General features: G+C 40.4%; 1 protein-coding gene across 2 annotated transcripts; it reads left to right on the forward strand.

The window, feature by feature from the left end:
* Positions 1–5,126: 5,126 nt before the first annotated feature.
* On the forward strand, positions 5,127–112,475 carry GABRG2 (gamma-aminobutyric acid type A receptor subunit gamma2). Of its 2 annotated transcripts, XM_073355912.1 has the most exons (10): positions 5,127–5,637; positions 39,092–39,240; positions 40,913–40,980; positions 42,622–42,842; positions 45,554–45,636; positions 46,297–46,434; positions 102,197–102,349; positions 107,581–107,786; positions 109,847–109,870; positions 111,376–112,475. In XM_073355912.1, the coding sequence occupies exons 1-10, from the start codon at positions 5,540–5,542 to the stop codon at positions 111,649–111,651; spliced, it is 1,416 nt and encodes a 471-aa protein (XP_073212013.1). In that variant the 5' UTR covers positions 5,127–5,539; the 3' UTR covers positions 111,652–112,475. The 2 variants fall into 2 exon arrangements, with proteins under 2 accessions (XP_073212013.1, XP_073212014.1); XM_073355913.1 differs by lacking the exon at positions 109,847–109,870 and having other exon boundaries at positions 5,128–5,637.
* Positions 112,476–144,179: the final 31,704 nt, after the last annotated feature.

Consider the following 144,179-nt stretch of genomic DNA (forward strand, 5'->3'; position numbering starts at 1 on the left):
CTGTTATATACACGGTGCTTTAAAACATTACTAAATCATTTGAAGTCCAAATTGACAGTGCTCACTTTGAGCATCTGGGAGGTGTAGAATGTGTTGGCAGACATATCACTCCATTAGGAAGTGCTGATTCCTAAATTACTTCACGAATGATTAAATAATCTATTGGGGTCATTGTAATCATCAAATACCATAAAATAATTATTTAAAACCGTATTTCAAAGACAAAAAATGTCCATGGAAGGCTCTAAGAATTCAAGTCTTATAATTCATTTTTAATTTCCTGAATTTGTTACTTGGTCTTACCTTTACACCATGTTTTATTTTCCTGTTATTAACAATGTGCAGCTTAGTTCATGATGAGCTAAACTGTGATAAAATCATGTGTGGGGGGCGGGGTGTCCAAGGGAGTGTGCACAGAGCATCAACCAGGGGCTGGTGACACTTTCGGGGCAAGGACTGAACTAAGCTAGTTTAAGTAGAGACACTAGCTACTCCAGATAAGACAGGGAAGAGCTGGAACTACTCCATCAGCCAACAGAACCTTCCAGATATAGAGATGAATGTACAGTACCATCCCACCCTTTAACAGAGTGCAATGTAGTTGATAATAGTGTCTAATATGTAGACACCATGCCTTTTAGAGCTCCTCCTGAGGTGGGGCAAATCATATTGATACACTTGCAGTCCTTAGCAGTAGGTGAAATTGGTTTCAAAACCACCCCATTATTTATAGGCTGGAGCTGACTGTTGCTGGTAGGGCATTCTGTGTGATGACCCCACCACTTTAGAATGTGTTTCTTCCCTTAGTCCCATACAACCAGACCTTCCAGACATGTTGCAAAGCTTTTCTTCTCTCCCAGGTATTAGGAAGGTCTCTCAAGAGTCTTTATCCAGAGAGTTTGGGGATGGGGAGATGTTAGATGTTAATGGTAAAATCAGCAATTTTGGATAAGAGTATGTTTTTGTTAGGAGATTGTAACATTAAATACTTGAGCACTCCAAGGATGGTAGGGGAATTTAGTCAATAACTAACATTTTTTTTAATTTACAACAAAATCAAATTAAATAAATTAATGCAATATTTTGTGTGTTTGTTTCAGTGTTCACTTAATTTATATATAAAATGTAGTAATTTGCAACACATGACCCAGCAATTGGTATGAATATAAATGTATAAATCCTGACAGTTGCAGTGGTGTTCAGGAAGAATTGATCTAATGAGCTTTTTGCAAGACCTAGAAATCCTGTCCATTAAGAAGTGGATAATCATCTCAGAACTGAGATTTTAATCTCGCTCTACTGGATATATTTTCTATTTAGTTCACATGTGTACTATAGCTCCTCTGAAAGCTCATCAGTGTTTTGAAGATAGACTGAAAGGAGACTAGACCCATAGATCTGATTGTGGGCTCCTCTTTCCAGTCTATTTTTCTGACAAGTCCAATTCGGAAGTTTCTTCACGGAAGTTTCTTCAAACTCATCAGAGCACATACATACACACAAACAACCAACTATCAATATTTTGAAACCCTCTTCTTTGCTTTGAATTTGTTTTTATAAAATATCATATGATTTTAAGATAAGTTAGAAGTTTAATTTCTATTATGCTGTTTCTGTATTTTGATATTAGTTTATCCCACTCAGGAGCAGTGAATAGTTATCTAGGGGGAAACAAAAGACATGGATTCTATTTCCAGTTTGCACACTGTGATATGCTCTGCATCATTTGTAAAGTCATTTAACTCCTCTATGCCATTTTTCCCTATATAAAATAGGGGTAATTATATTTTGCCCAACTGTTTCATTTGCTTTGAGATTCTCAGAGGAAAGTAATAATAAAATTAAATAATAATAATTAAACTTTCTTGGAAAATATCATGCAATTACTAGATATTTGTACAGGTTTATAGAATATGGAAGGATTCTGATGGACTGGGAGTTAGGCACCTAACCTGCATTTGCATTCTGGAAAATGGGACTTAGGTTCACAGATCACTAAGGCACTTTAAAAATTGTACTTCTGGTCTAACTCTGAATGAATTTTTTTATCATAATTACCCACCTGTGTAATTATTACATCTTCATTTTCAGAAGATATATATAAATACAGTCATAAAAATTGTGCAGTCATCATATGTTCAATTGAAAATTCAATGCCATGTTCATATGGGGTGGGAGGGCGGCGTTAATTTCTCAGACATACTGGAGCTTGGGGAAAAACACACACACACACACAATTAGACTAAATCACAGCCTGGCTGTGAATTTGGTCCTTCATGTTAATTTAATAAGATCTTATTAAAACTTCACAGTCTAATTCCAGCACATCTGCCAGCAAAACTAGAAGGCCACATTTCCTTTGGCAATATGTATATAAATGGCAAATAGCCTCCTAGATTTAGCTAGCAGCAGATGCTACATTACTTGTTACTGGGAACAAATAAACAACCTATTTGCAGAAAAAGTTGTCTATATAACCAGAAACTAGAGCACTAAAACATGTGAAAGGCCAGGTACTCAATAGCTAGCGTCTCCTTAATTTCAGGAACAGTTTTTCATTCATAATTATGTGCCCCCACATTTCCTACTGCTTTGATACCCAAATATTGATTAATGGTTGTGGTCAAGTACTTTCATGTCTGAGTGACCTCACCTGGGGACTCCAGGAATGGGGAAGAGGTTGGAATTTCCTGCTAATTAGTTGTGCCCTCATGGATGCCCAGGCACAAAACCGGGTGGAGTTGGGGTAAAAAATTGTCCCTAAAATCACTCAAAGTATATAGCCACCCCAAAGTTACAAATTTATTTTAAAAAATAGACGTGATACATTTGAATGCATGTTATGCTATTAGAGCCATCAAAAGTACTGTAATATTGTGCCACAATATGGATGAAATGTAAAACTAATGTACTAGCCATTGGGGTAATAGCCATTGAAGGGTAAGTTTCATTCATGCACTAGAGGTTTGCTTGGGCAGGATAGAAGGTGGGGGAGGTGTCAGGGACACAGTTATACTTCCCTGATTCTAAGGGCCAGTTCTGTCTCTGACAAGACAGCTGCTGCCAGGCTGCTCTAAATTGTGCCACTTACGTAGGATCCTTAATGGACTGTAAGCCAGTGGAGGATTAGTGTAGCAGCCATCCTCAATTGCCAAACATGCCCTCTCCTCTGGAAAGGTGAGGCAGAGTTGCAGCAGTTTATTTACACCAGCTGGGGTTTTCTCCTCCAATAGGGGAATTCTCTGCTGGCCTCACTGTTGTCCATTGAACAGTCTGTTAATTGACACTGGGGAAAAAAAGATGAAGGGTGCCTTATAAATGTGATGGGCCGCATTCATAGGTGTGGCTGAGCTCTATTCAGCATAGCAGCCAATGGGTAGGACAATGATGGCTGAACAACACCTTTATATCCCCTGGTTTCCTAGGACAACCAGAGGCCAGTTTGACTCTCAGCCTAGGGGCTGCTCTAAATTACTCTCAGAGGTAGAACTCCCAAAAGGCTGTACTGACAGCTGAGTAGATGGAATGCAGCTGTGCTCTGGCCCAGGGTCTAGTATACCAGAGGTCAATTGCAGCAGTTCAACAGCAGTCTGGGAACGCTTTAATGCTGGGGATATTCCCCATGGGCCAGATCTGGCCAGTTTACAATCCTTTATTCTACCAGAGAGGAACAAGGGCACTGTGAACTGGGTTTCAAATATAAATATGTATAATATATACGTATTGAGATACTGACAGATTTGGTAGCATAATTTGCAGCATTTATCTCAGACCTGGCTGCAGGACACTGGTGGGTGAAATGATTCTTATACGTGTAGGGCCTAAACGTGATCTCACTTATTTTAGTATAAATCAAGAGTATTTTCATTGAAGTCATCAAGTTACAGTGGTTTTAGGAATCATAACCATAATTTGTAAATCAATGATAAACATAGGATCTAGGTGTTAAATATAAGTTTTTGAGGCACCATAGCCTGAGGCTACATCGGAGTCAGGATATTTTTATGCACTCAGAGTGGCTAAACGTGTTCTTTATTTATGTAGTCATATTTGGGGGAGTTAGAAGCAAAATTGGCTTCCAGGGGTTAGATCTGGGTTTTTGAGGCTTTGTTGCACCAAAATGTGTCAATATCTGTAATTTTAGGTACACTTCGATTAGCTAGATTTATTCTCTATTTAGTAGTGGGATTTGGGGGGGGGCTAGAAATTGGCATTTTCCAGAAGGATCCAGATGCCAGATCTAAGTATCTTAGCTGTTGGTAAGATCCAGAAGTTTTTGCTTCATGAGGAACATCTCAACTTGTTCTCTATTTAAGAAATTGAATTATCCTGATTTTTGTTCTTGTTGTGTATCCAATAAGGGCATCAAAACTTGTTCTCTATTTAGGCAGTGGAATCTGGAACCAAAACTTGGTAGGATCTGGCAGAATCTAGGTGCTAGATTGGGATTTTTATGGCATTCTTGCACTGGGATATGTTGTGGTCTCAATTTGTGTGTGTGGCAAAAAAGTATCTAGACTTATTGTCTCTTTGGCCAGTGGAATTTGGGAGGTTGGGGACACAAATTGGCAGGATCTAGCAAGGTCCAGCTTTTACACACACTCATTGTTCTTCACCCTATCCATTTAGCCTTTTTTTAGGGCATTTCCTGCATCTGTCTAGTCTGATTTTATTAGGGGGAGGGGAGATCAGATCCTTGCGAATTCTCCCTAATCCTATCACACACTAAACCACCTCATTCATAGCAACTCTACCCATGCTGCCTTCCCCATTTCCTGAGTTACTTAGCAACAACCATCCCTCCCTTCTTTCACTCCCCCCACCATCCATCCTTTCTATTTTTTACCCTTTCCAGTAATGATTTCTAGGCTGTTAAAAGCAATGAGGATGCTCTGCATCATAGGGGAAGCTTTTTCTTTCAACCTTCCTTTCTGTACTTGCCAGATCTTTCTTGCCTCCAGAATGAAAACCCGGGCTGCCTGCATATGTGTAATCAAAGGTTAAAAAGCACCTCGGCTGACACCACGCATGTGTTAATCTGTGCTGCAGCAGTGTGCATCATTTCCACTTTGACCTCAGAGTTAATCTGCATTCAGGCAGAAGCTCCATTGCTTTATTCTCCCCCCCCCCCCTTTTGCCCCCCCTCCTTTCCCTTTCTCCTGTGCTGATGGATTGTGTTGTCTGTGTACCGGTGTCTGTGTGAGTATGTGCTTGTGTGTGAGTGTGCTTCTCCTTACCTTGCCTGCTTGTGTTGTGTATGTTCTCCCTCTCTCCCATCCCTTTCCTCCCAGTTATATTATTTCTCTAGATTTGGAAGCTGTCTAAACTGACTTTTTTATATTGTAGTTGCAAAAGGCTTGGGCAGGTCTAATTTCTGCCCCCTCTGAATATTAATTCCTGCAGCTGGGTGCAATGTATCATCCCACTGACGGGACCTCGTAGGGGGGGTGGGGTGGAAACCACCAACAAAATAAAAATAAAGAAGGAAAGGGACGGATCCATCTGCAACCAAGAGGAAAGGGGGGGGAGAAAAAGAGAGATGTGTCCTCCAAATCCAACAAGCCGGGGAAGCTCGAATCCTGCATTTTCGCTCAAAATGATGGTGTGGGCACTTATGCTTCTCTCCCTCATCCAGTGGTAAGATGTGCTTTTCTGCTTGTTTGCTGAGGGTTGTGTGTGTGTTTGTGTGTGTGTGTGTGGGGGGGACGAAGATACTGTTTTCAAATGCACAGGGCTATTGTGTGAATGCTGAAGGTTTAGAGAGTAGCATTGACTCCATCGATCTCCTTTGCTGCTAGGATCTTGCTGTGTTTTATTGGCTTTACAATTCTTGCATCGAGAGGAATGGGGAGGCTAAGTGAAGGGTGGTACATGCCTGATTTTTCTGTGGAATTTGATGCCACGTTCAGGAAGCCTTTTCTCTTTGGTTTAAGGTTTGCTACAGTGCATGGAGTTATAATATAGCTGTGTTTTGTGGGCAGATTGTCACTGTATTCATCCTTGCTTCCTCCTAAGCAGTCACATCATGGCTGTGCTTGGGCTTGTATGTCTCCAAGACCCTGTATTTACATTTCTTCAGTACCAAGGTAACAAAACCAGTGCAAGGAATCAGGACCAAGGACAGAGATCCACTTTCATATGCAAATCTTGCTGGCTTGAGGAAGCCAGGACAGATCTGTATTTCTGTTATTGATGGTATTTGAAGCCGAGGCAGTCAGCAGTGGGATGTAGTATCAGGGTGTATGTTATCCATATAGTCACTCATGTTAGGCAAATGTTTACACTGGCATGATAACCGGTGTATTCCTCACACATAGATACTGACGTGTACAGTACAGAAGACCTATGCTTGCTGTGTGTGTCTGTTGCATACATAAATGGAAATAGAAAACAAATATCTTAGTAATAGAGGGAAAAAGAGGGAGTGTGTGTATAGAGAGGATATAAGGGGCGGGGGGTTCAGTATTGCTGCATTGCAAAGCATTATGCTGAACCAGGCATTCTTGTGAAAACTGTGGACTGCTCATTTAACAGGTTAGGTGACAAAGTATCATGGCATTACAAAGTATATTGCCATTCATGGGCCTGATAGAATATTCCCACAGTCACATAAGGGCTCCTTTCTTTCGTGTATTAATGCAGGTAGCATCCCTTCCCCTTTATATTTTAATAATATTGAAAAACAGATGGGCTCCCATTTCACATGTACTTTCTCTTTTTAACCCCCACCCCCCATGTACTGCCGTATTGAAAGCAGGCTATCATGATTTTAAATAGAAATCAGACTGAGCAGTTCCAATGGTTGGGTTTTTCTTTCTAGGCAGAAAAGCCATTGGTTTTCTCTGTGTAGGAAAACAAACAAACAAAAAATCTTTTTGTAAGACTGAGCTTCACACAATCCCAGATGGAAAGTAAAATAACTAGAAATAGAGCAAAGGTGTAATAGTGATGTGAAGCACCATAAGCCCACGAGGAAAAGCATTTTGTTTATTTGTAAGGATGTGTAATGTCTCTTTGATTTCTTAAGGAATGTTTTACTATTACCATGAATAAAGCAATGAAAATGAACCTTTACAGCATTTAAAATTAAGAAACACCCTGAATAAATGTTGAAGCCTTCTTTTTGAGGTGACCATGTCTCTGTTTATATCCTTCCATGTGTGTCTTTCTTCTTCTTTACTGGAAAATGTGCACAGTTTACATACACACAGGGTTCCAGACTATGTTATCTTTCGTCAAGTAAAATAAAACCAGAAAATTTGTTTTAACTCCCTTTTCCCCATTCCTTTGCTCTTGCTGGTGGATTTTCTGAATCCATATTCTCGGAGATGAATTTCCTAATGAACTTTTAAAAGAATAAATAAAACTCTTTGAGATGTGAATTCATGATTTAAAATTACATCTGAAGACCCATCAAAAAGTGCTGTGTTTTGCTAATAACCAGTTGATATTCAATAGTCCCTTCCCCTCCCTGATCTCATATTCTAGAGAGTAAATAACAGAGTCATCTTAACTTTGATATTTTATTACATTAGTATTTGAAAAATAAAGGTACTAATCACTTCATTAAACTCTGTCAGCATAAAAGAGTAACTTTAATTCTAAATAAAATTTAAGAAAGTTCTTTACTTCTATTGTGGAGACAATGTTCATATTAAAACATTAGTCTTGAAAGTACGTGGAGACATAGTCCTGAGTACCAGTTATTCATAATAAGATGTGTCTAAGTATTTGTATGACACTCTAGTGACATTAATAACTCATGGGACTTTTTTTTGTCTGTCATTGCTTTATGTAGCTGTTGTTCTGAACCACTTGGAGATTATATCTCAGTTCAGCTAAGAATTTAAATAAGTCCTGAATGTAAAGCACATGACTTCAGTGGAAATGTAAAGTTAAATAAGTAAGTATTTGCAGGATCTGGCCCAAAATAATTAAGTACACAGAAAATATAGCTTAAAAAATTCTCAGGAGGGTATTTCTTACTATGAATGCAAATAGCTGCATAAAACAGCTTGTGTGAATTGAAATTTCACTTGTTGCACTTTGTGGGCATTTGAAAGTTTTAAGAGAGACTTTTAGAATAATAAAGTAAGTTAAAGTTATTGGATGAAATTCCACTCCCATTGACTTCAGTGGGACCAGGAGTTCATTCATTGTCTCAAAACAATTGTTATGTTACAACACTGGACTACTTTACCACTACAGTTTCACAACATCTATTAGTTTAGATTTTTTTTCTGCACTTCTACAAAGCACATTCTTATTACCCTACACACTAATGTGTTAAGATATGCTTGTATACAGTTTCATAACATTCATATCTGTATTTCATATTCAGCTTGTCCTCTCATGTACACCTGTTTCACAGGAGTGGAATGCCATTGACTTAAGTAGAGTTACTTTCACTACTGGAAAGTGAGACAAGAATCAGGCTCAGTGTTCATATTTCATATCAAATTTGTGCATTAAAATATTTGTTTTTGTAAATTTTTAAAAATGCCTATACTTGATGCCAAATAGAAATGCTATGGTCACCAAAATTAACTGACTGTAGCTCTAAAAAGTTAAATGGATTAACAAATGATGACATATTTGATGTTCCTACAATAATTACATATTTGTTCCAGAGCGACACCATAGTGATGAGCACAAACATTTAATTAAACTCCTTGCACATGCAACTACAAGCCAATGTATATCGAATTACTGCAGCTATTGTCTGTGAATAAGTTTGCTCACTAATTTAGACTCTATTCTGTTTGCATATTGTTCATGAGCAGCTTTTGAATTTTCACTATTCTTAGTTGTTGTAGAAATTGTTCATGTGAACAAATCTCAGAGTATTGGTCGTTTGTGAAATGCTGGACTTTGACTAGTCACTTTTTTTTATTTGTGGTGTCAGATTGCTCGCCTCATTACATGGTAATATTTCTGCTCTGTATCTGGATGGTTAAAGCAGGAAAATAACAAATGCTTAGTAGCAAATAATGAACAACAAATATTCATCATGCGTTGGTACAGAAATACTCTTGTTCACATGTGAATATGGATATTCATATGAACATGTTTCTCAAACATTAATATAAACCAAAACACATGAAATGTGAGTATATAGCAAGTAAAAATGGGTGTGACTATTGTGGAACTGAACAGTCATTCAGAAACTGAGTAAATATTGCTGAACTTTGGTTTTGCAGTATTCACAGAGCTGTTCTGATTATGTATTAGATTCTGATACTCTCACCAATACCAATGAGCACTTTATTAATTAAAGGTCCTACTGAAGTCAATGGGACCATTCATGGAGTAAGGTGCTACTCAGCAGGAGCAGGATATCCAGTTATGGCCCCATGACAAGGCACAGGATGAATCTTACTAACATAGAAAACTGCAGTGTAAGAAATTTCATGTTGTAAATGGCTACAGGAAAATTGAACTGATTTTTTTTTTGTTAAAAATGTAGCTTTTTAGTATTATAATTGTTTAGATTATTGTGAACTTAGGGTTCTGACTGTCCAGAGTTGGTACAGCACAGGGAGAGTAAGTGTGAGCTTCCCCATCCAACAAGTATTCTAGAGTTCGGGGACAGTGACACAGCATGCCTGAATTCAAGTGTTGTTTAGCTCTTCATGCCCATTCTTTCTTGGTCCTTCTGCTGAGGCTTCTGGCAAGGGTTGTAGTTTGCATCAATTATGGTGATAGTTTGTGATGGGGTTACCAGACGAATAGGAACAGCCTCTATTTATCAAACTTAGACCACCAAACAGCCTGACATGAGCTGGATTTGAAACATTAATAGGGAGGTGAAAGTCCCACCAGGATCCCATTATCAGTAACTTCATATCTTAAAAGATTATAGATGGCCCATGGAAAGACTGTAGTCTCAAGTTGCAGTGGGGGAGGTTTAGATTGGATATTAGGAAAAACTTTTTCACGAAGAGGGTGGTGAAACACTGGAATGCGTTACCTAGGGAGGTGGTAGAATCTCCTTCCTTAGAGGTTTTTAAGGTCAGGCTTGACAAAGCCCTGGCTGGGATGATTTAACTGGGAATTGGTCCTGCTTTGAGCAGGGGGTTGGACTAGATGACCTACTGGGGTCCCTTCCAACCCTGATATTCTATGATTCTATGATTCTATGATTCTCCTGTTGGCAAGTGTATAAGGGATTTGAGAAACCAGATAAGCCCTTTTAGTAACTTCCACTTTAGCAACTACATTACTTGTCCATAACTTTCAAGCTAAATTGTTTTAGTGTACTCCAAATTACATTGGTGGAAATGTAAAGTGATGCCGGAAAGTCTTTCAGAGAGCCTTAATCTCTCAAACTCTGAGAGGGAAGAAGTGTTAATAAAAAAAGAAAAGTGTGATCTTTGATTTTTACACAGCAACAAACAGAATTTCCAGTATAGTAGAGTATAAACAAATCTACCCTTTTTATTGTTCTTATTAGGTGATGTTTCTTATATGGTTCATATTACATCTGTGAGCCACAGGCTCCACAACCTTCCAGCTTGTTTCTGGATTCATTTTTAGCTGTTGATTCTGGTGTAGAGGGATCTGTGTTACTTTGGTCCCTTTTCTGCTTATACTCCATCCCAGCAGTTAAGACATACAGAGATATTCTTCCACACAATTCTCAGACTTGCATTCAGTGGATAGAAGAGGGTTCTCAATGGAGTGGATAAAGGTAGGAATTCACATACTTCTGGGCATAGAAAGATCATCCCAAGTGTGTGAGTCCCACAGCAATTAAATGTTAGACAAGCCCCCTCTTACGCCTCCGTGTCCAGCAAACAAGGGCTGGTGGCCTCCAGAGCTGATACAGCTTAAGCTAAAGATAGGGCTGTAACAAACTCATATCTTCTGCAGATTGGTCACAGAGGAGGACATGTAGCACATCAACTAGAGTACTGTATATGCACTCCTTGGGCTTTATTTCTTTGCTTTTGTTCCATATTGCTACCATGTCATATCTCTACCTATGTGCACAGGTATTATGGCGATAGACAGTGTATTGTGCTCTGTATTAAAGCAATAAGAGTTTGTATTTAACTGTCTAATTATTCCTTTAGTAAACATTATTTAACACATTAACTAGAGTCTACTGCAATCTGAATTTCTCTGCTCTCTCCCTGTAGTAAGAACCATTGTCTCACAACATAGAGAGTGATCATAGGTCTCTGGAGATGCCCCCAGAATTCTTACACAACAGCTGCTCCAGACAGACCAACAGTCCATGGTCAAAAGTGAGAGTGGCAGTAGCGAGTGCCTGAGTAGCCATTCCTAGCAGGATGGACGATGAAGGAGTGTGGAGTTGCGATTTGAAAATAAATATATAAAATTGTTCACCTGGGCATTATTTAAGATCATTCAATTTTCATGTCAGGTAGACTAGACAGTGCAGCATATTTTATGGACATTTATTACATTACCAGTTCCTTTGAACACAGATAGTGGGAACTGATTGCTCAGTTCCCATTAATTTCTAACGAGAACTGGCCATCCTTATCCACTGGGTGACTGAAAATCTGCAATGGATACCATGGACCCAGTTCTCTCCTCACACTGGTGCTATATCCATTGAAGTCAGTGGGATATCACAGGTATAACAGAGGAGAATTTGGACAATATAGTATAATTTCTTTTAGCTAGAGATGTTTTCATAAATGGGAACATGGAAATAACATTAAGATACACTATAGATGGATGAAAATATGTAATCATAATACATTACATTGGACAAAGCATTTTCCTCAAGCTTTTTGTTTAACTTATACTTAAATCTTCCTTTCTTTCTTTCACTCATAGAAAGTTCTCAGTTTCTAGGTCAGGGAAATGATTTGGCACATTCAGTCTGGACAGAAAGCCAGCCTAGTGCCTATCATCTACTTAAATTCCACTTTTGCTAACAAAGTAGGTCTTAAATGGGACTTAAGCAATGCATATGTCTTGTTTTGTCTCTGGAGATGAGAGAATTTCTCCACAAAAGTGCAGAACTTGCATTCTTTGAGTGAAAGTTGCAAATATGTATCTGAAGTGAGCTGTAGCTCACGAAAGCTTATGCTCAAATTTGTTAGTCTCTAAGGTGCCACAAGTCCTCCTTTTTGCGAATACAGACTAACACGGCTGCTACTCTGAAACCTGTGAAATATGGACTGTGAACAATATGTGATGTTAATAAAGAAAGATATTCAAACAGGTCCAGTCTTATCCCCAAAGAAATTAATAGGAAACCTCCCAGTGATTTTCCAGGGAACAGGATTTGTGCTCATGGGCTCAAATTCAGAAGTGATTTGTAAAGTAGTATAAAATTGCTCCCTTATACTTATTTATATTTCCTTAGATCTAATTACATCCACTTGCTGAGGGGAGGGGGGATATAAGAGTCTAAGTTCTTGTAATTTATATGCTGAAAACCCAGAAGAATGCACAAGAAGTTGTAAGATAAGATACTTCCAACAACACGCTGTAACTTGTTTTTCTTACTGTGCTTCTTTGTTCTGGCCCCTTGGCACATGAGTTACAGCATGTCAGATTCACTGCGACAAATTCAGATGTGATATAAGGTGTGAACTGGAGCAATAAATTACAAGTTGTGCATGTGAATCTAAATGTAACTAAGAACCTGTTCCAGCAAAGCACTGGAACTCAGGAAATCTGGATTATATTCCTAGTTCTGCCACTGACCTGCTGGGTGCAATTGGGCCACTTTCCCCTCTCAGTACTTCAAGTTCCTCATATGTAAAATGGGGATAATGATACTGACCTCCTTTATAAAATTCTTTGAATATGACTATATAAGAGATAAATATTATTAATTGTTGTTTATTATTGTTGTTTATTATATTCTTAACTATAAGTCAATGAGACATAAAGTTAAGTGTATGCTTCCATGCTATAAGTGGATCAGTCCTTAGACACATTTAGAATCACACACACAATTTTAAAGTTAATGAAACAGATTTTGAAGTCAATGGGATTAATTACATGCTTAATGTTCAGCATGAGATTCCATTTTTTGCTGTATCATGACACAAGTAACAAACTAAATATAATGGAGTTTAAGTAAGTCCGGGGGGGGGTATGTCTAAATTGGGGGTAACACGTACATTGGTGGTGTCAGATGGTGTAAGTTACACCAATTTTAAAACCCTCTAAACTTAATTACTCATTTAGGTGAACTTCTGACTCCACTGAAGTGAATAGGAGCCTTGTCAGTAGGCCCAGGATTTCACCAATGATGTCCAAAAATAACTTGCCTCAGATTTATTGTTCAAATCAAAATACAGTTAGCCAGAAGCTGGAAGCTCTGTCTTCTTTGAAAATGAGAAAATAATATTGTTGACTTTTCAGAACACTATAGTAAGCAGTAAGATAATAAATCAGTAAGAAAAATCTTTTCCTTTGAGGGGAGAGTGATTAGCTAGCTATATAAAGCCTACCATGCTTTTGACCAATTCTGAAAATATAGAAATATAAATAATACAGGAAAAAAAACATCATTTGGGGCCATTTTTAAAGATTTCTGCTCAAGGACACAAGCATGTTCTAACTGGTGGAGAAAGTAAACAAAGAAAACAGAGGTGGTGTTGGTAGGTTGTAAACCATTTGTCGCTAGAGCCTATAACTTGGGAGTGTGGTAAAAATAGAAGATGGATCATCATGTATCAGTGATCATTTATTTCTTTGTTTGTTTTTTTAGAAAGCATAAGAAGAGAGTATCTGGGCACCCTTGACTATCTTTTAAAAATGTACCAAATAAATAAACAGACTTGTCAATTTCTCAAGATCAAATCAAATAAGGCAGTGATAGGAGAAGCATAATAGAAATTAACCAACCTTACAAAAACATAGGTGATTATCACACTTACCTGAGGTTTTATAGGGGTTTCTGTTGGAATTATTTCTGTTCTGTGATGTGTATTTTCAAAGAGATGGCAAAGGTGAATAGAACTTGAAATAGGAACCTTTTTATATCAAAATAAGTAAATTATATATATGAGTTGTCAAGGTTCCTCCCCCACTCTGAACTCTAGGGTACAGATGTGGGGACCTGCATGAAAAACCTCCTAAGCTTATCTTTACCAGCTTAGGTCAAAACTTCCCCAAGGTAACAAATATTACCCCCGTTATCCTTGGACTGGCCGCTACCACCACCAAACTAATACTGGTTACTGGGGAAGAGCTGTTTGGACGCGTCCTTCCCCCCAAAATACTTCCCAAAACCTTGCACCCCACTTCCTGGACAAGGTTTGGTAAAAAGCCTCACCAATTTGCATAGGTGACCACAGACCCAGACCCTTGGATCTTAAGAACAATGAACAATCCTCCCAACACTTGCACCCCCCCTTTCCTGGGAAATGTTGGATAAAAAGCCTCACCAATTTGCATAGGTGACCACAAACCCAAACCCTTGGATCTGAGAACAATGAAAAAGCATTCAGTGTTTTACAAGAAGACTTTTAATAAAAAATAGAAGTAAATAGAAATAAAGACATCCCCCCTGTAAAATCAGAATGGTATATATCTTACAGGGTAATTAGATTAAAAAACATAGAGAACCCCTCTAGGCAAAACCTTAAGTTACAAAAAAGATACACAGACAGAAATAGTTATTCTATTCAGCACAATTCTTTTCTCAGCCATTTAAAGAAATCATAATCTAACACATACCTAGCTAGATTACTTACTAAAAGTTCTAAGACTCCATTCCTGTTCTGTCCCCGGCCAAGACGACTACAGACAGACACACAAACCCTTTGTTTCTCTCCCTCCTCCCAGCTTTTGAAAGTATCTTGTCTCCTCATTGGTCATTTTGGTCAGGTGCCAGCGAGGTTACCTTTAGCTTCTTAACCCTTTACAGGTGAGAGGAGCTTTCCCCTGGCCAGGAGGGATTTCAAAGGGGTTTACCCTTCCCTTTATATTTATGACATGAGTAAATAGCCAATGTTTGTATGCGCAAATTTGATATTTCCATATGTACATAGCCACTTAGGTGTTTTGAAGGCATATATACAGTGGCTATTGGGATATAAGTTAGGCATGTCCAAATGAAAGTACATGCCTAACTGTGAAAATCTGGCCTTTACCTAAGAAAAGTAAATATCACTTTTAAATAAGGCATTATAATCTGTTTTATATGTGGAAAATATGAAACTAAGGACTTTATTCATACACATGGAAGGGAGAAGAAACCCCTTAAGAAAGACAAAGAGAATTGGGAACATTTGAAATGAATATTAGAGGGGGAAGATACATTTTTTATGTTTACCTTAGGCCTGTTCGTATGAAATTGCTAACCTTGTATGAAGTTGTGATTTTTTTTTATTGGACCTCATCTTGGACTTCAGCACAAATCCTTGAGTTGAAAGGCTGGCAATTCACTGAGCCATTTATCATCTTAACCTTTATGAACTTTCCATGCTTTACAGAAGAAATATCTATGGTACTATAAACCTATGTAGAGAAACACATTTTAAAGGGTATCTCATGCTTACTCTAAATAACCCATCTGAAATAGTGCAGTGTTTCTTAGGAATAAGTAGAAACTCAGAACATGAATTTTTTCCTCAATAATGATTCAATGTTATATTTTTGTAATATAAATAGCATGTTCTGGTCATATAAGGCTTTTGTTAATCTGCATCAGGATATCTTCAGAAATAAACGGATGTCTGTGCACCCTGGCAGATTGAGGATTAACTACTAAATTGCATTTCCAGTTGACTGATTCTTTAGCAAAATGTTCCTTATAAAATCTTGCAAACAATGAGAGAGAGAGAGCATAATTAATGGAGGGTTATATATATAAGAACACCTCATTAAGAAGTAAACAACATTTTATAATAAACACTTACTGTTGTATTTTAGGGCCCTGATTCACTGTGCTACACACATCTGACAAGAGATGTGTCAAAGTAAGTGTGTAAGTCAAAGTAAACATAAGTTATTTCCATTTTTTGTACTTCTGTGGGTTCCCATCATGAAAAAAGAGGGGTAATTCATTTTCAGCAGCTCTTTAGAAAAAAAGGTGCTATCTTCCAAAAAGAAAGAAATGATAAAGGTCCAAATCCCTTCCTGTACATGGTAACTTGCAGAAGCAGTGCAACAAAAGGGAGGGGAAAAAAGGTATCTGGGTCTGGAGGAGATGTTGGTGCTGGTGGGATGCAATTGTTCATTCTCTTCTCACCTTCCTTTTCCTTTCCCTCCTTAGCTCTCACTCTCCCTTTGACACACTTATTACATCTCTCTATTAAATGTACTCATAGTTCTATCTCTCCACCTTGTTCTCTTTTGTCCCTCTCCAACTCTGACACAACCTGGTGTTCCCCTGTTCTACAAAAATGGTGAGAAGTAGTATGGCCACCAGCTGGTAGTCAGTAGCCACCTGCATATGATGGTGATGGTGTTGGAAGTGTACCACTTGTAGGCTCAGAACTTGCAGCAATGCCCAGTTGAATCTGATTCTATGTGCAGGGAAAGGCTAGTTTGAGTGGGGAGAGGTATCCTGAAGGGCAGGGTGGCAGCACTATTGTAAGACAACACTAGGGTTGTGGGGAAAAGGGGGGCTTAGGTGCATGTCACACCACGTTGACTGTCAAGGTCAACAGCACAGTTTACCAGTGGATCTTTCCAATGGCCACTGCTATTATTAATTATTATTATTTATTATTTATTTATAGAATGTGCTTTCCAAAGAGTTAAGAAGGATAGTCCCTGCTTTAAGGAGCTCACAATCTAAAGACTAACAAGTAGGCAGAGGTCAGGGGAACAGGAAATACAACAGATAGTGTATATACAAGTCAACTTGCAGACAGCAGTAGTGAGTTTTTAAGAGAGACTTAAATGTATACAAAGTAAGGGCTTTGCTGATAGGGTGACCAGATAGCAAGTGTGAAAAATTGGGATGCAGGTGAGGAGTAAGAGGAGCCCATATAAAAAAAGCTCCAAATATCGGGACTGTCCCTATATATATAAGTAGGGACATCTGGTCACCCTACTTGCGGATGAACCTGGGGAGACTGTGACGTGCATAGAAGGCTGCAAGGAAGAAGGAATGGAGGTTATTTGAGAAGGGAAGCATTATGCAGAGCTTTGTATTTGGTGACAAGAAGCCTACATTTTGATACTCTATTGAACAGGAAGCCAATGAATGGATTCGGGAGGGGGGGGGAATTACATGATCAGACCTGTGGGCAAGGAACATGAGGTTAGCAACAGCATTTTGTATGGACTGAAGTGAGGAAATGTGTGTGTTTGTGAGGCGAGAGAGCAGGACATTACAGCAATCAAGGAGGATTATAACAATGCTTCAAATGAGAGATCTGCCTGTGGGGATGGAGACAAAAGGATGTATCTTGGAGATGTTCAGAAGGAAGAAGTGGCAGGTTTGGAAATGACCTGGATCTCTGGGACTATGGAGAGGGAGGAATCAAAAATAAAACCCTAAGTTGTGGGTCTGAGTGATGGAGAGGATGGTGATGTTTTAAGAGTGACAGAAAAGGAGGGAAGAAGAGAATGTTTCGGACGAAAGATAACGCTTCTCCGCTGGGTTTATGAAAAACAGAACAAAACAATATTCTGTTTAAAAATCCAGACATGAACAGGTGAATACATGGCTACCATATTCATTTCTCTATGAACACCTGAACTGTGATTTTCATTCCCATTGACTGGGCATTGTGGACCAGAATCAGGGTGTTTTTTCTGGGGGGGGGTTACTTTTTTGTGGGGGATGGAACAGAAATCACTATTTTTTGGAGGGGATGTGGTTGTAGGAAGGAGGAAGGTTGTCAGTAGTCAATGTTTTGCAGTTCTGGAGGAAAAAAAACATAATAAGGCTTCCATTGGGTAGTGCCAAAAGTGACTACACTCAGCATGAAGGCCCCATTGTGCTTTGTGCTGGACAAACACAGACATATGGTTCCTGCCTCAAAAAGTTTACAATGAACAGTACATTAACAAAGGGTTTTTTTTTAATTTGCATTTCCCTTCTTTTTGAAGAAAAGGCTAAAATTCATGATTAAGCTCTGTAAGGATTTTAGGCATTACTTGTGGCTAAAATGCTTTAAACCCCACCTTAATAAATAAACCTTCCTTTGTAAATCCTTACTGCAGCACATGAGATTAAATCACTTTAAATCCTTAGGGACAAATATTCCTGCTCCACACAAATCAAGACTAAATAGGCTCTATGCAGGATATCAAAAAAGGGTTGATGGGGCAGGGGGAAATCCTCCTCACAACCTGGTGGTTTGGCACAGAGAAGCTGTTCAGACACAATAGGACATTCCAATCATAGAACCACCAAAGTGCCTCATTTCTCATCCAGGGACCATCTTTAGAGGAGAAGTCAGTGTTAAAGCCTGATCAATCAATTGCTGAAGTCCTTGGAAAGACTTCCACTGACTTAATGCCCGTTCATTTCTTGGTCTCCCTGATGAGACTGTCAATGTGTTTGTCAGTTAACGAAGAATATGGTATTTTGTTATTTTTAATAGGAAAGCTTATGTTGAACTAATTCAAGATTGGCTAGTAGTATCAGATGCTAACAACTCTTCATCACTACCTAGTCTAGATTTGAATCTCTGACCCTCCATGATTCAGGCGTGTGGTTGCCATTTGTGGTGCCCAAAATGGGGGCTCTCTGAGTTCTGTCATTAGCTGTATAACAGGGCCAGTCCCTCTGTGGCTGTCTTGGAAACCTGCCTTCTTCACGGTCACTGTGGATGATAGGTGAATATCTGTTCTGCATCTGAAGTGAATAAATAAAATTATGACTGTCTGACCTAGTATTAGGTTTGTATTCACCTCTTCAATAATGGAGTGAGATCATTAGGAGAGTCTCCTTCAGGGCTGTACTGTCATTAGGCCAAGAAGGGTAGTGTGAAGTCTTGGAAGCACTGCTTTCCACTCTACTTCTCGCTCCTTCCTTCCCTTGCCATGTTTCCCAGTAGGGAAAGACAGTTCAGCAGTGACTCAGATATCATATTAGGTACAACTACTGCAAGCTTTAAAGGGGAACATTCCAAATAGAACATTATTTGAAACAATATTTGAAAATGTAGAAAAACATCCAGAAATATTTATAACAAATTTAACTTGGTATTATATTATTGTTTAACAGTGCAATTAAAACCATGATTAATTGTGACTTTTTAAAATCTAGTTAATTTGTTTTGTGTTAATCACTTGAGTTAATTGTGATTTATTGAGGGTCCTACAGGCTTGTAGAAAGGTTTCTTAATATCAACCTTGATATCTCTATTACAAAGTGCTCTACAAGTAGGGAGGTCTACTAAATAGTATTTCTAAAGTTCAGTGAATAATTTTAAATGTGTCTGCTGTATAATTTGTTTGAAAAATATAGTTCAACTGACCAAACACACAGGAAGTGGCACTGCAGATCTGCACCACCCCGAGGGGAACACTTGTAATTTGGAGGCAGAATGAGCATCCTGGAGCTCCCTCATTGCCCTGGTTTATAGGAGGGAGCACAATCTGCTATACCGCTTTGAGCCATGCAGCTTTTTCTCAGCATGAGGATTCACTCTCAGAAAGGATGAAACCGTTGCTCTGCCTAATCTCAGCCACTACCACTCTCCTTCGGGAAAGTTGCTCTCAGTGCAGAGCATCCAAGTAGCAGATCTAAGCTTGATAAGTTTATGGAGGGGATGGTATGATGGGATAGCCTAATTTTGGGAATTAATTGATCTTTGACTATGAGCAGTAAATATGCCCAATGGCCTATAATGGGATGTTAGATGGGGTGGGATCTGAGTTACTACAGTGAATTCTTTTCTGGTTGTCTGGCTGGTGAGTCTTGCCCACATGCTCAGGGTTTAGCTGATCACCATATTTGGGGTCAGGAAGGAATTTTCCTCCAGGGCACATTGGCAGAGGCCCTGGGGGTTTTCACCTTTCTCTGCAGTGTGGGGCACGGGTCACTTGCTGGAGGATTCTCTGCACCTTGAAGTCTTTAAACCATGATTTGAGGACTTCAGTAGTTCAGACATAGGTTAGGGGGTTGTAACAGGAGTGGGTGAGTGAGATTCTGTGGCCTGCATTGTGCAGGAAGTCACACTAGGCGATCATAATGGTCCCTTCTGACCACAAAGTCTATGATTCTATTATTCTGATGATCTTGAGCTCCCCACTTGCAGGCTGACCCTTATGCATACCAGGCAAGGGAAAGGGATGGAAAGATGGCTCCTTCCTTGTATAGCCTTTCAAACTATTTGCAGAATAAGGTGCTACTTTGTCGGAATACAGGTGGGGAGAATTGGGCCCTGAGTAATCATATCTGCATTTATGTAAAGTGCACTGATGGTCCTCATCGAGATGTCATAAAGGGCTTACTGCCCACACAGTCATTGTGAGATTAGTGACTGACATCCTTTTCTCTTAGGTCATCATCGATACAAAGCAACCAAGTACATCAGAGATCCATGATAAGCACAACACAGGCAATGTTATTACAGTAAACAAGAAACAAGTGTCTACACATGCATATATTTGTAAAGCACATTTTCCTACTCATCAACACAAAGCCAGTTAAATACCATTTGTCGTCTTAAAGTATCACACATCATCATTGTGATCAGGACTAAACTCCACATCCGCCTCTGCACATTCTGTTTCCTTAAACATGAGTGCAAACAAGGCCATTCCGTATATGATATAAATTGGTTTATAGGCACACATGAGTTACTACATACTGTGTATTCAAAATGTTGTGAAATCAAATGTATTTTAAAAAAGAATTCAAATAGCTCAGCCTTAGTTCATTTGGACTTTTGTGAATGAGTTAACATCATGATGACTTAATAAGCGCATCATGATGCACCAAACAGCCTTCTCTCTTCATTCAGATCCCTCCTCAAAACATCCTTCTTGAGAGAAGTATTTTAATCAAAATCCTCCCATGAGCTGAAAGGAACAAGAAATGAGACAAAAATAAACAAACAAGCCCTCTCTGCACTGCTTTTTAAATCATACCTCAGGATCCTTTCTCATCTGGAGCTTGCTTGAGCTTTTAGGCTCAGGCTTCAGTATGAGATGTCATGTAGGAGCAACACCCAAGGAGGAGCACTGGGATGGAATTGTGATTCATACTTACAGACAATTATTCCTGTGCTCTGAAGTAAGTTACTACTTCCCTTTTAAAGGTGCTTCCCTCCTTGTATATGGCCAGCTTCACTGTCCAGTGTATAAGGAGGCTATAGTCTTGGTTCCATCCCGACCAGTTCACTTTCCCATGGAGGGAGTGCTGGGTGTGCAGCCCCTGCTCTCTTCCCCTTGCACCCAAGCCACAATGGGAACACACAAATGCAACCATGTAAGGAGATGAGGAGACCTTGTCTCCTCTGACTGCTATGTGATCTTTGTGTAGGGCTAGCCCCTGGGTCCTATGTTTGCATTCTACTATCATTCCAGTTTGGACTGTGTTACCTGGTTCAGTCAACTATCATGATAGCACCCAAGAAATATAAATAATCCTCAGTTTATAAGACTTTTTTAAAGAACATTGCTTTACACAGAATATGCAGAAAGTCTTTTTTCCTTCTATGGAAAACTGTTTTTGTTAACCTGCCAATAACTGAACCTCTTACCACATACCTCACAGGGTTCTTAGGTGTCAGGAGAGGGGGTGGAGTGGGGGGTGGGGCCTCAGGGCAGACTGGGGATGGAGCACCCCAGGGGAAAAGAAAACCTCAGCACCTATGTATTTGGCTAAACAACTTGGGTAACTGATCCATTGTGAAATCAGCAGGACAAGGAAGATTTTTCCTTCTCAACTGTCCTTCCAATAATTTATAATAATTATCACAGTGCTTGTCATCCACAGATCACAATGTGTTATAAAACAGCAAATAAATGGAAGAGCCAGGATAAGCACACAGGTCTCCTGAGTCCCATTTCAATAACCTATACTCTGGTCAATATTGCCAGCCCGTGAGGCATGGAAGATGAGAATGTATGAAATTCACACACATAAGGCATTTACATTTTAATATTTAGATTACTTTTTTAGTTTTACTCATTTTAAACATCACATTTATAGCCCCAAAATGAGATTCTAAACATGAAAGAATGTTTGATTAGAGTCTATGCAACAAGTAGTGATTATCCTAGGAAGAGTCATAGGCCAGGGCTTGGAATGAGGCATGTTTGAGTATGTCTACGCTGCAATAAAAAACCCATGCCACTGAGTGTCCCAGCCTGCGTTAATTGATAAGGGCTCATCGGACTTGGGCTATAGGGCTAAAAATTCCAATGTAGACATTTGGGCTTGGGCTGGAGCCTGGGCTTTGAGATCCCCATGGCCTGGTCAGATTTCCAAGCCTGGGCTCCAGCCCGAGCCCAAATGTGTGCACTGAAACTTTTAGCCTTGCTGGATCCCCCTATGGTTGGGGGTCCACTGGGAAATTGTTCAAAGGCGATAGGTAGTTTGTATTAGAAAAAGGATTTTATCTAATATGGAAATATAAAGCCTGAGGTTTCGTCATTATATTTATTTTCTGGGTAACTTGTATATGCTTGCTTTCCCTTACTAGTTCATAGTTGAATCTGTGATTTTTCTATTAAATTTATTTTTACCCCAAGCAGGTCTCTTTTGTGCAAACTGTGTGGAGTTAGGGGACAGAGTAAGCTAGTATTTGGGTGACTGGTTTCACGACTTTGGTGATGATGAACCAGAGGAGAAAAGTCCAAGTGTCTGGTAGGGAAGAACTCAGGAAGGATGGATTTGGGGAGACTCAGGACCAGAAGGGCTGTTTGTGTCACCCTGCAAGGAATAACTAGGTTGGTGGAAGCCAGGATGATACCTTGTGCTTGTGGACAGGCTAGGGGTGTCAGGGATCTGAGCCACAGAAACACAGTATTAATGCACCCCAAGGTTACAGGGCAGGTGGTGACAGAACCCATTCCTGATCTGGATGATCCTCAAAATGTCACACCATGAAAGCTCAGCAATGGGAACTATGACAGTCAGGCTGAAGGTATCTTCAATTTGGCACACAGAATTAGGGGCATTCAAAATTAAACACCACTTCTGAAAATGTTGAGCTCAAAAACTGGAAATACCCATTTGAGGATCATAATTTTCTTAGGGTCATGACTGTATGCTTAGGAATAGGCAAACAATTTGGAATAAAGTAAGAATTTAGAGTGAAAAGGTTACCAACACTTATTTCTCCTCTTGTTCATTTCCTTACATACATACATTCCATACACTATCTCTATTTGGTTGTTGGGTTTAGTGTGCGGGTGAAGGGTGATAGTGGTGGCCTGTGATATCCAGGAGCTCAGACTAGATGATCTAGTGGCCCTGTCTGGCTTTAAACTCTATGAGTCTATTCTTCCTTTTTCTGGCCAAATGGGAATCAAATCTGGTGACATATTGCTCTTGTGTTTTTGCCGCTTAGATAAGCACATTAGAAAAACAAGACAAAAAAGAAAAAATGAGGAAGGTGGGTAGCTTATATAATTTCCAGGAAATAGAATATGAGAAAACTTTCTTATAAAATATTCAGCTCAGTTTGAATACCTATGATAAGTTGAAATAATCATCTGATATTGTGGGTGCTTGTATGAATCACTTGTTCACTTTTACAAATCCATCAGATTCTGTAAAGGTACAACTGTTTTTGCAGCTCACTGAATATTTAAACCTCTCCTCGTAGATACTCCATTCCCTACATGCTGTAAACATTTCTGACCTGCTAGCATAGCTTTTATTGAAGCAGCTCTGTCAGAGAGTCCTGCATTGCAAGATAATTCAACGTTGACTACATCTATAAGTTCATCTTGACAGAACTGGAGATTAAAAGCCCTTTATTTATCACAGTCCTCAGCATCAACTCCCTCAACCAGTGCACCTCAGCTTTCTGCTGCTGATGCCTCTTTTGGGTGGGATGCTGCATTTCATGCTATGTTCCCATTTAACCTTTGACCTCTCTGCTGAGATTGCCAACAGTGGTGTCCATTCCCAGTAATGTGGTGACAACTGAGGAACTGGCCAGAAGCCACCAGCACATTTCACTATCAGTCATTACTTTCAGTCACTACCAGTCTGGACTAGAGTTGAACCAATGGCATAGATATGAAAGGCACCAAAGCCCAGTGCAATCCTTTGAGCCATTCGTCTCTTTATGTCTCCTTTCCATCTCAATGAATACACAACAAACCACAGCTTACAATAAAATGCAATATGTATTGACACAACACTTTTCACATGTGTTCCCAAGGGGATTAATAAAAAGTAATCCCAGGAACTATTATAAAAAGCAAACAAAACTGAATTCTGCATTTTGAACCTCATTTGAATCCACATATGTGGAGCATAGCTGGTTAAATCCCAGCTACTGAGGGACTTACATTTATCATGTGGTTAAGAAGAAGTTGCTTATCTGAAAGAATGTCTTGGGGGTGGACACAGAATGACTGAAAGATAAACCAGTCCTTTGTGAGTAACAGCTTTATAGTGACTAATAAAGTCTTGAATGTCATGCAATATTTTAGCAGGAGTCACTGAAGAGATTTAACAGTGGTGTTGGGCTAGAGATCGCTGATTAGTGCCAGTGAGGCTGAATGACTGTCAAAAGACATGTAGAACCCAAAGCATGATCTATCTTTATAGTTGTGAGTTGACAGACATTGCCATATTCAGGAGAAAACCATAGGGATACTCACTGTAACCAAGCAAAGCTGTCTTAATCATGACCCTTGCATATTTGAAATCCAGGACCCATCTCTGAAGAGGCTTCCAGGCTCCTTCCTTGATTTAAGCGTCTTCTGCTAGAAATACCCCTCTGGGTTCCTCTAACTCTCTTTAGTTTCAGGAAGATTATTCAGTGATTTTTGTGGGTTTGAGCCCCATTTCATTGTAAATAATGTTGCTGTTCTCAGACTGGAAATAAGGTATACATTTTTAACAGAGAGTAATTAACCACTGGAACAATTTACTATGGGTGGTGGTGGATTCTCCATCACTGATCATTTTTAAATCAAGATAGGGTTTAAAAGGAAAAAAAAGATATTCTCAAGGAATTATTTAGGGGAAGTTCTATGGCCTGTGTTATACAGGACTTCAGGCTAGATGATCACCATGGCACCTTCTGGTCTTAGAATCTATGTATCTATTATTAAATTGTGAGTCTTGCAATATTTGTTGTTGTTTTCTATTTAAAGCTCCTGTGTCTCAAGCCATAGGATGACATAAATCATGAGTCATAAGTGAGTTTATAATCTTCATGGTAATGAAAAGCTATAATCTTCATGATAGAGAAGAGCTTGACAATGTGTGCCTCAAAAGCTTGAAAACTGGAAGGTAAATTAAAAAAAAAAAACACCAAATATATTTTGGAAGTCTCATGCATTTTAAGTCAATCTTATGAGTTTTTGAGGGCACACTTTATAATTTTTGAACACCTCAGGTTATCAATACTGTCTTAATCCAGAAGAGTCACATTATTTACTAGTTCAGTGATTTGACGAAAAGCTCTTTCTGTCTTTTAACATTAGGAGATAAATCATATTTAGGAGCCAAATAAAATCCATATCTAACAGAACAACCCCAGTTATATGTGTAACTCTGAAGTTTAATTTCTTACTCTTGAACGTGACTTTCTTAAAAGTCTGAATGTATTAATTCAGATGAGGACAAGCAATATCAAGGAAATACAGTGTGGCTGCTTAAAGATCCCTGCAGACTATGGTAAAATTGCAATGTTAAATGTAATAAATCTTGTAGTAGTCAACAAAATTAAATCAAGGATTGCTTCATATGCTATAATCATATAAATGTTTAAATGAAGTGAAACAGTTTGAGGCTTGTTGTGAATATCCATATCTGAAGAAAGAGCAATGACAGGACCAGCTAACAGCTGGTGAACACAATTAGACAGACAAGATATATAGACAGACAAATAAGACAGAAATTCCCCAATTGTTTGTTTCCCTTAGCATTTTCTTCTGACAATTGTTCATAGTTCTTTGCATTGAATTACAATTGGGGGAACTCTACTAATTTATCTTTTGTCTGTTTCAACAGCATTTACTACTGTTAGACATCTTGAGTTTCAATCTGATTATTTAATTATAAATCTGCAAAGTTCAATAATATTTTTGTTGGATATTGAAATGATTTGAATGGTTCAGACTATGACACGTTGCTCACTGGGTGTCATATCCCTGGAAAATATACCATTGAGAACAGTTGTACTTTGGCAGAGATGTTGAACTATATGCACCATCTTTTCCCTCTTAAATTTTTATGATTTTAGGATTTTATGAACCAATTTGCTCATCACCCTTTTATCTTGGTAGCAGCAATAAAGGAACAGACATTAACTTCTTTCCCAATAATCAGTTGTTAGATTTAAAAGATTTGTGAGAACATTTTTCTTCCGCCGAGACAGTAATGGCTTGTTTGTTTTTAAGTTCATATCCTGCTTTTCTGAGAAGAAACAATGCGGGTGTCATATGAATGTGTGTTACCTTGGGAATTAGCTAGTTGCTTCTGGAAAGATTAATCGATTTCTATGCTAGCATGACTGATTGAAGTATGTAACTGTGTTGGTTAAAAATTCATGGAATAAAGGAACGACAGTGTTTGTTGTGTGTAATGTAATGTGTTGTAATTGCAGGATGTCACATGCTTATGTGGTGAATGTGATCACAGACCAAACAATAATAAAAAAGCCATTCACAGATTCATAATTTTTTCTAATTCTAATTCTAATTCATAATTTTTTCTAATTCTCCCCCCTTCTAAAGGGGGGAGAATTAGAAAAAATACATATACTGTGTTTTGGGGGATCTGATTTTTATTTCAAGAGAATTATACCACGGTAAAACTGGAGTACTCGAGTTGTAAATCAGATCAGCCACTTCAATATACCCTTCCATGTTGCTGCCTAAATAGGTCTCATTTGCAGACAGACTATGATACCTTTACTGACAATCATTAGTACCTAAATGCTATATAGGTTTACCAGCAAACTCTTCTTATATGGACACAGCTTGTACCAGGAGGAAAAAGCTATGCTGGTGAAAGCACTTTTTTTGCAGGTTTAACTGCTTCTACCTTGTGGCTTTTGTCAGAATAAAAATGCTGTAAAAAAATCACACCCAAGACTAACATTACTACACCTTCAAAAGTTTTGACCATTGGCCTGTCTGTATTCTGCAAGTAGTTCCATTGATTTCGATGGAGCTACGTACTGAGTTAGCCCTTTGGGACAGGGATCATCTTTTTGTTACATGACTGTATAGTTCCAAACGACAACTGGGTTGGAGCCTCAAGACAGGACTGTAGAAATAGTGTTGGTAATAATAATAATAAAGAATTAGGGTAGTGCAGGAAACATTGTCCCGTGGTTAAAGCACTAGCCTAAGACTTAAAGATTGTGGGGGACTCAATGGGGCAGTGGTGACTATCTATGTACCTAAGATAGAAAGATAGAATTTTTGACCCATGATTTTATGTAAACATATATTTCATTTTAATTGAGTTAGATTTACATAGAATATGATCTGCAATCAACCAGAAATGATACAAATGTGGCTATATCTCCAGAGATACTGTAAACTCTTGCAAATACTCCAGTCTCCACAGTGTCTCATGCCTTACTGTATCTGCAATGGGAACTTGGAAAATGTCCTTCCCTCTGAATGAGCACATTATCATTATGAATAATGTATGAAAGACAGATTGGGATAATTTTTTTTAACGTATCAGAGAATGAGTTTAGCTTGACTGTGTTTACTTGCATTCATTAAGTTAAACAGTATTATGAAGGAAGACAGCAATCCTTCAGTGTGAGAGAGAAAACAGCAGTGCTTTTAGTGGAAGATTTACTATATGTGTGAGTAGATTAACTGCCTGCTTCAGGTTCTATGGCTTTTATGGCCTGTTTGGTATAAAAGATTAGATTGTGAACAAACAACAGCCACCACCAACCAAACAAAATATATTCTAGTAGATTTGAACTAATTAGTCGGTGACTGTCCAGGACTGATTCTGTTTTTTTGTTCAGGCACAACATGACCACTCAGATTTCTGTTTGCAAAAAGTAATGCATGTAGCTGACAGTTTTCTCAAGGGGAGATCAACTCCTGTTTGAAGTTTATTTTAATGGAAAACTTTGACATGGCCAAAGAATCAAGGGACAGATCTACAGCTGATCTAAATCATTATATCTCAGCTGAAGACAGGCAGGAGTGGAGTGCAGAGACCTCCTCCCCACCCCCACTCCTCTCTCAGGGGCCACAGGGACATGCTGGCAGATTTCAGGAGCAGTGCATGGCCGGGGCAGGCAGGGAGCCTGCCTTAGCCCCACTGTGCCACTGGATTTTTAGTGGCCAGAGATTACAGTTGACTGTCAGAGGCTCCAGAATGGACTACTTGTTCACTATATACTGGTTGGTGATTCCTGGTCTAGATAATACTTAGTCCTGCCATGAGTGCAGGGGACTGGACTAGATGACCTCTCGAGTTCTCTTCCAGTTCTATGATTGTGTGTGTGGAAGTTATGCAGATTTACACCAGCTGAGTATCTGGCCCCAGGTCTGAATGTTGAGGCTATGTGTGGGCCATTACAGCTAGAGAAAAGTGAGTGGCGTTCCATTCTACCTCCTGAAACACCAACCAACTTGTTTGCTAAATGCCAGATTGTGAACCTTTTACTCCCATCAGTTAAGAGTTGCTTGCATAACTTCAGTGGGATTACCTGCGTGATTAATTGATCACCAGTAGAAGTATGTGGTTAACAATCTGTCCCTAGATTTAGATTCCAAAACTACTATTGTTGATCATGATAATATAGAAATCAGAGAGTGCAGCTTGATTTTCACATGCTAGGTGTAGCTGGCCAAAAAATTGTATGTCTGATTCATCTCTCAATTACACTAATTTGTCTCTGATTTGGATAATTTTGACTTGATTAGAGTTACTCCAAATAAACTTCAAACAGGAGTTGATCTCCCCTTGAGGAAACTGCCAGCTACATACATTACTCTTTGCAAACAGAAACCTGAATGGTCATGGGTTAAGTGAGGGCTAGCAAAGAGGCAATCAAAAAGTGTAAAGTGTAATGATGGGCATTGTATAAGAAACTAAATAAATCATGATAGTATAGGAATAGATAATTAGGCCTGTTATGTTGAATTGTGAACCAAACAAACTCAACTACAAAATCTCTAAGGGAGAATATATTTAAGACACTGAAATGTCATTTTTGAGGTCACTTCTTGTACTTTAACCTCATTTATGGTAGTGGGGAAATATCTATTGCTTTCATTAGGAGCGGGAGCAGATACACAATGAAGATGTGCATTTCCATTCCTCATATTTAAAGAGTAGCATATGAGCACACTGGCCATGTCTGTTAGTAGTGGGTTGCACTATGGGTGTCTCCCTAGACAGCCCAGAGAAGAGGAGGAGGAAAGTATCCTCTCCCAAGAGCTGTGGAGCTGCTCTGCACAGGCTGCATCAGTCCACTGACTAAATGAAGTAACTCCCCATAGCACCAACACAATTGCACCATGGGAGCAGGATACTTGGAAGGGATGATCCTTTAACCCTGCTATCCTCCACTCTTATGCACTGAGGAAGAGAACATGTCAATGGAATTGGGCTTTGTTCTAGTTAAAGGCTGCAAACCTCATCTGGTTGCACAAGAGAACCATCTATACCATCAAAAGGCTTCATAACTAGGAATATAGAGACTACATTTGCCCTCCCGAGAATAGTGATCACCAGATCACTGTGAACAGTTGGTATTGCAATAAATATAGAGGACTGGATCCTCAGCTGGTATTACAAGCAGGATGCGTAGGCGCAGGAACTAGGGGTGCAGGGAGTGCTGCAGCACCCCCACGTTTTATGTGGGGTTGCTAGCCCCGTACCCAGGCCTCCACTCCCCAGACTGCGGCTTGGGTCCCAGCCGCCGGCCCTGCTCCCCAGCTGCTGGTCTGTGCCTGGGGCCCTGCTCCTGGGACTCTGCTCCTGGCCCTGCACCTGGGCTTGGGTCCCAGCTGACGGACCTGCTTCCCAGCCACTGGCTGCACACCCAGGGCTCCAAGCCCATGGTCCTACTCCCAGGGCTCTGTTCCGGCTGCTGGCCCCGCAGCTGCGGCTCTGCTGCTGGCTCTGTACATGGGGTTCTGGCTGCATGGCTCCACTTCTGACCCCATGCCCATCCCCAGACTTTGCCCCAGTACCCCTGTCTGGCCCCAGCTGTGGGGAGGGGGGCACTGACAGGGGTGAGGGAGCTGGCTTTCAGCACCCCCACTATTAAAAAGATTCCAGCGCCACTGGCAGGATGAACTGGATGTCATGGTATATGAAGAAATCTATGACCTAATTGGCATTACAGAGACTTTGTGAGACAACTCCCCTGATTGGAGTACCAACATGGAGGAATATAGCTTGTTCTGGCAGGATAGGTATGGGGAAAAAAGGAGGAGGTGTTGCGCTGTAAGTCAAGAATATATGCACTTGCTCTGAGGTCCAAGAGGAAGTGAGCAACAGACCTACTGAGAGTCTCTGGATGAGGATAAAAAGGGAAAAGAATAGTAGTGATGTTATGGTGGGAGTCTCTTGTAGACCACCAGAAGTGGATGAGACTTTCTACAAGCAGATAACAAGATTAGCTAACATATGAGGTAATATACCTACATAATATACCTGGACTTCACAAAACCTTTTGACACCGTCCCACATGACATTCCGATAAGTAAGCTGGAGAAATGCAGGCTCGGAGGAACTACCATTAAGTGGATACATAACTGGTTAAACCACCACAAAGAATAACTATAATGGAATGACATCTCAAGTGGGCTTCCACAGAGATCTGTTCTCCGTCCGGTGTTGTTTACCTTCTATAATGCGTTACCTGATGTAGACATAGAGAGCACACTGATCAAATTTGCAGATGAGACAAAGCTGAGGGAGGACGGGGGGGAGTTGCCAACACTTTGGAAGATAGAGCTAAAATTCAGAGGGACCCTGATAAATTGGAGAACTGGTCTATAGAAAACAAAATGAAATTCAACAAAGACAAATGTAAGATGCTACACTTATGGAAAAAAAAACAAATGCACAAATACAGAATGAGGGAAAACTGACTTGGCAGCAGCACTGCTGAGAAGCACTGCTGAGAAGTTGTGGTAGATCACAATGTCAACATGAGTCAGCAACGCAATGCTGTTGTAAAAGAAGGAAAAGCAATTTTAGGTTGCATTAATAGAGGCATAGTATGTGTCATAAATATAAAGGGAAGGGTAACAACCTTCCTGTATACAGTACTATAAAATCCCTCCTGGCCAGAGGCACAAAATCCTTTTACCTGTAAAGAGTTAAGAAGCTCAGGTAACCTGGCTGGCACCTGACCAAATGGACCAATAAGGGGACAAGATACTTTCAAATCTGGGGAGGGGGAGGTTTTGGTCTGTCTGTTCTGTGTGCTTGCCGGACACAGATCAAGAAAGCAAGCAATCCAACTCCATTAGAATTAGTAAGTATTATCAAGGGAATGCGTGAGCTTATTTTTGTTTTGGTTTGTGATTTTTCTCTGTGCTGAGAGGAAGGTGTATTCCTGGTTTTCTTTTTGTAACTTTAAAGTTTGGCCCAGAGGGAAATCCTCTGTGTTTTTTAATCTGATTGCCCTGTAAGATTATCTGCCATTCTAATTTTACAGAGGTGCTTCTTTTACCTTTTTTCTTTATAATAAAGTTCTGTTTCTTTTAGCATCTGATTGGGGTTTTTTTTAGTGTCCTAAAAAAACCCGGAACTCCAAGTGGTCCTTTTCCTGAGTTTGTCTAAATCACTTGGTGGTGGCAGTGTTGCCTAATCCAAGATACAAGAGAGAATTTGTGCCTTGGGGAGTTTTTAACCTAAACTGGTAGAAATAAGCTTAGAGGTATTTCATGCGGGTCCCCACGTCTGCACCCTAGAGCTCAGAGTAGGGAGGGAACCCTGGCAGCATGCAAGTCATGGGACATGATAGTACCATGGTACTCAGCACTGGTTAGGGCTCAGCTGGAGTAGTGTGTCCAATTTTGGTCAATGCATGTAGAGAAACTGGAAAGGATCCAGAGGCAAGCGACAAAGATGATCAAAGGGATAGAATGCAAGCCACATGGGAAAAGTCTGAAGGAACTGGGTAAGTTTAAATTTGAAAAGAGGAGATTAAGGGGGGGAAATGATAGTGGTCTTCAAATACTTGAAGAGCTGCCATAAAAGAGATGGAGGAAAAGTTGTTCTCTTCCAACAGAGTGCAGGTCAAAAGGTAATGGATTCAAACTACATCATTTACAGCAGATTTAGATTAAATCTCAGGGAAAACTTCCTAACTGTCAGAAGAGCAGGACAATGGACCAGACTTGGTAGGGAAGTTGTGGTAGCTCCTTCACTGGAGATTTTGAAAAGGAGGCTGGATAGCCACCTGTCTTGGATGGTTTAGCCACAACAAATCCTGTATCTTGGCAGGGGATTAGACTAGATGATCCTTGCAGTCTCGTCTATCCCTATGATTCTATGAAATCAGCATACGGCCTGAGGATCTGGCCCATAATAGTTAACAGCTTGAATAAGACTTGCACTTCTATAATGCCATCCGTCTGAAGAGCTTAATGAACATTGCAAATTAATTACTAGGTCCACTCTGCGGTAGGGTTGGTATTACCATCCACATTTTAGAGTTGGGAAAGCTGAGACAAAAAAGGCTATGTTACCCAAAGTCCAAAATCTGCAACACTGGGAATTGACTCTTAATTTTGTATGCATTTGTGGACTCATCCGTGTGTGCCTTGAGCTTTAGACAGACACATTTAAATACATCTAAATAAATACAATTAAAATCTCCTGATTCCCAGTCTTATGTTGTGACCCCCAGATGACATGTCTTTGGATCTGAATTCATGCATTCTCTGATCTAATTTAATAAATAATTAGTGCTTAGCAATTTTCATCTTCAAAGTACTTTGCAAACATGCATGTCAGTAGCTTGAGTCAAGTGAGGAGTTCCACTGAAATGCAAACAGAATCATGCAAACATGCACATAAGTAACTCTTCGAGCGTGGCAGGTTATATAGGAACATATGTGTTTTCAGGATCAGTTTCTAAGGGCCTGATTATAACTCCTTTAGTCACACTAAATAGTACTTTACTGCAGAAGTACTCCCATTGAAATTGAAGTACTATTAAATATTAAGCTAGGAGATCAGAGTCTGACCTATGATGGCGTTACTATTTGGATTTTTCATATGGGAAAACCGAGGTAGAGACATTAAGTGGCTTGTCCATTACTAGAGAAGGAGTTGTCTTACAGCAGGGATTAGAACTCAGGAAGTTCTACCTCAAAATAATAGAACAAATACCCTCTAATAAAATGGCTTGAATTCGTTTATTTTATTCTTCCAGGCTGTTAACAGGATAGGAGGGCATATCATTGTGTCAAAATGACTAAAATTAATTTCTTAAAGTATGCTTTAATGCACATTAGCAAGATAGGAATGCACATTTGCTTACTTGTTTGAATATTCCATCTGAAGTCCTCTAGTATTCATAAGGATAAAAAAGATAATTTCTTAAGTGTTTCCAAATAATCTCGATAGGAGAGTTTTACCAGTTTTGTTTCATGATCCTGAAAACACTTGGAAGATAGACCAATCTGTTTCTGATAATATGGGCTCAGAGGGTTTTAAGAATATGAATGGGGCTTTAGGAACATAACTTTCATTAGGTATCAGACTGACTGTCCCTTCATTAATCACTTCTGAAGCCTTTCACTTCCTTTTAGGTTTGGGATTTCAAAATGGTCAGAAGTGGCAGCTGATGAAGGTTTAGTAGACACCATCTCCCTAGAGAGCAAACAGATCACAGTCCCGCTCCTGCAATTCATCATCAAGGATGAGATGGAATCTTTAGTACTAGTGGGCTGCCAATCAACAAAGTTATCTGTAGACTTCTTAAAAAAAAATCTGAAAAGTCCTACACTCTCCCATCCTTTAATACTATTAGGCCTGATCCTGCCAGGTGCTGAATACTTGCAACTCCCCATGAAGTCAACGAGAGCTATGGGTGCTCATCACCACTCAGGAACTGTCAATTGGGAACAGAAAACATTGCTTTGTGGGGAGATGTTCTCTACTTAAATATTTTTTAAAAGAGCATATCAGAATAGTTAATAATATAGTTGTATTACATTAGCACCTAGAGGCTCCAATCAAAATTGGGTCATTGTGCTAGGCTCTGTACAAACACAGACCAGAAGAGCTTCCAGCCTAATTAGATAAATAACTATGCATGATAGTTCAAGAAGTCTTATTGCTCCTCTAGCTTTCTAACTCCTGTTGCATCCTCCACTGTGTTCCAGTTCTTCTCTTTTGAAAGTTTTTATTTTCCTTATACATTTGGCTCTGCACTATATTTTCTTTTTCTATCAAGTAATAGACATGGTCTTATAAAATGCCATATATGTCCTTTATATCTAAATATAATTGACAGATTAGCAGTATTGCGCATACTTTCATCTTAAACAGATTAAAGAATTCAAACCAATAGATTGTAAATATATAAAACACACAAGGAAAAAGAGTTCTAAACATTCTTTTTGCATGTACTGCCAAAGGGAATTTTTACAAATTTGTAATTTCTACTCAACATTGAATAAACAAGAGACAGCTGTTAAAATTGTTCTTTTTTCCCCTACAATGATCTTTAGAGATAGAAGTTGGAAGTCATACATTATTTAAATAAGACAGAAACACAATGAAGCAAACTCATTTTAGAGCTAGGAGAGAAATTCTCCTTGACATGTACTTTAGATCTCTGAAATAAATACTCATATGATTGTGGAAATATTGCTATACGAGAATTTATTCAATTTAAAGCCAGGCTCTATTCTGAAAAGTCACTCTAAAAATAGCATCATGGGGTTCCCAGGTTTATTGTTCTTTGTAGGATTTTTATACCACATTTGCTTAATTAACAAGTAAAAAGACTGAACTCATTTCTACATATTAGTCCTTAAAATGTATCTTGAGGACTGAAACACTAACTTTTGGCTAGTGCATCATCACCAGCAATATCTGGTGGGCCAAACTGTATTATATCCATGAAATGGCATGGTTTTGATGAATGTTTCTCTGGTAGATGTATGAGCAGGATGCACTGTAGCTCATTATCTTATAACTGTGGACTCTGAAAAAATTAATGCTTCCTGTCTAAGGTAGCAAAAACTTGATTTTTGGCTCTCAGTGACACAAGATGCAACTCTGTTCTATGAGGAGATGCCATTTTTACATAGCAAGTTTTCTGATCATAAAACTAACATCTACAGCGGGGGGCATGTTTGTCCCTGATTTGCATCCAGCATCGATCAGAGCATGACCAGCCCCATGCGTCAGGGTCATGATTTAATAGCTGCTCTCTTATATACCCAGAGCACACCCAATATTAAACTTTCATCACTGTTTGTCTAGTAAATACATTTTAAAAAAAAATCTGCTATTAAATCACAGACAACATTTACCAGGTTATATTTGCCTTTGTGTAAACCAGCTTTTATGTGGATATTTTAAAATGTATCTATTGTGATGGGGCAAGGCCAGATGGCTATAGAAAAGTAGTGGGAGATAGATATGTTAGCTCCAGGCTAAACAAATCCATGGTACCAGGATAAGTTAAATGGCAGCTGCTCCAGGTCAGTTAAGACACCTGGGGCCAATTAAAAACTTTCCAGCAGGCAGGGAGGACAGCTAGGTTGATTAGGACACCTGAAGCCAATCAGGGACTGGCTGAAATTAGTTAAAAGCCTCCAGTTAGTCAGGTGAGTGTGGTTGTCAGGAGATGTGGGAGGAAGTTGTGCTTTTGGAGAGACTGAGCAGTACACATCATATCAGGCACAAGGAAGGAGGCCCTGAGGTAAGGATGAAGTGGAGCTTGAAGTGGGGGCCTCTGTGGGGAAGTAGCCCAGGGAATTGTATGTGTCATGTTTCTAAAAGGTCAGCTACCATAGCTGATACTATTAGGGTTACTGGGTTGGAGCACGGAGTAGAGGGCGGGCCTGGGCTCCCCCCTTAGCACCTTCCACCCCCCTGATTAATCACTGAGACTGGGAGACAACAGAGACTGTGCAAAGGAGGATAGCTTCTCCTTACCTCCCTCGCTTGCTTATGATGAAAATGGCTCAGTAGACTGTGACCCTTGTCTCTAGAGAGAGAAGGGTTACGAGGAGGGTCACAGTGAGCCTCTGAGGCTAGCGAAATCTGCCAGGAAACGTGGGACCCATGGAGATAAGTACAGAGCTTTGTCACACTATATTCACTTAATCAAAAATATAAATTCTAAGAATGTAAAAGAAGGGCATCAAAGAGTAACATTAAAAATAAACAAGTTTAAACAAAAACTTCTACTTGTTCTAATCTTCTGCTTAGCTTTACCCATAAAAGAATGACTATTAGTTCAGACAAGGATACAGTTACTGAAGACTCATTGTCCACTGACAACCTGGAGCTAGATTCACCATCTCACTCTGGCTGCCTTGCACTGATCTGATGATGCAACACAGCTGTAATAAACTTGGATTCACTGGTCAGTTAAATTGGGTTTATGGCAATTTTGTGTCATCAGAGCAATATGAAGCAGAGAATGTAAAACTCTGAATCCAGACTGTAAAGTCTTTCCTGGACTATGTCTTCAGTTTTATCCTTTTAGGCCAAATAAGAATGCTGATTCTCTCTGTCATTCTAACCATTGTAATCAGCAGCTCAAGTTTTAAACCTTGTTCATCTCCTTTGTATTCAGAAATGTGTTTTGTGAGTGAAGAGATATTGTATTTAGAGTTTCTTTTTCATGTAGGAAATAGAAAATTCTGCTTCAGAAGGATCTCTGAAAAAACTTTTAATTGATTACATCAAAGACACATGGCTTTGATAAATTAATTTGGGTTTTCTACGCATTTCATACAGATTAAAAAACATAATCCAATCCCGTGTTTGCAATATAGATTATATTGATTCTTGTGCCATACAGGAGGGTGTATATTGCCTGAGATTTGTTCCTTTAAATTGCAATTAAATGTTTGACAACTCCAGACAGCTGAATAAACCAGCTTCCCTCACCAATTTAATTATCCATACCAGTTTGTCTCTACATAACAGAGTTATGCAGCAGAGTGCCAATTAAAAATTGTCCTTTCGATTGCCAATAAACATGAAAAGGCTCAGTTATGTGCATCTCCCTGAGGCTGGGCGGAGGAGGGTTATGTAGTATGTGGCCGCTGGTGGCTGCTGGCACATGATGCCTAAGCATCACGGAGGGTTACCTGGGGGAGTGCACGCAGCAATGGTGTCGCTGAACATGTTTAAAGGGTATAGCATGTACTACCTCCAGTATCAGCTTCTGGGTGCTAGCTTCTGTACAGGGAAGGCAGTGCTGACCTTGTCCCAGCCTTATCTCCTTTGGAATGTTTGGTTCTGGTGGCATCACCAAATAGCCCTGTCTTCCACTCTGAGGTCCAGTCCTGCATTGCTTCCTGAGAGATGCCAAATGCCTTTAAATCCCCTTTAAGGGCAGGGCATTCAGTTTCTCTCCGACATTAAGAACCTTGCATGATCTCGACCGGGAAAAGCAAGCAGCTTCATTAAGGCTTCTTCCCATGATATTGTACGGGGAAGGGAAGAGAAACTGAGCCAGATCTTCAGCCCTGTTTAAATCTCATTTGTGCTGCTGGAATCCCCCGGTGGCATAGAGTAAGCATAGTTGGCTTACTGCCACCCAGTCTTTCTTCCCTCTACAGAACGGTTTTCCAGAGTGGGCCAGAGGCAGAGAGATGGTGACCTAAGGATGAAAGATTGGGCTCTTAGCTCACTGCAGTTCTGGACCAGTAGAGTAGTCACTGGGGATCCCGTGGCCACATTTATTTGCACCAGGGTTGCCTCTCCAAGAATGAGTTCAGCATAGCTGATGATCCAGCAGATAGAGTTCCTCTACCCCTCCCCCACTAGTGGCTCTTACAGGTGTGGCTATAATTTGCACATTATGGATATGAGACTGTGTTCTCAAGCAAAAAGTGTGATGACCTCCTTTTAGTTCCTATTTGTGAACACCCCAACTGCACCATATAATTTAGCATGTTTTCAGCACCAATAAAAGTCTCAAATCAAGAGCGATCTGAAGGATGGAATAGAAAGAACCTTGCAGCAGCTCAGGATAGAGGAGCATTGGCAGAACTGTGTGAAAGAGCTTGCATAGTATCTGCTAACATTGTGCCAGCGAAGTATAACATAATTTATTTGGTATTATAACCAGGCATTTTGAAGAAAGCATAGGCTGTGATTTACAGTTCTCAGCATCTGACTTGCCCTTTCTATAGCATTAGGGTTGGGTTACTGGATTTCCTTTGAGTCCTAGTTTGGTGATAGCCAATCTGCATTTTTTTTTCTATTTTATTTTTCGTTGGCCTCTGGTGAGCAAAAGTGAAAATGAAAACCAAGTCCCAAACTATTTGTGCTGAACTTTCCAGTTGCGCAACAAACTCAGGCTCATCATAGTGCAGTGAGGCTACATGACAGTTTGTCTGAATTCATGTAATTATTGGGTCCTGTCATTAATAGGATATGTCAAGTTTTCATCTCAAAGGGAAATAATGTAAGTACATGGTGTCCATTCAAAGTGATATTCTACTGGAGTGTTGCATAAACTAAGTGACGACAAGAGGTTTTTTTTATATGTTCTTGTGTTCTATAATATGTCCCATCTGAGTCAAGAGGAGAAGAAACAGATGTCTCAAAGGACAGAAGCATTGATGTACCATAGAATACACAGGACATGATCTCTATTATACCAAAGGAAAGTTCACTAAAGTGAGCTTTAACCTTAGGTAATACGCAACATCCTGACTACAATATCTCTGTCATAAAATGGGCAACATTTTGTAATACTTTGTGAAGTACTGCAGTGCTATTAGGACAGGATTATTCATATAGCATGTTTTCAAAAGGGGCTGTATATGGATGTAATTCCAACATTCAGGTTTTTCAAGACTTTCTTGCTCTTCAATTTTCTTTCCCTCACAGTTCTAGCCAAAAGGGAGATGATGACTATGAAGATTATACATCCAACAAAACATGGGTTTTGACTCCCAAAGTCCACGAGAGTGATGTCACCCTTATTTTAAATGGATTGCTGGAGGGATATGACAATAAACTGAGACCTGACATAGGAGGTGTGTTTTCTAACCTATTTTTAATTGAAATGGGGGCTGGAGGAAGAGAATCCTCACATTGCAATATATGTATTGGAAACATAATCCACACAAAAGGTATAAAGACAAAATATAATACAATATAACTTCATTTTTTATAATATTTATCATAAACACTTTGGCCAAGATGTGTAAGTGAGGCTTGTGTATAAGGATGGCCCGATAAATCCATATCAAGGCACCTAAATGGCCTGATCTGCAATAGTTCTGAGCACCCAAAAATTCCATCGAAATTGCTGAAGCCAGAAACTCAACTACTTTGAAAATCAAGCCACTTCTATTTTGTGCCTAAACATGGAGTTAGGAGTTTAAGTTTAGGCATTCAGTTTTGTAAATGTTGGTGAGTATCACTAAATGCTTTATATAGTTAAATTATACAGTCACAAAGTTACAAATAATACATAGCAGCAGATGGAGAGGATAGAAAGGAGTATAGAAAAAGGGAGTGATATGGATTAGAAGACCCTAAGATGAAGTAATGAGAATAGCATCATTGAAGGTTTATATCCATTTTCATCAACTGAGGCTCTCACTCATGAGTTTTCAGATGAACTTAGAACAGCAATGGAGTAGTTAAAGAAGTGAGGCAACATATGAAGCCTATCCCAGATCATAAAAACTACAGAAGTGAAGGGTCTCGTATAATAATAATGAGATTGTGGAAAGGAACAGAGAGAAGTCATGGGCTAGAGAAACAAAAGGAAATAGGGGGCAGGAAGCTCCATGAAATAGGCTAGCTCAAGCAAGTCTGAAGAAGTTTAAAACCAAGAACGACAATTTTTACCTATACTCCACAAAGAAAGTTAACATGAGTATTTATGTGGGTAACACCCACTGATAATACTTATGTACACATTGTAAAATTAGCAGAGGAATTCCCAATGAAACACACATAACCAGAGTACTTGTATGGCTTGTTCTCCCAATCCCAGACTTTAGGGAATAAAAGGAGTGGAACATCCATAAAAATAATCTGGGAAGATTGATTTTGTTTTTGTTAGGGGTGTCTGGAATTAATATGGTCAAAGTGGGAGAACAATATTTCAAACTAAACTAGTCTAACAATTGTTTTCCATTCCTGTTTTGCAAGCCCCAAATGTTGTTTTGGGCTCATGAAATGTTTGTTTATCTGCAGACATCACTTCAGGCTATGTCAGTCACGTTGCATTGAGTCCCATCATGTGAAATGAGTGCTGAAACATAGTGTAAGAGGACTCTGAAAAAAGTGTGTGTTTTCTCAAGGAGTTGCATTTGATAAAATTTGTTTTTGAGAAACAAAGTCCCCTATACAGACAACAATACATAGGCATAGCATCATTCTGATCTCACTCACGTCAGTGTATTGCCTTTGAGTCCCATAATTATTCCTCATTTACACCAGTATAAGTGTGATCAGAGTCTGCTGCTGAAGTATCTTTGTCTATTGAGTAACTAGAAATATTGCTGTAAAATTTATTTTTTACTGTATTTGCTGTTTGGAAATGTGTGTTTCTCTCTCTCACTCACACTCACACCTACCACCCCCCAAACACACACAAAATAGACACTCCAAAATAATAACCTTATGTGTAATTTTTATGTAGTGGATTTTGACCTTGATTTGTATCAGCAATTCTTATTGTTTTCCTTGCAGTGAAACCAACAGTAATTCACACTGACATGTACGTAAATAGCATCGGTCCAGTGAATGCTATCAATATGGTAGGTAACTGTTTTTAACACTTTGCTACACTTTTAATGATCAGTATATTCGGTTTGATGTATGCACTAATTCCTTTATAGTTGCAGTGCAATTATGTTTCCATTATTTTTGACACTGCACTGCATGTATTTTATTTTAAAAGTCTTATTATATCAAACTCATGGAGAAGAGTAGGGCATGGTTGTGGGTGGAAGTGGAGGTTTTCCGTACATCAGAAACCGGTATGAGCGTGCTTAATAACATTATTACATGGTTACTAGCTCACACTTGTGCAACCACGTTGTGGTCCCTTATTTAATCATACAAGGGCTTGCAAGATCCAGTCCAGAACATGTTAATTTGGGTGAGGATGGACCAACACTTTAGTATTCTTGTCATCTCACAGCCAGAAACAGCCTGTGTAATATGTACTTCATAACACTTGTGTTAGAGGCATTGTTTGGTATAGAAATACAGACATTGATCATGACACACAGTAGAATGAAACAGAGGTAGAAGGATGGATCTGCAATTTAATTAACTTTTAATTTTGGAGGGTAATAGGCCTTCCTCAAGAAATACCAGACATTTACTTTGATCCAGTATGGTTTTAAATGACCTGATGTCAAATATCCCATAGTTAGAGGTGGCCCCCTTCAGCCTGATCCCTAGGATTCAGTACACCTCTGAATCCTCTTCCCCCTCTCCCCATGAGGTGGAATGAACGTGTACATGAAAAGTTAGATAGGGAAGACTTAAGGTCTGCACACTGATAGGGTCTGCCGGTTTTCTACTGGATCTCTTACGTTTACCTGTGATAGCTGGCCCCTTTGATCTTCACAGGGAGTGCAAATTGTAACAAAATTACAAATGTCACTATTAACATAAAGCTTTTAAATTTCTCTCCTAACTAACCTAGAATTGGACCTCCAGGATGCTTCAAGGAAGGAGCAAAACACCTTGCCAGTCTTGCCATATGAAACAAATATTTTCCTCATGCCCCAAACTAGTGACTGGCCAGACCCACAGCCTCTTTGAAACACAGTTCAAACTATACCTCTAAGAGCTGCAGAATGGCTGCTGCACTCCCTAAGAGCTTCATATGGAGCAAGGGGACAAGCATAAGGGACAATCAAGTCTCCCTTCCTTCCACAGACTGGCCAACGGGAGGCATGAGGAGGCAGAGAAATCTTTCCCTTCCACTGACTCCACTCCCTGATCAGACATGATCTCCATGTGCATTCTGAGTGCCAGGGCAGGGAAAGAGAAAGAGGAGGTTCCAGCTTAGCTAAGCCTTCCCCTTCTTTCCATGCCTCCTCACAGGACCCTAGGGATTGTGTATCCCCTACCAAACTGATCAAACACACACCTCTCCCAACTAAGACTGGCTGGAGAGTGGGAGGGACACACTGACTTGAAAAAGATACAACCAATAGCTATCAGTTAGCTTTGGGTGAATAATGGGAAAAAACAGCATCAAACCTTATTTTTGAAAATAAAAATCACAAAATTTATCAAAGTTTTTCAACCAGCTTTAGCATCAATCCCTCTCATAGTGACTGCAAATACTTTTTCAGGTTTTTCAGAGAAATGCTTTTAAATGTGCAACTCTGACCCTACCATGCACAATCTTTTCACTACTATTTCTGATTAATGAACAGGAATATACAATCGATATATTTTTCGCCCAAACCTGGTATGACAGACGTCTGAAATTCAACAGCACGATAAAAGTGCTCCGTTTGAACAGTAACATGGTTGGGAAGATCTGGATACCAGATACGTTTTTCCGAAACTCCAAGAAGGCTGATGCTCATTGGATAACAACGCCCAATAGGATGCTCAGGATCTGGAATGATGGCAGAGTGCTATATACATTAAGGTATTACATTTGAATTTAAATTTGGTTTCTCATGGAAAAGCAAAGAAGTACATTTTATGCAATTGTAATGTGAATAAAAAATACCTTATAAATTTCTAATCATAGGAGAGGTTTAAACATAACTGGAATGCATAACTTAACGTAACTTGCCTGATTGTAATTTTAAAATGTCCTGGAAAATGTGAAATGCATAGATCATTTGTACTTTGTCTATTTAGAAGGCTGGATATTGCCATAGTTTAAGTGTCTCATTTTCATCCAGATTTTAACATCCTATTCCACAAGGAATCTCACTAAAGTAAATGGAACTACATGAGGAGTAAGGAACTATTCAATATAAGGTAACACAATCTTCTCCCTGAAGAACATTGTGTTTACAATTTATTGCTTACCAGTTGTTTTGCCAGTCTTATAATTTTCTCTTCTAGCTATTAAATTAGAAGATTTTAAAATCACTGATTGAATTAATCAGTATTTATGACCAATTTGCATCAAAGTTTCCTGTTCTCATTCAAGTCCATTTCATGCTCCTTTTGACGTCGGTGGAGCTGGATAAAGCTCCCAGGTGAAAAATGTTTAATTTCCGGAAATCCTTGTGGAAATACAGACAAAATGGGTGAGGTAATATCAGTCATTTAGAGTCTGATCCAAAACCTATTGAGTTTATATTCATCAAAGTTTTGTTAGGACAGTGTACATATCTATCCATTCATATATCTCCCTTTTGGTTTCTTAGAGGTTACTAAAAATTTTCTTTCTTCTTTGCTTAAGAATCTTTTTTGATGTTGGAAGAAATGTCTGAATTACAAGAGTTATTTTGTAGTTATTTTACATTCATTATGCATCACATTTTGAAGAAGAGATAAGAAAATGATTGGAATTTAAATCCAGCGTGAATCAAAGTCAGTCTGATAAATCACATCCTACATCTGCTTTTGAAATGTTAAATAGGTCTTAATATCTCAAACCATGCTCTCTTCTCTCTTCAGACCTCACTACTTTTCTCCTCAAAACACTCAGTTTCTCTCTTTAGTGATCTGACATTAACTTGTAGTCAGTAGTTCTATTAAATATCATGATCAGTGCCAGTAACATTCAAATTCTAATAATAAACCTTAGCTTGAGCTAAATGTGATCATCTCATCCAAAATGTGCCTCAGAAATCGAGCACACAATTTGAGAGATCCCATATTAAGAGTATTGGAAGTGACAAAAATATGGTATATTGGTAAAGGCTTGCGTGTTGAAGCTTGCTGGAATTATGCCGGGCTCTAGCCACTACTGGTGGTCACTCGCTTTCATGAGAACTATATTCCCTAACAAATCTTAAGTGATTTTCTAATGAAAATAGTGAGAATCTTGGCATTTGTGTGACTATGTTCTAGCCAACCTTGCCCCTTGCGGCAAAATTACTAACACAGACTTAAGCTTTTCTGCAAGCCTGAAAGAACCAACTGGACTCACGCTAGTGAGTGATATTAAAACATCCCCACAACAGAAAACAAACCCAAACTGTCACTGAATTTATGGACCATGTGGTAAATTCAAACAGTTTTAAACAAGGACACCAGTGAAAAAATCATTTGGAGATAAGAATATCATTATCTGATGAGCAGATTGCTTTGCCTTCTTGGTATATATCCGGTGATCTTGAAGTCGGATTGTCGAGGGATGAAATGTGAGAGGAAGAAAAAGGCAGTAATCTCAGCAAATAATTACTAAATGCCCAACCCTGCTCCCATTTCCATCCCAGGCAAAACTCCCATTGATTTCAAGGGCATTGGGATAGGTTCCTCTATCATTGCTGTGGGGAGAGTGTGCATTTCTGATTCAGTTGCTCTGGAAGGCAGATGGCTCCTACATCTTTCATTCTGATCATCATCAAAGCATGAGATAGAGAAAGCATGACTGCAGGAGACAGGGTGCAATATGGCTTTGGAGAATGGTTCTTGGACATGCACCAGCCAACAGAGAATGCCATCACCACGGGTTTCATAAGGGTGGGATGGAAATTGCAGCTTTCACAGAAGAGTCTAGTGGTAGCACTATGTTCTGCTACTCTCTCCTTGCTCCCACTGCTTTTCAAAGACTTCTCTTCTTTCCTACTGAATAATTCCCTCCAATGCATGTACCATGCAGCGCATGCCCTATAGTGGAGATATATGTACAACTGGCAATGCTGAAGAGGTCAAATGTGAAATAGAGATTATTTTTAACTCTCTAGAGCATTTCTAAAATAGACTTTTTCTTATAAAATACATCTATATAAATATAATGACAAGCTATGATATAGAGGTTTTGCTGGCACCCATTTGAAATGACTTGCATAACTCACTCATGGCATTGCTACTCATAAATAATGTTGCCGTCTCAGACTCACTCCAATAAATCCTTTAAAACACGCCACATTTCACATTCTCTTTTTTGCAAGGGATGAATAGATGCATTGTGGGTAGGGAGTGTAATTAAAAAGAAAAACACAATATTCACTGCTCAGATACATGCAATAACCATCATATATTCCTACACTTTGAATAGGCAAATAAATACATCATCATGTTTTAATTATACCCATTGTATACAGTGCTTATGTGTGTTGTACATTTTGTATGCTAGGGGCATGTTAATAAGAATCTTGCTATAATAGTAGACATTACTGTGGCATGCGCTGTAAATTTTGATACTAAGCGTTTGTCATCTCTTCTCTTTAGGTTGACAATAGATGCTGAGTGTCAGTTGCAGTTGCACAACTTCCCAATGGATGAACATTCCTGTCCTCTGGAGTTTTCAAGCTGTAAGCAGTGTGCTAAATTACCTATCCCACCTTCATTTGCATTGACATACTCAGGGCCAGATTCTCAGCTAGGGTAAATCAGCATAATCTGTTGTCTTCAATTGGATTTGGATCAGGGAGGATCTGGAATTTATTTTGTAAAAGTGTACACATTGTATATGTTCACAGATATAGTATAATAATGATACTTGAGAACGTTATGTGCTCTGAGACATATAGCATAGAGGAGAATACACAGATATTCATAATGCTTAATTATGCTTGCCATGAGAGTTAGGTTTTATTAATAGATGTTGTGATCTGGATCTTTGTCATGCTTGTTGCATATGGGTGTCACTCCACTGACTATTGTTGGCATGTGGATTGACGTCTTTGAAATCAGGCTATAGATTTGACCATGACTTTAGAAGGGCCAGATTGTGTCCTAGATGTCTCAAGCTGGGGTGGGGGGGAGGAAGAAGAGGAGGCATTCAAAAATGCACTTTTGGAAAATAAATAAAATATTGAATTGAAAGATAACTAACCTACCCTCACTCCCTTGACTATGTTGATCCATATTTTTCTGGATAAATAGAAAATGAAGCTGTTTCCTACAAAGTAAATTTTTAAATTAAAATAAAAAAAAAAGATTATGAAGCTGTATTTGGAATTGTCTTGAAGATGGCTACCCCAGGGAAGAAATTATTTACCAGTGGAAACGCAGTTCGGTGGAAGTAGGAGACACCAGATCTTGGAGGCTCTACCAGTTTTCTTTTATTGGACTGAGAAATTCTACTGAAGTGGTGAAGACAACCTCAGGTAAAATAAGCAATTTTTTTAATAATCTGTTTACATTCAAATTATTTTATGTTAAAAAAGGTAGATGATTGTATGGAGCTCAGCACTGGCAATTAATAGAACAAATTGATTTTAACTCCTTAAGAGTCACCAGATCTTCATGTATCCTGCAAAATGAAGTGCTGTCTCATGCACAAGTTTGCCCTGCACCCTCAGCAGTACAGGAAGGAGAGAGCAGCCTTTGGGACGCCACAGTCCCCCCTCCAATGCCAGTGGATGGGGAGCAGAGAATAAGTGGAGCCTTGACTGGACCCCCTGAGGACACTAGGCTGTGTAGCTGAGCTGTTGTGCAGAGGATAATAAACTACTATTGGGCCATACTTGATGATACCTGTCCCTCCACCCCTCAAAACAAGGGGGTAGCCAGGGAGAGAATTGTCACATAAAGTTACAAGTCCCTGCTGCAGCAACATAGCTGCACACTGCCCCTTACTCAGGGCTAACTCTGAATTATTAAAAGCTACTATGAACTAGATACGGTGTGTCTCAGATAGTTCTGCTCCATATTTCTATCTGTGTTACCCTCCTTCAGTATGTGTAATAGACTTCAAAATGATAAAGTAAGAAGGTCACCGTTTTAAATATTATTCCATTAACTAGGCAGGAAAGTGCATGCCACTTAATAAGTCAGGTCAGAAACACACACACACTCTAGCACTGGTGGTGGAAAGAATTAGCCATTTGGAGACTGGTGGAAGTTATTAAGGGTCCAGAAGGGTATTGCATACTAATATTCTTGCATATACATTTCTTTTGTAATTTTTTCTTACTTTCAAAAGGAATGCTGAAATGAAAGAGGTTTCTTTTGATTATACCAAATTTTATTCCACAAGTTCAAAGAGATCTGTGGGCTTCTGACAATAATTAATGACCATTATTAATAAAAGGGTCGCATTGCCAGCATAATCAAAAGGAGGTATGCTAGTGCTGAAAGCTGCCTGCTTGTACATTATACACAGTTCAAACAATGCAGTTCAGGATTTGTCAGGTTCCTAGTTCCCAAGAAAGTGGATATTAACCACTAATGACATATTTAGTCTTCTGGGTAGGAAGAAAGAACTGATGCTTCTTAGCCTGTGGTCACATTTGTCTTAAAGCACTTTCTACCATCCTTGCTGTAGAAAATATTTTGTCATCTCATTAAGGAAATGTGACCTTTCACCATTCCTGGCCAATGAAAGGTCAAAGAAGGGCAAGGGGAGAGTGGGGGAACATGGTTACTAATAACTTGCATTGTGTAAGGCATGGTTGAGTCACTCATGCCCAAAGCAAAAACAGCAAGCATCTCTCCTCAGTCATGCCCCTAAAACCGGCACATCCACAAAAGGCAGCAATGAATAAGTAGATGGTTCAAGGGTCTGGTCCTGCTCCTATTAAAGTCTGCAGCAAATCTCACATTGACATCACTCAGACTTGACTTGCATTTCTTTTATTTGCTGTTTCCCTTTCCTTGTTTTTTCCATTCTCTAATGGAGAATATTTGGCTGGAAGGGAAAAGTAATACAATTTAAACATACTACAAGCTTCAGTTCCATTGTTCCACTGCTTTCTGCATTTGTGAATCAAGGCATCATACATTTGATGATGTATCTTGTAATGTTAAGAGAGTGCTCATTGAAAGAAATGATGCATTCTCACAAAACAAAAACCTCTTCTTGTGGGACCATTAATCTGGTCTGAGAAACCATGGTAGTGCTCTGAGAGAACCAATAAAATTTAAAGTTCATATTTTTTATTAATATGCTGATGCACATTGCCCTTTTTCATTTACTTAAACAAATAAAGTAATCAATATTAATTGTGCATTTAAAGTCAGTAAAAACCTACTTTTGCCAGCACTAGATCAGTGACAAGAAATGCTTTCCAAAGCAACTTAGTCCTGCCGTGCTTCTCTTAAAGGCCTGCTGGGGCTGCAGAGACAACTTGAAAAAACATTGTTTTCATAGGCATCCCCTTCCTATTGTGTTTATCACTTGTTCTCGCTATTTTCTTTTCTCCGTTTTTTTTTATTGCTAGAGCTATTTGCATGAAAACTAAGTCTAGCCTTGATTCAACCCAGTGCAGGTGTGCAGGGTCGCACGTATAAACAAAATTAGCATGGGAATCCTGCTCCTACATCAGTATGACTGCTACTGCATGAGCCAGAAGGCCAAAGATAATAGCATATAGCTAAGTGCCTTATTATCAGGCTGAGAATTGCCGTTACGACAAGGTGCATAAGATTCATTTCTACTCAGGGTATGTCTACACTACCTGCCGGATCAGCGGGCAGCGATCGATCCAGTGGGGGTTGATTTATCACGTCTAGTCTAGACTCGATAAATCGACCCCCAAGCACTCTCCCGTCGACTCCTGTACTCCACCTCCACAAGAGGTGCAGGCAGAGTAGACGGGGGAGCGGCAGCAGTCGACTCACCACGGTGAAGACACCACGGTAAGTCGATCTAAGTACATCAACTTCAGCTACGTTATTCACATTGCTGAAGTTGCATAACTTAGATCGATCTCCCTCTTCTCTCCCCCGCCAGTGTAGACCAGGCCTCAGTGTACTTATTCTTAAATGCATTCCATTTGTAACCACGGTCCACACTTACACATCTGCGATGCAACCAAGCTATATTTCCTGCTGTTCTACCTAGGGTCCAAAATTCAATGCCTTTGTTCCCTATGTGTTTATTTCATGCTGCTTATTCCTCAACTGAGTTTAAAAGTCAGAATTTCAAGCATTCATGGATACATTTGCATATAGCTAACTTATATGAAGAAATCCCCAATGTGTGTGTGCACAAGTCAGGCATTTGGGCACACGCTTGGCCTGTTTGGTCCCTAGAACTCTATCCACCTCCACTAGTGACAGTCCTAGTAGTGGATCCATAGCATAGATCAGTGGCACAATCATTGGGAATTTTTTTGCAAAAACTCCCTAAAGTAGTCAAGGCCTTACCATAGCTGCCAAATTTTGTGTAGCTCCATGTGTGCCATTTCTCTGTACTGATAAACAGTCACTGATTACTACTTCATGGGCCCCTAGAGCAGTGGCAACTGGGAGCAACTTGGTGTGTTGGAGGAGCCAATAGGGTTCAGGTTATTGAGGAATAGCTATGACCTGGAGGGAACAATACTCGGGGGTGGGGGGTGGGAGGAAAATCTGTTAATTGGATGTGGAGGGGAGAGAGCCTAAAGAGTTTTTGAGTGGCTGGAGGAACTGGCACAGCCTGAGAGTTGGATGTGGAAGACACCGAGGGAGTTGTTCTAGGGCAGTAGGAGTCTGGAGCAGCCTCCCCAAATCTGTTTTTCTTTCATTTTAGCACATTTCCTATTCTGTCCAACCCTACCTCTTAGCCAGAACCACCACTGCCTCCTGCTTCCCAGCACTCTATGCTGGCCTGGCTCCATCAGTAGGAGCAGACTAAGCAGAAGCAGAAAGGTTCCCTAAAACTTGGTGCCAGGGCGGCCCCCTGTGACCCAGGGAAGATACCTCACTTCCTGCCAAGCCCAGCTGAAAGTGCGAGCTCTTAGCTGGGCTGTGAGGAAGCACAGCACGGCAGATGAATCCATTACATAGATGAATGCAGATGATGCTCTAGGGTCCACCCAGGCCAGTAAGGGGTTCAGTCAACACCTGCTTTGCAGCTCTGGGTGCCTGAACAGCTACGCTATTGTGGCTCACAGCCCTGACACCAACAGCCAGAATACAAGCATGCAGGTTCATACACTGGCTTCCATTGCCCAGTTACTCTTTGCAGGGGAACCTTCTCTTCCAGCCCTGTTTTCTCTCCCAGAAACCTCTTTCTCTGCCATGCCAGACCCTCTTACTGTAGCACCTAGAAAACCTAGTCAAGTTTGCTGCTCCTTTGAAGAGACAGTACACAGCAGTTTATTAGCTGGAGTTGACAAATGCTCCACTTCAGTCAAGCTCCCGTGTTAGTTTATGGTAAAAGTAAAACAAGTTTATTAACAAAAGGACATAGGTTTCAGTGATACCAAGTATAAACAATAAGGATAGAAATGGTTACAAACAAACACAAAGTAAAAATATGTTTCTAAGATTAAAACTCAACTTAACAAACAAAGGTATTTGTTCAAAGGAGTTTTTTCTCACCATGGACTTTCTTCCAGCATGGCTGGTTAAACCTTTACCCAGGACACAACAGACAGAGCTCAAAGCACTTGGTTTCCTTGACTCCTTAGATTGGGGTGGCCAACCTGAGCCTGAGAAGGAGCCAGAATTTACTAATGTACATTGCCAAAGAGCCACAATAATACATCAGCAGCCCCACCCCCACATCAGCTCCCCCGCCCTGCTCCCACCACCTCTCGCCCACCTGCAGCCCCACTGATTAGCGCCTCCTCCCCCAACCCCTACACTTCCCGATCAGCTGTTTTGTGGCAGCTCCGGGGGGGGGGGTGAGGGGGAGGAGCGAGGGCATGGCAGGCTCAGGGGAGGGAGTGGGAAGGGGTGGAGTAGAGTAGAGTGGGGTCAGGGCCTTTGGCTGAGCAGTGAGCACCCCTCCTACACATTGGAATGTTGGCGTCTGTAGCTCCAGCCCTGGAGTCGGTGCCTTTACAAGGAGCCGCATATTAACTTCTGAAGAGCCGCACGTGGCTCCGGAGCCACAGGTTGGCCACCCCTGCTTTAGGTGAAGGATAACTATAGCATTCTCTCCCCTTCTTTTTATAGTTCAGCAAACCTTTGAAATATATTGTTTGAAAAGTAAGCCCAGACAAAGTTTCTCTCTGCTGCTGTCTTCCCCACTGCTTGTTATCTTGATAGCTTTGTTACCTTATGCGTAAGTGTACTTCCATTATCTCTTCCTGATGAGATAAGCAAATTCACATTATTTTATCTATGACAGACTGGGCTTATGTATTGTTGCCCAACACATTTAAAGAACATAATTATAATCCTTTATACCCATGCCATACATACACCACACGATTTTCAGGACTAGTATGTTAAGAGTTTTGATATGATGTCTTACATGACAAGTTTTAAATACAGATTATGACAACAATGTGGTAGGTGTGGTGAGTGCGTCAGGCCTCACAGGAGCTGCTGACACAGAGTAGTGAACAACCCATGGGGCCTGGGTATCATAATAAGTGTCACATAAGATGTGTAAGACCTGACAGCCCTGCCTAAATGACTGCATGCACACAACCAGCATGTTAGACACACCCCCACACACCTATCAGCACACAATTGGGAGAGCCCAAATTTGGAAATCTGGCCCTAGAATATTGCCCCTACAAAAGAAAAAAAATTACTAGAATATCACAAGCCAATCTATCATCTCCTTTTAAATGCAACGAGTCATCCTGAGTTGTGAACCTGTTCCCATAAATAGTGAACTTTTCAAACCATCTCTAATTTACCTGGAAAGTCACATGGAACCAAAAAATCAAGTGATGACTGAGCAAATGGGTTCTAGCCTCCGATGACATCCACAATTTGTTTCATGTAAGGAAGAAATATTAACTCTAAAGGTGCTAAGCTGCTGTTGCTGTTGTCTACGAATATGCCACTGACATGAATAGATCATTAGACTCTCAGTAGCACAGTAACAGTCAGAGACGCAGCCAGTGCATTCTGTGTGGATACACCTGGAACATTTGGAAGCTTTCAGGCAGTTAATTCATTTGCCAAATGATTTCACTGTGCAGCAGGAGACAGCTCTTCAGCATCAGATTCTTAACTGGAAATAATTGCATTCTGCCTGCAAATATTCCCCTGTAGTTTCAGTTGGATGCACTATTTTTTCCCCTACTGAAAAGCTATTGTGATGCTGGTACAGAGTGGCTGCCACCTATAGCACGACACCAGAAGTAACTATGTTTTAGCCATGGGTGAAGTGAGCTGCCTGTGCTGTGGAGTTGAGCAAAGGGGCAGAATGTCATTGAGAATCAAGTTTTTGTTTCCTGAGATCTGTGTTGTTGGAACAGCAGTGATTTAGCTCACATTCTTTACAATAAAATACTTCACGTGTCCATAGGCCATTACCACACAGCTGTATGAAATATTCATATTGAATTGAGCTTGGGCGTGAGGTTTCATGCAGTCCATGAACCTCAGTCCATCTCACAAAATCTCAGTCAACCTGTATTGATGTTTTGTACTCAGGTAGGAAACTAACTTCTCTCCCCCACGCAGCCTTCTTTGCTTGCATGAGTAAATTTGGTCAGAGGTATTGTTCTGTTAAACAGAACATATTTACATGCTCTTATATTTGATCTTGATGCACCATTGTAATGAAGTGAACAGCTGGCAGGCAGTCAATCCTCCTTGGTCCTGGAGAGCACCTAACAGTCATCAGTTTTATCCCATGATTCTGCTTTAAGTTGAACTATGGTCTTGACACATATACTTTGTATGTCATATTTAGAGGTCTCTGTGGGAAATGGAGATGCTCATGTAAACTCAGCAAACCATCACACAGTGCACTGTTTCCCAAACTTGGGATGCCGCTTGTTCAGGAAAAACCCCTGGGGGGGTGGGCCGGTTTGTTTACCTGCTACGTCTGCAGGTGCGGCCAATCACGGCTGCGGGAAGCGGCACAGGCCGAGGGATGTACCGGTCGCCGCTTCACAGAGATATTTCTTATCCATGTGATAATCTTTTAAATCATATTTACCAGGGAGTAAACTGATGTCCTCCAGCAGACATGAGACTGCAATTCCATGGCAGCTTCATGCAGTGATTAGCAGTATTCAATTTAATAGTGGCATGTTTAGAAGACAGGGGCATGTCCAATGCCTTGTTATGGGGTGGCTATCCCCAACTACCATAACAGTGTTTTCGGCCACTAGCAGCCAGTGAACATTAGTGCAGCCGAAGTCTGTTCTAACTTATGATGGGACATGACCATGGCTGGCACACCCAACCCAGGATCAGGAAAGTACAAAGGTGACTTATGTAGCCCAATTCTCTCCTGCATTAGGCAAGATTTCAAACTGCTCTTCTGCTTCAAGGCTACCCTAAAACTGGCTTGCATGGCTGCAGGTGGTTCTCTACATAGCACAATCCTGAGATTGTTTAGAAGCCAGCCTAGTACAGGGGCAAAGGGTTATGGCTGAAATGTCCCTATACCTAGCAATGCCTCAGGCAGACAATGCAAGTTAGTGCAACCCTTAAATTGCTCTAAATTGAATTGATGGTCCAGCCCAGTGAACAGCAGCCACAGGACTGGGGGTGGTGAGGAGGGGGTTTTAAAACCACCTATGCACATAATCCCTCCTGAGCAGTACCAAGTGTTCCATGGCAAAAGCTGAAGAATTTAGCTAGTGAATATGTGCTAAATACTTGTATTCTGATTTAGCAGTAGGCAGCACTCACCTAAACATCACATTGCACAGGTGCAAGGCAGTGGACAACCAGTGTGTCTGAGATTATCTTTGGGATCTTTATTGGTCCCTTCTTAATGCTTTAGGAGGATATTTATTTCGCAACCCTTGTTTGCTTTTTTTTTAAAGCAATACTAAATGATGACTTAAGACACAAGAGCCAGAAGAATATCTTCTCTGTAGGACAATGGAACATTTAAAGCTGCAGGCAGAAAAGACAGATTGAAACCCCAAATCTTGATATTCAGCACCCCAGTGGTACAGTAACTCTTACGTTCTCTGTCAGTTTAAATATTTCTGGCTGAATACTCCTAAGGAATCATAGAAGTGTAGGACTGGAAGGTACCTCAATAGGTCATCTAGTCCAGTCCCCTGCACTCAAGGCAGGACTAAGTCTAGACCATTCCTGATAGGTGTTTGTCTAACCTGTCCTTAAAAAAAACCCTCCAATGATGGAGATTCCACAACCTCCTTAGGCAATTTGTTCCAGTGTTTAACTATCCTGACAGTTAGGAAGTTTTTCCTAATGCCCAACCTAAACCTCCTTTGCTGCAATTAAAGCCCATTGCTTCTTGTCCTACCCTTAGAGATTAACAAGAATAATTTTTCACCCTACTCCTTGTAACAACCTTTTATGTACTTGAAAACTGTTATGTCCACCCTCAGTTTTTTTCTTCTCCAAACTAAACAAACCCATTTTTTCAATCTTTCCTTATAGTTCATGTTTTGTAGACCTTTAATAATTTTTGTTGTTCTCCTCTGGATCAGCTCCAATTTGTTCATATCTTTCCTGAAATGTAGTGTCCAGAACTAGACGCAATACTCCAGAAGATACAGAGAGAATCAGCCAGGAGTCTTCCTTGTCTTGCTGCCTATGAAAGTAATCCTTAGGGTAGAGCTGGGTGAATATAAACAATACTAGTGAATATTTTTTTAACAAAACCTGTTCATTGATGGCATACAAGACCCTCCTTTTATTCATTGATTTGTGCATATTCAAGTGAAAATTTTTTATTCGTAATAATATCTGCTGTGACTGGGCAAGGCTAGATGGCTATAGTAAAGTAATGGAAGACAGATATATTAGCCACAGGCTAAACAAATCCCTGTTACCAGGTTAAGCAAATGGCAGCTGCTCCAGGTCAATTAAGCCACCCTGCGGCCAATTAAGATCTTTCCAGAAGGCAGGGAGGACAGCTAGGTTGATTGGGACACCTGAAGCCAATCAGGGGCTGGCTGAAAGTAGTTAAAAGCCTCCCAGTTTGTCAGGTGGGTGTGCATGTCAGGAGCTGTAGGAAGAAGTTGTGCTATTGGAGAGACTGAGCAAATACAAACCATATCAGGCACAAGGAAGGAGGCCCTGAGGTAAGGGTGAAGTGGATCTTGAGGAAGTGGGGGCTGCTGTGGGGTAGTGGCCCAGGGAATCGTATGCATCCTGTTTCTAAAAAGTCAGCTACCATAGCTGATACTATTAGGGTCCCTGGGCTGGAGCATGGAGTAGAAGGCAGGCCCGGCATCCTTTCCTTTGCCTCCAATTAATCACTGAGACTGGAAGACAACAGAGACTGTGCAAGGGAGGGTAGCTTCTCCATACCCCCCTTGCTGGCTTATGATGAAAATGGCTCAATAGTCTGTGACACTTGCCTCTAGAGAGAGAAGGGCTACGTGGAGGGTCACAGTGAGCCTCTGAGGCTAGTGAAATCTGCCAGGAAACGCACGACCCACGGAGACAAGGACAGATCTTTGTCACACTGCAGAATGCAAAACTGCCATTAATACAATAATACTTGTGAGTGGATTCACACTGAATGCATTCTTCAGTAAAAACTTTTTTATTATTCACACAAAATATCTGTTTTTTTTATTGTTTCACAGCAGTTATAAAGTTCTAGATAAATCTGTGAACAGAAACAGGACTTTTCCTATTTATAAAATTGAGAACCCCCAAACAGGAAATAGAAACAATACCATGTGATTTATGTGACCAATCCTACAATAGCAAACACGATCAGTGAATCTCCATAGCAACCATTTCCTGAATAGTTCAAAAGTTCAAATTTAGTCATGCAACTATTAATCAAGCAATTATGAATGAACACATCTGTAGAAATTCAGGAACATTTGTTTACTGTGGATAATTTATACAGCTCTAGATGAGGGTCATCTGTTCAGAAAGTAAAGGTGGAGGTGAGAGCACAAAAATATATCTTTTGCATGTCCCACCTTTGGTCATCCAAATTGGTTAATTGTGTGACAAACGAATATTTATAAATGTATTTACTCAACTGCATGGATGAACCAATTTACACATGCTTACGTTTTTGCCTGATTTTTTTCTGTCTCCTAATACTACACACACAGATAGGGACATACCCAGCTGCAGCTTCACACACAGATGCTGAGATCAGCTCTGCATGGGAAAGCTCAGTTAAGGCACCTCCCAGTTGCTAACACACACCCTGGAGTGTAAACCCAAAATTATATAGTCTTGCGCTGCACATGGAACAGCATAAGCTCATAAAATTCACCCCCTCCCTCAATGTGGAGAGAGATATGCAACAACTTTCTGCCCCAAGTTATTATTTCCACACACTGGTTTAAGAACAAAACAAGTTTATGAAGTACAAAAGATAGATTTTATGTGATAGCAAACAGATCAAAGCAAACTACCTTAGTAAATAAACAAAACCACAGACTGAATTTAACACACTAGATATGGATTAGCAAATTCTCACCCTGAGTGATAAACAGGCTGGCAGATTCTTAAGGCACAATCTGCCTTGGCTTTCCCAGGTTTTTATACACAAGCTAAAAATACCTCTAGCCTGGGACCATCACTTCCCACAGTTTAGTCCTTGCCCCTCAGGTGTTTCCAGGTGTGTTGTAGGGAGAATGAGAAACCATCATCCTTGTGTGTGTGTGCATTTCCTCAATAAGCTATTATCATTGTTTGGCCTTTTTACTATTGTACCTGAAAGGCTGCTTGTGAGTGTTTTCAACCTCACAACATGTTTCAGTAACAAAGACATAGCCAAACTTCATAATTTCACATATGATGATAGCACATACAATCCAATGAGATATTACTGTCTAGCAGATCAAGACTTTTAGAATGATACCTCACAAGGCATACTTTGTACAAAACATATCCTAATTACATGACAGTGGTGAATATTGAGGTGCCAGGATGTCACATATACATCCAAGAAGACCTATCAGTCTAGATACTTATACACCCCTCATCACTGTAATATCAAAGTGCCTTAACTTCATTAATGGATTTAGTCTTATGACACACCTGTTGAGTTTAGGAACTATTATCTCCATTGTTACAGATCAGAAACTGATGCACGGGGTAAATTAAGTGATTAGCTCAAATTGATAGAAGAAGTCTGTAGCTGATCCAGGAATGAAACCAGGTTCTGTTGAGCCCCAGTTTAGTGCCCTTTCTGCTACACCATCCTTCCAAAAAGTTCAGTTTCAACCCAATATACAGATGGTAGAGAAGCTCATTCCTTTGATGCCTCTTGACTAGGAAAAATGGCTAAAGATATTTTGGCTTTTGCTACTATTATGGTGTTTAGGAGCTACAAAGAATACATCGGGAGCCCAAGAGTCCACCGCACCCTGATGAGAGGAGGGGAGACATCCTCAGTGGATGCTGTTCTTCAAAACGTTCCCTCTAACCTTTTAATCACCTTTGTCTTGGCCTGGTTGGAGATTTGCCAGTCTTCTGTTCCTCAGTTGTGCAAGATAATGGCTTTCATGTGTTATGAAAGCTGTGTGACAACATTCTGTATTTGACAAGAAGATGCTGTAAAACAAGGTGTCACTGGTTCATTGCTGGTACTGAAGTCCATAACATTTCACAAATACCCTTAGAAGTCTCACATATATATTGAAGAGCAGATGAGACATGATTAAGCCTCTTGGGACTTTGCAGATGACAGGCCTTGGGGAGGAGAATCAACTGCCCAATATGACCTTCTGGGGACTGGCCAGGAGGAATAATCAAAGCCAGTTTAATTCAAATCTGCTTATTTCTGACAGGTGCCTTAGGCAGGTGAGCAGCACCTCATGACCAACAGTGTGTAAAGACCATTCACCAAGACATTCTGTACTATAATCTGAAGTTGTTGTAATCACCATGGATCTGACCCCATGGCAAGTGAAGTCAATAACAAAACTCATATTGACTTCAGCGGTGAAGGTCAAACTCCATGTTAGGGAACAAAAGCTTCTAATACACACGTTTGTGAAATCCAACAGGACAGCCAGGGCATCCAGGAAATATAATTAATTGAGGCCTATTATTTTTGGACATGGTGCAGCAAAGTTTGTGATGCAGCCCTGCCATGCTGGTTGGAGAAAAATAAATGTCATTCTTTCAGTAATAATAACTCTCAGTGGGAACTTTGGGGCTAATGTGACCATGATAGTTGCATCAGTGAATGCTACGATTCCATAATTTTGTTGTCTGCAATGAACTGGACTATTGGAAAACAGCTCAATGCAAAGTGCTGGGAGGGAGCACAGAGCCAAGAAGGCTGAATTATAAAAGATACATTAGCCACGTACGGCTGTTGTAACTGAACTGTAACTGAGTTTGAAGGGCTATCAGAGTTTCATTGTTAATGCATAAAATTATTCAGAGCAAAAAGACTTCCTAACTTTGTAACTATCTTTTTACAGTGGAAATTTAGACTTTGTGGACTAAAGGTCTGAACTGATGGGGAAAATCCTGTGTTCTTATGGAAATATATATTTTGAACTCCTCTACTTTGAAAGATGTACTTTTCTATTCAAGATTGCATTGACAAAGATACTGAGAACTTTACACTTCCATTTTCTGCTTCAAGTTTGCTTGCTGCTGACTGTGGCTATAAGGAGAGTTGAAAGGCTCTTTGATAAAGATTTTCTCTTTAGGGAAGGTTAAAGGTTTCAGTAATAACATGGGTGTTGAAATTTCAGTGACCAAAATTTAGCCATCTTATTCCTTGATCAGTCTTGCCTATTCATGGCTATAATGCTGCCTGACTCACCCCAACAAAGTAAAAAGATGACTTCCCCTGGCAGGAAGTGTAGCTGAGTCATGAAAGAGCTCTTACCCTCAGGTAGTACGAGTGCCCTATTGAGCAGTTGCTCTTTGGGCTCAAGTTTGCCTTTCTATGTATGTGCCCTGCAAGCATGGTTTACTACAGCTTTAGGAAGGACAGGTACGGATAAAAGAGATTAATATACAAGCAATCAGAGTGAAGGAGCTGCCAGATTTTATAAACATCTCAGTTGCTTCTCGTGCAGAACTAATTAGAAAAGCACAGATGCTGAATGCAAGAATTGGTTTTGTAATAAATATAAATATAGGACTGTTTCTGATCTGAGAGAACAGTGACTTCAAGAAAAAGAATCACTCACCTATTTAAAATAGTAGGGAAAATAATTTGATCATATAAAGTATGATATTTAAACCTGTAAAAAAGAAAGAAAGAAAAAAGGCTTCTTGACTGTTTTCCTTTCTAAGGATAAAAACAGCAAATCCTGAGTCTGATCCCATCTTCAGAAGCATTTTCCACAAACTACTTATAGACATCACAAAAACAATCATGTTGTCCTTAGCACAGTTGTGAATATAGCTCTGTAAGTACTGATGAATCTTTGAGGCACATTATGCATATAAAATGAAAGTTCCCCTATACAGCCCAGTTCTTTTTTTCCCCTTCCTGTTTGCAGTAAAATCATAATATTCATATGAATGATCGATTGTCATGGAAACTGTTGTAGTATCACAAGAGAAAATCACTGTAATTTTATTGTTTGCAGTTGGAGATGGATCTAATTAAAATGAATTGTGATGGGAAATCAGTAGTTCAAAAAGATTATATGCAATGGCTTAGTGGCTAAAGAAAATGTAGATTCATAATTACTTTTGAGCTACTCTGAGTCTGTATATTAAGTTCTATTTTGGAAGATTTTTCTGTAGAATAGAAGGGCACATTAAAAATTATATAGGAATGAGTGCTATATTCTGGTGAGTTGCCTGAAATGCTATTTCGAATTTTCAGCACCTAGCAACTTCCATGTCTAAACAACTTGATACATTAAACAATTCTGCAACAGAAGTAGGATGTAAATCTACTCTGATATCCTGAACTCTTGAAATTAAAGCTATTATGCAGTTATGGAGTCATGAAGTAGGCGAGGTAAATGTCATGCTGATCCACATTGCACTGATTCTTGGATTTCTTCCCTACTCATGCTTTAGTTCTGGAAACTCCATGTGTACAAACATAACAACCGACTCACTGTACAATTATTTCAGCCATGATTACTTCTCTCTTTTCCCCCCCTCCACTTCTTCCTTCCTCAACTACTTCCTGCTCCCCTTGCTGCGGGAGTAATTTATTTGAATCAGGCTTTAACAAACCTAAATTGCTTGGTTAAAAATTAGCATTAGAAAGAATGTGTGAAGGCACTGATAGCTTGATGCGGATGGTGTGCATCATGGAGGGATTGCTCATTTGAAATAAATTTGGATTTGCCTCTGGTGTATATGTGTCCTAAATAATAAACACATATGCCTCCAAGGTTGTTCTTGCCCAATTAAATCCGTTCACTCTGTAAGTGCAATTGCTAGCTTCTCAGCTTCATGTTATTACACAGCATTTTTGGTAACCTACTTAGCTAAGGTGCTCTGGGTTTTCCATCACTGTATTTGAGTGCATATAAGTGAAGAGACTGATTAAATGCATGACAGTGCAACAGACGTGTCAGAGTCACACAATGTCAATACGTGTTAACAACCAAATCAACTTAAATATTTCCATATGAAAAAACAGTCTGAAAAATAAATTTAAGACCATCAGGTTTTTAAGAGACCTGGTGATCAGCTGACATCAATTAGCATAGTTCCATTGGGTCTACAAGTTTACTTTTAATTGTGTTAGAAATAAAAAGAAAATAGAAATAGGAAGTTAAATGGAAATGGGCACACCATGTGCAGGCTTTTAGTAGAATTCCCTATAATATAGCTACCCGTAGGTAAATGCTGCACATGCTGTTATATTACATTTATTGGTAGATGTACTCTATAGTTCCACACATGAGATCATTTTGCTTTGGTAACATTTTTAGTATAACTTCTTAGGCTGAGTCGCCTAGGCAGGGAAATACAAGAGTGAAACAAATACAGTAATCTCTCCTTCTGAGTGGTAAACAATATTTTATCCTTATGAAATCAAGTTTAATAAATGAATATGAACTGGCCTTCTTTCTGCTGGTAATATTAATTCTTTATTGCAAATACCATATGTCTTTATTTCCTTTTAAATAGGGCATAATTTCTTCATTTTGAGATATATGCCACTTGTATAAAAAGAAAATACAGTCCATTAAATTAGTTCCCTGTTGCCACTGAGCAGAGTGTACAATTATTAGAATAGTATAATAAATAAAATATAGCATTCTCTAAAGATCTGCAGGATAAAGTTATGCTATAATGGTTCCCACTTGTATCATGCCCTACATGAGGGAATCTCAGAACAGTTTACAAGCTAATGAATTATGCCTCACAACACCCATTTTTAAGTGGACAGGTCTTACTGTGTCATGAAGAACAAACTCCCTGGTTTGTGAAGGCTGAAAATGGTTGTGGTACTAGTCAGCAAATTTCTGTTCCTTAGAAGTCAATAATACGTATGGCTGGAAAAATGCTTATTTTTCAGATCACTTAGGTTGTAGCTCATCTAACAATTTTTCCTCACTCTGAGTTTTGAGCACCTGGAGAACGCTAGTTTGACCTATCGCTGATTTGTCATATAACCTGTGTCATCACTGGTCATATGCTATTTTTTAATTTCCTTACTAAATAAGTTAAAAACCAATATAAATGAGAGCAGAAGCCTTTTTATTTTGAATAAATAATTATTATTTGTGGTCCTAGTATATATATTAAATTATGCAAAAATTAAAGTTAGTAAAAACTGGGGGGAATTTTCTTGGAATATAATCTGCTGTTATCCACTCAAATTCTTAAAAACGGAATCCTTCCAAGCCTCCCTCACTGAAAGTCCATTTTCTCAGCTCACTGCACTAGACTACTAATCTGGAACAAAGCTATCAAGAATAACGAGGTAAAATCACAAAGAAGAAAGGTAATGTCTCGGCCACTACGATGGCTCTTACTCACACTGCAAGTGCAGGTTCAGTAGCAGTAACCAAAGGTAATTTATTAGAACATCTTTCACTACTGCTGCCTCTGCCGCTGTGCCAGAGCCAAGGGTCCTTTTTATCATGACTCCTTGAAAAACAACTTAGTAGCAGTGTTTAGTTGCCATCCAGAGAAAACCAAAGATATTACTGTCTCACACAAAAGGACTTTCCCCCCACCATCTCTATCATTAAAAGACCCCAAAACTCTTATTAACAGGCATGTTATAGAAATAGAAAGAACTAATAAATGTTCAACTATGCATGGAAGCAGATGGTTTATTGGCACCTGTGGCTGCCCCTCAGTTCCTAGTGAAGACAAAATCTCATTGAATTGAGCAGAAGAGACAAGAACTTGGCAGTGAGAAAGTCACTGCTAATGAATGGTACAAACATTAAGGGTCCAACTATGGATTCTAAAAGCCTGAGCTGTGCTGGAGATGGGAAGGAGATGCACTGTCTGAGAACTGGTATGTAGAACTATTAACTCTTCGGAAGGCATAATGCTGTCTGGGCACTGAGGGAAACCTGCTTGGGAAATGGTTCAAGTTACACCTTTGCAAAGTGTTCTGCGTGTCCCCCTTAGTGTATCTCTGTTGGCGCACAAAGGAGAGGGGTGATGCCCTTCTTTCTCATCCCACCCAACATAAGACTTCATTAGACAATTAGCTCATATTAAAACATGGTCTTGAGTGTCACTGTAATATTATTTTAAACACTCAGTGCAGACAAGGACTGTCACTCTTTAATGTCCTATCAGCTGGCTAAGCTAAGGTAAACCCATCTGGTATCACATAAACCTGTTTATGCTGAGTGTTAAGTCATGATTAATATTGTGTTAGTTACCACAACTCCTCAAGATTGTAATGCTAAAACACCCTACTGGTGACAAGCAGGCATTCCCCCTCTGGAGCTCTTAGCACACCTCACTAGTTTCAACCCATCCAACAGACATAAGCATGCTCCCAGGTGAGGTAGGTGAAAAGGGCTCCTTACCCTGTATTCCTCTCTGTAGTGCATTCACATTTGTCCATAAATGTATGCAAGTTGATCAGAGGATTTGTGTCTCTCTGAGTTTAGATTTTTTTTAAAGTAATACATGACTCAGAATTTCAACAAAAGCTCCAAAACAGAGCCATTTATGAGTCTTGAGAAAGTTCAGTTCATTTTTGTTTTGAATTAATTTTCTCCAGACTCTGCAACTTCAACTTCCAGACAGGATTCAAGCCAGAAAAGCCAAAATACCTTATGTGTATTCCCATTACATTTTTTGGATATACACTGAAAGCATGAAATATAGAACTCTTCTGCAATTTTCAGCCTAAATTTTCAATTCTAAGAGATGCATGTAGTTTGGATATGGTTCAGATAAGCATCCAGGATTTTGGGTACCTAGTGAGCTCTGCATGCAAAATTAGGCAAAATATGTTGTTTGTCTAATAATCATCGATCTGTTCCAGTCCGGATGACGGTACATTAGAAGAGTTGAGACAAAAGCCTTCACAACAAATTATCCCATATCTATGCCTATCTCTTGCCTGTGCTGATTTCTCTCATTTTTAGAAATGCTAGAATTCATTTGCAGAGCCCAGTTGCAGAGTCCAGGCGACTGACTAGTTGAGCTAGGGCTCCCTGCAGTTGCTAAAGTCAACACTGGAACTCAAAAGGTAAATTTAGGGACTGTCAGTATGAATATCTGAATGCAAAATTGGTGGTAATAATGTAGGCACCCAAGTTTGAAAACTGGGTGTACAGTATCTAAATAAATATAAAGGAACGACTCAGTAATGTTCCAGAATTAAGAAAAATCACAAGGAATAGAAATTTACTTTCTGAATTATAATATTACAAGTTTCAGTGATAATTTACTTAGATTGTAAACTCTTTGGGGCCAGGAACTGTCTTTTTGTTTTGTGTCTATACAGCACCTAGCACAATGAGTCCTGCTCCAGGACTGGGGCTCCTCCGTTCTATGGCAATACAAATAAGTAATAGAGGTGAAAAAAAGAGCCCGATCTTGGAACCCTTGCTCAGAATTGTGAGAACTTGCTCATGCAAGCAGTCCCATTGGCTCCAATAGGATTACTCACATGAGTAAGTGTACATGAAGGGGTATAAGGGCTCCAAAATCTGGCCCACAAAGCTGAGCAGACACAAAGGCTTTCTCTTGAACAGAGACATTTTTATACTCAAACTAGATGAAATATTTCAGATTCATTGGCATCCCTTTGGGATGCAATTTAATAACACCATTAGTGTGGTTTATCCAGTTAAAGCCTGTGGTCATTTTGAATTGTTTACTTGTCTTGTTTCGCTTTACTGTGGTGCTTTACATGAGCTGCTGACTCTCTTGGCTCCTACTTCACTCTCCTGTATGCAGTGTGTGAATTAATGGTAAATGCTTCTTAGGGAATGGTGCCACTGGAGGCTAAAAAGAAACGTGCTGCTGGACAGACAGCTTGTTGAAGGAAGATTGCTTCCTTTGTCCTTATAGGAATGTCAACTTGTCTAAAGACACTGGCAATCAGTAATAAAGAAGCATTTTCACATCCCTGCCAGGAAATTCCTGGGCTTCTGCTAAACAAATACCTCCATGTAGTGTACGATGAGCTATCAGTGGGATTTTTATCGCTTCGTTTGTTTTTTATGTACCCTGCTCAGCTATAACAACTGACTCAACATCATGACTGATTTTGCCTCACTTAGAGGCTATGAGTAACGGACTCCCGCTGCAAGCGAATAGCCAGTGTATTATTCCTACATCCAACCAATCATCTCAACCTCAGGTCTATTATGATAGTGTCTTCCACAGAAAGATAAACATGAACGAGCTTGGGTGACTGTTTTATGCATCCTAATCTGTTTAGTCACATTGACAGCTTTATCTGTAGAAAATGAATAACATGAACACAGTGGCAGTTTAGCTCAATGCAACCTATGTTACTATACAGGACCCTGCACTTCCATAGATTCTGTATTACAATGCACATATCCAACTTGCCAGGACAAGCACCATCCCTGATTCCCTCTCTGTGTTTCTGCCTTACTCTACTGCTGCAAATTACAGCAAAAAGTGATTTTTGCAAGAATGCAGTTTGGCACCAGCTCCATCTCCTAGCTTTCCAGTCCATTTAGGGGGTCACTAGGAGCGGCTGAAATACCATACACGAAAGGTTTATAGCCGGAAGGAGGAGACAGGCTGAGTTTCATAGGTGTATAGAATGAGAAGGGATGATGAGACCCATTTGCCTCTGTCATAAATATAAAGGGAAGGGTAAACCCCTTTGAAATCCCTCCTGGCCAGGGGAAAGCTCCTCTCACCTGTAAAGGGTTAAGAAGCTAAAGGTAACCTCGCTGGCACCTGACCAAAATGACCAATGAGGAGACAAGATACTTTCAAAAGCTGGGAGGAGGGAGAGAAACAAAGGGTTTGTGTGTCTGTCTGTAGTCGTCTTGGCCGGGGACAGAACAGGAATGGAGTCTTAGAACTTTTAGTAAGTAATCTAGCTAGGTATGTGTTAGATTATGATTTCTTTAAATGGCTGAGAAAAGAATTGTGCTGAATAGAATAACTATTTCTGTCTGTGTATCTTTTTTGTAACTTAAGGTTTTGCCTAGAGGGGTTCTCTATGTTTTTGAATCTAATTACCCTGTAAGATATATACCATCCTGATTTTACAGGGGGGATTTCTTTATTTCTATTTACTTCTATTTTTTATTAAAAGTCTTCTTGTAAAACACTGAATGCTTTTTCATTGTTCTCAGATCCAAGGGTTTGGGTTTGTGGTCACCTATGCAAATTGGTGAGGCTTTTTATCCAACATTTCCCAGGAAAGGGGGGGTGCAAGTGTTGGGAGGATTGTTCATTGTTCTTAAGATCCAAGGGTCTGGGTCTGTAGTCACCTAGGCGAATTGGTGAGGCTTTTTACCAAACCTTGTCCAGGAAGTAGGGTGCAAGGTTTTGGGAAGTATTTTGGGGGGAAGGACGCGTCCAAACAGCTCTTCCCCAGTAACCAGTATTAGTTTGGTGGTGGTAGCGGCCATTCCAAGGATAACGGGGGTAATATTTTGTACCTTGGGGAAGTTTTGACCTAAGCTGGTAAAGATAAGCTTAGGAGGTTTTTCATGCAGGTCCCCACATCTGTACCCTAGAGTTCAGAGTGGGGGAGGAACCTTGACATGGTGGCGCAGCGGTGGGATTAACCTGAAATCATTTTGAGATCCAGTTGAGATTTTTTGAACTAGAAATACAGATTTTAAAAAGGAATTTTTAGGAAGTCCAGAAGGCAGCTTTGAAACTGAAAGCAGCTTGGTTTCTCTCTGCTTTGTGGCCAAGCAGAGACAAAAGGGGATTATCTTGTGAATTGCAGGTTTCATTTGCCTGGAGGCAGGGTACTTAACTCCTGCAGGGAAATTCACAGTCTTCCAACCCAGAGGTTTTTTTTTTTTTCTTTTCTTCCTAAAAGTAAATAGGGGGTGTGTGCTCTACCCATTTGCCTGGAGACAAAAGTGGCAGGGTTTTTTTTAGGATTTTGATTTTTTTTTTTTTGTTTTACAAGGAGCACAGGTTTGAAAAGAAATTTTTTTTTTTCTTCGTTGGGCTGGGTAAGCAGGTTTCCAAGTAGTTGGAGGTTTTTTGCTTTAATTTGGGCCCAGAGCAGAGACAAGGGAATTGTCTTTTTCTGTAGGCTGACAATCACTATCAGAGAATAGGTATTCTATTCCAGCACAGCAAAATTTTACAGCCAAGTTTTGTTTGTTTATTTCTAAACCTCGGGTGTAAAGTTAGTTAAAAACAGAGAGGTTAGAATGGCCAAATCCTCAGCTCGACTACAGCTGGAATTAGCCAAATTTCAGGCTGAGGAAAAACAAAGGGAACATGAAAGACAGATAGAACTCATGCAGCTGAAGAAGGAACAAGAAAGGGAGGCAGAACAACACCAAGAGGCTGCCCACAAGAGGGAAATGGAGGCAAGGAAGCATGTGGAGGAGGAGAGGGAAAAAGAGAGGAAGCATGTGGAGGAGGAGAAGGAAAAAGAGAGGAAGCATGTGGAGGAGATGGAGAGGATAAAGGCCCAGCAGAATATACCAACAAACCCTAGCAATCCTTCTCCAGGTACCACTTCCCATCCCAGAAAGTTCCCCACCTACAAGGCAGGTGATGATACTGAGGCCTTCTTAGAAAACTTCGAAAGGGCCTGCCTTGGGTACAACATCTCTACTGACCAATACATGGTAGAGCTGAGGCCGCAGCTCAGTGGACCCTTAGCTGAGGTGGCAGCTGAAATGCCTAAAGAACACATGAACAAGTATGAACTGTTTAAATCCAAGGCGAGAGTCAGAATGGGGATAACACCCGAGCAGTCTCGTCGGAGGTTCAGAGCCCTAAGGTGGAAACCAGACATGTCATTTACCCGACATGCCTACCACATTGTAAAACATTGGGATGCCTGGATATCAGGAGCAAGTGTTGAATCTCCAGTAAATTTGCCCTTCCTAATGCAAATGGAACAATTCTTAGAGGGTGTTCCTGAGGAAATAGAAAGATACATCCTAGATGGGAAACCCAAAACTGTAATTGAGGCAGGAGAGATTGGAGCCAGATGGGTGGAGGTGGCAGAGAAGAAGAAAACTGGTCGCAGTTGGAGCGGAGACCAGAAGGGACCACCCCAGACCACACCCTATTACCGGGGGCCGCCCAAAGCCCCACCTACCTCCCAAAGAACCCTCCAGACCCCTTATCGTCCCACCACCCCGTTCTCCAGCAACCCTCCTCGCCCCAGTGACCCGTCAGCTGGACGATGTTTTAAGTGTAACGAGCTGGGGCATGTAAAGGCCAACTGCCCCAAGAACCCCAACAGATTACAGTTCATTGCACCGGAATCACACCAGAGGTCCACAGGCCCAGATACCTCCCAGATACCCTTGGAACGGAGGGAAACTGTGAGTGTGGGTGGGAAGAAGGTCACCGCGTGGAGGGACACCGGAGCACAAGTGTCAGCTATCCATGCTTCCTTAGTGGACCCCAATTTAATCAACCCAGAGATCCAAGTGACGATTCAACCCTTCAAGTCCAACTCTTTCAATTTGCCTACAGCCAAGTTGCCTGTCCAGTACAAGGGCTGGTCAGGAATGTGGACTTTTGCAGTCTATGATGATTATCCCATCCCCATGCTGTTGGGGGAAGACTTGGCCAATCATGTGAAGCAGGCCAAGAGGGTGGGAATGGTCACCCGCAACCAGGCTAAACAAGCCGTGAGGCCTAGCTCTGTTCCGGAAACTTCTATCAGGACCCAGTCAGAGGTGATGGACCTGGACCCCAGGCCAATGTCTGCAACAGCAGTAGTGGATCCAGTCCCAGAGACCCAGACGGAACCAGTCCCAGAACCGGAACCAGCCGAACAACCAACACCAGACCCCGTGTCAGCACTGAATCCAGTACTTGCAACCTCAACACCAGAGGGCCCCACCGAACCTGAACTGGCAGCAGCCGATAACCCTACACAAGAGGCTCAGCCGGAGCCTGAATCCCAACATAGTGCACCAGCGGAGAGCGGTTCACAGTCAACAGAAACAGCTCCATCCCCTATATCGCTTCCAGAGGGACCAAGCCTAGGTCCACAATCCCATGAGGAACTGATGTCTCCAGCATCAAGGGAACAGTTCCAGACCGAACAGGAAGCAGATGAAAGCCTCCAGAGAGCTTGGACGGCGGCACGGAGCAACCCACCGCCTCTCAGCTCTTCTAATCGATCCAGGTTTGTTGTAGAAAGAGGACTTTTATACAAGGAAACTCTTTCTGGGGGACACCAGGAAGACTGGCATCCTCAGAGACAGTTGGTAGTTCCAACTAAATACCGGGCCAAGCTCTTGAGCTTAGCCCATGATCACCCTAGTGGCCATGCTGGGGTGAACAGGACCAAAGACCGTTTGGGGGGGTCATTCCACTGGGAGGGAATGGGCAAGGATGTTTCTACCTATGTCCAGTCTTGTGAGGTGTGCCAAAGAGTGGGAAAACCCCAAGACCAGGTCAAAGCTCCTCTCCAGCCACTCCCCATCATTGAAGTTCCATTTCAGCGAGTAGCTGTGGATATTCTGGGTCCTTTTCCGAAAAAGACACCCAGAGGAAAGCAGTACATACTGACTTTCATGGATTTTGCCACCCGATGGCCGGAAGCAGTAGCTCTAAGCAACACCAGGGCTAAAAGTGTGTGCCAGGCACTAGCAGACATTTTTGCCAGGGTAGGTTGGCCCTCCGACATCCTCACAGATGCAGGGACTAATTTCCTGGCAGGAACTATGAAAAACCTTTGGGAAGCTCATGGGGTAAATCACTTGGTTGCCACTCCTTACCATCATCAAACAAATGGCATGGTGGAGAAGTTTAATGGAACTTTGGGGGCCATGATACGTAAATTCGTAAATGAGCACTCCAATGATTGGGACCTAGTATTGCAGCAGTTGCTCTTTGCCTACAGAGCTGTACCACATCCCAGTTTAGGGTTTTCCCCATTTGAACTTGTATATGGCCGTGAGGTTAAGGGGCCATTGCAGTTGGTGAAGCAGCAATGGGAGGGATTTACACCTTCTCCAGGAACTAACATTCTGGACTTTGTAACCAACCTACAAAACACCCTCCGAACCTCTTTAGCCCTTGCTAGAGAAAACTTACAGGATGCTCAAAAAGAGCAAAAAGCCTGGTATGATAAACATGCCAGAGAGCGTTCCTTCAAAGTAGGAGACCAGGTCATGGTCTTAAAGGCGCTCCAGGCCCATAAAATGGAAGCATCGTGGGAAGGGCCATTCGTGGTCCAGGAGCGCCTGGGAGCTGTTAATTATCTCATAGCATTCCCCACCTCCAACCGAAAGCCTAAGGGGTACCATATTAATTCTCTAAAGCCCTTTTATTCCAGAGAATTAAAGGTTTGTCAGTTTACAGCCCAGGGAGGAGACGACGCTGAGTGGCCTGAAGGTGTCTATTACGAAGGGAAATGTGCTGGTGGTGTGGAAGAGGTGAACCTCTCCATGACCCTTGGGCGTATGCAGCGACAGCAGATCCAGGAGCTGTGCACTAGCTACGCGCCAACGTTCTCAGCCACCCCAGGACTGACTGAACGGGCATACCACTCCATTGACACAGGTAATGCTCACCCAATTAGGGTCCAACCTTACCGGGTGTCTCCTCAAGCTAAAACTGCTATAGAACGGGAGATCCAGGATATGTTACAGATGGGTGTAATCCGCCCCTCTGAAAGTGCATGGGCATCTCCAGTGGTTCTAGTTCCCAAACCAGATGGGGAAATACGTTTTTGCGTGGACTACCGTAAGCTAAATGCTGTAACTCGCCCAGACAACTATCCCATGCCACGCACAGATGAACTATTAGAGAAACTGGGAAGGGCCCAGTTCATCTCTACCTTGGACTTAACCAAGGGGTACTGGCAGGTACCGCTAGATGAATCTGCCAAGGAAAGGTCAGCCTTCATCACACATCTCGGGCTGTATGAATTTAATGTACTCCCTTTCGGGCTGCGAAATGCACCCGCCACTTTCCAAAGACTTGTAGATGGTCTCCTAGCGGGATTAGGAGAATATGCAGTCGCCTACCTTGACGATGTGGCCATATTTTCGGATTCCTGGGCAGACCACCTGGAACATCTACAAAAAGTCCTTGAGCGCATAAGGGAGGCAGGACTAACTGTTAAGGCTAAGAAGTGTCAAATAGGCCTAAACAGAGTGACTTACCTTGGACACCAGGTGGGTCAAGGAACTATCAGCCCCCTACAGGCCAAAGTGGATGCTATCCAAAAGTGGCCTGTCCCAAAGTCAAAGAAACAGGTTCAATCCTTCTTAGGCTTGGCCGGTTATTACAGACGATTTGTACCGCACTACAGCCAAATCGCTGCCCCACTGACAGACCTAACCAAAAAGAAACAGCCAAATGCTGTTCAGTGGACCGGAAGGTGTCAGAAGGCCTTTAACAAGCTTAAAGCGACACTCATGTCTGACCCTGTACTAAGGGCCCCAGACTTTGACAAACCGTTCCTAGTAACCACAGATGCATCCGAGCGTGGTGTGGGAGCAGTTTTAATGCAGAAAGGACCTGATCAAGAATTCCACCCTGTAGTGTTTCTCAGCAAAAAACTGTCTGAGAGGGAAAGCAACTGGTCAGTCACTGAAAAAGAATGTTATGCCATTGTCTACGCTCTGGAAAAGCTACGCCCATATGTTTGGGGACGGCGTTTCCACCTGCAAACCGACCATGCTGCACTAAAGTGGCTTCACACCGTCAAAGAAACTAACAGAAAACTTCTTCGGTGGAGTTTAGCTCTCCAAGATTTTGATTTCGACATCCAACACATCTCAGGAGCTTCTAACAAAGTGGCTGATGCACTCTCCCGTGAAAGTTTCCCAGAATCAACTGGTTAAAATCGTCCTTGAGATGTGGAAAATATTGTTAGTCTTTATGTACTTGGTAGTATATTTAGAGATGCATGTGTCTTATTAACTCTGTTTTCCTAGAGCTCCAGGAAGAAATCCCAGCCAGTGTTTCACCCTAGCTGAGATTTGGGGGGCGTGTCATAAATATAAAGGGAAGGGTAAACCCCTTTGAAATCCCTCCTGGCCAGGGGAAAGCTCCTCTCACCTGTAAAGGGTTAAGAAGCTAAAGGTAACCTCGCTGGCACCTGACCAAAATGACCAATGAGGAGACAAGATACTTTCAAAAGCTGGGAGGAGGGAGAGAAACAAAGGGTTTGTGTGTCTGTCTGTAGTCGTCTTGGCCGGGGACAGAACAGGAATGGAGTCTTAGAACTTTTAGTAAGTAATCTAGCTAGGTATGTGTTAGATTATGATTTCTTTAAATGGCTGAGAAAAGAATTGTGCTGAATAGAATAACTATTTCTGTCTGTGTATCTTTTTTGTAACTTAAGGTTTTGCCTAGAGGGGTTCTCTATGTTTTTGAATCTAATTACCCTGTAAGATATATACCATCCTGATTTTACAGGGGGGATTTCTTTATTTCTATTTACTTCTATTTTTTATTAAAAGTCTTCTTGTAAAACACTGAATGCTTTTTCATTGTTCTCAGATCCAAGGGTTTGGGTTTGTGGTCACCTATGCAAATTGGTGAGGCTTTTTATCCAACATTTCCCAGGAAAGGGGGGGTGCAAGTGTTGGGAGGATTGTTCATTGTTCTTAAGATCCAAGGGTCTGGGTCTGTAGTCACCTAGGCGAATTGGTGAGGCTTTTTACCAAACCTTGTCCAGGAAGTAGGGTGCAAGGTTTTGGGAAGTATTTTGGGGGGAAGGACGCGTCCAAACAGCTCTTCCCCAGTAACCAGTATTAGTTTGGTGGTGGTAGCGGCCATTCCAAGGATAACGGGGGTAATATTTTGTACCTTGGGGAAGTTTTGACCTAAGCTGGTAAAGATAAGCTTAGGAGGTTTTTCATGCAGGTCCCCACATCTGTACCCTAGAGTTCAGAGTGGGGGAGGAACCTTGACAGCCTCATATAGGGTCCTGCAAAACATAGGTCCATCCCTGCTTGGAATTGGTAATGTATCTCCATATTCAGCATTGGGAAGTCAACATCTGGGGTACAAGTTTCCAAAATGTGAATTGTCCCTCATTCCCAACACCACTCCCATTTTGTTCATCAAACAAGGTAGAAATGTTAACTAAGACATGAAATAGCACCAGCTATTCTGTTTGCTATGCAAGCCATCAACCACCACCACTATGAATAGCAGGAACCAAAGGAGACAGGTGGCTTTAACCACAATTTTATAGAACCTCAAACAGGCTTCAGAAGCATAGTTTTAAGAAATGGTTCCGAATTTTCAATAGAACATTTTAAACTGGTCCAGTTGGTGTAACTAACTTTTAATGGAAAACAACATGTCTATGATGGTACTGGTTCCAGGGACTTATGGTTTCTGAAGATACTGACACTCCAGTTGAAACCAAAAGAGGCCTCTTGGAGGTTATTGGAATTTCCCATTAGGCTCAGCTCATATTTTAGCTAAAGCAGCTTTTTCTGCCCGCTTGCTGCTGATTCAGTAAGTTTAGAAGTAGCAGCCAATGCTCCATTATGGTGTTCGCATACACCTGATGAATGAAACCATTTTCCAAGAGAATCTTCTCTATTATCCTTCATACCAATATTAGTCTCCATTTATGTGGTTATATGTCCCTCATCACTATAGTATCTGAGCTATGGGGATATGAAAAGTCTTTGTTGTCTGTCCTTAATGATGCCTAAGAAAAAAGGCAAGGCCTTGGAGACCTGTGGAAGACCTTATAAAATTATGTTTAGCAGCTCCTGTACTATTTGTGAGGAAAGGAAAAAATGCATTCTAAAATCTATAAGGACTTTACAGTGGAAAATACCATTAAATTTAATAAGTCAGAGACATATTTGGAAGTTAATTTTCAGAGTTCAGAACTAATGGATAAAATAAAAGGTGCTAGAGCTGACTGAATAATTTCAAATTTTTTTTGGAGGGGAAAAGAACAATTTTTTGCGAAAAATTTCATGAAAAATGGGGCCCCTTTTTTGACCAATCTCCAAAAGTTTCTACTATAGAATTCTTCAATGACAGGCAGACCTGACCTCTGCCCTCTTACTAAGGGCCAGATTGTCTCAGGCTGTACTTATCTGTGCCTAGGATAATAATGAGTAAGGCTCCCTCTTATTTCCCTGCACTGCTCTGCTCAGGTAGTCACTCTGGTTGAATTGAGAACATTGGTGCTATTCACCTGATAGACCCTACTTGGAGGAAGTGGGTGCGGAGCAGTCAGAGAAGTCAAGAAGTGCATGGAGCTCTAGCTCTGTCCCATCTTCTTGTTGGCTAAAATAACTGGTTGGGTGTACAGGGAGGAGTAGACTTTTCCAACAAAAGGGGTGGAGTAGTTTCCTCCTCATCCAGAAAAAAGTGAGCAGCTAGAGAGGCTGTTTCTCTCTCTGTGTGTGTCATAATTCCTTCTCTGGTGAAACCCTGAACCAGATGAAATTCACCTCAGCCCCAATCTGAATCTGTGTGGGTTAACCCCTGTGCCAATAATGAGCCCCACAGAAGACCCAAAGAGAAGAGCACTGCAAGTATCATTTTTGGCAAAGCTTGCCTAGGTTTGCATGACTTTTGCTAAATTTTGTTTTAATAAGATAAAATTAAGTTAAAACTTACCCTTTGAGCTTCATCTGAACCCAAAACTCACAGTGAAACTTGGGCACCAGAAATCATAGGCACTGAGCTCTCTAATAAGGTCTGCAAGGGCTCTAGTGAACTGAAACAATGAAAGGGGTTGCACAACCCTCACATTTATAAGCAGAGGGGATTCACTGGATTTTCTGAATGTTATCTCTCAGTCCACAGCGTTGCCCTGAAGATATTCAGCAGGAAGGGAGAAAGAAGGAGAGAGTGAGCTGGCACTTCCACTCCAGTTCAGCAAACAGGAGATCATAAGAGTTACTCTGTAGCAGGGTTTTCAGATCTTGCTGTCTTGGAGCAAGGCTGCTGGATTGGCAAAAGTGTATTATGTTTATTCAGGAGATGGCAGCTAGCCCCACCTTATTGGAAGCAAAATACCTGAGAGTTCTATTTGAAAGTCAAAGTGTATTTGACTGACAGTGGTTACAGAGCTGCTTCATTCCATAGGGAGTACTGAAACCGACATGCAGCTTCTCTCCACCATCCCAAATAAGAACATCCACATCTTATGGCTCCGCCCACCTCCTCTTGAAGGCAACATTAGTCCTTCCACTCATTCAAAGAGGAGCTGGGACAGGCTCAGTGCAGATCTCGTCAACACACTATGCGATGCAGATAGCACCAGGCTGCTCATTATACTCTGTGATTGTAAAGTCCATGTGCCAAGATTCCTTCCCCACTCTGAACTCTAGGGCACAGATGTGAGGACCTGCATGAAAACCTCCTAAGCTTGCTTTTACCAGCTTTGGTTAAAACTTCCCCAGGGTACAAACTATTTTACCCTTTACCCTTGGACTTCCACTGCCACCACCAAACGTTTATCTGGGTTTATTTTTATTAGGAAAGCGTTGTTTGGAAATGTCTTTCCCCCCAAAATCCTCCCAACCCTTGCACCCCACTTCCTGGGGAAGGTTTGGTAGAAATCCTCACCAATTTACATAGGTGACCACAGACCCAAACCCTTGGATCTTAAGAACAATGAAAAAGCATTCAGTTTCTGAAAAGAAGGATTGTAATAGAAGTTTCAGAGTAACAGCTGTGTTAGTCTGTATTCGCAAAAAGAAAAGGAGTACTTGTGGCACCTTAGAGACTAACCAATTTATTTGAGCATAAGCTTTCATGAACTACAGTCACTTCATCGGATGCATACTGTGGAAAGTGTAGAAGATCTTTTTATACACACAAAGCATGAAAAAATACCTCCCCCCACCCCACTCTCCTGCTGGTAATAGCTTATCGAAAGTGATCACTCTCCTTACAATGTGTATGATAATCAAGTTATGCAAGGTAACCTATTTCTCCTTGTTTTTTCCTACCCCCCCCCCGACGTTCTTGTTAAACCCTGGATTTGTGCTGGAAATGGCCCACCTTGATTATCATACACATTGTAAGGAGAGTGGTCACTTTAGATAAGCTATTACCAACAGGAGAGTGGGTTTGTGTGTGTGTGTGGGGGAGAAAACCTGGATTTGTGCTGGAAATGGCCCAACTTTATTATCATACACATTGTAAAGAGAGTGATCACTTTAGATAAGCTATTACCAGCAGGAGAGTGGGGTGGGGGGGAGGTATTTTTTCATGCTTTGTGTGTATAAAAAGATCTTCTACACTTTCCACAGTATGCATCCGATGAAGTGAGCTGTAGCTCACGAAAGCTTATGCTCAAATAAATTGGTTAGTCTCTAAGGTGCCACAAGTACTCCTTTTTTTGAAATAGAAGTAAAAAGTAAAAAAGAATCACCTCTGTGAAATCAGGATAGTAACTATCTTACAGGGTAATTAGATTCAAAACATAGAGAATCCCTCTAGGCAAAACCTTTTTTGTTACAAAAAGACACACAGACAGGAATATCCATTCTATTCAGCACAGCTTAATTTCTCAGCCATTTAAAGAAATCATAATCTAATGCATATCTAGCTAGATTACTTACTAAGTTCTAAAACTCCATTCCTGTTCTGTCCCTGGCAAAAGCATCACACAGACGGACACAGACCCTTTGTTTTTCTCCCTCCTCCCAGCTTTTGAAAGTATCTTGTCTCCTCATTGGTCATTTTGGTCAGGTGCCAGCGAGGTTATCCTCGCTTCTTAACCCTTTACAGATGAAAGGATTTTTCCTCTGGCCAGGAGGGATTTTAAAGGTGTTTACACTTCCCTTTATATTTATGACACCATGTGATTGTGTTTATGTTAGTAATGGAATGAAGAGAGAGAATTTACTTCTTAAAACAGTTAATATTCTAGGAGGAAATATGTATTGATTTTAAACAGTCCTTCTCCCCACACTGTGAATACCTCCTCTTTTTATACTTTAAAAGGTACAGAAATACTCACTTCACTGTTGGAAGGGCTTTTAACTTGGGTTATGACAGCATAACAATACCCTTACTTTTTCTCTGCCACAAAAATACTGACATCTTGGTATAAAACATTGCAATGTAGATGTTCTAGTGACTTCATCTTTACATCATACTATCTTTTTCACTGACTTTTAGGCCCTTAATTTTAGCTCCAGTGCTGACCTATGTTTGGTAGTTGAATAGTTAGTATCTGTATTGGAGCACAAATAACTGCATTCACAATTCTGTGCCCACATGTACCAGTGATTGCAAAATTGTGCCTCAAGTGTTACATCTTATGGGCTTTTTTGTTGGTTGGTTGGTTGATTTTTTTTAACTTTGTCTTAATGCATAATCACATCTTGGATAAGAAAGACATTGCACCTGATTCTCCACTGCATATACCTTTTGTTGCCATACAGAGCTGTGCAAAGTGTGTGTAAAACACTACTAAGTCAGGACTGAGCTCAATATGTAAGTAAAAGTCTGATCCAAAGCTCAGTGAATTGAGTAAGAATCTTGCAACAGCTCTGTGAGCTCAGCTGCCGTGAGCCCTAGGATCAATAGACCAAAACTGTGGTATGACCCACATGACATGGGGGGAGGCATAACCTTTGTGTTATCTGGCTAGACTTGGACTATATGATGCAGCATGATCCTGGCATTGACTATAATGCTTGTGCTGATAGTCGTACTTGTCTCTATCTTCTTCTATTTGTCATGTTTGGGATTTATGTTGGATTTTCCTTCTGCCTCTCACTTCATCTGTTCCAATTCAGTAAGGAAAATCTCAGCAATTTCACAATGACTAAAGGGAGTTTTTCTCTGTTAAAGGCTTCCCAAAATAAAACATTTTGAAGCTGTTTTTTATTCCAGTCAGTATTCTCATTCACAATGGAATATTTCTTTTTAGGATATGCCTATGATTTTGGGTGCCCAAGTTTCACTTTGAGTTTTGGGTTCACATGAACCTCAAAATGTATGTTTCTTTTAGGATACAATCTGTGTCCTGAAAACAAATCTAATGCCATCATTTTCCCATTGTAATATAAGCCATAAGTTCCCGTATGACCACACTTTGCATGACTCTGAACATTCTCCTGGAATTTTTGAAGAGTCTTATTTTGAAGAGTGAATGCCTGTATTTGTTTGGAAGCTCTTAATGTTCTAATATAACTCTGAGTACTCAGAAACAGTAAGTCCAAGATGGTATCTGTAGTCTCATGGGGACTTTTCACATCCTAAACTGATCTATTCTGCCTTAAAGGATAATACTGAATATAAAATCTTGATGTTTCTTCAGCTGGATCTTTTGAGAAATTATCCCTGAGCAAAACACACTCTCTCTCCATTCTTTCCTTAGGATTTGCTGTGTCAAGGTCTCAGGTTTATCTCACTGTCTCTGGCTCAATCTGTCTCTACTACTTTGTACATTTTAGACCCTCTTCATACTTCCTTCCTTCCCCCAACCATCTCTTTCTGATTGTGTCCTTGCTATGTGCAATCATCCCTTCTTGTTCTCCCATAGTAGGACCCATTCTTCTCGCTCCATTTTTTTCCCCACATCCAAAAAACTTTTTTTTTTTTATCTAAAATCTGTAGGGATTCTGGGTTTGACATGTCCTCTCTCTCTCCCTCTCTTTCCTTCAAAGCTTCACTCACTATCTGGCATGTCTCTCTCTCTCTCTCTCTCTCTCTTTCTTCCAAAGCTGCTCACTCTCCACCTGGCAACAATATCCTTCTAAAAATCTCAAGAAGGCTAAAAATATACCCAAGTACATTTATTGTCTCCTTTCCTGGCACATAAATAACTGTTCTGTTAAAGCTAAACTTGATAGTTCCCTCTATTCATTTTCCTCACCAATCATACAGTGGACTGTTCTGCAGCACCTCCTTTTGACAGTTTTTGCTTGTGCTGTTAAATGTCTGTTGTGATTGTGAGCAAGATTAATTTGCACATTGCTAAAAGTTTGCACCTGGCTCCTGCAAGACAAAATGCTCAACAAACCATGATTACTTTGGAATCTACAGACGGAGGAGGCATCATCCTTAGGCAGATTGATGAGAGAATGAGAATGAGTAATGGCATTTATTTGTATCTCAGCTGGAGTCTGCAGTGGTATTTTCGAGGGAGAGTCCATCTTAGTGAGACATTTCGCTTTAAAATACAAGTGTATTAGGTTTTTTTCTTTATTTGTAAACATGCCTAAATAATTATAAAAGGTCATAGAATCATAGAATCATAGAATATCAGGGTTGGAAGGGACCCCAGAAGGTCATCTAGTCCAACCCCCTGCTCAAAGCAGGACCAATTCCCAGTTAAATCATCCCAGCCAGGGCTTTGTCAAGCCTGACCTTAAAAACCTCTAAGGAAGGAGATTCTACCACCTCCCTAGGTAACGCATTCCAGTGTTTCACCACCCTCTTAGTGAAAAAGTTTTTCCTAATATCCAATCTAAACCTCCCCCACTGCAACTTGAGACCATTACTCCTCGTTCTGTCATCTGCTACCATTGAGAACAGTCTAGAGCCATCCTCTTTGGAACCCCCTTTCAGGTAGTTGAAAGCAGCTACCAAATCCCCCCTCATTCTTCTCTTCTGCAGGCTAAACAATCCCAGCTCCCTCAGCCTCTCCTCATAACTCATGTGTTCCAGTCCCTTAATCATTTTTGTTGCCCTTCGCTGGACTCTTTCCAATTTATCCACATCCTTCTTGTAGTGTGGGGCCCAAAACTGGACACAGTACTCCAGATGAGGCCTCACCAATGTCGAATAGAGGGGGACGATCACGTCCCTCGATCTGCTCGCTATGCCCCTACTTATACATCCCAAAATGCCATTGGCCTTCTTGGCAACAAGGGCACACTGCTGACTCATATCCAGCTTCTCGTCCACTGTCACCCCTAGGTCCTTTACCGCAGAACTGCTGCCTAGCCATTCGGTCCCTAGTCTGTAGCTGTGCATTGGGTTCTTCCGTCCTAAGTGCAGGACCCTGCACTTATCCTTATTGAACCTCATCAGATTTCTTTTGGCCCAATCCTCCAATTTGTCTAGGTCCTTCTGTATCCTATCCCTCCCCTCCAGCGTATCTACCACTCCTCCCAGTTTAGTATCATCCGCAAATTTGCTGAGAGTGCAATCCACACCATCCTCCAGATCATTTATGAAGATATTGAACAAAACTGGCCCCAGGACCGACCCTTGGGGTACTCCACTTGATTCCGGCTGCCAACTAGATATGGAGCCATTGATCACTACCCGTTGAGCCCGACAAGCTAGCCAGCTTTCTACCCACCTTGTAGTGCATTCATCCAGCCCATACTTCCTTAACTTGCTGACAAGAATACTGTGGGAATACTGAGGTCAGAACTATGAGTTCAAGTGTTATATCTTTAAAAGTGGTAGAAGTCTGAAAACACTAAATTCCAAGATCCCGGAGAGTCTGCTATAGCACCTTAATGTGCTTTGAGATCTACAGATAAAAAGGCATTATATAAACACCAGTTAATTACCATCCCCAGTTTACAAATACAATCTATAGTGTTTAAGTGACTATCCTGGAAACTATCGCAGTCTTATGGGTTATGTGTTGGCCTAAATTATTAGACTTGAGCTCTGATCTTAGTTTTGATGCTGATGAATGGTCTGACATAGGTTCACATAACTTTCCCTTTCTAACCTTTTTTCTTCCCATCTGTAAATGGGGAAGAAAGATATTTCCCGACATCATATACATTCTACAAGGCTCAGCTAACTAGAGAGCCCAATTTTTCTCTTGGACTTGCATAAGGTGTTATGTAAGTGAAATGTAATACTGAGGCCATTCAGTGGAAGAGGTGAGAGTTCTAGGATTCAATCTCTATGCTCTTTCTTTTGTGTCTAATGTCCTCTAGGGAAACACATACTCCCTTTATTTTACAACATATAATACACAAGGCTTCTTCAAATCTTAGTCAGGTTTTGAAGTTTGTGAAGTCTTTGCAGATTTAGTGTAAGCTATTTTTTTCACAGCATCCCCAACTTTTGAAGCTGCTTTTTAATGATTGGAAACAAAAAAAAACCCTCATCTTCAGTTGCAATTTAGCAAATAAGCTAACAAAATCCTACTGCCCATGTGTTTTATAAAAATCAGGGCTAGATTGTGCCTGGTGGGCACAGTCCTGCTTTAAGGCAGAGTGTCTCCCACCCAAATCAACTTGATGCATGGGACAGCATGCACGCTATTGTACCCTTTCAAGGGTGCAACCTGCTCTTCCTGTGTAGCTAACTAACTAACTAAATAGGATCATCTAATCTTGGCCCATCCATGCCCCATTTGGGCCCATGTGCCCCCAGGGGAGCCCCTCCGCTCCTCAGATGTGCAGAATGCAATACTTCCTAATCTGAACAACAGTGTACTAACTGCTGTGGAGTTGGTTGTGCAAAATTTGCAATTAGAACTTATGTAACATATGTACATAAGCACACTATGAGAGGGTGGCCTGCCTTTTTAAGGGCTGGAGTCCTAGAGCTGGCCAGCGCCCTTCAATTAGCCCTTCTTGCCACACCTGGGATGAGGTGTGGGGTTAATTAGTAGAACTAGCTGGGCATGGTGGAGCTTCTACGAAAAGCAGCAGGAGGCTGTAAAGAGAAAGCGAGGCTCCTTCAGGGGAGACTCTGAGGCCACTCAGGAGGTAGCCAACCAATGACAAGTGACCCATAATGGCCAGAGTTTTTTCTGCAGGCGGTCTGCCTTGGTTTCTCACCTTTCAAGAGGTGTTTTAAATAAATTCCACAGAGACTTTCATGATAACAGCCCTCCTTAGGAGCTGTTGTATTAATTTAAAGTTCAAAATTTACACAACAGTCTTCCTCCCAACCTTAAGCTGGACACAGCCAAACTCCTCTGAAGTCTCTAGGCCCTTTCTACCCTAGCAGGCTGCACCCAGCCCTGCCTTATTGTAGTAACTTCCCTGGTCCCACTGTCATCCCTACAGGTATCTCTCCCTCTCGCTGCAGCTTCCTAGTATTGGCATTTGCACACCCTTCTCTTCAGGGTCCTGCTGCTCTTTCAAGAAGACTCAGCTGCTCCATACCCAGCTGGTTCTGCTAATTAATCCAAGACCTCATCCCAGGTGTGGCAGGCAGAGCTAACTGGTTGGGGCTGTCCTCTCCAGGCCTCTGACCTTTAAAGGGGCTAGCCACACTGTCACTCACTCACACACACACACAATGTGCCTGAACACATTTCACATTTTTCAGAATAATTCACCTCTGAGCAGAGACTAAACAGGGGACATTCCAGCCCCAAATGGTTTTATTTGAAAGAAAGAGTTAAGAGTATCTGAAAAATGGAGTTATAATGGAAGTTGAATTTCAGCTTTAACTGTAGGCAGTCAGATACTGCAGTGATGAGAATGATGCAAGTACACATTTAAGCACTTTACATAGCTTAGATGGACAAAAGAGACAGAGCAAAAGCTACCTCTACTACTATTACTCGTAAGGCCTTTGGGAGGGCGACTGTCTTTTTGCTTTTTGTTTGAAGAGTGCCTAGAAGGCCTAGGCACTCTAGGCACTAACCCAAAGCAAATGTAACTAATAATAAGAATTATATTACTGCTGAAATGGACAGCAATATAATATCATTCATAGTTAAAAGTTCTGTTTTATGAATAAAATCGAAGGTTCTCACTGGTATATGGACATATTTGTGCATGGTTGCATGTAATCCAGTGAAGAAATAAGCACTAGCAAATTCTTTAAAAATGTACATATGCTATTTTTTCCTCTTTTCCCTCTTTTCTTGTCTGTGTTCAGAAAATAATTAAGGTTGAAAAGGCAAGATCTTCAGATGAAGACAATGCATCTTGAGATAGTTGGGGCTTTCATTTTCTGAGTGAGAAAGAAACACATATCTGGAGACATATTTTTGCCCAGTTGTTTTTATTTCCAAAGTTTATATTTATACCCCAGCTTTTTGATACAGTTGTGGAGGGAAAATATACTTTCTGACACAATCCAGCTTCTGAAAGGCTTGCTACATGACAGTCAGCATAGTGGTCCAGATTCTCCAGCCCAGTTTTGGCCACTTTGTGCCACTCAGGTGGCATACAGGGATCATAATCCACAGACAAATCACCAGGAAAGAATTCCCCACCATGTAGGGAAACTCCCTGCTGGCACTTCTATGTTGTTAATTGGTCCTACACCTCTGCCAAACCTCCCTTCCAGTGTAGTGGGTGTGTTGAGGAGGGGTGATGGTGGATTGCCACTACACCAATTCTGCACTGGCTTAAGACTCATTAAGGACCTTATGGCAGTGGCAGTCTGGCCATGGCAGGCTCTCAGAATCAGGAAGCTGTGCAAGCATCTAAGCAGAGTTCTGATACAGCATAGAATCCATCCCCATTGTCTGTATACGTCTTGGTACTCTTTACAAAGGTTGTATGCATCTCCTTTAGGTAAGTTGTACATTTTAGAATTGGTTTTTGAAAATATTGTTTTAAAATCTACCTCAATCAAAATAGTTCCAATCAAATTTTGGCATGCCTGTTCCTTGATTTTTGCTTGTTAGCTTTTTCACTGAATTTTCAAACTTTCATGAGATTATAGTACATTTTACTGTGTGAAACATGCAATATCCTTTGCCAGTGCCTGCAATGGTTTTACACCAGAGGAGGATTTGGCCTGATAGCTATATTAGGGATGGGCAAATAGCTTAATATTTATATTCAGTTGATAAAATTTATATACAGAGGTTCTATTATTCAGGAAATATTTAGAAATATTGCAATAATAAAAATGCATAAAACTTGTATATCACTTTTCACCCATAAATTCCAAAGCACTTTACACAATGTGGGTGGGAATCATTATCTCCATTTTAGAGATTAAATGACTTGATCAGGTTCACACTGTGACCTGGGAGCAGAGCCCTTGCCTCCCAAATGCCAAATCCCCCCGCCCAGCCACTGAGCCACATTAGCTCCTCACCAGTATGCAAGACTATGTCAGTGACACTTTGCTGTGGTGGATTTGAAGTTCCAGTACAAAATGTTGCATAATTTTGCACTAGAATGGGCATCAGAGGCAGACAAGCAGAATATCAGCAATTTGTTTTCCTAGCTCACTTTGGAAGCATCCTTATAGGGTCCATGGACACCTTATATAGCCAGTGTCAGCTGGAAACAGAAACCATGCACTGTTTCCTGATCGTCATTCTCCAGCAGCATCCATCTCTTGAAAATATTAAAGATTCCTTCCACCCTGTGGAGTACAACACTCACTCTAGGCAAAAGAGAGATAATGACAGTGTCCAGAAATAAGCAGTACCAGCACTGAGAATCTTGGACAGAAGCTGCATTTGGCCAGTAGTGCAAGTAGGGGGGTACTCTCCAGTACGCAGTACCGACAAGAGATTTTTAGGGGGTATGGGATACCAGAAAGACTTAGGGCTGCGCTCTGCTCCTTAAAGGAGCAGAACATGGCTAGGGAGGGCATTCATTCTTTATATGGCTTTATATGGCTCCTTAAAGGAGCAGAACATGGCTAGGGAGGGCTTTCATTCTTTTTATGGCTTTAACAGCAAAAGTCCTTTGTTTCAGTTTGTTAGCATATGTATTGTGCTTTTAAATTAGTCAGGAGTCCTCAAGAAGGGAGAGATGGAGAGGGGGGGATGGAAGGTGTTTAAACAGTGGTTTTTATTCTGTTTCTTCCCATTGGTCTGAATTATCCAGAACATTCATACTGCAACACATCAAGTCCAAATCAGTAGAGGAATGCCTCTGCTTGCAGTGACCAGAGGATGTTTGGATTCTCATGTCAGCCCAGTTCTGCAGCCTGATAGGTATCAGGTGTTGTCCCCAGGTGTTGTCCCCAGTGTACATAGAATTCTTCTTTGCAGCTAAACTAGTCTAACAGAATCCTGGAACTCTTACTATTTGCATGTCTATGGACCACTTTTGTGGTAAGAGTTTCAGGAGTCTGTTCTGTTCCTGTAAAGGAAGTTCAATCTCCCATTGAAATGCAATGCTTGGGTACAATACCATAATGCAGTTTAGATACAGTCTACTTAAAATTTGTATTTTAATAAGTCATACATATGCTGAAATGGCTCCTCACCCAACTCCCCATATTCCATATAAACAGAGTGAAATACTACATGTTTTGGGGGAAAGTGAGCAGTTAAGCATGCTGATGTTTGTATATAGTATTTCATTTCATCACTGTACTGGAAAATATAGCTGAACTTAATTTTCTATGGAATTTGAAGAAAGTTTAACAGCCCGAATTGTTTTCTGTGTTAATCAGTGTGAACCTGAAAAAATTACATGCCTTCTGAGAGAAAAGAATCAGTCTGCACTTATTGAAAAAAAAATGCCTTCCAACTGGTGTTCAGAAGAATGCTACAAGACACGTACATAACCTCATGAGCAGAGGCAGAGAGGATACCCTCCCACATCATGACCACCAAATAATAATAATAATAATAATTAATAATAATAACAATAATAAAAATCTCAAAGAGGTAGAGGTTCACAGATTTGCAAACCTAAAAACCTGTGTTATGCTTTAAACCACCTCAGCACATACCAGATTTATGAACATTAAAAAGTTAACTGCAAAGGAACACCGAAGCCCATTAACCTGAATGTGTTCCAGCAAATATGCCCTCACGGACTAAAGGTGCAGTCACACCTGAACAGCTAAAAATTAACCTTGCTCTTTTAAGCTAAACAGAGTCATGTCACTGGCTCCATCTCTGTTGTTACATAACAGATAACAAAACTCCAGTGGGGCCTGGTGCTGGCATATAGGGTCTGAGGTACGTGGTGTGATTTTTTTCAGAATCTATTTTGGGAATAGTCATGTAGGTGAAATAGCTGGTACTTATGATTATGTATATTCATCTTGGTATCTGAAGTTATGAATATTAGCTATGTTTACTATGTTTGCTCCTGTGGTAACGCTCACAAAGTATTTAGCCAGCACATGAAGGGACAAGTCAAGTTGAATAGCCCATTAAGGAACACTTAGCTCACAATGGACCCTGGAAAATGCCTGTCTGCACTTAATGGACTTTTTGTGAACGTTCTAACTAGAATATGGGTGGGGTGATGGACATGTAACTTGCCCATGTGACTCCAAACACCATCTTTCACAGTAAGAACGGATTTCCCTTTACTTGGCACTTGGCAGAAGCCAAAAGGCCCTGGCCTGGAAACATCTCCATTTTGCCTCTTTCCTGCTCTGGCATCTTTTCTGCTTCACCTCTGGACTATGAACATATACATTCTAAACTGAGGACTTTAAGGTAATCTGGAGCCTTCATATTTCCTTGATCCTTTGCAGATGGACTTATGAGTTGGATATGGTACAGAAACTGCTCTAGCCCCATTGATTGCTGATTTCTCCCTTGCAATAGACGAAGATCAGATTCTTATGACTTTCTCACATGAGGCAGCAGCCTTTGATACCTCTGGTATAAGCAACATAGCCCTTACTTGAGTGGTTTTGTTCTTTCCTTTCCAAATGTTAACGCCTGTTCCCATTGAACTCAATAGCAAAACTCTTTTTGATCTCAATGGGAACAGGATTTGGCCCCAAGAGATCAGAGAATGTGATTTTGATCAATTGCTTATCTGTCCGGAGACAGTTCTCATGCATGTTCTGCCAGGCTGATTTTGCTTGCCCCTCCTGTATGTCATGCTGAGAAAAATAATAAAACAATTTGGGCTGTAGTTCTATCAAGATGTACAAACTGCACACAGTTCTATGCCTGTTTTCCATCAAACCGAGATGGCGCAGCCTCTTTGCTGTCCTAGTGCATGATAGAGAGCAATTCTTGGATACAGGCAAGCTGGAAGAAGCTTAATTTGGACGTAAGGGAGGCACTGATAGTGTGTTAAGGGAAAGTGGGGTGATTGTCCTTCCTATCCTTCTTTCATTTAAGACTTTTTCAATTTGGGGTGCTGCTGGATACTCAATGACACCTGGAAGTACAGGTGGCAGCAGGGGCCTAAAGCATCATTTTACAACTGCATCTGTTTGGGGGCCCCGAGCTGGAGGCGGGGCAGGGAGGAGTCACATGGAGGGTCACGTGGGGAGGTCACATGCCCTTCCTTGTGTCCATCCCATGAGTGCAGTACCAGCAAGAAACGATTTCTATTTGCACCACTGCCTTTGGCTAGACTGTAGGAAGGACACAGTGTGGAATTCAGTGGTACATATTCTACAGACTGCACTTGGCTGCATATCGGGAGTGAGAGTAAGAGCAGAGAACACCAGCACTGATATTATTCCATGAACATTGACAAATGCTCATTGCTGTACAAACAGATAAAAAGAACATGGTCCCCTTCTTCTCCCAACTCCAGCCCACACACACGCACACACACCTTGCAATCAGATACCAAGATAATTGACTGAGTGGAGCTCATAGACTGACACAGTGAACTGCCCAGGTGTGATCAACTCATGCCAATAGTCACAAACAGCTACAGACTGCTGCAGCGGCACTGTACTGAGTCACAGTGCAGCAGTAACACAGAAGTGAGCAGAGAGACATGGAGTTAACTGAGATTCGTAGGGGATTGGAGGAGGACGTATTCTGAAAAGTTGTTTAAGGTGGTGTAAATTAGACACAGCCCTCAGCAAGGAGTCACGTATAAGCTGCATCCACCCAGAAGTAGCCCTGAGAGATATTGTGTCTCGGAGATCCCCATGTGAAGCACAGTCCCTGCTTCCCCCTGGCTGGACAGAGGTCATTCATGTTTAGCTGTCTTTGACAGCTCACTGGAGTAATTGATCCCTCACGGGGGCTCCTACAAGCTCTCTTGTTGCTCTTTACCCACCACTAAGTTCTCTGCTCAGTGACACCACCGGAACCAAGGCACCGTCCTGATTAATTTTGTCTGTTTTTTTTAAACAATGGGGTTTTTTTTAATGCCAAGTCTGAATTTTAAATTACATTGTTTGCAGTACTGGATTTCGTTTCACATTGTTATCTGTAATAGGATATTTAACAGGATCTTGGACATAATGGATACCTTTGGATCATTCAGGTGGGCCTGGACCAAATCCTTTCTGGGGTCATCTTTGATAAAGGTCATACCAGCTCTGTCTAACAGACTCCCACCCGCAGAAGTGAAAGCAGTGACATCAGAGTAGCTTGTGCTTTCTTTCCCTGACCTCAAGTCAATGTTCCCACTTGGAATTTTACAGGATATGCCTGGTCAGATCATGTAAATTCCTGTGGCACTCTGTTTAGTGCACCTTCCTTGGCAAGTAGATCAGCTTTATCATTGCCTAGAGTCACAGCACCAGAAATGTTGTATCGATAGTGCTCTTAAATGCCCAATAGGAGAAAGAGTTTATAAACACCTTTATGATTGTAACTTTCAATGTATGTGTTCCCAATTAGTAATTTAAAAAATGAAGAGTAAAACCAAATTGAATTCTTTAAGGGTCGAGCCTCCAGGGCAGTTACAGATAATTTAATTTATTGGAGGACTGTGAATGACTCAATGAATTATAATTTTTTTTTAAAAAACTCTTTAATATAAAATAGTTAGTGCACTCTATGGTTATATTGTAATGCCCATTTGCTTAACTTGTACTTGCATGATAAAATGAAATAATGTTTTGGGGCTAATCAATAACTGTATTAACATAGATAGGTAAATTGTTAATGTTTACAAAAATGCAAAAACATTTGTAAAAACCACTTAGTACCAGAACGTTTTTACAACATGACCTGGGGTTATATCCTAACATATCTCTAACTTGCCTCTGAGCTGTCTCACTTTACTGCACTAATTTTACCAGGCCTCATTTAACTGTTGTCAAGCCTATTTTTAGGAAATAGATTTTTTGCGTCTACTTACATTGCAACACATTTCTATATAAACATAAGCAAGCCCTATCTGCATGGGCTGCACTATCAAAGATTAACCAGTGATAGTTTTATGTTTTGTTTGTTTATTTATTTATTTTTACAGAGATCTTGGATTTACTTGGTTATTTGGCCAACGCACACAAACATTCATTCAAGTTGAAAGTTGATTGATTAAACACACAGGAAAAAAAAACAACAGGAAATTAAAACCAGCATTTATATTGAAACTGTGGTTGTGTGATTATGCAACACATGCTTTATTTGGACCCAGTTAAAGTTTTTATCCTTTTGGAATTAAAATATTAAAGTTTCCTATTTTCATTAATAACCTTTCTTTGATGAAAATGAGCATGTTCATTTTAGTCTCAGTCCTGATGTGTGGAGGGCATTCATTTATCCTGTTTTTAAGAAACAGACAGACAAAAGGTGAGACAGGATAAAAAAGATGGGTGAGATACAGCTTTTGCTGATGTTTTTGGAACATTGGGCTGCTAGTTAGTAATTAGGCTGCTTTGGAAAGTTTACTATGACACCTGCTGATTGGATCTTGTTTCACATTCTGGTCAAGGACATCATTTGGTTTGATCCTTTTTCTTTAGACATGGGAGGTTTGGATGAATGCAGTATAGTTGATTTCAGGATTTGATGAAAAGCCAAGGGAATGAGAGATAGGATTAGTAGAAAAGATGGAACAAGGTGGAAAACAATAAAATGTGGGAAGGGAGGACAATACAGGATCTTATGTGTCTCTGTGGTGCGGGCAACTAAATATTCCTACTGATGGGTTGAGAACTAGATGTCATGATAATGTGATGGCGTTCATCACTCACAGGTGAAAACAAAGTCCTTAAACAAGAGCAAGGCCAGCTGGCCTTCCTCTTTGAAAGAAAAGCCCTTAGCCTGATCTGCTCCTTCTGACCTGAAGTCAAGGAAGCTGAGAAGAGTAAACGTGAGTTGCAATGCTGTCAGGTCGGGGTATGACATGGGGAAAGAAGAAGATATTTTTAAAAGTCTCTTTTTAAGGACTAAAAGTGGGTGGCATATTTTATCCTCATTATTTTGTCCACCAAGTAAATCCATTTCCATAAAGCCAAACTTGGTATAGGTAACTTCATCCCCACATTTTCTTGTTTACTAAGAATGCTCTCACCATAGTCCTTGACTTATATCAGTAGGCCATTTTTGTTTGAACTAATTCAATTTTTCTCTCTAGCTTTCTTGAACCTGTTCACAACATTTATTTATTGAAAATAACTTGACCTATTCTCCAAGGTTAATTCTCAGGCAGACAAAAAGTCATAGGTTATTGTGACATGTTATGAACTTTCATATACTTTCACAGTTGCTAAGGGTAAAATTTTTGGTCAAAAAATCACAACATGATCACCTCAAAAAAGTCCACATTCCCTAGTACATATTGGACAACCTTTTGTATGTGGCTAGAATATGGAAAGTTTAGGCTATTTTCCTTGTTTCTAACAATGGGTCCAATAGCTGAAGTCACTTAATGTGTCACAACTGGGATGTGGGTGGTCACAGCAGAAGTCAGACCAGTCAGGTCCTGGGAGGTCACAGTCTGAGACAGGCAAGAGAGCAAACCAAGGATCAGGCCTCAGGAGGCAGGCAGGATCAGGTTATCAATAGATTGGAGTTAGGTGCCAGGTTACAGGCAGCCGTCAAATAGTGAAGTTGAGGAAAAACCAGGGTGACAAGCCAAAGCCTAGGATCTATCACAAGCATGGTCTGGAGCAGAGACAGGCAGGCAGTCTGTGTTGTTGCTCAGACAGCTCTACTTCATGGCTTCCTGGTGTAAGTACTGGTATTGGCCAATCAGTAGGCTGTGAGGGGCTGCCACTAAGGTCCTGTTAGGTGCTACTTCCTGCTGAGCCCAGCCTCACAGGGTCCACCTGTGGGAGCCTAGCCTAAGCCTAGGTGATGCAGAGGTGTCAGTGGCCCACAACCTCCCAGGTTCAAGCCCTGTAGTTCTTACATAATGATTCTGAAGGCCACTATATTATTGATTGCTTTGCTCACTCCTTCAGTCTTGTGGTCTCTGATATTACCCAGAAAACCACTAAATCATTGAGAGGGAAGTAGAAGTATTATCATTCCTTTCTCCCTGACCCTTCCACCATGTCTTTCTGTTACAAAGACATGCAATGCCCAGGAGATGAGGATCCGCAAAAATCACAGTGGCCAATTTCTTTTTAGTGACTGCACCTTTATCATGCTTATCTGACACCTTTGTTCTGCATGCTCAAGTGAGACTCTATAGACAAAAATGCAGACATGGGTTAATAAAAATACCTGGTTTTGGCTGGAACAGGGAAAAGATTGTTGCATCTGATATTCGAGCTTGCATCTGTACCTTAGTTATTAGACATAACTGTGCTGAGGAAAGTTCTGACAGACGAAACTACTGGCCTCTAAGCTGTTTAGACTGTGATTTGTTATCTTTCTTTCCCTCATGGGAGCTTATTTCTATGTCTAATGAAGACTAATCTACACACTTAAAAGATGTCCTAGTGGGTGCTTCACAATTCTTCAGCACATACCACTAATGAGTATTTCCCTAGAACGCTGACACAAAAGCAAATGCAGAAAGTACAGACAGCCTCCACCCTTGCCCTTAGTCCTGGCAGCCAGGAAAACAATCTCCTCCTCACTAGAGCTGGGCAAAATTTTGCAGCTGAAACTTTTTTCAGTGAAAAATACCATCTAATTTAGGGCCCCAATCTACCAGGCACTGTACAAGCACATTTTTGGCAACAAAAATGATTAGGGGTCTAGAACACATGAGTTATGAGGAGAGGCTGAGGGAGCTGGGATTGTTTAGCCTGCAGAAGAGAAGAATGAGGGGTGATTTGATAGCTGCTTTCAACTACCTGAAAGGGGGTTCCAAAGAGGATGGCTCTAGACTGTTCTCAATGGTAGCAGATGACAGAACGAGGAGTAATGGTCTCAAGTTGCAGTGGGGGAGGTTTAGATTGGATATTAGGAAAAACTTTTTCACTAAGAGGGTGGTGAAACACTGGAATGCGTTACCTAGGGAGGTGGTAGAATCTCCTTCCTTAGAGGTTTTTAAGGTCAGGCTTGACAAAGCCCTGGCTGGGATGATTTAACTGGGAATTGGTCCTGCTTTGAGCAGGGGGTTGGACTAGATAACCTTCTGGGGTCCCTTCCAACCCTGATATTCTATGATTCTATGATTCTATGATAATAGAGATATTCATTCCTCCAAAGAGCTTATATTCTGAAGTAACAATGGGGCCAGTGAAGGAACAGAGTAATGAAGTGACTTGCTCAACGTCACGGAGCTGGTCAGTGGCAGAGATGGGATTAGTACTCAGCACTCTTGAACTCTGGTCCAGAGCCCTATTCATTAGTGCACACTGCCTCCTTGCGGTATTTGTCCTGCATTTCTCCCTCTCCCCCGGCAAGAAACCAATCCACTTTTCACTCTCTCTAGCTTTGTTTGGTTTTTGTACTTGTGCTAAAATTCATCTCCTTTTATCATTGATCTGTCCTGGCTCTCTGAAGTGCCTGACAGTTAGGAGCTGATCATGCTCAGCTTTGGAGAAAGTTGGTTTTGATCTGAAATACTTTTGCTCCTTGATGTTTTGCCCTCCAGGATCTCATACCCGGGTGAGTTTTACTCTTTTCTCAGTAGCTTAGATTGGTTTCCTGGGGGTTTAAAACAAAAATTCCAGTGAAACACTGATGTAATCTTTTAAAATATTTAAAGGAAGCCAAAAATAAATGAAATTGAGGTTGTTTTTTAAAAAATTCAGGCACTCAAACAATAAAGCATCTTATGTTCCTCCTTGCATCCCAGAATCTTTCCGCGAGGCAATATTATATGAACTGTATCACTCACCAATGGTCACATCTGTGCTCATGGCATGCACAAAATTCTGTTCATTCAACAGTAATGCTGGTTTTTGGGAGCTTTGCTGACACTAGATGCAAGTGGTTTGTTAGTTGGAGCAGAAGCGAATTTGATTTCTCCTATTGTGGAGATCAGCATTATATTTATTTTACAGCACCGTCTCCTGAGGTTTTGGGCAAGAATGAGGAAGGACGTGCATGGGGAAATTTATGTTTAAGAAGCCTCCCCATTTGCCATTTGCCATTCTCAGATGCAAGAACTAGACACAACTGGACCCCTTCCTCTGTGGAAGTACCAAGTCTTCTCCTGCTCTGTTTGTTCCACTCCTACCTCCATGCCTTCTTCGAAGCATCCTGCTATACTCAGAATAATCTCTATACCCTTAGTGCAGTGGACTCCCTCCCTCTTGTCATTCAAATATTTCCTAAAAATACATTCTTGTCTAGGAAATCCATAAATGCAAAACTTCCCCCATAATACCATCTCTTAATAATTTGGCTTCATCTACCACCCTCCCAACCAATTTTTTAAAAAACCCACAATTTTAGGTTATTTCTTTCCTTGTCACCATCTATCCAAAGAAACAGTTATGTTTTTATCATGACAAAATTAATAACATCTTTACAAATTCCATCCCATGCAGTTCCATAATCCTAGCATATTATCTAATCTAAACCACCAAGGACAGTAAATAAATTCATGAACATTGAAACATCCATACAGGACCACCACAATAATCCATCCAGCCACGTCACCTCCCTGTAACAGCAGCAAGGTTGGAACTCCACCTCAGAGCTTCTAACTATGCAAGATTATATCATCGGAGAATATTTCTTCTTTACGCACATTCACAATTGCGTTATCTCTTGGAGCGTTCACACTTACAGTGGTAACTCTTTTGGTCCAAATGTCAAAAATAAATCAAGGCCAGATTTTCAAGTGTTTAGCACCCACCCTCAGGCCAGGTTTACAGAGAAGTGAGCTGTAGCTCACGAAAGCTCATGCTCAAATAAATTGGTTAGTCTCTAAGGTGCCACAAGTACTCCTTTTCTTTTAGCTTTCATTTAGGCATCTAAATAGGGGCCAGTTTTTCAAAAGTGCTGAGGACCCAATGTGACATGTCTGGCCACATTTGCAAAAGAACTCCACACTTTACATGCTGAGCTGTTTTGAAAATCTGTCCATATTATTTTTATTCTAGCTGCTGTAACTGCAGATGTTAGTCATATACAAGTGCATTTGTTTTAAATTTGCTAAGCTATTTGCTTCATTATTTAATTTATCGCTGTGGGTCCCAGAAGTTAACGAGAAAAGAAATACTCTAACCAATCTGAACAGCTCAGAGGTGAAACACAGAGCTCTCATCCTACATTGAAGCTTAGTGGGAAGGGGGAAGGCAGAGCAAGCAGAAGGTTCTTTAATTTGCAGATTATTTACACAGAATCGTTCTTTTAGAGTGGTTACAATCTATTACATCAATGCCACTGCCACACATGCACATTAATCCTGCACATGAAAAATCCTCCTGTTTTTGCTGGAAAGTGCTTGCTAATGCCAGCTCAGTTGCTTTGCTGTTTTTCAAAATAAAAGAGTTAGTTTGTTTTTAATTAATTAATTTAATTTAATTTAATTAATAAAAATAAATTAATTTTAATTAATTTAATTAATTGAGGAAAAAGTACTCACAGAATTGCATTTGAAAATAGTTTGGACTATACAAAGCCACCCACCGTCAAGATTTCTTCAAACTTTTAGTGTTCAAATATGGACTATTTAAAACACACACATGCACAATCCACAATGAGAACCCCCACACATGCCAACATTCTCAGGCCACAGTGAATTCTTATGGTTGCGTTTTGTTCCCATAGATTCAAAGTGGAGAAGGGAGAGTTCCACTAATGAAACTGATGGACATTTTAGCTACAGTCTGGCATCATTACAGTGGTCCCTCCTATAATTAGACACTAAATGGCATTGGAACACCATCTGTGAAATGAAATGAGATGTCAAAATCCAAGATGAAATGAGCGGCCAAGGACTGAACAAACTCCATGAATTCTCAGACTGGTAGCCAGTAGTACAGTTATCTCATTTCTTTGGATAGCCATATGATTCTTCTCATTTTGCAGTAGTTTCATATGCTGGGGTTGTCATTACACACACAATCACAAACCAGTTTTTTTCCCCATGATCAGAATGTGTTTGTTGTCAGACACACACACACAGAATTTGTTTTAAAACAACCCCCCCCCCACCTATCTCTCTCTTCATGTTGTAGAAGGTAATTAGGATTCATTCATCTTTTGGAATGTAAATTGAAAACCAGGCTTGTGGATAGCTGAATCCCAGAGATAATCTTCTATAAATGGACTATACTGCAAACCTTAATGTTGTTTTACTTCATTACATAATCAAACTATAATCATGGCTTTGAAATGGACAGGGATGGAACTCACTCAGTACAGATGCCATGCAGCATCAATGATAATCACGTGTTGCCTTGTCCCTTACATAACAGACAGACACACCAAATACTGAACATTCGGTTGTAGGATTTCAGAGGTTCTGAGGGATTTTATTTTGTTTTAAGCAACTATCTTCAGTGCTGCAGCAGATTTCCACTCCCCAAGATATTAATGTTCTCCAAAAACAGAAATCTGTTTGGTCTTTTATTGAAGCTTGGCAGCAGTACAACTGTAAGGAAAGGGAATGTTATTTTTTTTTCAGCAGATGAATGTTTTAATTCTTTTTTAAGCTGTTTAGTTCTTATGTGGTTGAAAAATGAATGAATGAACAAATACAGTGAAGCCTGGAACTAGTAAGTAAAATAGTCATTTTTGACTGAGGGGCAGAATTAAAATTATTGTGAGGGACAGAAACAAAAGTAAGGGTAGGATGGGGCTATAAGGTTGACTGTAGGGCCTGCCACTTGGTGGTGGGGTGCAGATGGAACAGCTGGTGGGTTCTTTTTCCTGGGCTCTTTAAATCCTGGCAGTGGCCCTGGTTAAATGCATTATATATCACCTTCACTGTAGCTTCATTGTCCCATCCATCCATCCATCCATCCATCCATCCATCCATCCATCCATCCATCCATCCATCCATCCATCCATCAAATGCTTTGGCAGAAATGAAAAAAGTTATGGTGAAAAATGCAAACAAAACCATGCTGCATTAGACAAGATACTATCAATATCTCTTCACATGGTAAATTTGACACTTCACCTCTTCAAAGGTATTAAACTAAGAACTTTATAAAACTTATAAAAATCAGATATGGGTCATTTTGAACAGCTTCTAAACTTTAACGTATTCAGTGGAATCGTCTACATTTTTCACAGATATTAAATCTTCATCCCTTTCGTAAATTGTGTGAGTTTGGAAAATAACTGTTTTATTTTTCTTGCAAAACCACCATGTCTCTTTAACTGCATTTTTCAGTAGTACCTTAACTATGGAGTTCCCACCAGCTTCCCCATAAATATAGCAAACTCCTGCAAAAAAACCATATATAGGTCTTGGGAAATAAGTAGGAGAGACTCTGGTTTTCAATTTTTTTTTTAAAATGTAATAATTAAAGATGAAGTGAAGAAACATCAGGGCAGATGCATCAGATCTTACCAGATTTATGTCATTAGTAATAATGGGTTAGACTGGAACTTTGCAATCTAGCCCGTAACAAGGGGCAGCACATTGTTGCATTGACCCTGGAACAGCTTGGGAGAGAGTGGATATTATGATTTAAGGAGGCACAGCTTCCCTCCCAGTCTTCTTAGTGCTCTAGAGAAGGTACAAACTGCACTGAACCTGCATCTAGCACAGCAGACAGTCCCCCATGCACCAGTGGAGTTATGCTTCAAGGTCTGTTGGGATGGTGGAATCAAGGCTGCACCCCCACCCCATCTGCTCCTGTGAGAAGGGAAATTGTAGCAGCTGTGATGATCCTTCTACTCCCCAATGAGTTGGAAGTGGCAGTCTGGCATACTGACTCCATAGAGTAAGGGGGGAATTTGCATTCCCTCAACAATCTTTCCCAATAATTGTCAGATATAATATTGAATATTTATATCACAATGGCACCAAACTTTTCCAGTCAATACAATGGCACTAATATAAGATTTTCAAGAACCTATGGGAGATTTGCACCAACTCGCATTGGAATTCAATGGGATTTGGGCAGCTAACTCCCTTCAGTGCCTTTGAAAACCCCAGTCTGATAACATAAGGCACTGCACCAACACTGAGAAAAATGGAGGATCCATGTCCCAAAGAGTTTACACTCTAATTTCTCCACCTACTGAAGTCTACGCACATCTTTTACTTACCTTGTAAGCTCCTGGGGGCAGGAGCTCTCTTTTTGTTTGGTGTTTGTACAGCACCTAGCACAATGGACTCCACAACTGGGGCTTCACAGCCTTTTAAATTGTGTTCCAAGCTCACCCTTAAGGGAACTTTGTAGTCACTTAACACTTTTTTCTTTACCTTGGCTAAAAGTTTTATTCAGAGTGACGTCCAGGATTGCTTTGATTAAGGGAGTATAACTATCACTTCTAACTGAAAAGGCTATATTCATGAAAGCCAACCCTTCAGATAGTGATGGTATTTTCATATAATATATCCTAAAAATAACAAAATATGCCTTTTCCATTAAACCCTAGTATTTTGCCTAATCAGTTAATTCTTTAAACCCTGTATGAAATGGAATCTTTGTATGCTGGAGGTAGACTTTTTTGGTAGTGGTAACAATAAAAGAGACAGATCAAAAATGTATCTATTAAGATCATAAGAATGGCCATACTGGGTCAGATCAATTGTCCATCTAGCCCATAATCCTGTCTTCTGACAGTGGCCAATGCCAGATGCTTCAGAGAGAATGAACAGAACAGGGCAATTTTGAGTGATCAGTTCCCTGCTTCTGGCAGTTGGAAGTTTAGGGACAACTGGAGTATGGGATTATGTCCCTGCTCATCTTGGCGAATAACTATTGATGGACCTATTGCCCATTAACTTAGTTATTTATGGGGAAAATGAAGGTAAGGTCTGCCACCACAGGACAATATTCCCATTTACAATTTACATGGAGTTTATATTCAATTACCGATATTATGATAGGTTTCAGAGTAGCAGCCATGTTAGTCTGTATTGGCAAAAAGAAACGGAGTACTTGTGGCACCTTAGAGACTAACAAATTTATTTGAGCATCATTACTTTAGTAACATTTCTATCACATAGGATTTGGGCTGTCTTAGAGCTGTAGTACATTCTTTTGGAGTAGCATCCATGTCAATATACTTACAGAATGTGTCATACCATTGCTGTGTTTATGCAAATCATTTTAAGGAGTAGTCACTGATAACTTTAAGATTCCGTTTTCCATTGACAGATTTATGGTCTTTGCCTGTTTCCTTTCTGAGGTGACAGTGCCCTCCTGTGGTCAAAAACATGTATTCTTGCAGAAATATTTCCTAGTGATTAACTTTTAGCATTTATAGCCCATACTAATTGAAAAAAACCGGATTCTCCACACATTCTAAATCATTCATTTTTTGTTCCTATTAATTTGAAATAAAATGTTATTCCTAACTATGTCTCCATGTTTCCATAACAAACATACATTTAAAATGTTTAAATCATGTTTATTTTTTCCTTTGGTTTCAGTTTCAAATAAAAGGAGTGTGGGGAGAGAAACATTAGAAATCTGGATAGCTGGAATATCTGCAAGTTGCGCAATTATTTTTCATATCATACACCTGTGCTCAGACAGAATCTTCCAGGTGTATTTTAGAAATCTAAAAATAAAGCCAAACATACGCTGGATGGAAAATGAGACAATTGTGAAAGAGGAGTTTGCAGGTAGCATTTGAAGAATTTCTTCTGAAATGGGGATACAGTGTATAGCTAACAGTGATGAAGGCTAATTAATGGCCCTTCTAGTGTCACAATAATATGGTACTCTGAAAGAAGCTGCATAAAAAGAATATTTTATTGTTACCTCTGACTACACTTTCAGCACAGGTATGTAATTAGTCTGCACTTTGGATCTAGGGTTGAACAAAAGGCAAGCATAATTTTATTGACCAAAATATGAGAGCTACTTATTAAAATAATTGAAGTGAATTAGCATTTGGTATGTTTATAAGATATGTTGTCGAGTGTTCATACGTGGGTGCAAATATGATTGTGTTAGCAATATCCCAAATGACTGCATCCTGGCTTTTAACAACTACCAATAAATATCACTCAAGAAGCTGCTTATAAATATAAGTGGACAGTTGAAGTGAACATTCTTGAAGTGAACAGTTATTTTCTTTTTCATGCTATGGGACCAATTATCCCAGAGTTTTCACTGAGAAATATTTTAGTTGCAATGTATATGTTTGCACAGTTTGGGCTCTCTTTATCAGTATGTACAATTTCACTCCTTGTTCAAGATAAAATAGGCAAATATATATTTAATTTACGGAATTATATATGGAGTAGAATACTGGGCTGGGAGTCAGGTGGCACTTTGGATGAAGTGTTGACGTTATTTTTTGTTGCGAAGATACCTTGCATTGTCCTCCTCTCACACTTTTACACATGTGGAAATAAAGAATAACTCCAGAGCAGTCAATAGAGTGATATATTAGTGTGAAAATGGTATGAGAGGAGAATCAAGCCTGTCATCTCAAACCGAGGGCTTTAGCAGTGTGGGCTCACAGTGGCTGCTATTAAAAAGTGATCCTTGATACTACTAATATCTTTACAGTGTAAAGAACACTTTGTTGTCTATATGTCACAAAGCTTGGTCCTATATAAATATACAGCAGAGGGTCTCCCTAACTAGCTACTTATGTAAACCATCACCACCCACTGTAGTGTGTGATCATTAATGGATTTCATCCTCATAGCACCACTGTGAAGTAGAGAAGTATTATCCTCATTTTACAAATAGACAACAGAGGCAAGATAGATTAGAATAAATGGGTTTCACTTAATGGGGTGGAATCCTGGCCCTATTGAAGCCAATGGAAAATCTTGACTTCAACAGGGCCAGCATTTTCTACAAGAAATCTGTAACTGAGCTGGAAATTGAACCCAGCTTTCCTGAATGCCAAGCTAGTGCCCTGGGTGGTAGAAAGTCCTTCATCATCAACTCCCCACAAACACCTCAAAGCAGCTGCATGGATATAAACACTCTTTACCTTTGGAGCTGTAGTCTGGCAGCCCTTCTTCAGGTAGAATTCTCATTGACTTTAGCTCACATTTTACTTTTATGAGTGCAGCTGCTTCGGCCCTTAAGGATTTTTTTCCCCCAACCTCACCCAGAATTTGGCAGTGAGACCTGGGAACTATGCAGATGTTGCCACAAGCTGATGCATTCAGGGACCCTAATCAAGATCCTTAGTGCAGGAAAGAGAAAAAGCTGTTTGTGAAGGGAGAACAAAATCTAAAAACTTAGATCAGTGTCTGATTCAAGGGAACATGTTGACTGAAATGTGTCATTTACCAACATTTCCAGTTCAGGAATCCAGCAGCAGAAAAAGCACCAAAAACTCTTGATAAATTAAATACAAAACATTAGCCCCTGGAGAGTCCCCAGTGTGTATAGCAAGTGCCAGATGAAGGTGAACTCACGTTTCCCTAGAAATAAATTGTTCATGGAAAGGAGCTGTTGACATCAGAGTGATGTTTGAATGGTGCTCAGTGGGTTAAGACTTATACTAGTTTATTAACTTCTTGAGTTTCCTTATATACTTTTTGTGGGGGTGGGAGAGGAGGATGGAGGGATGACATAATTTTATTTTTTTTTATTAAAGAAATAAGAAAATGTGTCCATTAAATGCACTATTATAAAATAATAATAAAGTAATAATTGATATTTGCCTTAAGGAGCAAACAAAGCCCTATCCTTCTAGCTCCCAGATAGTAGTACCACAATAGAAGACTGGATGTGGATGGCTGTATAGGGGGGTTCTCACCACACAGCGTAGGACCTGGGCAATCTGGGGAAATATAGGTAACCGTATATTCTCCTGTCATTCCTCCCTCCCGCACCCAGTAAGTTGGGGTAAGGGGAGGGAGTCGGGGGCATGTTGCATAAAGTCCTATTGAATATGCTTTGCACAGGGACTTCACAGCAGTTCTGCTACCTGGGTAGGTGAAGTTAATGTGCCCATCTTGTCAGGATGGATTTTGAGGTCTAGATTTTGTCCTAGAAGGTCTACAAAAAAAAGGTGTTTGCATGAGTTAGCCATGCCATTTCCTATTCTTAAGAGTAAAAAGTGCTTGGAGCTGAGAATGCTGCAGCTTCTGGAGCTCTGGGCCAAAAGAGATCAATCCTAAACTAGGATAAAATGTGGGGTTAATAATTAGTGACATACCAGTCCATCCATTCCAACATACTGGCTCAAGACCAGCAATTTCAAAGAAAGAAACAAGAAACCATGCGGTGGACTGCTGTACTTTTATATAATATAAATACAATTTTCAACATTCATAGGATCTATGATCTATGTATATCCTTGGATATGTATCTTTGGACTCTAATATTCTGATGCGTTATCTAGGCACATGGAAAACTGGTTTTCCGTTAGTTCTATCATGAACCCGTGTTGTGTTTATGTTCCTTGTCAGACTTTTTGGTCTTTGTTTTACCTCTCATTCCTCTTCTGATTTTAGCCTCATTTTAAAATTCAAATTGACAAAAATAACCACCTTTCACAAAGTGGCCATTAGACTCACAGGAGATAAGAATAATTAATATTACATTTGTATGGGTTTTGATTGTATAGCTCTCTTTAACCATGTGTGTTTTAAATATTTAACTTTAGCCTGTCCATGAAATGATACGAGAATTAGGGTAAAGTAATAAAACAGATCCTTAGCATTTAGCCATGACTCGTCAGTATATACCAGATATATATTATATTAGTCTGTGAGTATTCTAATGGTAGTAAGGAGGTTTCTGTTGCTTTAGTTGATAAAGTCTATAATAACAGTTATAGTCAATCTGGTTAGTATGGGCAGTGAGGAATGACTAGGATGGTGACATTTCTATTGCAAAAAACACTGCTCCTGGAAAGGTTACCTCTAAACTCTTTCATGTTTAGAGTTTATTAGGGATTATTCTAGTGAAGATTAAGAACAGGTTTTTAATTTTAATATGTTTGTAAATTTAGTATTCAAAATGAACAACAAACTATGCTCACTTGAGCAAGAGTAAGTTTTGGCTGACCTACCCTCCTACAGCTCTGCAAATGTACCTCAATATAGATTAACAATCCTCCCTGCTATTCTAGTCCTGGGCTTCTCTTTACATAGATTCCACAAATTGGAATGGAGCCTTTGTTGGGCCCCGGGCCATCTTCTTCCGCCAAATTTTTTGCACTAGTATAGGTGTGAAAAGCACTCTAAAACACAATTGAGAGCACAAACACTTGGCTCATTGGAATACAGTGATTGGAGACATGCTGGACCACTAGTGAGACAGGTGCTAGGATACATGAAGCACTATGCTAGGGATTTGCAGATTGGTCTATAAATCCAGCTGAAAGGAGAGTAGGTTGAGGGGAATAAAATGGTAGGGGAGGGAGCACCTTGTACTGTGTAGATAGTTGTTCCTCTTGAAGGTTGGAGTTCATCATACACGTGGGGTCATGGGGGATGTTTCCTTCCATACCCCAAAAGCGAACAGGGTTCAGTTAATAAAGAACAGCAGGAAACCAAACTCACAGCTCTACAGAATGTGTGTGTGTACCTGTTTCTAGAACACCTATCCAAACATGCTGAACACAATTCACTATGTATATACCTAGGTAACAGATGGTAAATCTAAAGGGTTTTTAAATGCTATTCTATGTATATCTTTGTTTTACAGGGGACTACGTAGTCATGTCAGTTTACTTTGACCTGAGCAGAAGAATGGGTTATTTCACTATTCAGACCTATATCCCCTGCACACTCATTGTAGTGCTCTCCTGGGTCTCCTTCTGGATTAACAAGGATGCAGTTCCAGCCAGAACATCTCTGGGTGAGTTGCTGTGTCTTCCAGCATGTATGATATGATTTATGTATCTAGCAGAGCTCCAGTATAGGGGAGCATCTGGCTGCAAGTCTAGTATAGTTCTCTGTGCATCACATGTGAAAGAATTGCATTTGTCACTTAGGGCTTGTCTATACTACCCGCTGGATTTGCGGGCAGCGATCGATCCAGCAGGGGTTGATTTATCGCGTCTAGTCTAGACACGATAAATCGACCGCCGAGTGCTCTCCTGTCAACTCTGGTACTCCACTGGCGCGAGAGGCACAGGCGGAGTCGATGGGAGAGCATCAGCAGTCGACTCACCACAGTGAAGACACCGCAGTGAGTAGATCGAAGTACGTCGACTTCAGCTATGTTATTCATGTAGCTGAAGTTGCGTAACTTAGATCAATTTCCCCCCTCCCCAGTGTAGACCAGGCCTTAGATGGCAACTGGAATGTATGTCTCTTGTCAAGATATAATGTGAGTCAAGCAACATTTGCATCTCTTCCCCTTTCCCCTTTTACTATATTGGGTCCTGCAAAGGGACTGCATACTTCAAATAATTGCAGTGGAAGCCTGCACAGCAGTGAGTTTCAAGAGCACCTGGATTCCATTTTATACTCAAGATCTTGCATATTTTGAAGAGCTAGTTGAAAATTCATCCTTTTTTTGCCATAACAATGTTGGGGAACATTTTTCTGATATTTGAGCAGCTTGGCTTTTACACAAAAACATCCAATGCTGTCAATATAGTCAATGCCAAGGAAGAGTTAATCTGGCCAGTTATCCATGTAATACCATGAACAAAGGTGAACAAAGGTACATGCATGGCAGAGGTGTATGTATCATGTGTGAAGACCTGAGCTTTCTCTGCTTAGGTGTCTCATCAGGGTGCTGCGAGATCTCCCCTGTCACATCTGTACTGGCCATTGTAGTGCATGTGTATTCATGAAGAAAATGGATATTTACCCTCCTTTCCCTGCTTAATAAAATGGTAGCAGAAACAATAGATTATTGCAAAAAGATGTGACGTTCCCTCTAGAAAAATGGATTCCATCCTTTTTCTTTTGATAACTGCACAATAGCCTAACCCCCAGTTTCCTTGTATGAACATCTGGTTCAGTAAAGGCCATACATGCATGAGAGAAATTTATTGCCCTAAAGGATAAACCTATTTTTATTATCTTGCTATCTGGACATTCTTTCTTTTTACCAAATATCATATGTATGTCTCAAAAGCACCAAAAATCAGCTGTTCTTTTACCTGTATTAAGAAGTTGATGTTAGTTATAAGGTTTGTTTTTGTCTGTATCTAAAGAGTTATTGTTCACCATGTTTTGGTATCTCAGTTGTTTGTATTTTAATTCCATACTTACTTCTGTATGATTATGTGTTTTAATACCTGACTGTTTGCTTATGTGACTTCTCCTGGCCCCCCTGCTCCCACAAAAAATATTCAGCTGTTGTCAATGTTATTGTCTCTGAACATCACCCATCTTCAGACAGCCCTCAGCAGAACGCACACACAAGGCCTATACATCATATAAGACCTATTTTAAGGTCTTAAATTAGACTTTAAGGCTGTGATCCTGCAATTTACAATGCACAGCCAGCCTGCTCCATTGATTTCAGCAGGGTTCGGTGTACTTCCAGCAGCCTGTCTATGCTTTGTAAGTTTCCCTCAGGGATGAACTTCATCCCTGGGGTTTATTTCACCTACAGAATGAGACATATCACCTTTGAAGGCAGGCATGTGAATATGTGCATTTCTGAAATGTACCTGGAATATTTCATGGCAGTTTTTATCACATGATTTTACATTAGTGATGGGCAAACTTCTAAAGCCCCAAGTTTGGGTTTCTTTCAAGTAAACCCCCCAAAAATTCAGACCAGCCTTCTAAGAATCTCCAAACCTTTGGGTCTGGCAAAAGTAAGAGGGAAACTTCACAGGAACAGAGTCCTCTCAACTATAAATCAAATGAATTTTAAGTTGTCATCAGAGTTCTTATCATATGTTGTCCCAAAAGTCTCTCATGCAATTAGTTACAATTAGCAATTTCTACATGAATTGGCCTATTAATAAGCTAAGAGATGGATAAATATAACTTGTTTCTAAGAAGCAGTTGATGGCACTAAAAATGCAAGGTAAAATTATGTGGTTAGATGATAAAATTGTGGCCACCTACTTTTCACTTTCAGAGACCTGGATTTGAGTCCTGATAAGTGAAAATGAATTTAGATTTGCCAACCTAATTTTCAGTTCTGCACAAAAACACAATACAGGTTAGCCAAACACGACTGTAAAGTTCTTTCCAATGGAGACTCAGAACTGGATTATCAAGGATTTGCAGGACAGAAGGTTTTAAAATAATGTTGTATGTGTGCACAATCAGTAAATGAATTCAATTATTTTTGAGATGTACAACATGGATCAGATTCTCTATTGAGAACTGGCCTGTTTACACTATTCAGGAGGCTTAAAGGGACCAGAAATTGACCATGAATGGGCAGCAGAGAATTCCCCTGTTAAAAGGAAACTCCCTGTTGCAAATGTGCTGGATCTTGGCTTTGTGCCAGTCATTCCCTACCAAAGGGTGTGATGGGGTTCAAGGGTGGGAGTGGGACAATCCAGACCAGTGAGGGATTGTATCACCACTTGCCCTGCAACCCTGGGTTCTTTACAATGCTTTGCTGCTGGAGCTCCCAGCTTGGGATTTGCTTAGCCAACCTACAAACATGCAGATCACATCCTGAGTGTCCATATGCTAGACAGGCCTGGTTCAGCAGCTCTGACTACAGCAGCCTGTCTACAGCCCCAATCTGGCTTCCACCCACTTTGGTTACAACCAGAAAGGTGACCCCAACACACTCCCAGTCCTAAATGTTCACAGAACTGTGTTTTCTGAAATGTCCAGCATCCTCTGGGACAGTTTAGAGAAATAATAGGGTTCATTTCTTTCCTCTAAAGACCCAAAAGCACATCACAATTTATTAATTTACCTGGAATAAGTACACCCTTCCAATTAAACACAGCACAGAGTTATGTTTTGTTTTGTTTTTACAAAACAAAAAAAATTATTAACAATGGGACATAGATCTGTTTAACAACTCCCCCTGACCTTCCAGGATTACACACTTTAGTCATAATTCTAGCATACATACATCCAGAACTCTTAATACCCCACTGCATACATACATCACAGAAGAACATTAATGATCGGTGTGTTGTTAGTTTTTTAATGATACCTCACAAGACATATTTTGTACAAAGATTATTTCAATCGTGTGAACACAGAGGTTCAGGGTGTGAACACAGAGGTTCTTAATGTCATACAAAGATCAGCAGAGATTCTGTCATTTTGTATGTGGGTTTCAACCGTGGGAAACCATCATTGATGTTCACCTTCAACATTATACAGAAGAAGTCACTTCACATACATACAAGTTCGGTCTCTATTTGGTGATCAGTGTTGGCTTTCAATTCTTGTGTGTGGATGAGCAGTTTTCTGTACTCAAAATATATAGGTATTCATAATGTAAACTCAAAATATAAGAATGTAGGCAGGTGTGAAGGCTCAAGCTGATAATTATTTATTATAATTCGAGGTTTTGTAATTGGGGAAAATGGTAATTTCCCTTATCTCTCCTATTTTTTTTTATTTTCAATCCATAAAAGCACAAATGGGGATTAAATTGTGGGGTTTGTTTTTCTGTTAAGTCTTTATGAACCTGATCCAAAACCCATCATAGCATATGGGAGTCTGTGCACTGATTTCAGTGGCTCTGAATTAGGCCCTATAGAAATCCTGATTTTGCATCAAAAACTTTAAAATTATAAAATAGTCCCACAGATGGTGGATTAGTTACAATTAAGGTGAATTGTCAGAATTACAGTGGATAGTGAGGTGCAAGTTTCCCCACATATTTGATTGTGGTCAGTTGGTCATTGCTATGAAGAACAGATGCAAACCCCAATGAGAAGAGTGGGAGTTTTGGATTGCATCCTTAATCCCTCATTTAATGAACATCAAACTCATTCATATAAGATATTCATCTTAAATAGAGGTCTTGGCTTTTTGTTGACATTTAAGATTCTAGCCCCCCTTTTTTTCCACTTTTTTTTTCATAATACTTTCTTGAGAAATTTTAGGCATTTCCACTTCTTGTAATAGCTTCTAATACTTTTCTTTGGGTATTTCAGCACTGCCCAGAAACTGAAAATGAAGGAAACTTATTTCAACATAAAGAACCTTCAAAAAGTTCAGTTCTAAGGATGGACAAAGTTGTTGAGGATGATCTTTTTTTCCCCCAGTTGAGTTTGGCTACCTCTGCTGAAAAGTTATATTTTTTCCTAATATTCTTCAGGTGCTACAGCATGGGAGTCCCTTTGTAGGAAACAATGCATTGTAATTCGTATTTCCTGTGACTGCCTGGAGTCTCTCACTGAATACACAAGTCCCTCCTGCTTAGCACGCTGCTTTTTAACACTAAAAAGAAAAGGAGTACTTGTGGCACCTTAGAGACTAACCAATTTATTTGAGCATGAGCTTTCGTGAGCTACAGCTCACTTCATCGGATGCATACCGTGGAAACTGCAGCAGACTTTATATACACACAGAGAATATGAAACATAGTATTGTTTCATATTCTCTGTGTGTATATAAAGTCTGCTGCAGTTTCCACGGTATGCATCCGATGAAGTGAGCTGTGTTTCATATTCTCTGTGTGTATATAAAGTCTGCTGCAGTTTCCACGGTATGCATCCGATGAAGTGAGCTGTAGCTCACGAAAGCTCATGCTCAAATAAATTTATTGTTTCATATTCTCTGTGTGTATATAAAGTCTGCTGCAGTTTCCACGGTATGCATCCGATGAAGTGAGCTGTAGCTCACGAAAGCTCATGCTCAAATAAATTGGTTAGTGGTATTGTTTCATATTCTCTGTGTGTATATAAAGTCTGCTGCAGTTTCCACGGCATGCATCCGATGAAGTGAGCTGTAGCTCACGAAAGCTCATGCTCAAATAAATTGGTTAGTCTCTAAGGTGCCACAAGTACTCCTTTTCTTTTTGCGAATACAGACTAACACGGCTGTTACTCTGAAACCTTTTTAACACTCTCACTATATGCCAGGACTCCAGGGCATCCTTCAAAGCCAGTCAGCATGTGGCAAGTGACAGAATTACTTTGTCACCTTAAGTAGTAACATTTTTTTGGTTCAATTCTGTCTCCTTACCAGGTATTACAACTGTTCTGACAATGACCACCCTCAGTACAATTGCTCGTAAATCTCTTCCCAAGGTCTCTTATGTGACAGCAATGGATCTTTTTGTGTCGGTTTGTTTTATTTTTGTTTTTTCTGCACTGGTGGAGTATGGGACCCTGCACTACTTTGTCAGCAACAGAAAACCAAGCAAGGATAAAGACAAAAAGAAGAAAAACCCAGTATGTATTGTTTTACTGTCAAGACTGAAAACTTCCCTATATAAATCTCAGTTATGTTTTCTGAGAGAGCATTTAAATCCTACTTTGTGTTTGTCTTTTTGTTATACTGTGCTATAGCTGTAAACCGTTCATAGACGTAAATGGGAATACAAACTCAGTCAACCATGGGGAATGAATAGTTGATATATTACAGTTGTCTGGGAGCCTAGAGATTGATTTCTTAGTGGCAGGCTCCATCTAACCAAAGTGTTCTGTAAGTTACAACTATTACCAAAACCATGCCTTCATGTTATGGTAAATAGAGTCACTGATATGAGTATCAATTTCTCTGTCTTAGCTCTGCCAGTATCTTGTGACCTTATACAGTGACTTCCTATTTGTATGCTGAAATGGTTATCTTTTCTTTACTGCACAAGGCAGATTTAAAAATTAAGCTATTCTGTTTTTTATTGCTGTCCCTATCTTGTTGCATGATTATCAAAACTTCTTGGTCACAATGGGAATTTTCTCCATTAGATTCATTTATGTAGGGAAAAATACCTGTTTATGTACCATTACTTCATGGGGAATGACAAAGGCAATGTAAAGCATACAGAGCACTTGAGTGTTTAATTTTTATTTTCAAAGCACAAAATGTATTTTTTGCAAATTGCTGTCTCTCTTTCCTTTCTATTCTTTCCTTGTTTTATTTTCCTTACTGTACTCTCTCTCCTGAATCCCTTTTTTATTTCTTACCTCAGAATGTGATTCTATTAACACGTATAGCCTTACCTGCTAGCAGTAACAAGTATATGATAACAGCCTTTATAACAGCTGCGGTGAAGGCCACTGGAAATCCCCTGTTGTCAGTGCAGTATTTGCAGACTATTTGGTTTCAGTGAGGTTGGTACCTTACCCTTCCATGCTGAAGCAAAACTCTGTTCTTCTAGAGCAACAGAATCTAAGTATGTGTGGGAGGGAGGGAACCAAAAGAGACAAAATACAAAAAGAAAGAAAATGCATTTGAAGTTTCTCTTCTGCATTCCCTCTACACACACTCATGGTACGTGGAGTAAACCAATAGAAATTTTCAAATGTACCTAAATCAATTGGACTTGAGCACCTAAATCCTTTAGAAAAAAGAAAAAGAGTACTTGTGGCACCTTAGAGACTAACAAATTTGTTTGAGCATAAGCTTTCGTGAGCTACAGCTCACTTCATCGGAGCTGTAGCTCACGAAAGCTTATGCTCAAATAAATTTGCTAGTCTCTAAGGTGACACAAGTACTCCTGTTCTTTTTGCGGATACAGAATAACAGGGCTGCTACTCTAAATCCTTTAGGCACTTATGCATAGGAGAGCAAATAAACAGGAGAGCAAATAAAGATTAACATTTTTGTCATTGTAATGCAAGTTTTATCTTATTGTAAATAACTTTGTTACATTAATTAAAAGCTTGTCACTGATCTGCTGATTTACCAAAAAGAACAAAACAAAACATGAATTTGTTTGTCCTGGATAAATAACCAAACAGAAGTCATGTAAACAGTAAGGTTTGTGGGCACTTGGGGACATTTACAACTGTTGTCTTCAGTCCAACAGAAGATTATGTTTTCTTTCCTCAAATCAGAAGTAGGGATGGGCCTGATTCTAAATCAAGGCTCAAAGAAACCCTGAACATTAGGGTGGTGAGTTGAAGGGCCAATTTCCAGTAGCAGAGACTTTGGCCCTGAATGTAAATTCAAACTTTGCAGATAGCCCTTAATTTTAAAATGGAATGACCGAAATGACAGCTCTTAATTCCCCTGAACAATGAAAAGATTGAAACCAGGTTCCCTATTTATGGCTTTGTCCACTTTAATTACATGTCACTGAGATGAGAGAAATATTTTCTTGTCCATAGTATAACAGAGTTTCTTATTTAAAAGGCTGTCCCCCTTTCCTATTTATAATTTACTTCTTTTTTTACCTGCTATATTTTTAAAAAGTATCTTTAATTTATATTATTTTTTCTCTTTCTTCCTCTTCTTTCTTTCTTTCTTTTAAAAATTCTGATTCTCTTTTCTGTCTGCAAAACAAAAGCTTCTTCGGATGTTTTCCTTCAAGGTATAAAGTTTTTGGAATGGAAATTTACTGCATGCGACTGCTGAATTTAACTATTAGAGCTTAAATGAGATTATTTCTTTTTAATTAGACATTTAAGCATTCTACTCAGGACAATATCCTAAATAAGTAGAATGGCTACAGATTTCTAAACAAATTTGTAGAGTTGATTCAGCAGCCCGAACCCTGACTCACTCACGGTTTTGAACTTGAAGTTCAAGAGAGCCCAACATTTTTGGATCGCATGAGTTAAGAGAGCCTAATGTGTTTAAAGCATCTGTATTTCTCTCTTTATCAATTACCCATGGATCCAATACCACCAGCCACACTAAGCACCAGTAATGTACCCTTTTAGAACTCAACTCTGACCCCCTTTAAACTTTGTGGTCTAATTTAAATAAACTAAACCAAAATCTCTTCTAATGATGAGCTATTCAAAATTCACTGTCATCATTAATTACCTGTATGGTGTTCTTATGTCTAATGTCAGAGTTTTGAAAGGGTTTTAAATGCATACATTTTCTAATACTGTCACTGGATCCACATGCTGTTGTTATCCAAAATGGCAAATATAGATAGCTGTATACTACATCTGACTCTGATCTTCATTCAGAAATGCAGAGATTGAGTTCGAGGGGGGAAAAAAAGAAGGATATTTATGCTGAAGCGAATAGAATTGACATATTCTGTAGAAACTGACAGGTCATAATATTCCAGAATCATAAAAAAAATTGGCCAGGTGTCAGCCAAAAGTTTGGGTGGCATGCATTATGCAATGCTATGTTCACCAATTGCTCAAGATAGTTGAAAATGCCTAATTAATTCAACTTATAGCAAATGCACATACATGTACAGCTACTGTATACAGTGTTGGACATGTAGAGGCTTCCAGATGGTGAACAATGGTAGATGCCGAGCTGTATGGATTAATAAAAGCAAACTACTGGAGACTGTTACATAGACTGTTCAAACCCCTTGATTCAGATCAACCAGTTTACATTCTCTTCGCTCTTTTCAGCAAATTACAGTTATTTGCCAATGCTGAAGCATGGACACACTTTTATTAAAGAAAATCCTGCATTTCCAGTTGACTACCGCAATTCCTTTCATGTGCAACATCAATAATTGTCTTCATATATCATGCAAATACTATATAAAAGGCAAAAGCAATCCAAATTGCCATTAACTTGCATTCCTGAATGTTTCCTTTACCCTCTAAATTTTAATTTATTTGGCATAAACCTACCTACTCATATTTATTAATATGTAATGTTAATCTGCATTGCTTATCTCAGAATTTAAGCTATATATATATGAAAATGTTCTTTGAATAGTTTAAAAATAAGGATTTACTATCAGAGCTCCTTATTCTTTAGCAGGTCCCTATTTACCCCTAAGTAGAACCATCCTTTGCATAGACTGACCATTAGTCTAAATCAAGTTTTGTTATGAAGATTGTAACAATCTCTTTCTTCCTGCTCCCATATTTTGTCCCTCATTCATCACAGGCACCTACAATTGATATCCGACCAAGATCAGCTACTATTCAAATGAACAATGCCACACACCTCCAAGAAAGGGATGAAGAGTATGGGTATGAGTGTCTTGATGGCAAGGACTGTGCCAGCTTTTTCTGCTGCTTTGAGGATTGCAGAACAGGGGCGTGGCGGCATGGAAGAATACACATCCGTGTTGCCAAAATGGACTCCTATGCCCGCATCTTCTTTCCAACTGCCTTCTGTTTGTTTAACCTGGTGTACTGGGTATCCTACCTTTACCTTTAAAATCAGAAAGGGAATAGGTGATATGAGCCTTACTCACTGAATTTCTTAGAGAGATGGTTTCCTTTTGAAGTCCACTTAAAGTATTTATGACATGCTTTATAGTGGTCTGAATTCTCTAGTGCCATAACCCAGTAAATATCAATCATATCATATTGTTCGTCTAAAACTATCATATAATTATTGTGATTTAAACAATTCCATTCAATATGTTGAAGTGATTTGAAACAAAAAATAAAGCAGGTAACATGCAGCTCTACCAGCTGGAATAGAAACAAATAGAGCATTATTGGGGAAAGGGGAGGGAAACATGCCAACTTTAATTAATGATTGGATATTGTCATTTCAATCATGAGTGACTGAGGCTAGAATTTCAAAGTAAAGTACTGTACAGTTTGTTAGCATCTACTATAAATATGCTATATCTTTGTCCTCTGTGGGCTTTTCTTTTTCGAAGAGTCATCTTTCACCTTTCATTTCAAATAAATGTTAGTAGGCTAGCAAAGTAACTTTCCCTCTCAAATAAAAATAGACATTTCACTATGCCTTCCCTTTAAGAACACATGTACAATGCTGTAAATATTTCAATACCTTGTAGTACTTAAAGTCTCTAGTGCATGCATCTCTTTTGACCAAAATAAATGAAGCAAAGGTACCATAAATTATTGTCTTTTATTTTGTGTCTCTGGCTGTGCTATTGTAACTGAAATGTGGATAATTTTTTTCCCTGGAAAAATTGCCCCGCTCCCTCATGCATGGAAGATTCAAGCAGACAACAACACTTTCATGTAAGACATTAGAGAAGCGTTAAGGTTTGAAACAAATAACATGTAGACAGAATAATCTGTATGACCAATATAATACTTAGTATATAAAGTAACTGTATGTGTTTGCTGCTGTTTTAGCTCTCATTTTCCAGTGACAACATTGTTATGTCTCAGCTGAATTTGCAATTATTATACATTGCAAGATCATCTGTGGTCTTTTAATACATACGTTTTAAATGAATCTTTTCCCATATTGAGCCTGAACTTTGATTATTCTTCTCACGGAGGGTGTTTTAGGGAAATAGATTGTAAGCTCCTTGGAGCAGACACCATCTTTTTGTTGTGTGTTTGAACAGCACCTAGCACACTGGGGTCCTGGCCCATGAGTAGAGCACCTAAGTGCTACAGTAATACAAATACACTAATAAATAAATAATAATAATAATAATAATACACAATCAATTTGAATTAATTAGAAGGATTAGAAACAGCTTTGATTCTTAGCAACCACAACAAATATTTATTCTCTAAGTAAACTTCAGGTTCATTTTGGTTCATTATACTTTGCACTATGTAGACACCTATCATTCACCACCCATTCATGTTTCTGAACAGCAATATTAGTCAGTACTGCTTTTTGTTCTGAGTGTACCTTTCCAAAAATACAGATTCTAACCCCGGCTAGCACACAATTTACAGGTAATCTTGAAACAATAAAAGGAAATGAAGAGTGTCTTTGCTAATAAATCATATGTGCATAGCTTATGTGTATTAAAAACTATTTAACCCACCTGGGTGAATCTTGAAACTCATTTAGCCAGTGGTTTTCAGAACCTGTATGATGCTCAATTATGCAACGTTAAGCACATGTAAATATTACTGACATTTTTTTTTATTGTCAAAGATGTAAAATGTCAACTCTAGGAAAATGGGTTTGGAATTTGCAATGAGAGCTGTATATGTATGTTATTACACAATTACTAATAGATTATATGGAGACATAAAGACAGTTTTCCACTGTTTGTATAGTTTTGGAAATAAACATGTATAGAAAGGTATAACTAATTCTTGATCATCAATTGTTCCTTGTCCAATGTATTTGACAACCTTTTAATAAAGGAACTGCACACACTAGTGGACTTTTTCAATAAAATTGCTGCACTCCACTCTCCAGTATCCTTGTGGTTACTTTGTTAAAAGTAGCTTAAAGCATATTAGAACAGTATTACGGTTTGCTCTCGAGAAGGCTTTATTTTTAAACTGCCTAGATTGTGAAATAATAATGATTTAGCCTCCAATCCAGAAAGCATTTATACATGTGCTTAAATTTAAGTATGTGAATAGGCTCTTTGATTTCAAAATGAGAAAATGGGCTCTTGAAGAAGTGTTTGCAGGATCAAGGCCTTAAAGTAGATCACCACTTTAGGTTCACCCCACTCTTGAGAACCAGTGGAATGGATGTATTGGTCTAAAAAAGGATATTAGTTTGATTCTCCATCTGAAAGTATGACTACACAAGGTGAAAGGCAGGAGCAAATCAGGCCAAATATTGACCAAAATAAAACTATTATGATTTAGGATTTACTATACTAGAACAGATCACTCACCATCATCAAGCCTGACATCCTTTTTCCAGTAGTAGACAATAAATGTTTTAAATAAAAGCTAATACATTCCCATTTCAATAATGCATCAAGCCTTCAAGTGTGTACAGTGATACAAGTGAAGAAAATATCCCTTTCAGGACCTTGTGGTTACCATATTACACCTGAAGCATGAGATTTGAGTAACCTTATCTCAGCATGTATAGCTACAGGAAGGGGGGGGAAAAACAAACAACCATCTCGAACACTGCCTAACAGCCAGGATCCTGGTAGCCTTAATTGGGCTGAGTACTAACTTATTCCTCAAGGAACCTGATTAGTTTCACTAGGACTATTCACAGAGTAAGATACTAGTCAGCAGTAGTAAGGGAAATAGAATCTGTCCCAGAGTGAGCAGGAATAGACCCGTTCCTCTGAACTTGTGCTCTGCTGCTTATTCAATACAGACTCAAAGGTAACCTTTGTATTGTAATGTCAGGCTACCAAAGCAAACATGAAGCAACAAGCAAAGTGATATTTCAATGGGCTCAATGAAGGTTTTTCTGCTCTCCACAGAGATCTACTGCAACAGAAAATAGCCAGCTGTCTTCCAGGGAAGTGCTTTGTCTGTTGACTGAATACACTTGCTAAAATACATTCAAGCCCAATATGGCACAGGCTGCCACTGTTGCACTGGGACATCTCTAAGGATGTCCATATGGTAGGTAAGAGCATGGCCAAGAATAATTATTTCTTTGTTATTTGTATTCCGATAATGCCTACAGCCCCCAGTCAAGATAAGGTCCTATTGTGCCAGTTGCTTACAGATGAATAGCATGAGAACTTGTCCTAAAAAAACTTGAAATTATGTAGAAAAGGCAGACAAAGGAGCATTATTCTTATCCCCATTTTAGAGATGGGAAGCTGACCACAGACACACAGAGTGACTGAACTTACGTTTTTACCATTATTAATGATAAATGAAAATTCAGTTCAAAATTGTCCTTGCTTTGGGCTCGCTCATCCCACCTGCCTCTCTGATCTCATTACCCACCATCTTTACCACCCGCTCACATTAATTCTCCCTCAGCAGCATCCTGAATAGGCTGGAGAGGAACAAGGTAGCAATAGTTGAGGACAGGAACGTGGAGGTGGCAGTAATTAAGATGTGAAATGATGAAAGCATGGGCAAGGATTTAAGCTATGTGGCCATGGAAGAAAGGCCAGATTTAGAAGCAATATGTAAAAAAAAATCAGCAACATTTATAAGTGGCCTGAATATGCCGGTCTAGTGATAGGACCAAGTGAAAAATGAAACCAAGTTACAGGCCGGTGTGACTGGGTGGATGGTGGTGTCATCCATGGTAAATAAATAACGGATTTTACAAACCATTTCATGAAGAATCCTCACCCAGAGAGGGCAGAATCCAACTATACAGATGCATTTGTAATGAGAATAAAGCAAATGCAAGAAGCACAAACCAAATCAGACCAGTTCTAACCAAAGTCTAGGCGAAACAATAATATTTTAAAATGTCTGTGTGATCCTTAATACAAGATTTCAAACTGCTTTTCAAACAATGATTAATTAAATCTCATGGAAGCCTTCACAGATTAATAAGTATCATTATGTCAGTTATTGGCCTGATCCTCCTCCCACAAAAATCAAGAGCAACGTTCCCAATGATAACCACTTTGGGTGCTCACATTCAGCATATACAGAGAATTCCATGCATGGAAAGCTCTGAATTCCCAGCTGACACATCATTGAGGGTTGCTGGGTTTTTTTAATTTTAATTGCAGTGATTTCTCTTGTAGAAGAGAAAGTTCATGTGCTTTCGGGCATCTTGAGTACTAATGTGTGAACACTGCGCTACAGTTCTGTTTACAAGTTAACGCCCTTTTGAATAATTCACTCCCAAGTGTGAATTTCTTCAGAAAAGTAAATAAGATTGCCTCTTTTATAGAAAAAAATCTGAGGACAGCAAGAGTGCAAAAGCATCTCTCATTTTGCCTTATATAAAATTAATATCTATTATCAAAGAAAGAAAGAAAGTTAATTAACAAAGCTTTAATTCACTCAGTATCAAAACACATTAAAAGTATTCATCTTCACACCAGGCACATGCTTTGTGCTGCTAGCATAATGAAATCTATATCTGATAAGACCTAGTTTTATCCTACTACCATTCTGTTTTTCCTTACAGTTTAGAGATGAGAGCTGTAAGATGAACAATCAATGCCATCTTTTTCTTTGGAGGATGAGGTAGAGCTTTAGAAAACAAATCACCTTAATTGATTCACAGAGAAAAAGGCTGATCCTTTGTCATTTCATTCCTAACATTTATATGATGAACATACATGAAATAATCCATCTATCTGGTTACTGGTTACTAATTGCAGGTTTCCCCATAAAAATATTAACTTAGATGGGTTATAAACTGGCTTCTTGGAATGCAGAGAGTTTGTTCAATAAGGGCTCCTTTACAGTGTGAAAAGAAGTCTTGCAAAGTCAGCACTCTTCACATTATGTCAGGATGTCTCTTTTATATGAGAAACAACCTGCAAGCTTGTACTGAAAAGAACACTCCACAAGGTCCCTTAGGTTTTTATATTATTTTCACACTTAAAGCCATGGAGGGCTAAGGCTAGAATGGAAAGAGTTTAACAAATCCAGCAGCCTTTTCCATTTTGTTAACCTCAAAAGTCTATCAGAAGCCTTATTAGTTCTCAGTTTCCTATTGGCTATTCTATTAAAAGCTGTACTTCTTTAATCTGCTGCCAGAATGAGGTTTCTTGTGGCAATGATATATTCATATGACAACGGCAATGACATATGCATTTTATTGGGTCCACTTTCCCTCCCCCAACAGTCACACACAACCAATACAACTCCAGTGGCAACTCTTGTTGTTCCTTACAGCTATACTGAATCTTCTGCACTTAACAACAATTATAATAATAACTTAATTTTATCCCTTGAAACAATAGTATGAAATAAGTTTTGAGAAATAATAGGTGAACTTTTAGGAGCTAGTGGACTAGATCCTAGGGCAGTGATAGGAAACCTGAGGCCCATGGGCCACACGCGGCCGATGAAGGCAAGCCACTGTGGGGCCTCAGACTGTTTATTTACATTTGCATGGCCGCCTGCAGCTCCCATTGGCCAAGAACGGTGAACCACAGCCACTGGGAGTTGCGAGCGGCCATGCAAATGTAAACAAATGGTCTGGCGGCCCACCAGCAGCTTGCCCTAATGGGCTGCATGTGGCCCATGGCCCACAGGTTGCCCACCACTGTCCTAGACTATCATTGATGGAGCTATAGCATAGGTCGGGGCACATATGTGCACAAGTGGCTTTGTCCTCTTTTGATCCTGGTGTCAGCTCTGAGCAAGGCAGGCTATTTCCACACTGTGTTAGGGCAGATATGAGGCTGTCCTAACTTATACCAGCTGTAAACATCCTAGATTGGCCTGATGTAGTGCCAAATAAAGTCCCATCTTTATTTATGGCCACACCTCCTTTTCCCTGATACAGTAGTAATCCTCACTAGGTTTGGAGTCTGACATTTCCTTTCCATGAATGCTCATACCACCTGAATGTTTACAGAAAGCAAAAACAAAGGAGTTTGCTTGTGGACACAGTGAATTTATTTTAAACTTTGTGAACCAATCTGTGAATATTTTCCCCCTCCATATTCTCTAGTTTCAATAATTTTTCAAAGTTTCTCATGAAGCTTCAACTATTCGTTAGGGAAGATACACACAAAAGCAGAATGTACCCTGGAGGGTTCTTAAGGGGCTTCAGAATGTCAGGGAATCTTGGATGCAGACTAGCTAGGCACAAGCTTACCTTACAAATGATAGAAATATAGGATCTTGACAACTGGTAGTGAGGAGTACTAATAATTTTGTTAAAAATGTACGGAACAGTAACACAACATTATTCCCACACTCTGATTATATTAATGGAAGAAGTTGGGAGGATGGGATCTGACAGTCCCCTCAGGGAATTAAAGAAATATCAGCTCTGCAGTTATTTCTGAATAAGTATGCAGAACAATATAACCCAGATATCTGCTTAGGAAATTGATATGGGCAATAAAAAGTCCCTCACCCCCATTCTCTATAAATAATTGTGAATGTATATGCTTGTATAAATGTGGTCCCTGAATTCCTCTTAAACAAAGGAAAATATCAATTATACCCTGAATCCTGCATAAAGAAACAAACACAAAGCCAAAACATTGATCCAACAATATGATTGAATGAAGACCCAAAGGAAATTTCTAATATTATTGAGAATCACTAAATGGCACCATCACGGGTAGTTTTATGAGTTCTTTTTAACTGACTGTGCAGGCATTTAGATCCTGGAGAAATGCTTCTTCCTAACTGTGATGCAATTCTTTTTAGAAGCCATGCTCACCACCAGAAGGACCTGTTCACTGTCTTACGGAATTATTTCTTAGGTGCTACACATACTGACTTACTGGCACCCGAGCTATCTAAGACACTCAGATCCAATGGTGGTAAGACACTGAGCAGAACAGAACAATATACCCAAGCAAATAAATAAATAATGTCCAAACATTCTAGAGCTGGGGAAAAGTAATTGAATTATTTAGTGCTAACAAATAATCCAGCAATTTATCGGTATTATAATTTTATTATTATTTGTGGATCATTTGTGAAATGATCCTGTTTCTAGGAATATTTCCAATATTCATAAATATTTGCTGAATACTCTGGATCTGGGATTGGCAACCTTTGGCACACAGCCCGCCAGGGTAAACCCCCTGGCGGGTCAAGCCGGTTTTTTTACCTGCTGCATCCACAGATTCAGCCAATCGCAGCTTCCACTGGCCATAGTTCGCCGTCCCAGGCCAATGGGGGCTGCAGGAAGCGGCGGCTAGCACATCCCTTGGCCCGCGCTGCTTCCTGCAGCCCGCATTAACCTGGAGCGGTGAATCACGGCCAATGGGAGCTGTGATCATCCGAACCTGCAGACACGGCAGGTAAACAAACCAGCCCAGCCCACCAGGGGGCTTATCCAGGCAGGCCATGTGCCAAAGGTTGCCGATCCCTGCTCTGGATCAATGTTCAGACTGTGGCTTGCTTGCAGACTGTTGACTTCAACTATTTGCTCTTGGAGGCGGTCTATCCTTTGCGCTGGGAGTAGCTGCCTTGGCAAGGAACTCCTGCCCCAGTGCAGCCATGGCCCAGGTTCACACCACCTCTCACAGATTTTATGATGGGTAGTGTTTACAGCATGAAAATATATAGTGGTGGCACAACAGAAATTGATCCTGCTTCTACCAATCTGTCTCTCATAGTAATATCTGTAGGAAGGGACATGTAGAGGGGGAGGGTTTAGGAGCAGGCACAGTAGAAAAAACCAACAGCAGCACAGCCATTCTCTTACGTGACAGAGGAGTCCCAAGAAACAGCGATTGAATAGCTCTGCCCAAACATGTCAGTAGTTGTGAGTCTGGTGCTTTATATTCTTGTATTGTCCCATCCACCAGGGAGTGTATGGGGTATGTGACAGCCTGAGCTATTTCCTGCAATGTCCTTGAAAAACCTTATTAAATTATGTTTTATGAGCTTTGGAGTCCATTGTATTAAAAATACAAAATTTATCTATCACTGTAGGATTGTATGGAACTTCTCTAGAGGGAAGATGTGACCAATGTAAATCCTGGGAAGTGTTATGAACTTGAAAAGACTATTTGAAACAACATGTTAGATAAGAATGACCTTTTGCAAACAAAGTTAAGTGGGTTTTCTAGGAAATGCCTGGGGAGAGGTGAATACAAAATTCCACCTCAGTAATTCAAACATCCAACCTTTTGAAGCTATACCCTGAAGAGAGAACCATTGTCTGCTGACTACCTAGCCCCAGACTCTGAAGATCAAACACTCAAGCCATATAAAGGAGAGATTGATATATCCGTGGCAGTGATTGTTCTGAGAAAAAGCTTTATGAACTTGTAACCACAGAAGAACTCCTTGGCGGGGGTTTGACGAACTGACTCCTTCTGAAGTTGGCAGGAGCAGGGGTGATCTCTGATAAGATTATTAGCATGCGTGTAGGTTCCTTTATCGTTTTTAATACATTTTCTCTGTAATGCTTCCACTTTAAGAGTACATGTGCTTGCTTAGAAATGGCAGTGTGGTAACATATAACTGTGGGCAATTACTCTGTTTATAGCCTCTGAGGAGAAAGCAAAGCACAAAGAAAAGGAGTACTTGTGGCACCTTAGAGACTAACAAATTTATTTGAGCATAAGCTTTTGTGAGCTACAGCTCACTTCATCGGATGAATTCAGTGGACAAAGCACAAAGACACTGGCCTGTCTAGGCAGTCTGGCTTGCTGGGATTACACAGTGTAGGCAGGGAACTGTGCAGCCTGGAGAAATCCCAGTTATGAGGAGAGCGATGCAGGTCTCTGCCCAAGAGTGATGCTGGCTGGGGCCATGACCCTAAAAGGGGAGTGTCCTTGCAGGGCCAAAAAGGGGGGTGGTACAGGTGCAGTTGCCCCTCTGAAAGTTCTCAAAATTCACCCCAACCCTATAAGATGCATATTTGGGAGCTTCTGTGATGGAGCATTCTGAGGAAGGAACACATGGGAGGAATGAGCTAGAAGTGATGAAGTTCTCACTCACTATGTGACCTTGGGCTTAACCTTTCCTATCTATCAGTTTTTCTATCTTTAAATATGGGAATAACAACAATATATGTTTACTTCACAGGGCTGTTGTAGGGATTAGGTAGTTAAAATATACCAGGGTGCTGTCTGCATAAAGCACATTGATGTGCCAATTCAATGACTATTAGAGTCATTGGCAAAACTCTGTACAAGGATTTAGCCCTATATTTTCTAAGTAATATTATTTAGTTAAAGGATTGTCTTTCCTGTAAAAAGGATGTATTCAGGCTTTAGTCATCTGAAATTCATGGAAGATTCCTTTTGTCACTTCAACATGTTACAAAAGAGCAATATAATGTGACATGGTTAATTTTTCACAGATGCCTACATTTTATCCAGTGTTAAAATATCAGAAAGAATGATGACACATAAAACTAGGAAGCAGTATGTTAGAAATTATTAAAAAAGAAGAACTTAAATCGGTAATCAAAATTGCTATTTGAGACATAGAATATCTAAAAGCCATGTTCTTAAATACCCTTCACCAACTCAGAGTGTCACCTGTCCTTAAAGAACAGAAGTTCCCTACATCTTTTCTAGTGGTAGTGCAATTAAGTAATTCTACTATGTGTAAATTATTTATTACAGTTCCATTGAATGGGCTGACACAGTCCTGTTGCCCAGCAAATATTTATGTTCCCTGAACACTTCAAAAAATAAAAATGGACTGAATTGATTTTCTAGTTATATCAATAAAAAACTCATTAACATGTATAGGGCTATTTAATCCATATGTAAATGAAACAATACCGCTAACCACTCAAAAGCCATCCAATTTATAACATAAAAAGAGAATTCATACATAATATATTTTGTTATAGCTACAGTAGGGACCAGTTTTCTAGAGATACTCAGTAATTTTTCAAAATATACTTAAAAACAAATGGAAACCTTCCTTCTTGTTATTCCAAAGCTGTATCCCTGAGGAAAACAATAATTGTGTATTAGATAAGGAAGAGTAATTAGAAGAGCAGGTGAAAAAAACACGTTTATAAAAGATGCAGTCCTAAGGGATAAGTAAAATAATGGAGTACAAGATTTTACAAATTACTTTTTTAGGGTTAGCAAACTAGTTCCAGTTCCTGAACCCCTTTTTCCTATGATTAGAAAATAATTTTATTTTTAAAATCTAAATTAACAGAATCCCATGACATACACTCAGAGATTCCCATGCCTCAGCTCTAGAAGCTAGTTTAGACAAGTGGGTAGCTTTTATCTCTAACTTTTATTTGTTCGGTTTTATCACACATATACAATCTCTCTGAGGCAGAATGTGAACCAACACTCAAAATGTTATTGGGAATTTCATAATATTTGGTCTTTTTTTTCCAAGTCTCAGCTCTTGTCTTGCCGTCATGTTATCGCATCAGAATCTCAACATTCATATTCTAAAAAAGCAAGTTTGTAGCTGTCTTGATCAGTCTGTGATAAGGTGCCTCCTTTAGGGGCTACTTGGGGAGCACTCACGTGTGATTCTGATTACTCACACTCTAGCAGGTGCTGCAGGAGGGGGAATGTCTTTCTAGCAGCCGGGCACTTAGCCCCTTGGCCAAGACCTCTTGGCTATTTCTTGCCTTCTTGTGGCTCCACGGGTAACAACACATAGCACACAGCAAATGAAATGAAATAAGGGTATAAGGGAAAGGAAAGGAAAGCGGGTGGGGGGGAAGGGCAAGAATCTTCAGGCAGCTCCGGCCAGCATATGGGGCTCTGGCTTCAGTATCACTGTCCACTTCAGCTTTCACTGGGTCTCCAGTGCAAGTCTCAGTCTCTTTTTCCCTTTTAGGGGAACTGCACCCTTCTTCTGAGAGGGCAGGAGCTCTGCAGGCTGCCAGCCCTGTCTTCAGGCTGGAAAAGCTCAATAGCCTGTTCCCTTACGAGGACTCCCTCCTTTTAACTCCCCCCCCAGTCCTGGCATGATATACAGGTGCAGAGAGGCAGGATCACGCCATCCCAGAGTAGCTCCTTAACCCCTTCCAGGCTAGTGCAGGGTTTATAGACCTGTTACTCTAGACAACAAGGCTATGGAGAAAAACTATAAACATGAATCCCAAAGCTTTGAAAACCAGAAGACACATTTTTTTAAAATAACTATTTTTTTTCTGGTTTTTAAGACAATTTCATGATTTTTAGGGGCCTGACTCATGATTTTGGAATTCACAAGGGTGGAGATGCAGCAGAGAGCACAGTGCTGATGTTCAGGGCACTGAGGGTGTTCTCTTGGATATCTCCTTCTCTGCAGTATCTCTATAGACATTAGTTAGACATCTTGCTACTTTTAGGAATCCTGCTGAAGTGGCAATATTACTGACCGACTGAAGAGAGCCCCCTGTGCAGGTGTTCTGCTCATAGCCCCCTCACCCAGAGGGAGCAATGAAGGGTTAAATAAGGCAGAGGGGCTTGTGCAGTCTTCCACAGCTAAGTGAATAAACTCTATGCAGAGTGCAAATGCCTGATCCCCTGACATCAGTGGTCAGATCCACAAAGTGAAGAAGTGACCCAGTTCAAAGAGAACAGTGAACATAGAATTTTCATACAAAAAGCACATTTTTTGCCAGTGTGAAACTGAGCTAAAATGAAGTGAGACATTATACCTCTTTGCTGAGAACAAAATCAGTTTCACAATAAATTATTTACCTTGAAATGTACAAGGAACGCAGGAGATAACATCAAGTCATCAAACAAAAATGTGAACATTATTATCTGTATGTCAGGTAGCCCTTGAGTCAAAATAACAGGTTCTGGTGGGAATTTTTGAACCATGTTGATGAAAGGAATTGCAAACTATTGAAACTATCTCCAGAACAGCAGCATATGTCCATGCAACATCAAAAAGGTAAAGTTCATTTGTGTTTAAAGTTTGGGGCTGGCAACACAAAATAAATATAAACAAATGAAAATATCCTTGTTCTCACCTCATCTTCAACTCTACCTTAATTTGGAGACAAATCTAGTGTACACATTTTGCTATGGACATTTCATATTCTTATTATGTTATCTCTACCACACTGTTTTATTTTGTATGTGTTATACTCCCCTGTAAGGTATTTAATGCCCTGCAATCTTGGGCACTGATTCAGAAAAGCATCCTTATTCAGTAACGGTAATTTACCCTCATTGATGTCAATGGGATTTAAGCATTTGATTAAACTTAAGCATATGCTTAAGTGCTTTGCTGAATTTGGGAAGTTATTATAACAACTTAAGGCACATGTTGTAATAGTTGAATGATATCAGGCCGATATTTCTTCTTTTGCTGTGCAGGTATTGTTAGAGAGCAAAAATCAAAATAGACAAGAGAGACAAAGGAAGTATTAATCTTCTCATTTTACAGATGAGAAACAGAGACACAGAGAATGTCTATGATGTGCCTCAGGACACACATGAAGCCCGTGCCAGAGAAAGTAACCTAGATCTACTCAATCCCAATCCTGGACCTTATCTACACAACGATCCTGCCTACACCATAAAATGAAAAGTCTCTCCAACTGCCTTTCCGCTAGTGACAGGGCTCCAAGAGGATTAGAGATGAAAGAATTTACAGAGTGTTTTACATTACCAATTGTACAGATACTCTGCTTTCTCTCTCATGAAGATTTTATATTTGTTCTCACTTTGTATTGCTGTTTTCCCTAATCTAAAATGAAAGTAATCTAGACCGAAGTGCTTGTTTTTCTCTTTGTGCACAGAAAATAGAGTCAAGAAAACTGTCAGGGAGGATCAGACTGTGGAGAACAACAAATTGCTCAGAGACAGTAAAGAGAAGCCGTGCAGGTTTCCTGGCTAAGAATAAGAACTCATTAAAACTGTTAAAAAGAATAGGCAAAGATATACAAAATAGAAAGGAAAAAAAAACATGTTATGCAAATGTGGAAGTCTTTCAGTTTAATTAAAAATATATGAAGAATTTCATCCTTATTCAAAGGAAGTTAATGTTTCATACAAATGCCATTGAACAAATGATCAGTTGGTAATTAAGGGAGAGAATCTGCTACCCGTGCTAAATACTACAAATGTTCCTGTCAGTTCATTGGGACTACACACCAAATAAAGTATCACTCAAAGTGATCAAGGCCCTAAAGCTTTTTAGAGTGATATTAAATCAAGCAACATCAGTTAATTTCTATTCTCTTGATGTTAAAGCTACTATAGCAGGAGATGGGGGGTGGGGGAGAGAGAAGAGGAGAAAACAGGTAGATCCAATTGTGGATAGAAACATGATAGGATCTCAAACATTGTGACAATTATCCGAGATAGGAGAATGGCTGAGTTAAGGATAACAGCATACGGAACATTCTGCCTCTGGGTCATAGATGCAAATTGAAACTAACAGTAGCTCTCAAAACTGTTAGATCTGTTTGGTGGCCCACAGCATGTGAAAATGTGTGGATGTTATCAGTCCTATTCTCCCCAAGTCTGCTCTCACATTTACACAAATTGACACCCTTGATGGAAGTTTCAGGGAGGCTGAGGATTGAATGGGACGGAGACTGAGCTACCCTGGTCACTGCTAACATGGTATTCTCTTTAGGTGAGGTGGAAACACATTAGTAGCACTGATGGTCATGTGGAGAAACTGCCACAGCTGCCTCCATGATTCCTCTGTTCAAATAAAAGCAAATAAAATAAACCTGGAACATCTCAACAAGCACTCAATGCGCTGGGGAAAGAGCATACAGGTTTTTCCTCTTCCAATACAATCAGAAATCTTTTTTTTCCCCACCAAGAACATTAAAAATCTATGTAAATAACTGGTCTAAGTGGAGGGTTAGCATTCAACAACTGGAATAATATTTCTGGCTAATGCAAAGATATTCTGTTCATCACAGAGGCAGTGCCTTGAAGTTGTGGAAATGATAACGATCACCAGTACAAGGAAGTAGCTTTCAGTTTCTGGGTGGATATTAACTTGATACATTACTTAGCAAGTGCGGAGAATATTAGTTTCTAAAAAGTGCTGCCTTTTGTGTATAAATCTCAAGCAGTGCAGCTAAAATGTTGGTCATGCTGAATGGGATACCAAAGGCACTAAGTGAAGGTTAAAAGTGCAGCTCAACAGGTTACATTTTTGCTTCATTTACATGAAACGTGGGATCTTTGGTATGCCAATTGAAGGCAACTCAGTTTAGTTTTTAGAGACTAACATTTTTTTATAAAAAACCTATTTGTGTTTGTTTAAAAATATATAGATTCTATTCTCTATATATTGGACTTCTGTCTGAACTCACAGTGTATATCCTTTTATAACACCATATGCTGGAGTTGTTTTTTAAGAAATGTTTTCTTGAACAAATCTCATTGGTGATGTGGTAAGGAACTGTGTTGGGAGGGCAGGAGTGAGATCAGGAACACTGAGGGAAATCCAGCAAGTTGTATTTTGCTTAAGTAATTTGGAGGTGAACAGGTGATGTCACTCTGGTTTCTTGAGACTGCTGGTATTTGAGCAACTCAGAGCTGAAAGAGGCCACATTAGTACTTGGCTCAGTTTCATCTCAGGCTTACTCTTTGCTGGCACTGATGAAGAAAGATAAAGCTATGAGTTGGAAATTATTCAGATTTCCTTTAGGATTGCCCAGCAGCACTCAAGATGATGCTTCTTTTCAATGGAGATGGGATGTTATAAATGTACTGACTCTGCTGGCACTCCTTGACTTTTACATTTTACAAAGTATTTCAATATGAGCTTAGTGAATTACTTAATTGGTTGCAACAGCCAAGATACCCATTCCAGGTTCTTGCTGGCATTCATTTTCATGGCTCCACTGTCATACCCCATGCCAAAATTCAATAGCTATGAAAGGTTGGCTGAGTTAAACTGTTTTTTTTTCCCCTTGCATTTTGCCAAGTGGTCCTTTAGTGAAAAACTAGGAGAGGTCACGGACATGCCATATGTCCCCTAGCCAGAATTGTTTGTTCCCCATATGCTCAATCTTAAAGTGACCTTCAAGTTTGCAAGACACAGTGCAATATTATCTGTTGTGAGTCGACATATTAGTGCAGCCACACTAATAGGAGAATGGTGTTGGGAAGATTAGCTTTCTCAATCCTGCATTTTTCTCTTTTCTCCTTTTAAATGTTCATTTTCCAAATAAAATATATGTTTTATTGTTACTCCATTTTACAGTATGTTTCTGTGGGGCCCTGTCGATACCCAGAAGCATCAGCTAAAAGCAGAGCAAGTTTTGAATCAATTGCTTGTTGTTTCTCTGGAGCGAAGATCTTAATGGGTTATCAATAGGCTGTGTTGTCTCAGAAATTTCTGCAAACACTCACAGATGAATCCTGGCAAATGCTGAAATCATGGGTTTGTGACTCATCCTTAATTTCTAGCACAGGTTTTTGTCATGCCCCTTACCTACAGCCAGTACAGGGGTTCAGGCAATTAAAGGAAGCCACAAAGTCTATAAATAGCCTGTGGAATAAACAAATATTAGTTAGTGTACAACCTTGCAGCATATGTTATACTAATAAAATAAAAACCAGCAGGATATTATTAAAGGGGAAAAGGCAAAATGCCACATTTATTGTGAATAAAGAAAGAATCATAGTAAGCAGTTAGTTATAGCTATAACATTCCATTCAATCTCATATTTATTCACACATTCATTCATACATACACACACAAGTTCTGCAAGGTTGTTATCATAGTTACCAGCCTTAGAGTTGCTCATGCCAAGCCACTGGCCAGGTGGCCTGGACATGAGGAGGGAGCAGGGCCTTGTCAGATGCTCATCTGACGCTCCTGGAAGTTGGTTTGCAGAATCAGACCCCAAAGTTCTCAGTTTCTAGAGTCAATTTTTATAGGAATTTATTCCTATGCGAGTCTGTGGGAATTGCTTCATCATGCTGTGGTTGAATCAATCAGCAGATGGCACATTCCTGACAGCTCTGTTCTGCCAGATGTTATCTTGTTCTTTGATTCTCCCATTCTTGAGGCTGTTGGGTGGATTCCAGTCTGCGCTCCGGGGGTCCTCTGGCTGTTTCCACTTGACGCCTTCTTCGGCCGATAGACACTGGATTCTTAGGCTGGCACCTCCCTGATCATTCATTTATTATCCACACCAAGCATCCATCCACATACATCCTCTATCTCTATTTTAATCACAGTTGTTAACAAAGTGAGATAAAAACAACAAAAGGGCAGGGAGTCTCTGGGTGCTGTTTCTGTTGTTACAAAGTATCGCTTTGAGTCCTTCTCTGTGTGAATAGTTGTTGTTACAAAGTATTGCTTTGAGAACAGACTCTATCTTAGGATGTACTAACACAATTAGCAGCTTGCAAGTTTCACACAGAGAGGGAGAGAAACAGTACCAAAAACCAAGAGACCTCTTAATTAGTAATACCTTGGAATTTAAACTATGGGGAATCAAACTCTTTTGTGATTTTAATACAGAACTTCTTTAATATGATCCAACACATAAAGGCAGGTGTTCCGAGCACTGCAGCTACATTTCTCCTGTTTTCATTTCTGTGACCTGCTGCTTCTTTTCTCTGCCATTTAGAACAACCTCCCTAGAGCTACCTCTCCTTTTAACTTGCCCTGTAATTATTATATTGCATCCATAAATGTGCTCTGTGTTTCACAGGAAACACTAAAAGACAGGGTTGGTCCTGCTTTGAGCAGGGGGTTGGACTAGAAGACCTCCTAATCTTCTATGATTCTATGACTTCTGGTATGTATCTTGCAATGCGCTGGGAGAAAAGTCCCAGAATGCACTCTGCCCAAAAGCAAGGCAAAGGACCATGGGATACACACCCAGAATGTTGCATGTTTATTCCACACAAAGTCCCTGTCATGTGTACACAATTATATGGATTGAAACAGAAGTGAAACAGGGAGTAGTGCGTGTGCACGCTCTTACTGCAAGTTACCTACTACACACTAGCCAGTATGTTCAAACTCAGTGTGAAATAACACCCCCCTCTATATAACCATCCCTTAATGTGTCAATCCTGCAATAAGCTTGTCATGGGGAGACTCCTGCTCATATACAGAACTCCAGGGAAGTCAGTGGTGCTGTGTGCAGGGTCCACCTGCATGGAGCAAGTTACATGATCAGGATATAAAAAATTAACTTGACAGAAAAGTAAAGGGTAGAACATACAAGCGAAAAGGGGTGGGGGGGGTTGAAAGAGAAAAAGGGGCACACATGGATAAAAGGCCTGATCCAAAGCTCATTGAAGCCAATGGGAATCTTTGAATGAGGCTCAGAGTATAAATGTATTTTGGGAATGATTTGAACAAAGTGTGGGTGGAATCTGAGATGATTTTATGTCCCCAACAACAACTCATGGTGGAGATTTGACATAGTACAGCATTCGTCCCACTGATAAGTAGGATTATTGCCCTATTTTACAGATGAAGAACACATTCCATTTGGGCATTTGTTTATAAATAAATAACAGAGCCAATAGGGGACAAAAAAGAATATCTAGAAATCACCTTTTAGAAATATTTCCACCTTACGGATTTACTTGAAAAAAGAAAGATTCCCTAGAAAGGCCTCAGACTATAACTTCCAAATAATTTTCAAATAAGAGTCAAAGAGCACAGACAATACAGGGTCAAAGGGAGCCCATTTCTTGTTTTATGTATTTGTCGTCTGCCGCATTCCTCTTCTTTTCTGGATTTTGCTTTGCATGTTCCACTGTCCTCGAAAGTTGCCTTTCCCTCCCTGATGCATGCAATTATTTAGGATGAGCTTTGGAACTGGAGAGATTTCAGGGTTTTCTCCTCATGCACTAAGAAAAGGAGGACTTGTGGCACCTTAGAGACTAACCAATTTATTTGCGCATAAGCTTTCGTGAGCTAGAGCTCACAAAAGCTTATGCTCAAATGAATTGGTTAGTCTCTAAGGTGCCACAAGTCGTCCTGTTCTTTTTGCGAATACAGACTAACACGGCTGCTACTCTGAAACCTGTCCTCATGCACTGGCACTGATAGAAAGGCTAGAAAATTGGAAGGGAGAGTAATTGCAGCTGCTACTCACCCAAACATACATGCCTTCTCATTAGGTCAAGGGGCCTCTGAACTGAGCTGCTGCCCTTTCGCATTGACATCTGTTGTCACAGTTGCTCAGTGTACCATTTCCCAAATTCCATCAGCCTGTATTGATCAGGACTTAAATATACCACTGAATAACAAAAAGGATGTGCTGACGTCTCTTAACCATCCAGCAAAGTGTTACAGGTTTACTCTCACCCCTCCCCCAATCACATCTGAGGACTTAAAGTGACTTTAAAAAGAAAAGGAGTACTAGAGACTAACCAATTTATTTGAGCATGAGCTTTCGTGAGCTACAGCTCACTTCATCGGATGCATACTGTGGAAACTGCAGCAGACTTTATATACACACAGAGATCATGAAACATTTCTTTAAATCAGAATTACTGGTTAAAGAGCTCAGTCCTCTGGCTGCAATAGTCATTCACTGTTGCTGGGTGTATCCCCCAGTGATGGTTCGAGTTGGTGAAGGAAAAGTTTGAGGAAGGAAACTAAAATATAACTTTAATTTGGTTTGCTGGATATACTTTAATCTACTTTTACTACCTTGCTTTTAATCTTGTTTTCATACCAATATACATTTTGGAAGTGAGGTTAACATAATTTGAAGCCTATATTCAGGGCCGGAATCACTTTTTGTGGATCCGGCGCCAAACATATTGTGAACTCCCATGGGGGCAATGGGGCATGGTGCGGGGGAGGGTCAGTCCCCAGAGTGAGGGGCTGGCTGGGGGCATGAGGCAGGATATGGCACGGCTAGGAGTGGCCCCACTCCATGCAGCCCAGCATGAGGGCACCATTTACAAACCCACAGCTGCCAGATGCACATGGCCCACCCAGCCCTGTGATGCCAGCATGCCCCTTCCCCTCTGGGGTGGGCCCGCACCACACTGCCCCCTCTACCCAGTACCCCGCCCTTATGTTCAGCACTCCCTTGCCCAAAGACCTCTACCACGGATTCCTATGCCCAGCACCCCATCACTGATGTCCTCTATGCTCAGAACCCCCCTGGACCCGCTATGCCCAGGGTCCCCTACCCAGAGACCTCCCACACTGGCCTCCAATCACAACTGCCCAGCGCCCTCGACACCAAACTTCCCATCCAGGGCCCCCCGCCCACAGACCCCTCACTGTCCAGCACCCACCTCATAGCTGCACAGTACCTCATGAGGGAATTCTGCATAAAAAAATTAAAAATTCTGTGCAGAATATTTTAAAATTCCATGCATTTTATTTGCCAATAAATGTGGACGCTCCAGCATGACAGTGGGGAGCACAGGCCACTGGTTGCATAGACTGGGAGATCACCCTACAGCCTCCCTCCACCCCCACCCCAGGACAGGGACTCGGCAGTGAGACTGCACCCGACCCTGACAGTGAAAGGGCCAGGCCTGCCCCAGAAACACCCTGGAGCCCTGCCCCTCTGCACCAGGCACAGGAGATGTGGGCAGACACACTCAGTCCTGCAGTAGGATCCAAGTGCGGAGAGACTTAGTGTGGGGGGATCCAGGTGGGAGTAAGAAGTTTCTGTGTGGGGCAATCTGGGTGCCAGCAGCTCAGTGGGGGATCTGGATGCACTGGGGATCATTGGGGGGTTCAAAGTGCAGGGGCAATGGGACTCTGCAGGGACTTCCAAGTGAAGGTGGATGGGGTGAAACAGGGGGTGTCTAAGTGTAGGGAGCTCAGCTGAGCAGCACCCTCTTTTCTGTGAGTGCAGAGCTGCCCCACTGAAAAAGGAGGGGCAGTGGCATGTGACCCTGTGGGCCCTCCATGCTTCACGTCTGTTTGGGAGCAATGCCCCCCAAACTAAGCCCATGGGCATTCCCAGCCACACCCACCCACCCACCCACCCCTGGGCGCTTCCCTTTGCTTCTCCCTCACTTTTTAAACAGAAGCAAAGAAATCTGCAGGGGGATCTGTTTTCATTCCCCCAGGAGTACACCACACAGACCCACCAATGGAGGCTGGTGGTAGGTAGGCAAAACTGAAATATAATGTTGTGCACGGAGCCTGAGTGCCATGAGAAAAGTTCATACTGTAAGTGGAAGAGATGGCTGGAGGATTGTCTACTCAGAATATTTTACTATTTCTTCATAAAAATTTGGTAGACAAAAGAAAATTCAGAAACTAACGATTTTGGTATGTAGACTGAAAAATTACATGCATGTTCCATTGTGAGACAAATTCCCCTTTAATTATAGAATCCCCAGTAGCATTGTAGTAATAGTATATTGTGCAGTCATGCCTGAAACAAAGAACACATTTACAGACATGCACTTACACAGGGAACAGACCTGAATCAATGGCTATATAATTGAAGAATAACATTATTATTAAAAAGAAAAGGAGTACTTGTGGCACCTTAGAGACTAAAGCTGTCCATTCCTATCATTTTCTTTTTAACTAATTGCAGAACACTAAAGAGTGAAACAATATTGTTAAAATAAAACAAAGAAGAAACATATGTTTCGTGTAATCCAGAGAAGCCATGAGAGCTTCAATCTACCATGAGATTAGCCTTTATTTAGGAGAAGCTGGTAGCGTAATGCCGACAGACCCCGATCGTTGGTGAGTGGGATCGAATCTGGAACCTCAGGAGCTTAGTACATGAGCTTCTACAGCATGAACTAAAAGCCAACTGGCTGTTAGCTAAGACTGTAGAGCAGATTCATTTTTTTTCTCTCTCTCTTTAAGTGGTCTCGGTGCCACTAGATGGGACAGAACACCACACCCAGGAGGTGTGTGCGTTACAGTAGCAAACCTTGTATACATTTAGGTGAATCTAGGGGTCTAGAGCAGGGATCGGCCACCTTTGGCACGCGGCTCACCAGTGTAAGCCCCCTGGTGAGCTGGGCCGGTTTGTTTACCTGTCGTGTCTGCAGGTTCAGCCGATTGCAGCTCCCACTGGACGCAGTTCACTGCAGGGAGAATCCCTCAGCCTGTGCCGCTTCCCACAGCCCCCATTGGCCTGGAGCAGTGAATCGCAGCCAGTGGGAGCTGCGATCGGCTGAATCTGCGGACGCAGCAGGTAAACAAACCGGCCTGGCCTGCCAGGCGGCTTACCCTGCCGGGCCATGTGCCAAAGGTTGCTGATCCCTGTTCTAGAGCCTGAGTTGATTACAACCATCTACCACAATGTTGCCGGCACCCAGTGCCGAGAGGCTAAACAACAGCTGGAGTTGGTTCGCTACCCGGTGTGCTACACCCAATAATCACAATGGGGTGGAGAAGCAGAAAAGTTTATTTGCAGCTGCAAAAAGGTACAGGGAGAATAAGATCTCAAATCCTGTACACAGAGCAGGAAATTACACAGGCTTTTATACATCCTTTTTCCTAGCATACTTATCCAATAGCAAGCTGCCCTAAGTATCCATATAGCCAGCCAATCCAGTTCCCAGCTAGTGCCCTTGTGCTATGTATCATTTCTTACATACATACATAAAGCTGCTTTATTCAGCATTGTTCTTCCATATCTGCCCTATTTGGCCTTGCTTAGTTTCAGGCAGTCTGACTCTGCAACATATTGTTGCAGAGCCTCAGCATAACTGCTGTGAGTGCCTCCAGGCTGGGGGGTGGGGGGGCAAGGACACCTGGGCCTAGTGCGAGGGGGCTTCATCGACCCTCGTAGTCTTCCATCCCCTCGAGTTACAACAACAACATTATTAGCAGTAGGAAAGAGCCAAGAAGCCTCAACAGAAATCCAGACTCCATTGTGCCAGAGGCACAGAGGTCCAGAGAGGCCAGTGCAACTTCCAGCTTTTGAGGCCCCTAGCCTTAATAAACATAAAAAATGACAACACATGGTCTAATCTTGTGCCATCAGAACCGATATATTTTTATTATTATTTATGAACATTTTAAACTCTTTAATATGACAAAAATCTATATTGGGCAACAAAAAAAAGGATGTCTTTTACCAAATCACATCTCTTATTTGCTTAAATTTGCAGCTGTAAGCTGAGAGAGTATGTCACATTTTGGCCCAATAGGGATGCACATAAAAACAAGTTGTGAAACTTCTTATATGCCCAAAAATTAACAAGTGTCTAAATATGAGGCCCCCTTTGAGCTTGAGGCCCAGGCCTAATGGCCCTCCTGCCCCCTCCCCCCCCCCCCATTCGCTCTGCTAGATGCTGTAGTGTACAAAGTCTGAGGCAACAGAGGGAATTGAACTCAATTCACCTTATCCCCAGCCTCAGTGCCACGTCAGGAGAACTCTTCCTCTCAGAGTTAATGGGGTTTCATAGCTTTCACCACAGGGAGAATAGGTCTTGGCTTGCTCTGTTCCACCAAATATGGAAGTTGAAAGCTTTGAAATGTTGCATCTTAAAAATCACATGACAAAGAATAAGGGATTTCTCTTAAGTAGTTTGAGCCACAACAACCTCTCATCCACTTTGGCCTTCTGAAACTTCTGCTGCTTATACATAGCTGGTTTTCTTAATAGATATGCCCATCCTATTGCAGTTGCTCCATTTTCTACCCAAGCATTTGTAGTTGACACGATAAAGAACTCAAATGCAATTGCATTACTTATAGATAAAAGCTAAGAGCCTGGAAGTTTTCAAAATATACCCAAGCCCTTATTGAACAAGGCACTTAAGCATGTGCTTAATTTTAAACACATGAGCAATCCCATTGATTTCAATGCTGGATCTGGGCTCTGGTTAGTAAAAGAGGATAACTCACAATTCTTCCTCTCCTTCTTCAATTATACTAGATCATCTCTTCTTTATATTATATCTTGCTATAAAGATAATGTCTAGTATAGCATGCTGGATTAGCCCCTTACTTATATTATACCAGCCTGATGTTGAAACTGAATTGTATCAGTTGTCAATGTGCATGAATAGTAACACAACTATTTTAACAAACTGTTTGCTTTCAGTCTGAATATCCAGTACCAACACTAAGTTGTTTGGTGTACTGTAAGTATAAACAGAGTAATACTACAATATCCATATTGCCTATTCATGTATCAGGGAATGTCCTGTTCACTATATTATTTCACTAAACTCTCTTAGTTAACTTGACATACTGTATATTTTATGTACTCACTGGATATTCTTTACAATTGTTCACTTGATAACTGTAAGTATGCTATTAATGTAGTGAACATGGCTTAGTTCACTTTACTTTAACGTCCTTACTTGATGTAGCCAACATTAGCTAGACATGTTAAAAGGGAAAAAAAGGCTCTGCTAATTTAACTGTTACATGCAAATGGACTACAGTGATATTAAGGAATGGAACTGTGCAAACAATTTGCAATGAATACTTTATTTGGTTAATTTAGCTGTTTTTCTGTTCCCAACCTACCATCAAATAAACTGTTATTTTTTGTTAATTCATTCACCCATTAATTCATTTGGACAAGCACATTTCATCCTCTAGAGAGCACAAAATTTACACATTTTAGAGCCCTGCACAGACACAACATGTATTTCTACAGATGTGGGTATCCATGCATATAAAGTGGATATCTGTGGAGTTGAAGAGCTCTACCAGGAACTGCAATAGTGAAAGCAACAGCATGTTGGGCCACAGCTCACAGGAGCCAACACGCAACCTGGTCATCTTCTCCAGTGTGACTGTACCCTCCCTTGTCCTGCCCACTGGGGTGGGCATCAGGTTCACCAGCAGCTATCCCTGGTAACGCTAATGTGTGCAAGTGGCTGCTGGTTAGCCTGTTACTCACTCCAGCGGACCAGGCTGGCAGTCCTATAGCCATGCTGGAGGAGCTGCCCAGGCTGGACGCTGGCTCCTCTGAGTAGAGGCCTGCCATGCTGCTGCTTTTGTCACTACAGTTCCTGGTAGAGCAGGACTCTACACTTTTTGACTATTCAAGTATTCAGTACTTGTATTATGACCATGTAACTCACATGGTATTGTTTCTTTCCCTGACTGGGTGACCTAAACTTTGTAAGCTACTTCCACTTTCAATTGAAATTATTTCAAGTTTTTCATTAAGCAAATCTTGGCTACAGGGCTAAAATTTTCTTTTGATCAGCATGCATGTAAACAAAATAGCATTCGCCCAAATGTTCATGAAGAACAAAGAAGAAAAGGGGGAAGCAAAATTTTATTTAGAAGTCCTCAAAATGTTCACAAATATTTTTTCTCACTATGTATCTTGCTCTACTACAGAGACACAGAGATTCTATTTATTGAAATGACGTCTACCATACAGCCTCATTATTTTACTGCTACCAAGCCTGTACTGCTGTATCAGTGCAGTGGCTATTATCCCAGAGAAAGAGGACAGTCACTCTCACGCTCTTAATAAATCAAACAGCTGAGTACAGTTCAGGGAGAATGCCCCTTTTTATACTGTCAAAATGATTTAAAAAGGCATGTCGGATGCCCATGAATTAATTTGACTAGCCTGAGAAAGGACGATTAGCCTATTAAGACCAGAGTGCAGTGTATGGGGGAGGAGGGAGGAAAGGAGCCTCGAAAATAGGTTAAGTTATATACAATTATCGTTGTATTACAGTTTCCATATCAGTACAATGCTATTTCCTTTTCCTAACAGTAGTGCTTGATAAAGGAATAAACCCAGATTCTACCTTGCATACATGCCCCTTTTCTACATGTTGTCAGTGCAAAGCTTCCCTCCCCCAAAACCAGGGTAGCCAGACACAGGAATCCTACTTTCCACTGGCACATACATAATGGCTTCTCTGCCACCTCCTTCCCTTCAGCTGGCATGATGAGACCCCCTCATATGCCCCTGGACTCAGCAGACTGGGTCGAGTAGCACTTCCAAGCTGCCACCCTCATATGTCCCAGGTTCAGCACGTCTCTATCCCCACTTTCATGTTACAATTGTTCTGGAAGTAACCCACTTGATGAGCAAACCCCACAGGATTTTTGGGTGCTGCAGGGAACTCTTAGCTTAGCTACAAGGAGTGTTACTGAAGAGTGAATGAGGAAACCAAAAAAACCACCCACGAGGGGGAGAGAGAGAGAAGCAACCAGCTTAAATGTGAAAGTTATTTATTGCCAGGTAATAACCATAGGGAAGCCAAACAAACAAAACTGTTATAATATTAAATTTAACTTAAATTTGATTATAAAAGTCAGGTTTAGAAAACTATAACTGATCACACAAGTCAGGGTCTGAAGGCTATACTTAGAAAGAGAGTGAAAGAGAGCAAAAGCTGGGTTCTCACCATTCTGTGAAGCTTGAATAGATTGGGGGTCCCAGGTAGTGGTGGTAGCTGAGGGTCCGGAGTGCTGGAGACAGGCAGACCCCCCAGAATGATCAGTCAGGAGAAGATGAAGTCCCAATGAAACTGCTGCAGATTTTGGATCCAGGCATCAGAACACTTACTTGAGCATGGGTAGGAGTTTTTGTAGAGAAACAACAATGGTTCAAGGGAGAACATTAGATTTGTTTATGTGTAAACAAGAGAGAACACCAAAGTTGTTTTGTTCAGGCTAGATATGGGAGTTGATCATTCCTGGCTCTGGGCTCTGTTCCTTGGAGGGAGCTCATAATGCAATTAGGGAGCATTACTATTTTGGATACCAATAAAGGATTTATTACGAGAATTGGTCTGATAACTACTGAGCTGGGTGTGTGCAGGCGTGGGTTCATTAACATCTGGAGCAGAAATCCCCCATCATACAGTGCTTCTCTGCTTTTCTGGTCCCAGAGTTCCATGCTGTTCTTGCCTTGGAATCTCTGTTCTCCATTTTGTATGATAATGGAGATGCTGCCTTGTCCAATCTTCACTGCAAATGAGGCTAGTGCAGTTTCCTTAATTCTGTCATCCTTATTCCAAGGGTTTAAGTGTGTCTCCCCCTGCCTTTTCATTTCTTTTCGTAAGTCTTTCTTCTGATGCAGATTTGGTTCAAGTAGAGGCGGGGGTGGGTGGGTTTTTCGTGAGTCAGACAGGCTGGGTTACTGGTTCCCCAAGAGCTGCTAGGTAACAGTTTGTTAATATGTAGCCAGCCTTGGCTGTTTGCTGCCTTCAAATCTCAGGAATTCCAGGGCTTTTCCTTGACTGGAGAGAGATGGAGTGAGAGGCAGGTCACCTACCAGAATATGAACTTGAATATTGATGTTCGAAGAGAAAAGAGAAAATCATCCAGGCGTTGTCAGCCTTTTGGCTATCCCAGAAAGAACAGAACTAGAGATAAATATTTAGGGCTTGATTCAGACAAAGTGGAGAAGGGAGGATACAAGGAGATGGTTGAGACTCCCAAATTCTCAGCTGCACAAGGGCAGTGATAAACTTATCCCACAAGCAAGAGGTCTTTCAGTAGAACTGGACAGAGAAAGACCGTTGCATTTCCTGAAAACTTTTGAGGTTTTGAACTTTGAAATGTTTTGTTTCAGAACAAAAAACAAACATTTTACAAAATGGAATTGTGTTAAAAGGTTAGTTTTCAGGTTAAAAGGTCAGGTTTTCAATTTAGGTCTCTCTTGTACTCTGGAAGTAACCAGATAGTGCACTTGAGATCTCTGAAACCTTCCCATTGTAAATATAGTTGAAACTGTCACTTTCCCATGAAGGGTTTCTGCTCATTTCTTCAAAAATGTTCTGACCAGTTCTATTACTCAGGGACATTATGCCACTGGATGATCAAGTGTAGCAGAGTTTTTCTCCATCATGCTATATCACCCCTTCTTCCTCCAGCCAAATATTATCCTTTAAAATCCCCAGCATGCCCTTTCCTTCCCCTGCCATGTCTGTGCAAGATGACTGGCTCAGGAACTGCCTCCACCAGATCTCCACATGCTCAGAGTTCTCTTGCACAGAGGGAACTCTCCAATGGCCATCTTCCAGCTGCTTGAAGGTCATTTTGCATAGGCTGCAGGACATAAAATGGCATTAATGAATTAGAGATCCAAGCACTTGGAATTTTCTGCGTTATTTTTAGATAGTTTCCCTCCAGAAGTATGTAACCTGACATTACTTTTACTATTCAGTGTACTCTGCTATCATGAATTTGCAGCACTGTTCTCTATTCATGTATCTACTTGTGAGAATGGGTCCGGCACTTTCAGACCTTCGCGATTCCAAGGAGAAAAATCAAGGACTAAAAGGGCATTGGAGATTGAACTACCTTCTCTCTCCAAGAAGTGGGCCTTCCAAATTAAATTTGTTGAATATTGGCAGGGCAGTGTAAGGCAAGCAAGCACTACTATCGTCTTGGCTGCATCTGTTCTATAGACGAACAGGACTTCAGTCGTCAAGGTTTTCACCTTTTATGACCAGAAAGTTCACAGACCTACAGAAATGCATTGTTAGAAAAGCTTTAAACTCTGACTCTAGTCCAGTAAAGCCTTCTCCCCATAATTAATTGCTTCTAAATCCATTAGGGAAATGACCCCAAAATACAAATAACTGAGCTCTACAAATGGCAGGATCATGACAAGCCACTTGGTGCTTTGCACCGAACTGCATGCCAAAAAGAAGGCACATAGGAAGACAATCTTTTTGGAAGCAAAACTGAAATCCTTTATACAGCTGAAAATGTACTATGGGCTAAATGCCAGCTAGCTCATTTTGGCCTTAATTTTCAAAGGTGCTGAGCACCACAGCTTTCCTTGACTTCAGTGAGGGCTACAGCTGCAGAGCACTTTTAAAATCAGGTCATTGTAAATGACTGAAGGACATTTTGGGCCAACTGCCCAGTGGCTGTTAGGTATTGAAAGTTATTGCTGATGCATGATAGTAGAAAGGTACCTGATGGAGAAATTATCACTAATAAGCATTGCCAATAAAAGTTAAAGCAGTTTTGGAGTGTTGCCTACATAACTTTCCAATGTGATGAATGCAAGTTAAATGTCATAGCATAAGATGGAGAGAGTGTCATATTTTTTTGGAAAAAAGAAACATTGGGGAAGATAAAATTAATGTGTAAAAATCAATTTGAACTGTCATCATCTTGCCTTAAGTGATGCCCTTCAATGTAAACACAAACACACAATAATAAAGTATACTTACCTGAGTTCTCAGCACAAAGGAAAACATTATTTATTCACTCCTCCTTCTATCTGCACAATTTATACTGGAAGGACTGGGATTAACATAACAAAATCAATCTCCAGAGTTATTTTTCAAGGTCTCTTTTTATTCATTTACCAAGGACTAGCCTTAAACTCAAGCAAAGCAAATTGAGGCATGGTGCCTAACATCCAGGTAAGCTCTCTATCTTTCATGTGCCAGTAACCTTTTAAAAATGTTTTATAAAAGAGTTTTAGAGCAGAAAACTATTTAAGTATGTTGAGTTCCAATCCCTTTTAATCATCATTTTATTTATAATGTGATGGTAAAGTTTCAAAAGCAATGATAATTTGACCAAGTTGCAAATATATTTAGTATTTAATCATAGAAATACTATTTGCTATTCCTCTTTTGCTAGTTAAAAGTACTGCTGAATGTAGTCTTATATATGGGCCAAATTCAAGCATATAATCAAAACTCCAGTAACATGAACGGAGTTCTCTTCCCAAAATGGAGACTGTGTTGCTCTCAGGCGCTCCTGCCACAGCACCCTTACTACTCAAGTACCTCTTTGGCTGGTGGACTTCTCCCTTGAGTCTGAATCCTTTTATGAAACACCTGATGAGAAGAGACATGCTCCAGGCACTCTACCTCCTTGCTTACTTTTCCCAAGAGGGTGATAGTTTTGCTCTCTTTGAGGAGATTAATTACACAAAGTCTAAGATTTATAGAGAGAAACAGAGAAAACATTATAGCTCAAAAAGAAATGATTTGCCAAATCTATCTAGATTAAAACGTCTCCCAAGATAAGACACCTCAGCTTAGTTGCAGTGTGGTTCTAGAAAGCAATGCCCATCTCCTACCCCTTTTTTGTCAAAGACAACCTGTTAGAAATTTGTTAGGACTGACGGTAGAGGCGAGAGATCCTGGGAAGCAGGGAAGGGTCTGTTTTTCAACCCCCTTGTCAATGATTTGGTCAATGTGCCTGGCTTGTCTTCAGCTCACACTCCCCTCACACAGGCATTTCCCCAGGTGTTCTAGTTTATTATCACGCTGGCTAGCTTTACTCTAATCTCACTCAATAGTCCATTGTGGGTAGATCTAAAGTAGAGCCTCAATCCTGTGCTGTGTAATGTACAGATGGACAGCTGCCTCTGCATGGAGGATCATTAATGTCAAGTTAATTTCAATGCAACACCACATGGATGAAGCTGATCAGTTGCATGCAACACAGGAGGCAAGATCAGGGCTTAAGTGTCAGTATATATTCTGCATCACAAAGATGATTGCCCTTTGTGGGGAAGAAGTCAAACAGGCAGTTTCTGGTTTTCTTTGTGCTATCCATTCAACAGCCCTTGCCTATATTTAGCAAAGAAACGTAAACACTTTCATAACTGTCAATGTAATTATCCTCCATATTAAAACACTCCTAACTGACAGATACTAGGCCCCTTTTTAAACTTTTTTCGCTGTAAAGGTGTCTCCCTAAAGAAGAAAATGCTTTTCATCTCCCCATGGTTAGAATGGACACAAAAATGTGCTTCTGCTTCTCTGGATTGGCTGATGCAATCCATCCTGAGTAATAAATCATAAAGGATAATTTAGTCAATGTCACCTCTTTTTAGATTCACAAATTGTCCATAAACAACTTGTGTTTTTCTCTATTTCATTATTTAATATTATTTATCAATTTCTTTAGCAAAGAATTCTAGGTCTGTGATTTTTTTCTTAATGTTTCATCCACTTACTGGGAGAGCTGTCATTTACATTAACATTTTAATGGACTGTCTCCTGGGAGTGACAGAATGTTTCCAATCTCCTTGCAGGAACTGCAGTCATACGCTGGAGGGGACTTTTGGGAGTCCTTTGTTAAAATCTGGTAGCCATGTCGAAGGGAGCGTCAGAGGGATTTCCCAACTTTTGATTCCTGCCCAGTTACTCTCCCCTCTCTCCCCCCCAGCACCTTGCCTCTGGATATTGCTGACTCATCCCTGCCTGAGATGACTATTATCCCATGGTGTTGAAATGGATCATTTATGGCCCACAGCTGGGCAGATGTTACTGGTACCAGTGAGAATGCAGAAACAAATATGCTTAATGCACAGTAATTAATTTGAGAAAGAATCACACAAGCAATTAAGGTTACATAGTACACATCTTTTCCTATAAGTCTTAGCTCGCCAAGCATAAACCCTTAGTAAGTATGTTAGCTCTACGCAGTATCCTGATTGGCAAACAAAGCAGGCATATCTACCATTTCTAGATGGAGACTCCTTCTCTTCTTTTTCTTCCCCTCTCAGGCACTTGGTCTGTCCAAGTTCCCCGGAAGCAGAGTCTTGGTTAATCTGAGCCCTCTGGTTCTAGGATCCCAGAAAGACCCCTTGAAGCGGAGCCTACATAGCTCCGAGCCCTCTATCTCACAGCATCATGATCCTCTTCAGATGTTAATTGGGGAATTAATCTAACTAATTTACTTTGCTTAGAACTTATACCTTTTGTTCTCAAAGGAGTCACATGTCCCAGAAGTATGCCTTGTGGGTGTTTATAACTAGTATACCCTAATTAATATTTTGGAAGGGACTGCAAAGCGGACACAGACAGACCAAAGCTTAATCATTGTTTACCCTCTCATCAGTCATTCACTGAAGCTCTCAGCGTGATGCCATCTGAACTGGTCACTTTGACCCAAGTCAGCTGCACCAAGCCCACCAATCAAATGATTTTATGTGTTCTTTACTTTGTGAGCTGGTTCTCTGCTGATATTCCAAAGTTCGGGGTTGAAACATACATGCCCATCAAGCCGTTATAAACCATTCCAGTGCAGTTTCAGCACCTCTAGTAATTTTCCATTTCATTCATCTAATGCTAAGAGATCCTGCTCAGGTTCAGACATACCAAGCCATACCAGACTCATGCTTTCCACATTTATTAGTATCAATCACAGCAATTAATAATAATTTGGCACCCTCCCAACACATGTGTATATAAAATTAATTCAGACCAGCAATTATTTTGCCTGTGGAATGTGCCATGTGTCAGGCAATCTCAAAGGGAAGAGACCCTTAAATTACAGAAGTTGAACAGTAAGTCTAGTTCTTAATAACAAAGCAGAAACATTTCTAGCAAGTGGCAGTTAACATTAGTTTGAATAACAGCTGGTGTGCCTCAGCTTTGGTTGTGGTTATGAGAAAGTGTATTTGTTTAAATGGGAAGTCAAATGAATAGAGTTCTCAGTCACTCATCCCTTTTCTCTGTAAGTGCATGTCCCATGACATGGGGTTAAGCGTGGCTAAAGGGAGGAATTTTGTTAGAAGCCCCTTGTTTAAATATGTACAACGCATAAATGGGCTGTGATACTTTGATCTAATGACAGTTGCTGGGTTTAGTGTGGGTGTGTTGGTGGCATGATATGCAGGAGGTCAGACGAGATGATCAGGTGGTCCCTTCTGGCCTTAAACTCTACAACTCAAACAGGGAATCAAGTCTGAAAGTACTCATTTTAAACAGCATCTATTCACACTTCAAATATTACAGCTATGGTGAATTAATTGTCATGAATTAACATGACAAAGACAATTGTTTGAAGAGGTGGGTTGGAAGCTGTCACATAATTAAAATCGCTAAGGTGTTGATAATGCTGTCACATAATTAATATTGCTAAGTTGTTGATCATGCCGTTTCACTAGTCTCTTTCATTCATTCTTTCTTTTTAGAAGGTGATACTGGATGATCCCTCTCCTCATTCTCTGCTGTTTGTCACCTACACTCCATGCCAACTCACAAATGTACCTGGTCTTTCTGTGTTCCCCTTTGTTCATCTGCTGCATTTTTGATTATACACTTTACTGGGCAAGGACACTTGTGTCCATGTGTGACAGGACGTACAAGCCCTTCACTGGATAGGAGGGGTTTAATGAGCAACTCTGGGCTATGGAGGCTCCACCCTTCCACCTGTGCTGAGCATGGTGGAGTTGGAGGCAGGGTTTAAAAGCCAGCCAGGCAGCTCAGTCAGGAGCTTGTAAACCAGGGAGAAGGATGTGCCCTGGGAGTTCCAGTGGAGAATATGACCTAAGCCCACACCGAGTCAGTGAGCAGAGGAGCCACAACACACAGCAACTAGGACTGGGGCTAGAAACCCAGAAGGTAACTCTTCCCAGGGATGGGCAATGGCCAGATAGGGTGCAGACTGAAGTAGGAAGTGACCCTGGTAAGCTAACTTGAAGCTGACACAAGACACCTACAGGTAAGCAGCCGAACCAGCCTCCCAGGAACTAGGTCGGAACCTGGTGGAGTGGGAGGGCCCAGGTTCTCCTACTGTTCTCTGCATTTATCCACCAGGTGAAGTTGTTGCCATGAGTAATGCCTCCACTAGGCAGAGTTGTCACCCACTGAACCATATCCACTAGGTGTGACCGCATCCATAGATGCTAATAACTAGGCAGGAGATCCTGCTTTCTGACTATACTGTGCCTCTTCTGTCTGAGACCAGGAATAGTGAGTT

Source organism: Lepidochelys kempii, chromosome 8 (assembly GCF_965140265.1).
Source record: "Lepidochelys kempii isolate rLepKem1 chromosome 8, rLepKem1.hap2, whole genome shotgun sequence".
NCBI classification, from domain to species: Eukaryota; Metazoa; Chordata; order Testudines; family Cheloniidae; genus Lepidochelys; species Lepidochelys kempii.

Coding starts and splice junctions, on each gene's coding strand:
- GABRG2 (XM_073355912.1), top strand. CDS start 5,540: ATGTGTCCTCCAAATCCAACAAGCCGGGGAAGCTCGAATCCTGCATTT. Junction 46,435..102,196: donor AGTGGTGAAGACAACCTCAG/GTAAAATAAGCA, acceptor TTTGTTTTACAG/GGGACTACGTAGTCATGTCA. Junction 107,787..109,846: donor ACAAAAAGAAGAAAAACCCA/GTATGTATTGTT, acceptor GCAAAACAAAAG/CTTCTTCGGATGTTTTCCTT.